The sequence below is a fragment of the Mchenga conophoros genome, linkage group LG3, assembly GCF_057382185.1.
Source record: "Mchenga conophoros isolate Kocher_MC1m ecotype Shallow Benthic linkage group LG3, M_conophoros_male_GT1.1, whole genome shotgun sequence".
NCBI classification, from domain to species: Eukaryota; Metazoa; Chordata; class Actinopteri; order Cichliformes; family Cichlidae; genus Mchenga; species Mchenga conophoros.
Window position 1 is genome coordinate 41,221,307 of NC_140528.1, and position 144,179 is coordinate 41,365,485.

Genomic DNA, 144,179 nt, shown 5'->3' on the forward strand with positions numbered 1-144,179 from the left:
AGATAAACAACAGCAGCACATTTAAGTTTGATAAGCTGTTGTTATAATTTGTTTAATATTACATTCTAGTATCAGCTGATGTTTGCTGGAGCCACAGCTGTAAAGCTGCTGGTCATGATATCCGTTTGGATATGTGGTGAGAGGGAAACATGAAGATGAAACCAGGAGATGTCCTTACTGAATCATCAGAGCTGAACAGGTGATGGAGAAACAGGTTTACCTTTTAGGTGACATGAATGAGTTGAAGGGAAGTTATGAACTGTTTCTGAGAGATAAATAACACCAGGATCCTTTTTTATGTAGCTGACAGCTGGTAACTGTGCGGGCAAAGTTTTGCCCAGGGCACAGGTTGGGCATTAACAGGGAGAGGGGGGCACAAAGAAATATTTTTCTTTTTTATGTCATTTAAAAACTTTGAATAAATAATTATCTGAATCTTACAACAAAAGTGGTCATCTGATTAAATGTATAAAAATACATTATTGTATATAGTAAGTAATAAGTCATATATACACCCTGGTATAGTACTTTTTCCTTTGGGAAGATATCATCTGTGCAGTCTGCAATTCTGTTGAAGAAAGATGTTGAATCTATTTAAATATTGTAGAAATTATTGATTTCTGTGCGTTTGTTTTAAACTTGCATTAAATTAAAGTTGATTACATCGATTAAGGGCGGAGGGTGGTTCCCTAATATTTTTGCTTGGAGTTGGCAACCCTATTAGTTAGGTTGCTTAATATTTCCACTAAGTAGTCTTTAAAATACCATAGGAAGGATGGTGTAGGTTTAAGTTTATTAGATTGATCAGTGTTGCTGAACTATAAAATGTTTTGGGTGGAGTATATTTTTTGGATACAGGTATAACAGAATGGCTTCAGTCTCTTGTTTTTTAAAACTTGAGTATGAACTTATACAAAATGCAGCAAGATATTTATAAAAAACAGTTTTATTGATTAAAAAATACGCTGTATCGGATTCATATCGGTACCGGCAGATATCCAAATTTATGATATCGGAATCGGTATCGGACATTAAAAAGTAGTATCGGGCCATCTCTAATTTGTACACAAGTACAACATAAGTAAATAGTAAATACTATAAATAGCCCCCCACCTCTGTGTTTGAACCAATAGAAAGCTGGTGCTCAGAGGAAGAGGGCGGGCTTTACTTGGTGTCAGTGACAGAAATGAAAAAAAGCTCAAATGAGTGAGAAGGACGATGAAGGAAACATCTGTGCTGTGTCTGCTCTGTAAGTAGAATCTCTGTGTTTGTTTGAATTCTTCTACTTTGACTGTCTGCTCTCCTGATAACTGATGATGGAGGAGAAGACAGGAAAAACAAATCAGGCTGAATTCAAGTTCAAAACACCACGAGGACCAACTGCAGGTCTGAACTGACTCTTTATCTTTGCTCAGGAGTCGAGGAAACACAGCAGGCAGTGAAAAGATCAAATCATTCACTCATTATATCAACAGAACTTTGAAGTGACTTTAGTGGGTTATTTAAAGTATACAGTAGAGTCAGCACACTTTTTTCAGATTAAAAAACAGAAAATAAAAAAATAAAAAATAAAAACTTTAAATTCAGTAGCAGTCAGAGAAAAAGTGTAAGATGTCCAGTGTTGGGAAGGTTACTTTTAAAATGTATTCCACTACAGATTACAGAATACATGCCCCAAAATGTATTTTGTAACATAGTCAATTACGTCACTCAATGAGAGTAACACATTCTGAATACTTTGGATTACTTAATATATTACCATGCTATTTACAACCACATGAATGTACTATTGCTGTGTGATTTATTACTGTTCCTAAAGGTTATTCACCATACCAATATCTTAATATAAATGGACATTAGGTAAGGCTGCACTTTTAGCAGCGATCTCGTATAGAAAACTATTCCACGCATATATAAAACAGGTCTGCGGCTCTGAACTGTAGTAAAGGCATCTCTGGCTGATACGTCGGGTTCCATGTTGAGCTCAAAAATAGCTTTACTTTCATGTCTGGGTCAGCTTTGCTAGCTAGAGACAGAGAGAAGCGTTGAAAGGCTGCCCCAACGGAACTTATTGTTTCGGAGGAAAACACGAACACGGTGTACAGTCGAGTCTTAATAGCTTACTTACAACTGCGCTCGTCAGGCACTCTTCTTGGCTGCAGTGGTTATTATTATATTTACATGCTTCCAGCTCCTGTTTCTGCTCGATGACAACTCGTACTTTTCCACTCTCCTTTTTCTCCCTCCTTCGCTCACAGACACATAACGGGTACAGCAGTCCATTCTCCCTGCAGCATGGACTACACTGCCCATGATGCTACATTCTTTAGGGCGATGCCTGTAACACTCTGCCTATTGGCTTTATATTAAACATTTTTATATAATTTAAAATAATTTAAAAAAACATTTCTTCACGTCATTATGCAGGCCGCAAGTAGAGGTGACATGGCCCGTGAGATTGAGATACAGGCATTAGTGCCTCTTAATGCGAGTTTTGTTCAGGTTCTACCGGCGTGGAATTACCAGAAATAGAGAGGGCATAGCCTAACATAAGAAACAGGAAAAGGCCGCTGTGTAATCCATTTATTTCAACAAAGTAACTGTATTCTGAATATCACCTTTTTAAACAGTAACTGTAACGGAACAAATACGTAACTGTGGTACATGTATAGTGTTACTCCCCAACACTGAAGATGTTTATCAAAATAATGATCTGTAAATCATATTTAACAGTACAGGTTTCACAGAGGTGCAGTGACTAGTGCCTGTGTAGGTTTACCTCAAAGTCCAAAGACATGTTTGGTTAACTCGGATAGTGAATGTTAGTCTGTGATGGACTAATGATCTGTACTCACCTTATAACAGCTGGAATAAATTGCAGCTTTTCCTCAACTGTGATTTGAATAAATGGTTAAAAAAATGGATGGATTGATGACATATTCTACCAGATGGCTTTTAGATTTGATCACTTTATGTTTAGTCTTTTTTGAGAAAGATATGAGTTTGTGTGTCATTTCTCTTTAGTTCTGATCTCACTGCTGAGCTGCACAACAAACCAAGGTCAGTAACCTTCTTCTGTCACAGTTTAAACCTGAGAAATGCTCACTGATATGACCTGATTGGGTTCATGTTTCAGAATTTAAAGTCTAACAGATCATAATTCTTTCATTTTAACCCTCACAGCTCGTCTGACTGTGAGTCCCAGCAGCTCTCAGTTCTTTAGAGGAGACTTTTTGTCTCTGAGCTGTGAGGAGGACGACAGCTCTGCTGGATGGACTCTGAGGAGAAACACAAGCAAAAGACAGAGGACTCAGTGTGGAGATGACTGGGGAGAAGGTGCTGGTTCTTCCTGTAACATCAGCTATATGTACCCCTGGTACAGTGGAGTTTACTGGTGTGAGTCCAGAGAGGGTCCCATCAGTAACATGGTTAACCTGACAGTCACTGGTAAGCTGAGTGTGTGGAGTTAGTGTTGATGAAGCTGTGTGTAAATGAATGAAATGCTGTAGTTTGTCTCTGTGTTGAGGTGGATCAGTGATCCTGCAGAGTCCTGTCCTCCCTGTGATGGAGGGAGATGATGTCACTCTGCTCTGTAAAACAAAGACCACTCCCTCCAACCTCCCAGCTGCTTTCTATAAAGATGGCTCCCTCATCAGGAAGCAGCCTACAGGTCACATGACCATCCAGCATGTTTCCAGGTCTGATGAAGGCCTCTACAAGTGTGACATCAGCGGTCATGGAGAGTCTCCATCCAGCTGGATCACTGTCACAGGTGACACACTCACCTGTCTGTGTTTCTGCAGCTTTCAACATTCACAATGTGACGACAACTTAATGACTGTGTTTGCTTTATTTTAGACAAACACACCACCACACCTCCACCTACATCCACACCTCCACCTACATCCACCTCTCCTCAGGCTTTCACCTCCATCACTCTTCCTCCACCACTCTCTCTTCCTCTTCTCTCTCTGTTGTCATGTGTTGGATCAGTGTGTGTTGTGGTTCTACTGGTGTTACTGGTTCTGCTGGTGAGACGATGTGTTCACAGGAAACCTGAAGGTGAGACTCAGACTTCCTGATCTTTCATGTCTGAGTTTGTTTAGTAGAATAAAGTTCACATTCGAGTTTGAGAGTATTTGTGTTTAGAAGAAGATCATTCCATCTCTGTTTAGATATTGCATTTACATTGTCATTCATTTTGCATCACTTGATCAGATCAAGAAGAAGATGACATCATCACTCACGTCACGTACAACACTGTCAAGATATCAAATAATTCGCAACAGTCAATCAGGCGAAGCAAAGGTAGTGTTGTGTTGTTGTTTTTTCATGGCAGGTTTTATGGTGAGGCTCATTCCAGTTTCAGCTCCAAGTTATCATAGCAAACATGTTTTTTCAGTGTTCTTGATTTTTCTTGGATTACTGTGTTCATGAAGTGAACTAAACTCACATTTGGAGACTCACATGAACATAAGAGGAACTCCAGCTGTTGGTACTTCATTTTTTTGTATTTTAAAGTTTGTGCTTGGCATAATGCTCAGACTTTAGAGGACCTTGTGGTGACTGTTAAATTGGTGCTGTAGGAAATTGATTGAACTGAAGCTGTTTAACAGAATTTCACACATGAAGGAGATGCATTACTAAGATGGATGCTGAGTTTCTTTGTGAATGTGTGAATTGTTAATTTCTTTGTGAATTAATTTGGGATCAATCTGGGAGTGAGATCATAACAAAATAGTCTGTGAAGGTTCTCAGTCATCCAGGTCATCGTAGTCAAAGGAGCTTGCAAAGAAAAGCGTCTGGAGTTCTTTAAGTTGCTTGAAGGCGTTTCACCTCTCATCCAAGAAGCTTCTTCAGTTCTAAGGTCAAATGGTGGAGAGTCCCAGGTTTAAACCCAGTGGGAGTTTCCCCCCAAAGAGGGACAAGATTATGTGACAGTGACATTATGAGCAGAGTTGGGAGTACAAAAGCGTTTTCTCTGACCTTTTCCCTTTGATTTTATTTATACAGTGTCAAATCGCAGCAAAAGTTGCCTCAAGCTGCTGTGTAGTATAAAGATAGAATCAGATTTAGGTTTCTGAAGACTATTGCTGATTTTGATGTATTTTAGACATGATCAGAAGGGTAAAGCTGTAGGTTGTAGAAAAGTAAGATAAAACATCTTGCTGAATTGATAAGATTTGCCTTCAGCAACCTGAATAAGCAGAAGAGACTGGAGCTCAGTCAGATGTATGCATCTGTGTTTTTAACTGTACTTACTGAGTGTTGTTCAGTGTGAGCTGGACTGTGTGTTTGTGGTCTGTGGTTAACTGAAGCTAACAGCTCTGCAGTCGTCCAGCATCCTGTTTCTGATAGAAAGAAAACACTTCAGCTGTCTCAAACTCAGCCTAAGAGCTTTGAAAAGATGAAGGTCAGCGAAAATGTCCTCATAATCCAAACCATGTCTTTAATGCACATTGGGACACCAATTTCTCAAATACAAATCAAATATTGCCACTTTCCATAAATGTCACCCTGTTTTAAAGCTGTTGCTTTCTATTAGAGGAAAATGCATGTAGAAATAATTTCTATGTGAAAATTATGTCTGCAAACAGAGCTAAATCTATTTGTTCTCATAGTGTTTACTGTAGCATGAGATGGAACCTGTAACCCATTCAGGTCTTACTGCCCGTCCAGCTCTTGCAGGGTGCCATTATCGATACACTGTCGTCACATTCAGATTCTCTGTTTGTTCCAGCACAGTGTTAAGAGTCTGAAGGTGATAGTATGAAACCTGTTGTCACTTCTATTTGCACAAAAACAGCATAAATAGATTCAGTGGTTTCAGTTACCTCCCTGGATGGTATCAGCTGGATTTAAAGAACAAATTTACAGTTAACATGAGACGTTTAAAGAGAAAGACTGAACAGACCAAAGGTTCTGAACTGTGTTTTCAGCCTCTTAACCTGTTCTTCAGAACAATTTATTATTTTTAAAGTTCTTCATGTAAAACCACTGCACCTACTTCCTGCTGTTTAATGTTAGTCTGATGAAACTTCTCACTGCAGTGTGCGCTAGGTAGGTCTATAAAAGTATTCATGAGGTGAGAGTGTTCGTTGGCACTGAAACAAAATGGCAGCTTTGCGGTCGTCGACTTTTTTTTTCTCAGAAATAGCCCGCAGTTCTATGCAGTCAACAGTAGGCGTTTAGAGGAGGAAACTGAAAAGCTGCTTCGGTTTATCAAGATTATCTCTTAATGCCTTCGTAACAATGCAGATATGAAGATTAAAATAAAATGTCTTGCTATAAATGTAGTGCAATAATAATCTTGCAGTTGTTGTACATGCAGTAATTTAAATGTATTTGATTATGCAGAGACAGATTTGGCTGACTCAGCAGTGAGACCTGAAGACATCAGTTATGGACAAACAATCATCAGAACAAGAAGGCCCAGGTACAGCTGATCTTTATCTTTGACTTCGGACAGAAACAAGCTAACTGCTCTCTTTGTTTCCAGCCATTATGCTAAACTAAGCTAACAAAACCACACCAATACTCAAGCTCAGGGCTCAGACTTATCAAACCTCTCATCTCTCTGTCAGAAGTAAACCACTTTCTCTAAGATTGACCTGTTGCTAAGCAAGATATGCAGCAGAATGTAAACCTGATTAAAGATTAAAGATTCTCTTGACATCACGTAACAACACCAATATTAACTTTTAGTCTTGTACATGCAGAGCTGAATCTGGGGTGTGTTTGTGTGTAGTCTGTGAACACAGGAAACAGTAGGATATGTTAGTTAAGCACTGTTGATTCTTCCAGATGTCTTGATACAGAAATGTATGTTTACTTTACATAATACTTATTAAATAAACAGAACTGAGAAATGTGAAACAATTAAGAACACATTCAAACAGATTCACCAGGGAACACAAGGCCATTGATAAGACTGCTTAGACTAGCATATGGATGCTACTTACAACATGGAGTGCAAAGATACAGTTAGCGTCCATAGAAACTTCCCTCAACAAAAATTAAGACGTCTTGCAATAAACTGAAACCACAAATGTCCTGACAGGTAATAAACCTAATACTACTGAAGGTTATTTCGTAAATGCACAGAAGGAAATGTCCAGTGCATGGTAAGCTAAACTGGCTCTTGTGCTGCTTTAGCTTGAAGGGCAACCAATCATGTGACTGTAATTAAATTCTTCACCAAAAGGTGTCACTGTTATGCCAACAAGTAATTTTAGGTCCTATCAAATTTAATTTCAGGGGTAATTCACCTAATAATATGTTTATGATGCCGTTTTCTCTTATTAAAATGTTTTTTGTTTCTTTATGATGTTAGAAAGAGAGGAGATCCTTTAATAATCTAAGGCATAGAAGTCTCTCCCAAATGCTGTTCAAACCTGCTGTTAGTGAGGGGCAGCCAGTCAGAAGAAATAAGTGCTAAAGCACAGGAACTAAAACCATTTGTTTCAGACAGAGGATGAACCATGGTGCTATACCAAGGCCCAGCATGAAAAACAGAATGATTGTTTTAATCTGTGTGTTTGTGTTCAGACTTTAAACCAGATCCTGACATCATCTGCTCTTCAGTCCACCAGTCCAACCAGTGACATCCAGTTGCTGTTCTCCACTTGATGCCCCCAACACTTCAGACCAGAGTACAACATGACCAGATTTTAATATTTCTTTCTTACTAAATAAGAAAAAATATTTTCCTTCTTTATCTTAAAATTTAAAAGTGCATTTCCTTGTAAAATCAAATGTGGAATAAATATGTATGTTTTTAATGTCTGCAGTGACATTGAAATTGTTTTAATGTTTGACCCTGCTGTTGTTACTGTAGCAGGGATTTAATTTCTAAATAAGCTTTTGTCATCATGTGTGTTTGTCACGTGGTTCTGTGGTTTTCCCCAAGCTGTTGGGGAGAAAATTTCAGTAGTTATGTATTTGTTGTGTTCATTGATAAACTCCTCACATCAGTACTAAAAGCAAATAAAAATCATCAAAATGAGGGAATATTAATCAGTGTAAACAGGACAGAAAAACATAGAAGATGCCCGTATTTGAGACTAAAAAGTTTTTTTTGAATTTGTTTGTTATTTTTAAACTAATGTTATTTTAAAGTAATCATGGTGGTGAATAAACCTGATGCTGACAATAGAAAATCAATAGAAAATTTGTTCCTTAAGCTGGGAAACAAATTAAATCACACTCAGAGTTAAAAAACAAAGAGCTAAAGTGTTTTAGTATCTGATAAACTACAAACTCATGAACATGTAACCTCCTGGACCTCAGAGCTGCTCTAGTTAAACTTCTCCATGAATCTTGAAATGAGCAGGAGTGTAATTTGAAGGTTGCTGTCATCTTCTGGTGAAACCTGGTGTTACAGCAGAGCGGCCGCTTTATTAATGTCAGTTTAAGCATGAAAACCATTTTTTAAAATCTGTTAAACAAGTGAAGAAAATTCATGGAAATTTAATGGAAATAAAAATAAATAAATAAAATAAAATACGAGAGCGCTGTAAACACAATAATGACGAAGACTGATATTGAGAGTGACCTTAGACTTTATACTGAATACAAACAGAAATGCTCTTTGGTTTAATTTAACAGGCAAATCTCACGTAAAGAAGCCAAAACAAGAAAACTGACAAATATCAGAGTCCAGCAGTAACTGCTCCAGGATGTATTTTAGATTTAGTTGTGTGAATGTGACACAACTCCACACAAGTCCACAAAAAAGAGCAAAAACTCTGCTGTGGAGTAAATAAGAATATTATTTACTTAAGTTAAATTTGGCTCACTTTGACCCTTCACTTTTTGTCATTTGAAATTTGAAATAGTCGTATTGACCTACTGAGCAGCATCAAAGCACAACACATCCATCTTTAACCCCCCAGAACCAGCTCAGTCATCAGTGCAGTATATTTTAAAACATTTGTCCTTTTTATTTGAGCAGATTAGTCAGATGGTCTTAGATTTTACTCATGAGCTTGTTTTAAAGTACAAAAGCATTTCTGCAACGGACAATTGGGCATGAGGGTCATGAACTTCAAATCATATGCATCTGTGTTAAGTTTAGTTAGTTACTCTTGTTCATGAAGATACACAGTCATGTTGATTATCAGCTTTTGCTGGTCAAACTTGTCTTCTACAGGTACGACCTCGTACATCTGATATCTGATGTAAAGCAGGTTTTGTGACTATTTTTCTATCATATATCAAGAAATGTTTGCCCAACATTTTTATAATGTCTAAAGATCAGGCGAGGACAACACTGGATGACTGTTTTAAGCCATCATTCTGTGTAATTTGTGGTTTGTTGTGTTTGTTCTGGAACTGGATCAGCAGCATTTTATTGAGAGCACCAAAAAAACGATTATATAAAATTGATGACAACACCCTTTTATGCTTCCCGTGTTTCTTATTTATTTATTTAAGTTCTGTTCACTTAATCTGTTGTTTTACTGTTATTATGTATATATTATGTTATGTTACTTAGTTTCTACAGCTAAAATGCTGTAGAAACTAAGTAACATAACATAAGTAACATAAATTTAAATCCCATTTTGATTTAAATGCTAAACACAATAAAACTGTTGAAATCACACAAACCGTTGCTGTTACTTTACTATTTAAGAAATGACAGAACATGTCAGTTCACATCCGGAGTTCATGAGAAACAAAGTCACCCCAAAGCTGCTGAACTGCATTCCATTAACACACAGACACATTTACTGTCAGTACATTTGTGGCACATTGAATTCCTCCTCAGCCAACTCTGAGATTATGAAACACAAAAGCAAACATGAGACAAAAGTTGGAAATGAATCAATAAATGACGGCCCTGTTTGTGAGGGCAGCATCAAAGTGACGTCTGACCTAATGTTCATTGTCACTGATTTTGATCTTGAATGTGAAAAGGTGCATGGGAAACATTCGTGAAGACGACCTGCGATTCAAGACTAAAATAAACAAACAAAACCTTAATTTTCTCAAAACAAAATGATGAAAAAAAGTGTTTTTAAATCATTTCTATTTTTAAACATATGATCTTATAAAAAAAGCCAAACAAATAGAAAAATCCAGAGATAGATGATATCATCGAATACACAATTTGTCATATAATGAACTGAATTACCTTTATTCAAATGCTATGTTGTAAACTATAGTAGAAAATTAGTGCGTAAAGAAATCAGCTATAAAATCAGCCTCCCAGAGAGGCTGATTTTCTGAAGTAAAAAAGTACGTTAGTAAAACTGGCTAAAGTAAAGCTGGACACTGTTTGCATACAGTAACAATGATGATGTAAGATGCTGCATTTCTATATAAAGTAACAAGTTCAGGTGGAGGTGAAGTAGAGAAAAAGGTAACAATGTTGTACCAAAAAGTCCAACTAGACTTAACGGCAGTGTCGGAGGTCCACGGAGAAAACCAGAGGAGGCACAGCTTCCCAAAGTGTTTCCACCGGAGTGATAATGGTTACAGAAAATACATAAATACATTAAATAACTATCTAAAAAGTAATGCTGAAATGACAGGGGTGCTGAATATCATTTCCCTGCTGAATGTATATCCCACAATGGCACGTTGTTGCTCTTGGGCAAGAAACCAATTTTTTGGTGATTACACTGTCCTTTAATTGTGTGGATGCTTTAAGCATCCACACTATTGAGTTCCTGTTTCTCTTTATTGTGTGGATGCTTTAAGCATCCACACTATTGAGTTCCTGTTTCTCTTTATTCTTTATACTTTATTATTATTCCAGTTGCTTCCGTACACTTTTTGGCACTTAACTACTTCCACAATTTTCAGCCGATTTTCACCGTTCAAATTTTAAACTATTCTGCTATTTTTGCTCTTTCTTGCTATGATTTTTGCTATTTTTAACTATTATACTTTTTAAAATATTAAGCTTTTTTCCTTTAATTTGTCCCATTGAAATGAATGGGAAACTTCTGCAATTCTGCTAAAATTTGCTTGTTTTTGAAACTTAACTACTTCCTCATATTTTCACCTAGAACAACCATTCAAACTTTAAAATGTTCATAAATTATTGGGCTATTCAGGTATGATTCAGCTTTTTTAAATCTTTTACTGTTTTACTTTTATGCCTCTTAAAGTTTTGAGTTGCAAAATTGTGATTTTTCACAAAATACATGCGTTGTTATGGTTGCTATGCTCTTGGCTTCCAGTGTGTCACTGAAGGTTTTGCAGTCTTCTCTTCATGTCCGAACAACTGTTTGCTACTTGCTCAATTTTCACTCAACTTCCACAAATTATACATCAAAACGTAGGTATTTTTGCTGGCTTTCAGGAAATGTCACTATCATTGTTGTGGGATTTATAGAATTTTCGCAAATCTCCTCAGACCAACACAATGTCAGAAAACTCTCCATATAAAGTCAATGGAGAGCTTGTTCAAAATCACCGCTGGATTTCTGTAATGAGAGGCATATTCGAATCGTCATATCTCCTTAACGAAGCAAAGTTAAGACATGAGGCTTGTCCCCGAATATCTTGAGACACCCCTGACGCTCACAATTCAAGAATTTCTTTCTCACCTATTACCGTTCTGAAATGAGTTGGACTTGTTTGAGGGTAGGAAATTTGTCCTTCGCTCAGATTTCTTCAGATTTCAAACTGTGGAAATGAACCACTTTTTTCTCTCGTCATAACTTTTTGTTGGATTTCCACAGAGACCTGAAAATTTCTATGACTGTTCACCAAAGCCTGCTGTCTCTTACGGTGAAAGAATGATATCGATACTCCAAATAGATTTAGAGTTAGAAAGCGTTGTTTGAGGGCAAGTCAAGGCAGTTTTTGCTTCGCTCTGCTCAGTTATGGTGCATTAGAAGTCTAATATCTTTAATAATTCATATTTTAATGATAAATTGTTAACACTGGAAGATTCCCCCATCTCTTCTGAACAAAACGGTGTAAGAATGACCGCTCTAGCCCCTACGGTTAGGAAATTATGGTCATTTGTTTGAGGGGAGTCCTCACTATGAGAAATAGGCTGCAATAATCCTGTGCCTCTCTGTCCTGCGTGTGTAAAAAGATGCACCTGTTTTGGCGGGAAAACGTAAACAGCCACTCTGATTGGTGGATTTAAATTCGGCAGCTCTCTCCCTCTGTGTGTGTGTGTGTGTGTGTGTGTGTGTGTGTGTGTGTGTGTGTGTGTGTGTGTGTGTGTTTAGTGGGAGAGAGAGGACCCTGCCCTTATTTGGCAGCATGTCATTGTAGGATTTAAATTGAATATAGTTAGACTGGTTGACTGGATTAGAGCCTGTGTTTGTGTGTCCCTCTGTGCATTTGTGTTCCAATATGCCTCCATATTTGTAATTTTGTAAGTTATTACTATTCTGCTAAATCATACTATTTCTGCTTTTCATAGGATTTGTGCCTAATATAGTATTTCTGCTTTTTATAGGATTTGTGCCTAACATAGTATTTCTGCTTTTTATAGGATTTGTGCCTAATATAGTATTTCTGCTTTTTATAGGATTTGTGCCTAATATAGTATTTCTGCTTTTTATAGGATTTGTGCTTAATATAGTATTTCTACTAAATTATAGTATTTCTGCTTTTTATAGTATTTGTGCTAAAACATAGTATTTCTACTAAATGTAGTATTTCTGCTTTTTATACTATTTGTGCTAAATTATAATATTTCTGCTTTTTATACTATTTGTGCTAAATTATAATATTTCTGCTTTTTATACTATTTGTGCTAAAACATAGTATTTCTACTAAATGTAGTATTTATGCTTAATCATACTATTTCTGCTTTTTATAGGATTTGTGCCTAATATAGTATTTCTGCTTATTATAGGATTTGTGCTTAATATAGTATTTCTGCTAAATTATAGTATTTCTGCTTTTTATAGTATTTGTGCTAAAACATAGTATTTCTACTAAATGTAGTATTTATGCTTAATCATAGTATTTCTATATATTTCTGCCAGGTCCCCAGGCAGCCAATCCTCTGTGAGGACTTAGACATTCAAATTTTCAAATCAGGGCCTGCATGGTTTCCCAGCCAATCATATATGTGTCCTGAGGCATTCAAATTTGCATATTGGGGCCTTCATGGCTTCTAAGCCAGCCAATTATATCTGAGGGCTGAGGAATTCAAATCCACAAATCAGGGCCTGCACGGCTTCCCAGGCAGCCAATCATATATGTGGCCTCAGGCATTCAAATTTGCATATTGGGGGAATTCGTGGCTTCTAAGTCAACAAGTCATCCATGTCGTATATCTCTAAAAATTCACATTTTAATGATAAATTGTTAACACTGGAAGATTCCCCCATCTCTTCTGAACAAAATGGTGTAAGAATGACCGCTCTAGCCCCTACGGTTTGGAAATTATGGTCATTTGTTTGAGGGGAGTCCTCACTATGAGAAATAGGCTGCAATAATCCTGTGCCTCTCTCTGCTGCGTGTGTAAAAAGATGCACCTGTTTTGGCGGGAAAAAGTACACAGGCTCTCTGATTGGTGGATTCAAATTTAGCAGCTCCCAGGCTGACCTAGAAACTTACTTTTCTCTCCCTGTGCATTTTTTTTGCTGATTTTTTCATTTAACAAGTATATTTGAGGGACCCTCAGCATGTTCAGCATTTTTTCAGCTGTCCATTTTGCTTTTCCAATTTTTTTGTTTAACTTATTACTATTGTGCTAAATCATACTGTTTCTGCTATTTCATAAGATTTGTGCTTAATATAGTATTTCTGCTTTTAATAGGATTTGTGCTTAATATAGTATTTCTGCTTTTTATAGAATTTGTGCTTAATATAGTATTTCTGCTTTTTATAGAATTTGTGCTTAATATAGTATTTCTGCTAAATTATAGGATTTGTGCCTAATATAGTATTTCTGCTTTTTATAGTATTTGTGCTAAAACATAGTATTTCTACTAAATGTAGTATTTATGCTTAATCATAGTATTTCTATATATTTCTGCCAGGTCCCCAGGCAGCCAATCCTCTGTGAGGACTTAGACATTCAAATTTTCAAATCAGGGCCTGCACGGTTTCCCAGCCAATCATATATGTGTCCTGAGGCATTCAAATTTGCATATTGGGGCCTTCGTGGCTTCTAAGCCAGCCAATCATATCTGAGGGCTGAGGAATTCAAATCCACAAATCAGGGCCTGCACAGCTTCCCAGCCAGCCAATCATGTATGTGGGCTCCAGGCATTCAAATTTGCATATTGGGGAATTCGTGGCTTCTAAGTCAACAAGTCATCCATGTCATATATCTCTAAAAAATCATATTTTAATGATAAATTGTCAACACTTGAAGATTCCCCCATCTCTTCTGAACAAAACGGTGTAAGAATGACCCTTCTAGCCCCTACGGTTAGGAAATTATGGTCATTTGTTTGAGGGGAGTCGTCACTATGAGAAATAGACTGCAAAAATCCTGTGTGTCTCTGTGCTGCGTGTGTAAACAGAAGCACCTGTTTTGGCGGGAAAAAGTGCACAGGCTCTCTGATTGGTGGATTCAAATTCAGCAGCTCCCAGGCTGACCTAGAAACTTACTTCTCTCTCCCTGTGTGTGTGTGTGTGTGTGTGTGTGTGTGTGTGTGTGTGTGTGTGTGTGTGTGTGTGACAGAGAGAGAGAGAGAGAGAAAGGCTTTCAATGGGATGACCTCATTTCTATATATTTCTGCCAGGCAGCCAATCCTCTGTGCGGACTCAGACACAAATCACATATCAGGGCCTGCACGGCTTCCCAGTCAGCCAATCATATCTGAGGTCTTCCGTTTCCTCTCTCGTCATATCTCAGTGACGGTTGTACAAAGAGCAATGAAAATCGCAGTCAAAGTACACCAAAGTCCACTGATTCAGCCAGTAGAAGAATTATGCTTCTAGTCCACCTAGTGTTTGAGTTACACAACGTTTTGTAACTGCAAAAAATGGGGTTTTCCGCCTCTCACCGCGATCTAAATCTGACTCCTCATCACCCTGTTTTTCAAAGTGGCTCCTCTCTTTCCAAGTGGCGCAGTTGGTAATGACACGGGTCTGCAAACCAAAGGTCGTGGGTTCGATTCCACCTTGGTCAACATTTTTTTTTTCCCTACAAATTAATACACTGTCACAGACCAGTAATTCATATTCATCATTTATTACAATTCTGCAAACTTTTATGATTTTACCAGCTTCTGTTATCTTATACTATTTCTCCTAAATTCTTGTATTTTTGAGAAGTTATCATGTTTCTGGTAAGTTACAATATTTCTGCTAAGTTCTGCTATTGTATTTCTGCCAAGTATTATGTTTCCTCTAAGATATTGCAGTTCTGCGAAGTTATTACATTTTAGCAAAGTTCCTTTGCTTCTGCAAAGTTTTTACAATTTCTGCAACTTTTCAGCTTTTTCAGCTAGTTTTAGCAGACAGCTTCAGCTTTAAAGCAATTCAGAATTCATGATTACAACCAATATGTAGTAGAATAAAAGAAACAAATGTGCAATGAACATATCAGGAGTCCCTGTTAAAAAGTCTCATAGCAGTGGGGTTAAGGGACCTCCTGAACCTCTTGAGTCCTGCAGTGGAGTGAGATGAACCTCTGCAGCTCCTACTGTGAGGATGCTTAGGCGATCACCAACACCAGCTCCTTGGTGTTGGTGTTCAGCAGAAGACTGTTCTTATTACTGCAGTCAGTTAAATAAATCTATCATAATAAAGTACATTTTAACATAATGACCTTGTGTTTATTTATGTCTTTTAACCATTATTTCAAATTCAAAGAATCCTGTTTTAAACATTTATTAAACTTATAGAATTAAATTTCTGCTAGTTGCTTTTTGTTGCAAAAAAATCTAGTATAATAATATTTAAATTTACATATATTTTTCACGTTTTCCATGCCAATTTTGTGTAATTGCGGAGTTTCCCACTACCCGTGAATGCCTCTTTTTTTAACGTCTCTGCCTGACTCCTGAATCTCCGTCCACTCTCAGCTCGATCCCCACCGGTAAGCGCTGCTTCTCTGTCTCTCTTTTCTGAAATGAAATGTCTATAAGCTGTATGAGGGATTTACCCAGTTGTTGTTAGTGACTTATGAAGCCAGTCGAAGTATAAGTCATGTTAAAGTAACACAATGGCTGCTTTTTTAGTGAAACGTTGTAATTTTACTATTTAAAAGGAGTGTTTGGTATGCTAGCCCTAAGTGCTAACGCCTAGCCTAGCTGCTATAGGCCCAGTGTGAAATTAATATGGTTCATTTGATTGTTTATTACAGTTATTGTGTTGTATTTGGTTCATTCGGTGTGTTAGTGTTTCTGAGTCTGTTAGGGAAGCTGAAGTTAGTTCTCTTCACAAATCAGTCAGTTAAAACGGCCTCATTCTTTCGGTTGTAAGGTAATGAGCCGTCATTTTAGAACCACTGATTAGCTGCTGAAGCAGCAGGGTCGGCAACTTCAAAGGAGCCATTTTACCGCCATTAGCTGTGTCCCAAAACGTCGGCTGCATCTTTCGGAGGACCCGGCCTTCGCGGTCTACGTGGACCGAGAAGGCTGTGAAACTGGACGGTCTAGCCTTCAGATTTGCGTCACCGCTGTCTCGCTGGAGTTTAATAAACTCGGCCGTCTGCTCCTTGCTATTTAAAATATAACAGGACACTGGCGTAAATTCTCGACCGTTTAACGTTTATTGAGCTATGTGAAAATCCCGGAGGAACCCACCAGATGGATTAATAAAGCTTTATTTAATCTAATAATCTAATAACTTTGATCTCAGCCAAACCGATTTACTCCAGAACAAATAAAACACAGAAAAAGGCAAACAATTACATTTTTAAGTTATCAGAGTGACTTGTATATCATGTTTAACCTGAGTAGCGAAAGAGCGGGGGTCTGAACCCCCCTCCCGGCTTGCCATCGAGCCGGTGGGTGACAGACGTCTCTGAAAACGTCGGCACACTTTTGCAAATATGCGATGTCTTGATAAACCAAGCAGATATTTGCAATTTACACCGCTACTTTCTCGCCTAAAAATATGTTAAAAGTTTATGAAATGAAGGACTCATTTGTCGGCCGCATTTGAGACAGCCTTCGTCGACTGGCTGTGACATAATCGGCCTTCAAATGCGGCCTCCGGAGGATGCAGCCGACATTTTGGGACACAGCTTCTGACTGAAAGCCGGGAGAAGAAGAGTCACGTGCCTGTACCGGTGTGTTTTTGTGCTGTGGGTTAATTAACAGAAGGGAGAGAGAGAGTGAGGATGAAACACATAATATAAGAATAATAACATCTCTTAACAAGAAGTTTTTTTTAATTAGGTAATTTTAGTTTTTTAGTTAAATTTTAAGAACTGTTTAACAAACACTTGTTTGTGCAGGTTGTTTTTTTTTTTTAAATAAAACCTTCACCTGCAGTTCTGTTTAACTTCTCACTTTGTGAAAAACTAACGAAATATAAAAAACGTCCACCTTCAAATAAATAAAATGCAGCAGTGCACCATTAATATTATAAATATGATATGTAGATATTTAAAACAACAGCATATTAAATGATACTGTGTGCAGGTGATAATATTTTTAGGAAGCAGAATTTGAATGCAGACGAACTCAGATGTTGAAGCCTACAAAAATATCATCCAAGCTTTCATTTATGATTGTTCATGCTTTGAAATTGTGATGTCAGAATTTGATAAAGTGTGCAGAGCTAGGTGTAGTAAATCATTGCTTATTAAATCTACTGTGTTATCTAATAGCACCAAACTAATAGAGCTATCACATAACTGAGAAACGTGTGTGGCTTATTACAAATGGATGAAAGCACATTTTACCTTAATGAAGATGTAATCTTTAATAAGGTGTAGAAAAAAGAGGTGAGTTGTTTGTTGCTGTGGTAAACAAAGAAGTGTACTGAATCTTTTGTACTACACAGAGTGATGCAGTATTGACTGTGATGCTGATTTGAGTTGTCTTATTCTGTGTTTTTGTGCTTTGTCTTTTGTTACACAGAGTGAAAGAGATCTTTGGTTTTGCCTTTGCTGGTAAGTAAACAGTGATTGTAACTGAAGCAGTATGAACCTGGCATTGCGTAGCACATTTGGCAACTTACATACAGTAGTCTGACTTTTTGTGATATGTTTCCATTTACTGATTGGCAAAAACACAAAGTCATAATGAAAAACTAAGAGAACCAGAGGTGTGAGTGGACATTGTTAGGTACATTACAGCCAGTGTGTCTAATTAGTTTATCACTTATTTGGTGAATATAATGTGTTTTAAAATTAAATAGAAAAGTTGCCAAAAAGGTACACTGCAAAATACATAAATATTCCTAGCAACGGGTACAATGAGAGGACTTTTTAGTGTAAAAATTTAAGACATTTAATTTTAATTACAAAACATGGTGCACCTCTGCTATTGTAACATGTCAATATTTATTTTAAGATTTACATATTCATATCAGACATGATGAGGTTTTCTGTTGCTTCTGATTTATATAATTACTTTGTATCTAACATTTTTAAAAGTTTTGGTTTTCACACTTTACTAGTACTGACCTGTTGTAGAAAATGTTGGAGCCACAAAGCTTCTGTGTAGGAAATATTTGGTATATCCTGCACTTGTGCCAACAAATATTGGTGGCTATTCTTTGTATTTCTGTAGTAAAGAATGCTTTTATTACACTTGCTATAGCCATGTGAGACGCTGCAGTTCATTTATCTCCTCTTTAGACTACAGTAAGCTCATAAAGCCTTAAATAAATTTACTAGTTAATTTATGTCACAGTAAATTGGATTGTGTGTGAAGAGGCTCAACAGTCTGAATCATCAAACAGTGATCTGATGAATTGTTTCCTTTCTCTAGACTGCTGATCTGATCGTCTCAGTCTGGTAAGTAAAGGTTTGTCTGAGGTGCAGTTCTGGGAAATGTTTCTCATTATAGGAGATTCAGTTTAGTGCAGTGAGTCAGCACAGCTCTTGGGAATAATCAGATCATAGAAAAGTCTATGTAAACATTTCCAGACTTACAGATCTCTCTTATCATCATAGTACATTTTTAATTAGGCCCTAATATCGGCCATGCTAAGTTTATTGTAGATTTAGTGGAGTGTGTATTAAACATGCCCCAAATTTGACTGAAAAATGTAGAAACTGCTGTTTAGGAGTCATCTGTCTCCAAATTTTTCATTTTGCCAAAAGTCATACTGAGTAAATTATTTTTTACTTTTATGTTAACTGCTCCCCAGACATTATGATATACTGTTGTACCAGGTAAGTACACACAGAAACGGGAATTTGAGACCTTTGGGCATTTAGGATCATGTGAGTTGAGTGCATGTGAAGTGTTTAAAGCAGGTGGTCTGAAACTGTCTGCTCTGACTTCATTGTGTGGGTTTAGCTTGACCATATAATGTTTATAGTAAGTTACTATAGCACCATATCTTGGTTTACAGACTCTGTTTGTTTTTATTGTGTTAATAGAATGCGAAAATGTCCTTAGAAATGTTCCACCACCATATGATAAACATTTTTATTCAGTTGAATCTAATAATGTACTGTACAACTCTTCAGTGTGTAATGATATATATGTTCTGTATTTTTCGGACTGTAAGGCGCACTAAATTCTAAGGCACATTAAGCCAAACAAAACAGATAAGTCAAACTTTATTCAACTCATTTACAATAACTCTCAAAATTGTTCAGTTGTAAGACATAAAATACAGAACAATACGCTTACTTTTCAGGATTTATGGACTGATGAATGTGGATTGATCAGTTTGAAATCTGCTACATAAGCATGGCTCTCAACAGGTGCCAGGCCCTTATACACACACACCATATTATGTTGAAGCACAGTACGAATTACTCTACGAGGGTGCTGACTATGGTAGCCATGCTCCGACGATACATCAAGTGGTGCTGCTTTGTAGCTTACCAAAGTCATACTAAAACATTTGACAGAGTGCCGTGTACCACATAGAATTGGTTTGAAATCAGTAAGCACAACCATACATAAGGTGCACTGTCTATTTTTGAGAAAATTAAAGGCTTTTAAATGTGCCTTATAGTCTGAAAAATAGGGTAAAGCCAGGTTTATTGGAAGTGTGTCTAATTCCACTTTCTTTCTGTCTTACAGGTGACCTGCTGCAGAAAACCCTCTCCCTCTATCATTAACAAGCCATTAACAAGCAAATTCAGTCTGTCCTATCACTCTCCCTCTCCCTGCTCCATCTTTTTTGACAAGCCATTCTATCTTCTATCATTTCTCCGCCATGTACTCTATCTAATTTTGACAAGCATAAGCCCTAGTTTGACAAGAAACCAAGTTTGACAACAAACCAAGGTTGACAACAAACCAAGTTTTTGGAAATTGAAGTTACCGCAACTTCGACGATCTGTTTTCAGAAATCTGAGAGATCTCTGCTCTCACTGCTCCTTCTTTCCTGTCGTTAAACTCTCTCATATCCACTCATTTTACTGGAAATTACAAGTAAGAAGTTGAATATACAGTACAGTAGAAGTCACTGTAGAAACTATTTACACAGCCCTAAATTTGTCATTTTAATTTTGCATTACACTTTGGAATAAACATTGATTGGCTGTTTGGCTTACAGGTGCAATTACTTTGAGAAATTATATAAAATATACACCTCTTAAAGGTTTATTTGTAATAAGACAATCTGGTTATTTTGTAATATATACATTCAGACTGCTCTATTTAGATAAATATTAAATTAGATTCAAATACATTTTTCAAGTCTGTTTCACTGGCTATAACATTTGACTACAAGTTTAAACTATTATTATTTAAGGACAAACCCTTTTTTTGTCACTCAGTGTAAGTATTCAGTTACAATTGTCATCTAGAGGCTGCCCTGAGAACCCAGACTTCCTGTTTCCTGACTGCTGCAGAACATCCAGCTGAAGAATCCTCATCGCCTGTCATCTGATCACTACACCACCACAGCTCCTTATATTTGCTTTAGATTTTAGATATCTGAAAGATTTACACAAAGTCTACTTTAAAACTAAGAGTTCTATTATAGCCTGTTGATTGATTGTTGAGATTTATTCTGCATATTACTTCACAGAAGTATAGACCTATTCATTAACCAGTCTGGTTAAAAAAAAAAAAAGTATAATATACAGTTTTTGAAAAAGCTACAATAAAACTTTTTAAAGATCTTTCCATAACTTTTATATTGAGTTTGTATTTAAGTCAGCCTTTTACATCAATTAAACAGTTATAAGAACACTTTACCATTTGTATAGTTTTACATTTATCCATTTAATAGAAACTTGAGGAGTTTTTCAGTGTTTACAGGTTGATTTTTGTATACATTTGTGTATAAATACATATAAGGTCCAGTTTGTACTTGCACAAAATGCCAAGGAAAGGTCAAAGGTCACAGTCCCAGAAGCTTAGATGGCAAAAGCAGAAGGAACAGGTAAATCTTTCTCAGACCGGTGAGCAGGTAAAGGTGTCTGTTACAAGTATTCCCAGTCCAGAAGTGCAGCTCAGCGTTCAGACAGCCGCAGTGTCTTATGCAGATGTGGTAAAGAGAGGTGTTTGCTCATCATTGGTGCCAAATGCTAAAGTACAGCAGGTAATCCAAACTGAACCCCAGCTAACTGTGCAAACGCAGCATGATGGAGAAGCTCCAGGACCGTCTCATGTACAGGTTACAAACAGTGAAAGTCGTCCACAAGTGAGTAGCATCTGTGCATCCCGAAGCCAGGCCAATGCTAAGTATGGAAAGTACCGGAATCAGCAATGCATGGCGAACAGTTTGGTTTTCCTGTCATTCTTACACGAGGATGAATTCATTACCAGAGCAGATCTTAACCGTGTGTTGGACAAAGGCCATGCCGTGTATTCAGATGCCAGAAAGAGGTTTGTGAACAGCGTGTTTCTAGCCTGTGATGAACTTCCCACTGTGATCATCAGCCGCAGACACGAGTATCAAGTCGACATGTCTCAGTTTGCTCTTTATGGCACATTTGACGGTACAGATCATCTTCCGAGCCTTGAACAGGGACTACAGTGTTTGGCTTCAGACATTTGCTATGCTTTGCTAGTCATGGGAGGAACCGCCATTGCAGTTTCCAGGCTGACTTCAGGTGAATACGCATATTTTGATCCTCACCCACGTAAGTCTACAGGAATGCCATTGTCGCTAAGTGTAAGTGGTGGAACTGCAGTTATGTTAAAATTCACACGTCTTAACGACATGATTGACAGGATCAAACGTTTGTACCGAATGTGTAGCATCGCACCAACCTGTACCTATGAGCTACAGCCTGTTGAGTTCCACAGTGAAAACGTTGCTGACCAAAGAAATGCTGATGAAAACAGACAAACAGCTACAACTGTTCCAGCACCAGCTTTAAATGAACCTAAATTTGAAACCCCCAAATCCACTGAGAAAACACAGAAAACTGTGGCCGACACTTTAGCTACTGAAGTGATGTCATCCAGAGTGGATTATTCAAATGAGCCAGCTGCTGAGCTGAACAATTCTGATTATTTAGAAATAGAAACCTCTGCATCTTCTGTAAGAGACACTCAGGTAACAAAAGATTCTGTTCCTCTGAATGATTTAAACACTGCCTCCTGTTTAACTATGACAACAGATGAACTCTCACATAAACTGTTGAAGCATAATAAACAGCAAAGGAGAAAGATTAGGAGACGACTGTTGGTCCAAGAAAAACTACCACAGAGAAGGGAAAATCAGAAAAAGAAAGAAAGACAGATGTACGCTTTTGATGAAAGCTTTAAGGCAAAGAAAAAAGATTCTAGCAGAAAGTCTCATGATCCTGATCACAGACAGAAGAAGAGTGTGTACAAAAATAATCTGTGTAAACTCAATGCTACATATAGAGAGAAACAGAGAGAACATTTTAGAAAAATCTATAGAGATAGTGCTAAAATTAGAGAGAGAAAAAGAGAACGTGTCATAAGGATGTATAAAGAAGATTCTTCATTCAGAGAAAAGCAGAAGGAACGTATAACAAGAACATATAGAGAATCTCCCATTTTTCGAGAAAAGCAGAAGGAACGTATAACAAGAACATATAGAGAATCTCCCATTTTTCGAGAAAAGCAGAAGGAACGTATGAGAAAAACATATAAAGAATCTTATAGACAATCTCCTATATTCAAAGAACAGCAGAAGGAACGTATAAGAAGAAATTACAGAACTTGTGCTGGATTCAGAGAGAAACATAAAGCTTACATGAGGTCATATGTTTCTAACCTATATAAAGAAAGTGTAGAATTTAGACAGAAAAAAAAATGTTACATCACTAAACGTTATGGAGAAGAGAGACAATTTCAGCAGCAACACAAGGACAATATGAGAGAACGAATGAGAGTAAAATATTGGAACAGTATTTCTTTTAGACAGATGCATAATATCAGATGTGCAATGAAAATAAAAAGAAAATATCGTCAGATGCATCGACCAGCTGACAGTTTACAGTGTCATCCAGAGAACACTTTAATGAATGAGGCCATATCTCGTTTCAGATCCAACATTAAGTCAGCACCATCTTATGTTTGTACTGTTTGTCTAAAAGCTTCTTTTCCTAATCAGGTGAAAATCTGCAAAAGAGAAAATTACTCAAAACACCAAATTGTAGCTCAGCAGTGTCTAACTGGTAAATTTGTTCATGTGTGTGACGAAGCATGTCATGATCACTGCAGCTTTCCTGTTGAGAGAAAAAAGGAGTATATCTGTCACACGTGTCACAGTTCCCTCAAAAGTGGACGCATGCCAAGACTTGCTGCTGTCAACGGTTTAGAACTGCAGGATATTCCAGCTGAACTGTGCGATCTCAACATTCTGGAGAGACATCTGATTGCCAAATGCATACCATTTGCTAAGATTATTCCACTTCCAAAGGGCAGACAGAGACTCATACGTGGTAATGTGGTGTGTGTACCATCTGAAGTCCAACAAACAGTTGACAGTTTACCGAGGATCAGAAGCCAATCACAGATCATGAGGATAAAGCTGAAAAGACGACTGTGCTACAAAGGCCATCAGCTGTTCCAGACTGTCACCTGGTCTAAACTCATTCAAGCCCTGCGTAAACTCAAACAAATTCATCCACAGTACACAGATATTATTATCAGAGATGATGCATTGCTTTGTGATCCAACGTTACCTGATGATGACAGCAGTGATGAAGCCAGCATGGGAAGTGATGATTATGATGAAGCAGATTTAATGGAAATTGACAACTATGAAAAAGATGCCCTTTTGTGCGAAAGTGAGTCTGAAAGTGACCAAGCTATTAATATGCAATCCTGTGATGAACAACCAGAGGAACAAAATCCAGATGAACCAGAAAGTGATTTGAACAATGGAGGTTTTGCTCTAGAAAGTTGTCTGCAGCCTGTAGACATTTCAGAAGAGATTCTCTGTTTCACTGATAACACATATTGTGTGGCTCCTGCAGAAAGAAACAATCCTGTTAGCTTCTTCAGAACTCCTCATTTGGAAGCCATGGCATTTCCTGTGCAGTTTCCTACCGGTCAGAATACACTGGATGAAAAGAGACTTCTTAAACTCACACCAAGTGCTTACTTCAAGTCAAGGCTTTTCAACATTGATGCAAGATTTGCTAAAGACACAAATTACCTGTTTTTCTCACAGTTTGTCACTGAAATACATTTGGCTAATTCCAGCATGACAATACAGCTAAGGAAAGGTAAAACTATGACCAAAGATGGACGCAAAATCACATCGGGAATGTTACAAAGTAAGACAGAAGTAGAGAAGCTGGTAAGAAATAAAGATGCAATCAGATTTATGCAGCCACTCAGAGGAACTCCAGCTTACTGGCAGAAAACTACCAAAGATTTATTCAGTATGATTCGTCAAATAGGAACACCTCAGTTCTTTGTCACTTTCTCTGCTGCTGAGATGAGATGGCCTGAAGTGATTCAAGCAATAAAGAGACAGCAAGGTGAAGAGGTTGATTTTGAAGCCCTGGACTGGTCAGAAAAGTGTGAAATTCTAAGATCAAATCCAGTAACCACCATGCGGATGTTTGATAAGCGTGTTGAGGCTTTGTTCAGAGATTTGCTTTTTTCTCCTGCACAGCCCCTTGGTGAGATCATTGATTACTTTTACAGAGTTGAGTTCCAGCACAGAGGTAGTCCGCATATACACATGTTGCTGTGGATTCGAGAAAAGGTAGAAGCAGATGTGGATGATGACCAAACTGTCTGTGACTTTGTGGACAGATACATCTCAGCTCAACTCCCTGATCCAGAAAAACAACCTGAACTGCACAAAAAAGTCTCTGAACTACAAAAGCACAGCAAGAACCACACAAAGACATGCTTTAAGAGTGTGAACTCTGGTTGTAGATTTGGGTTTCCAAAACCACCATCCACAAGAACAATGATTGTGAGACAGGATGAGGATTCAGACACTGAAGCTGCAAAAGCCAAACTCAGACCTTTGTTGAACCTGCTGAAGGAACCTGAAGCTGCTTCCCTCACCATAGAGCAGATTCTGTCACGATGCAACTTGACAATGAATGAGTATGAACAATGCCTCCAGAACATAAACAAGAAAACAGCTCTGATTCTGAAACGTGACCCAAAGGACTGTTGGATCAACAATTACAACCCAGATCTGCTTGAAGCCTGGAACTCTAATTTAGATGTCTCATTCATTTTGAATGCCTATTCATGTGTAGAATACCTCTGTAAATATATAACAAAGAAAGAATCTGGCCTCTCTGAATACCTGAAGACAGTTATCGATAACTCTGATAAGAACACCGTCAATGAATGTGATGAAATGAGAGCTGTGATGCAGGCTTACTCAAAAAAGAGAGAGATCAGCGCACAGGAGTGTGTGACTCGAGTCTGTGGCCTAAAAATGAAAAAATGTTCCCGCAGTGTTGTATTTGTACCAACAGATGATAACCCAGTAAAAATGAGTCGGCCCATGAGCTTCCTGGAAAGCACAACACATGACAGCTGTAATATTTGGATGACAAGTTTGAGTGATAAATACAAATGCAGACCTGAGACCCCAGAATATGAGGAAATGTCGCTGGCTGATTTTGCTGCCCTGTGCCGGTTGGTGAGTGGTCCAAATGAAGGAAAAGATGTGCTTCCTCTTCTAAACCAGCTTGGATTTGTACAAAGGCGAAAGAATGATAAACCAGCTATAATCAGGTATTACCACTGTTCACAGGAAAAAGATCCTGAGCAATATTATGGTCGACTGTTGAGACTTTACCTTCCACACAGATCAGAGCAGGAACTGAAACCACAATGTTTCCAAACCTATCAGTCCTTCTACAACTCGGGTTTTGTGCGACTTCCATGTTCAGACCACAGTGAGTCTGTGAAACGGATTGTGAAAAGAAATAAAGACAAGTATGAGAAGAACTCTGAGGATATTGAGAGTGCACTGGAAGAGTTTGAACAAAATAGGGATGTTGTGATCGATGAATGGTGTAATCTTGCTCCTGAATCTGAAGTTGTGAGGCTGCAATGTGATGAGAATCTTCCTGAGAGACATTCTGATGATGAGAACGAACAGGAGAATGTTCCCGACTACAGTCGTCAGTCTGATGCTGTAACAGAGATCAGAGCCATCAGAGAACAACCTGCAGTAGATCCAGCCGTGGTACGTGTAATGTATCAGAATCTGAACCAGAAGCAGGCCTGCGTGTTCTATACTATAAGAGACTGGTGTATTCAGCGAGTTTGTGGTTTGAACCCAGATCCATTTTTCTTCTATATCAACGGTGGTGCAGGAACTGGAAAGTCACATCTGATTAAATGTATTCACTCTGAAGCATCAAAGATCCTGAGCAGACTGCCTGCTAATGCAGAAGAAGCTGACATATCAAATCCAACTGTTTTACTGACTTCATTTACCGGTACAGCAGCTTTTTCTATCAATGGCTCTACATTACATTCTCTACTGAAACTACCCAGGAGTCTGAAACCACCCATTCAAGGACTTGGTAACCAACTGGATGAAGTCAGATCTGAGCTGATGAATGCAGAAATTATTGTTATTGATGAGATTTCAATGGTTTCAAAACCCCTTTTTGCCTATGTGGATGCAAGACTGAAACAAATCAAAGGCACTCAGAGACCTTTTGGTGGAATGTCAGTTTTAGCTGTTGGAGATTTTTACCAGCTGCCACCAGTGCGACAGTCTAAACCTCTCTGCGTTTACGATCCAGAACAGATTGACCTATGGCAGGAACATTTTCAGATGATCACTCTAACCGAGATCATGCGTCAGAAAGATGATGTGGCCTTTGCAGAGATGCTGAACAGGATTAGAGTGAAAGAAAAGACGGATGAGCTTTCTCAGTGCGACAGAGATTTGTTGTCACAGGCTGTGACTGCACCAGAAGAATGTCCAACTGAGGTCTTACACATTTATGCCACCAACAAGAATGTGGAATCCCATAACACAGATACCCTGAAGAAGCTTCATTCAAACATCATAATCATCACTGCAGACGATTTCCAGAAGGATAAACGTACAGGCAGAATGGAACGAAGAGACAAACCATTTACAGGTGGGAGAAATGATTTACCTGACACTCTGAATGTTGCTGAAGGAGCTCGAGTCATGCTGACCAGAAACTTGGACACACTAAACGGTTTAGTCAACGGTGCTTTTGGTATACTGGTAAAGGTGGTGAGATCTGAAAATGATGGACACATAATCAAACTGGGGCTCAGAATGGACAACCGGCAGCCTATGAGACACAACCGCAGTGCTAATGCAGCATCTGATGATCTGGTTTACATTGAGAGAGCAGAGGAGAGTCTGAAGTTTAAAGGAGCGGTACGCAGACAGTTTCCTGTAAAGCTAGCATTTGCCTGCACAATTCACAAAACTCAGGGTCTTACAACACAGACAGCTGTAGTTTCAATGAAGAACATTTTTGAACCAGGTATGGCTTATGTTGCTCTCAGCAGGGTGACGTCTCTCAGTGGACTCTATTTGCAGGACTTGGATGAGAAAAAGATTTACTCCAATCCCGAGGTAACTGCAGCACTCCAAACCATGAGACAAGCCAGCGTTGAGGAAATGATGCCTCTTCTTCAGGTCAGAGAAACAGCCAGCAGACTTGACACTCTTACACTGATCCATCACAATACGGAGGGTTTGCCATCTCACATCAGTGACATCAAGAGTCATCATGAAATGTGTTTAGCAGATGTTTTGTGTCTCACAGAGTCTCACCTCCAAGGCTCCTTTGTTGCAGACAGTCTTCATTTGGATGGCTACACCATGTTCAAACGCAACAGACATGTGTCCTACACAAACTTTCCTCACATGGCCAGCAGAAGTGGTGGTGGAGTTGTTGTGTATTTGAGGAATCATTTTCAGGTTCAGGTAAAACAGTATCTGCATAATGTCACTGATCTTGAGTTTTTAGTGTTGAAGGTTCAGGCTCCATTCCCTGCACTCATTGCTGTTGTGTACAGACCCCCTGACTACAGTTTGACACCATTCATGCAAAACCTGGTAAGTCTTTTAGATTCCCTTGAAATAATGGACTGTCACCCAATCATTGTGTGTGGAGATTTTAATGAGAACCGCTTGCAGAGTGGAAGAAAACAGATTCTGGAGCAGTTTCAGTCGAGAGGGTATTCACAGCTGATCACTTCTGCCACTACAGACAAGAACACCCTGCTTGACCTCATTTTTATTTCTCAGCCAGATCAATGTCTCCATTCCGGTGTTCTGAGATCATACTACAGTTACCACAACCCTGTGTTTTGTGTCCTGTCCTCGAGCCAATCATGAAGTCGTCTGGTGAGTTTTGAAACAATTACAGATCATGTTTGTTACAGAGTTTACTGATTGTAGAGTATGAAAAAGATTTTTCATTGGAAAAAATTGTCTTCCCTACTCTGTCTGTAAGAAGACCCTTTCTTATTGCAATGTTATTAATCATGTCACCAAATCATGGCTGTACTTCATGCAGAGCCGGGAGATCTGCTTTCTGTTATCATGCACCTCAGATCTGAAATATACTGCATTAAACGGACATAATTTATTTTTTATTCTCATGTTTTAAATGACTAAATCTACTTATACATTTTTTCAGGGATGTTAATTGTCATCTCCTTTTTTGATACTTTTTTTACTCTGACGTATGTATCTCAACAAACGAGATCTTCCCCTCCAAGATGCTTTCAAATATGAAATAGTAAATAAATAAATCACAGATAAATGCAGGTATTTATTATGGGTCACATGAATAAATACAGACAATTATATTTTCTTGATTATAGTAAATTTTGTAGAATCAAATGTTTTTTGGATGAATGAGGTTTTGCTTATCATGTTTTACAGGTAAAAAATGTTAAAAGTTTTAAACTATCTTTAGGCTACCAGAGATGTCTATAATTATACATTATGTAGAGAAAAACATTTTCACAGCTTACAGAATTTGTATAAAAACTGATTTAGAAGTACATGGAAAGTTTCTGCATCAATTTTCTGACTTGAACTTTATCCGGGTGGGTTTGGGTTTGGGTGGATAAAGGCCAAGTCAGAATTCTCTGAGCAGCTGGAAAAAGCTGCTAATAAACAAAGACATCAGAAAGCGGGGGCTTTAGGTGTAGCCCCCGCTTTCTGACGCACTAATTAGATTTAGTAACTGACACCCCATACCAGCATTATATAGACACTTGGGGGCTGAGATGGGTGGGTGGGGAGGGGGGGTGGGTGGTGTTAAAAGCACTTTATGTTTTGTAGATGTATTTTTTTCAGACAGGGCACACACAGTCCTGTTTCCTTTGTGGGAAAACCTTCAAACTTCACCATCCTCAGCTGAAACAACAACATCTTAACACCATCTTCATGAACTGCTGAGCCAAACCTGATCCATCAGTGCTGGACTGCACAGATAACTACATGCCACACAGAGACTGCTGTTTTATGAACTGCCATACCAGTATGTCTTCAATGGAGAAGATGACACACCCATCACCTGACCTCCTGCCTGATCTGGAGACCATCATGATGCTGCCACACTACACACCTCTGAGACCATGAATGATGACTCCTACTGAGGAAACTGTATTTCCTGTCAGAGATGCTCAGTGATCCTCAGAGCAGAGAGAGGTATGATTCTTTATCTTTGATAAAAAATGTCAGTGTTTTTAATTCAATTAATTAATTAAAATCCTGTTTAGTGCATAAATAATTCCACACTCAAATGATTATACTTGTTGACACTTTTTGAGTTTTAATTCACATTATGGATTACAAATCTATGCTTTTTCTACTCTGTCTCTCTGTGCAGGTATTGCTGTCTTCTGAGTTCTTCAGTGTCCCAACTGAGACATTCAAACCTCATTGCAGAGCTCATGTCTTTCCTCACCATCATGTGAGTGTGAGATTGCTCTGGATTCTGGTTATGTGGCCTGCAGCACCTATAAGGTATTTCAACATTGTTCATTGCATAACTTATTTGTAGTTTTTAGGCCTTAACACAAATAAAATGTTCCTTTTTCTGTATTTTTTAGAACAAGCTCATCCAGTGTGCCTGCATTCCAGCTTCTTAGACTCTACTCAAGTGGACAGAGTATCAGTGTTTGGCCACTCTTACAGACACCGACTTCTGTCAACTCACTGCTACTGATCAGGCACCTGACTCCAGGAAGACAGAGGGCTGCAAGCCTGTCATCGTTTCCAGTGTGGCTTTGTATTCTTGGGGTAGCATCAGATTTTTCCCACAAATATTCAAAGGTAACACTTATTTTAAGCGTAGTTATTAAGTCAAAAGTCTTCCCTTGTGTTAATTTTATTTTTTTTATTTGTTTTTGTTTTCTTTTAGATTTATGTGCAGTGATCGGATGTGGTGGAGCTTTGTTAACTGTGTGGAAAACATCTGTTTGTGATGATATTTACAATGAGGCTTTAAGGTGACAGTTTCCATGTAATTTCAATCCTTTTACTAAGCAAAAACATGTTTGCAATTAACATATTTTTTTTCAGTTTTGTCTTTTGGATTTATGGTTAACATTCCTCTGTGACAGCAAATACTAAACTGGTCCAAGTAACCAGCATATCATTGGTCAAAGGCAAAAAGGACCACATGTCACGCTAGCAATGAATTATTGACTGTGTTTGTGTCACCAGATTTAACAAACAATATCAGACATGAAACTGAACTCTGGATTAATGTGCAGATTTTTTTTGTGTTTTTTTTATTGTTGAATAATTATTTTGTAGAACAAACCCAATCTATTTACCCAAACAATGTAACTTGTTTGGGTAAATAGTGGATTAATATATCTAAGTCTATAAGTATAGCAAGCTGAATTCATACAGACACACAGCTCTAAATCCTGGATTGTAGGATGTACAAAAATGATCATGTGATTATTATGGACATTTAAATAACTATATCTATTGAACCATTACATGTATTCTTTTTAGAAATTACACAATCTCAAAATGTGAAAAAAGAAAGTGTTTAAGAGAATAAATAATGTGTGTTTGTATGAATCCTGCCTTAGTATGGGGTGTCAGTAACTACATTAGTATAGAGTAGGTCTAACAGTGGTTTTCCACATCTGCTCTAATACAGCGGTCCCCAAACTTTTTTGCGCCATGGACCGGTTTATGCCCGACAATATTTTTCATGGACCGGCCTTTAAGGTGTCGCGGATAAATATAACAAAATAAAACTAGTACCGGTACCGAAAAAAAGAAAATTTATTCATAACACACGTCAAAAGACCCAGGAAAACCGAGTTAACGATAAAAACGATAACAAAATAACGCTGAAAACCGATAAAAACCCTGAAAACGATACATTTCACACCTGAGCCTCATCTCTCGCGGCCCGGTACCAAACGACTCACGGACCGGTACCGGTCCGAGGCCCGGGGGTTGGGGACCGCTGCTGTAATATATATAGATAATGGGTCAGACATATAAAGTCATTTTGAAAAGTTCATAAAGGTCATTTATATGTGTTCCTCTTTATCATTTTATATCAGGTCAAACAGCTGACTTGAGTTTTGATCAGAGTAGAACCATAACATTCATGCTAATGGTTCTACTGTTTACAGTTACTTTATGATGGATTTCACCCTGGTCACAGCACTATGTGAAAAGCTGTTAGAGGTAAAGTTAAGCCAATTAATACCTCATCATAAGTCACTCTCTAACGCAAAGCAGTGATTATTTTTCACTGTAATTTATTCCACAACGATGTTCTTTATTTGATCCTTGTTTCTTTAAATATGCAAATCGATTGTTCAGCTGTGTGACTCTCCACACCTCAAATATATCACAATGTGGACTTCATTTTGACAGTATTTTGTAGATTGGTACCATATTTATCATCAAATCAGGAAACTGTAAACTAATTGAAAAAATTAAGCTTATGAAAATTTTAATGTGGCATAGGAACATGTTGTTTATCCTTGCCAAATGGTATTTACACAAAACTCCAGCAAATCAGAGGATATATTTTTGTCTCTCACTTGCTATATATGTGTATATTTTTGCAGTTAATAGCCTATCATGTGTCTGCGCATCTTAGGGCCATAAACATAAACATGGCAAACAAGGATATGTTCACAATTCCAACAGATGCTTCAATTGTTTGTATAGATTTTAGATCAATTTGATTTGCATTTTCTATTAATATTTTTCTGTTTGTCCCAAATGGTATTTTTATTTCTTTATGCCATTATTGTAATCATTGGAAACAACTGAGTAAATATTTTGTATCATATGTTTCTAAAAATATTTGAATGTTCTACTTTTCTACTACTGGTTTTCTACTTTCTAAACTTTCTGCCACTTTTTGGCATTTCAATAACATTATTTTTGGGTGTTTTAATCTCTGACCGCAGCATCTTGTGCATTTATTACCTAAATGTTGTTTGTGTGGGTCTTGCCTTTGTTATGTTTTTTTGCCATTTTTAGATTTCACCAGCTGTGCAAACTCGCAATTTTACCTTGGTTTTGTTCCACATTAGTTTATCTGCCGGCACGTTTTCTTCCTTTTCTAATGTTTTTGGTAATTTTTCACAGTTAAACAAGTAACTTTGAGGTTACTTCAGCATTTTCAGCTGTTATCTGTTGACAGTTTTGCCTAATTATTACATTTCTGCAAATTTCTAGCAGTTCTGATAAGTTGTAATATTTCTGCCAAGTTTTTAATTTTCTACTAAATTATATTATTCCTGCTAGGTTACACTACTTTTGTTTGTTATGTTATGTTAAGTTATGTTATTCTAAATTATTGCATTTCTGCTAAGTTATTATATTTTTCTTAACTTGATATTGTTCTGCAAAGTTATTAAAATTTCAGCAACTTTTTAAACACTGACTTTGATTTCTTCAGCTTCTTCAGCTATTTTCAACTATTTTCAGCAGACAGCTTCAGCTTTACAGTTTCCTCTAAGTGATTGCAGTTCTGCTAAGTTATTACATTTTAGCAAACTTCTTTTGCTTCTGCAAAGTTTTTACAATTTCTGCAACTTTTCAGCTTTTTCAGCTACTTTTTGCAGACAGCTTCAGCTTTAAGCATCCACACTGCATTTTCGCAGGAAATGCAAATTTTTCTAGTTCTTTATACTTTATTCTAGTTGCTTCCGTACACTTTTTGGCACTTAACTACTTCCACAATTTTCAGCCGATTTTCACCGTTCAAATTTTAAACTATTCTGCTTCTTCTGCTAATGTGCGCTATGACTTTTGCTATTTTTAACTATTATACTTTTTAAAATATTAAGCTTTTTTCCTTTAATTTGTCCCATTGAAATGAATGGGAAACTTCAGCAATTCTGCTAAAATTTGCTTGTTTTTGAAACTTAACTACTTCCTCATATTTTCACCTAGAACAACCATTCAAATTTTAAAATGTTCACAAATTATTGGGCTATTCAGGTATGATTCAGCTTTTTCAAATCTTTTACTGTTTTACTTTTATGCCTCTTAAAGTTTTGAGTTGCAAAATTGTGATTTTTCACAAAATACATGTGTTGTTATGGTTGCTATGCTCTTGGCTTCCAGTGTGCCACTGAAGGTTTTGCAATTTTCACTTCATGTCCGAACAACTTCCTGCTACTTGCTCAATTTTCACTCAACTTCCACAAATTATACATCAAAACGTAGGTATTTTTGCTGGCTTTCAGAAAATGTCACCATCATTGTTGTGGGATTTATAGAATTTTTGCAAATCTCCTCAGACTAACACAAGGTCAGAAAACTCTCCATATAAAGTGAATGGAGAGCTTGTTCAAAATCACCGCTGGATTTCTGTAATGAGAGGCATATTCGAATCGTCATATCTCCTTAACGAAGCAAAGTTAAGACATGAGGCTTGTCCCCGAATATCTTCAGACACCCCTGACGCTCACAATTCAAGAATTTCTTTCTCACCTATTACCGTTCTGAAATGAGTTGGACTTGTTTGAGGGTAGGAAATTCGTCCTTCGCTCAGATTTCTTCAGATTTCAAACTGTGGAAATGAACCACTTTTTTCTCTCGTCATAACTTTTTGTTGGATTTCCACAGAGACCTGAAAATTTCCATGATTGTTCACCAAAGCCTGCTGTCTCTTACGGTGAAAGAATGATATCGATACTCCAAATAGATTTCGAGTTAGAAAGCGTTGTTTGAGGGCAAGTCAAGGCAGTTTTTGCTTCGCTCTACTCAGTTATGGTGCATTACAAGTCAAATATCTTTAATAATTCATATTTTAATGATAAATTGTAAACACTGGAAGATTCCCCCATCTCTTCTGAACAAAACGGTGTAAGAATGACCGCTCTAGCCCCTACGGTTTGGAAATTATGGTCATTTGTTTGAGGGGAGTCCTCACTATGAGAAATAGGCTGCAATAATCCTGTGCCTCTCTGTGCTGCGTGTGTAAAAAGAGGCACATGTTTTGGCGGGAAAAAGTACACAGGCTCTCTGATTGGTGGATTCAAATTCAGCAGCTCCCAGGCTGACCTAGAAACTTACTTCTCTCTCCCTGTGCATTTTTTTGCTGATTTTTTCATTTAACAAGTATATTTGAGGGACCCTCAGCATGTTCAGCATTTTTTCAGCTGTCCATTTTGCTTTTCCAATTTTTCTGTTTAACTTATTACTATTGTGCTAAATAATACTATTTCTGCTATTTTATAAGATTTGTGCCTAATATAGTATAGTATTTCTGCTAAATTACAATATTTCTGCTTTTTATACTATTTGTGCTAAAACATAGTATTTCTACTAAATGTAGTATTTATGCTTAATCATACTATTTCTGCTTTTTATGGGATTTGTGCCTAATATAGTATTTCTGCTTTTTATAGTACTTTTGCTCAAACATAGTATTTCTACTAAATGTAGTGTTTATGCTTAATCATCCTATTTCTGCTTTTTATAGGATTTGTGCTTAATATAGTATTTCTGCTAAATTATAGTATTTCTGCTTTTTATAGTATTTGTGCTAAAACATAGTATTTCTACTAAATGTAGTATTTATGCTTAATCATAGTATTTCTATATATTTCTGCCAGGTCCCCAGGCAGCCAATCCTCTGTGAGGACTGAGAAATTCAAATTTTCAAATCAAGGCCTGCACGGCTTCCCAGCCAATCATATATGTGTCCTGAGGCATTCAAATTTGCATATTGGGGCCTTCATGGCTTCTAAGCCAGCCAATCATATCTGAGGGCTGAGGAATTCAAATCCACAAATCAGGGCCTGCACGGCTTCCCAGCCAGCCAATCATATATGTGGTCTCAGGCATTCATATTTGCATATTGGGGAATTCGTGGCTTCTAAGTCAACAAGTCATCCATGTCATATATCTCTAAAAATTCACATTTTAATGATAAACTGTTAACACTGGAAGATTCCCCCATCTCTTCTGAACAAAACAGTGTAAGAATGACCGCTCTAGCCCCTACGGTTATGAAATTATGGTCATTTGTTTGAGGGGAGTACTCACTATGAGAAATAGGCTGCAATAATCCTGTGCCTCTCTGTGCTGCTGCGTGTGTAAAAAGATGCACCTGTTTTGGCGGGAAAACGTAAACAGCCACTCTGATTGGTGGATTTAAATTTGGCAGCTCTCTCCCTCTGTGTGTGTGTGTGTGTGTGTGTGTGTGTGTGTGTGTGTGTGTGTGTGTGTGTGTGTTTAGTGGGAGAGAGAGGACCCTGCCCTTATTTTGCAGCATGTCATTGTAGGATTTAAATTGAATATAGTTAGACTGGTTGACTGGATTAGAGCCTGTGTTTGTGTGTCCCTCTGTGCATTTGTGTTTCAATAAGTTATTACTATTCTGCTAAATCATAGTATTTCTGGTACTTTTCGGTACTTGTGCTAAATACAGTATTTCTGCTAAATTATAGTATTTCTGCTTTTTATAGGATTTGTGCTTAATATACTAGTTCTGCTTTTTATAGGATTTGTGCTTAATGTACTATTTCTGCTTTTTATAGGATTTGTGCTTAATATACTAGTTCTGCTTTTTATAGGATTTCTGCTTAATATACTAGTTCTGCTTTTTATAGGATTTCTGCTTAATATACTAGTTCTGCTTTTTATAGGATTTGTGCTTAATATACTATTTCTGCTTTTTATAGAATTTATGCTTAATCATACTATTTCTATATATTTCTGCCAGGTCCCCAGGCAGCCAATCCTCTGTGAGGACTCAGACATTCAAGTATACAGATCACAGCCTGCACGGCCTCCCAGCCAGCCAATCATATCTGAGGTCTCCCGTTTCCTCTCTCGTCATATCTCAGCGACAGATGTACAGAGAGCAATGAAAATCGCAGTCAAAGTACACCAAAGTCCGCTGATTCAGCCAGTAGAAGAATTATGCTTCTAGTCCACCTAGTTTTTTAGTTACACAACGTTTTGTAACTCCAAAAAACGGTGTTTTTCGCCTCTCACCGCGATCTAATTCTGACTCCTCATCAGCCTGTTTTTCCAAAGCGGCCGCTCTCTTTCCCAGTGGCGCAGTTGGTAATGACACGGCTCTGCAAGCCAAAGATCGTGGGTTCGATTCCACCTTGGTCAACATGTTTTTTTTTCCCTACAAATTAATACACTGTCACAGACCAGTAATTCATATTCATCATTTATTACAATTCTGCAAACTTTTATGATTTTACCAGCTTTTGATAATATGGACCTCACATTCTTGTTAACACTCCATGGCACAAATACTCTTCCCTTTAGGCTCTGTGTATGTGTGTGTGTGTATCAATATTTCTCCCATTTTAAAGTATTACTCCTCCATAATTGTATTTCTGTTCAATCAAAGTACTTTTACTACATCTTAGTACTTCTGCTCAATAATAGTATTTCTGCTAAATCATAGTATTTTTGCCAAATCATGATTTTTGTGCCAAATCATAACATTTGTGTTATGTTAAAGTATTACTACTAATTGGAGGAATTTCTGTCATGTTACAGTATATGTGCTAAATATAGTATTTCTGCCAAATCATACAATTTCTACTATGTTATATTTTTCTTTCTAAATACAGCATTTCTGCTATATAATTGTATTTCTGCTTTTTATACTATTTGTGCCTAACATAGTATTTCTGCTAAATTATAGTATTTCTGCTTTTTATACTGTTTGTGCCTAATATAGTATTTCTGCTTTTTATAGGATTTGTGTTTAACCTTCAGAGGTCCTTAGGGACATTTATTGTCTTTTGCATTTTTAATTTTAATATAGTATTTCTGCTAAATTATAGTATTTCTGCTTTTTATAGGATTTGTGCTAAAACATAGTATTTCTACTAAATGTAGTATTTATGCTTAATCATACTATTTCTATATATTACTATTCTGCTAAATCATACTATTTCTGCTTTTCATAGAATTTGTGCCTAATATAGTATTTCTGCTAAATTACAGTATTTCTGCTTTTTATACTATTTGTGCTAAAACATAGTATTTCTACTAAATGTAGTATTTATGCTTAATCATACTATTTGCATATTGGGGAATTCGTGGCTTCTAAGTCAACAAGTCATCCATGTCATATATCTCTAAAAATTCACATTTTAATGATAAATTGTCAACACTTGAAGATTCCCCCATCTCTTCTGAACAAAACGGTGCAGTGACCGTTCTAGCCCTTACGGTTAGGAAATTATGGTCATTTGTTTTGAGGGGAATCCTTAATGGATAATGTTTATATATATATATATTTGTCTTTAAAACATCTTTGCAGACTGACTGTCCTGGACTGGTTGTTGTTGTTTTTTTTTCAGGTCTGGTGAACTCAGCTCTTTGGTGTTGGTGTTCAGGAGTAGAGCCTTCTAATAATATTTATTCAAGTTATAGATTTAAAGTTCTGCGAGTTTTTTCTGTAGCAAATAAATATTGTATAGAATATTTAAAATCACCTACATTTTTGATGTTTACAATGCCCATTGTGTGTAATACTGGAATTTCCTACTACCCGTGAACGCCTCATCTTTTACCTGACTGCCGGACATCCGCCTTTCCGCACACTTCGCTGAGTCCGCTCTGGGTGAGTGCTGCTGCTCTGCTTCTCCTCTTCTCTCCTAAATGTTTATAGTCTGTTTGTGCGATTTAACGAGTTCTTTTAGTGATTTATAAAGCCAACCGAGGTATAACTCATATTAGAGTAACACAGTGGTTGCTTTTTCTTAGTGAAACTTTGTCATTTTTGTATGTAAAAGGAGTGTTTGATGAGCTAACAACCCGATGCTAATGCCTAGCGCTCCTTTGAGCCCAGTGTGAAATGAAAATTTGACTGTGAACCACGGTTATCGTGTTGTTTTATTAATTACATTTGGTGTGTTTGTCAGTCTGTTACATAAGGTGCAGTTAGTTCTCTTCACAAATCAGTTGGTTAAAACGGCCTCATTCTTTATGCTGTAAAGATTTTAACGAACCGCCATCTTAGATTCAGTGTCAGCTGTCGGCAAGATCAAAGGAGCCATTTTATCGCCTCTGACCGAACACGGGAGAAAAAGAGTCACGTTTGTCCAGGTCTTGTGGATTAATTAAGAGAAAGGAGGGGGGGAGAAACTGAGGATTAAACATAGGCTATGTCCCCACATACACGGGTATTTTTGAAAACTGAGACTTTACGTTTTCGTTTTAAAAAACAATCCCGTCCACACATAAACGCAGAAATGAAGGAAAACTCTGCTAGGAACATACCAAAGCAACAGGTGGCGATATATTCCTAAAGTGTAGAAATGTTGGCCAATCAGAAGTCTAGAAGCCTCGGTGGGAAATAGCAAACAAAGATGGGGCATAAAAGCAGAACAGAGTCATATGTGTGGGGGGACAGTAACTGTGTGCGTATATGTAAGCATTTAAACACTGCAGAGAGAACAATTAACAGTAACCGTATTGTAGAAATGCATTTCATTGAAACAATAACGTGGCGCACAGTGTGACGTCAAAAAAGGTGCTGCGTTTTCTCCGTTTCCCTGTCCACACATAAATGCAAAAACGGAGTTTTCAAAAATATCCTGGCAAGCGTTTTTAGTTTTTCAGTGACCGAAAACGCCGTTTAAGTGTGGACGAAAGGTGCAAACGGATAGAAAAATCTCCATTTTCAAAAGTACCTGTGTACATGTGGACATAGCCCAAGAATATTAAGAACTCCTAATTTGTAGACTTTAATTTTTAAGAACTGTTTAACAAGGCTTGTTTGTGCCAACCTAAATCTGCAGCACAGTTTAAATTCTCACTTTGTGGAAAATTAATGAAATAAACAACAGCCCACCTTCACATAAATAAAATATGGCAGTATATTATTAGTAGTATGGTACATAGATATTTATTTTAAAACTACAGCATATTTAATGATACTATGTGCAGTTGGTAATATTTTAGGAAGTAGAATTTGAATGCAGACCACCTCAAATATTAAAGCCTTAAAAATATACACCGTGCAGTTTTTCATGTATGAGTGTTTTGCAATCTTAAATGAGATGTAGACCAAAGAAAACAGAGGAGAGTTGTTGTTTGTATTCCAGCTGTAGTAAACAAAGAAGTTTAGTGAATCTTTTTGACAACAGAGAGTGATGCAGTATTGATGCTAATTTGAGTTTTCTGATCCTGTACTTTTGTTCTTTGTCTTTTGTTACACAGAGTGAACTAGAAGCTTGGTTTTGCCTTTGCTGGTAAGTAAACAGTGATTGTAACTGAAGCAATATGAAATTGGGATTGTGTAACATGTTTAGCAATTTATATACAATAGTTTGGCTTTCTGTGATATCTTGCCATTTGCTCATGGGCAAAAACACATTTAGGATTTATAAGCAGTAAAGCCCCCCCCCCCCCCCCCCCCCCTACTAGATCTCTGAGTGTCCCTAAAAATGTCCCTGAAGTTTAATAGGCCATTTATGTCTAATTTTAATTTTAAAGGCTTATCAAAGCATTTCTCTAGTAATTATTGTTTTTATTACACATGTTAAGGCCATTTGAGACTCTGCAATTAAATTTTGCCCTCTTTAGACTAAAGTGAGTTCATTTTGTCTGAGGTACAGTGCTGGGAAAATTCTTTTTTTTCCTTGCAGATTTATTTTGTTCATGCTTTTTTGTCACATGTTTCAAATCATCTAACAGGGATGATATGAATAAATACAAAAAAGCATTTTAAAGTGATGATTTCACGTATGAAGCAGAGAAAACCAAACCAGAGCTATCTGTTCTAATGTGAGAACATGCTGGTCTCTAATACCCAGCTGTGGAAGCCCTGATACGAAGAACTACCATCAAGCATTTATAGTATCAAGTATTATTTGTGATTGTTGCATGCTTTGAAACTGTGATGTTATCATTTGATCAAGTGTGCAGTGCGAGCAAATCCTTGCTTGTGGTATCTGATGTGTTATGTAATAGCACCAAAGTATTAGAGCTTTACGTTAATGAGGAATTTCTGTGGCTTATTGCAGATCGATAAAACGACACATCACCTTAATAAAGACAGAAATCTTTAATAAGGTGCAGAAAGAGAAGATCGGGTGTTTATAGTAAAGCTGTTGTAAACAAAGAATTTAACAGATTTTTTTTTCACTACAGATTGTGATGCAGTATTGACTCTGATGCTGATTTCAGTTGTCTGATTCTGTATTTTTGTTCTTTTGTTACAGAGTGAAACAGAACTTTGGTTTTGCGTTTGCTGGTAAGTAAGCAGCAATTGTAACTGCAGTAATATGACATTGTCACTGTGTAACATGTTTAGCAACTTACCTAACGTAGTTTGGTTTTTGTGAGATTACCATTTATTGATGGGCAAAATCAAATGGTCAGAATTTATAACTTGTAGCAGCAAAGGCCCCACACATGACCTCTGACTGTCCCTGAAGTTTAACAGGCCATTTGTGTCTGATTTTTATGTTTGAACACAAACAACTGTTTTTATACAGTTGTTTGTGTTCTCCGTTTGTTTGTGGATTTACGTAGCAGAGCACCACAGTTGTTGATTTATATCTTCACTCATATTCTGCTTATGTATTGATAATTTCCCCCAGGGATCAATAAAGTATTCTGATTCTGATTCTGATGTATTAAAGTCAGACCACTATAGAAGTATTTTTGCCTGAGTGAACAGAAGTGGTAGGTTAAACATTTAAGCAATAATAAAAAAACTCAGAGAACCAGAGTTGTGAGTAGGCAATGTTGTGTATGTTAAAGCCTGTGTGTAATTTATATACAATAAGTTTAAATCAGTTTCTTAATAATTTGCTTGATACATTGTGTTTAAAATTTTATATAAAAGGGAAATATTGCAAAATACAAAAAGATTCCTGCCAACAGGTACAATGGAAGGACTTTTTATTATAATTTTTGTAATTGCAAAATGGTGTGCCACTGTTGTTACTATAACATGTCAGAATTTACATGTATTTTAGGATTTACATATTCAGATCAGAACTAAAACCTGGTGAGGTTTTCCGTTGATTCTAACAGTTGTGGTTTTTCCACACTTTATTAAGCACTGACTTGTGATAGAAAATGATGGAGCTAAAAAGCCATAATCTGTACCAACAAATATTGGTGCCTCTTCTTTGCACTTCTGTAGTATGCATGCCTTTATTACACATGTTATCACCATGTGAGACTCTGTAACTGAAGTTTGTCCTCTTCAGACTACAGTGAGTTCATAAAGGCTTGGAGAAATTGAGGATTTTACTAGTTATTTCATGTCACAGTAAATTGGATTGTGTGCGAAGAGGTTCAACAGTCTAAGTCATTAAACAGTGATCTGATGTGTTGTTTCCTTTCTCTAGGATACTGATCTGATCGTCTCAAGTCTGGTAAGTAAAGGTTTTGTCTGCGGTACAGTGCTGAGAAAGGTCTTTCTTCCTTGCAGATTTATTTTGTTTATGCTTTTTTCACGTTTCAAATCATCTAACAAGGATGACCTGGATAAATACAAAAAGCAGTTTTAAAGTGATGATTTCATTTTTGAACCAGAACAACCTGGTCTAATGTAAAAACATGTTGGTCTCTAATACCCAGCTGTGGATGCCCTGATAGCAACAATTACCATCAAGCATTTACAGTAACTGGTAATGACTGGTTTACATCACTGGTTGATTTTGGTCCACTATAATTTCAGAATTGTCATAATTAGATCCAAACAGGACAGGCAAAAAAAGAAAAGAAAAAAGTCTTAATTAAGGCCCAATATAGGGTTTTCAAGTCATACCAAGAATCTTAATTTCATTAAAGTCCAGACTGATTCGTTTACACCATGTGTTTTGTTTCATTCATTCAATTGGACTTGCTTGTGTGCTTCAGATCCTAAGTGTGATTAAACTTAAGCCCAGGACCTGATGAGTTGATGTAGGTCCTGAAGTAGTAAAGGAACTCTGGGACATCACAGTAACAGCACCATGTTTGACTTTAATGCTGGTGTTTTTCTCTCACTATAGATGATTCAGTTTAGTGCAGTTAGTCAGCACAGCTGTTGGTTATCATCGAGATATTATTAGGCAACTTGTTTTTGCCTGTTCAGCTACAACGTCTGGGAGGGTTTCTGTTTTCTGGGGTCTCCAGATCCTTAGAAATCTCTTTGTAAACCTTTACAGAACTATATGTGTTTGTTTCACATTAGAGCAGCTCACGACTAGCAGTTTAGGGACAATTAAATATTCACATAGGACAGGGGTCTCAAACTCCACTCTTCAAGGGCCGGTGTCCTGAAGCTTTTCCATGCGTCCCTGTTACAAAACACCTGAATAACATTTGTAGGTCATTAGTGAGAGGATAGAATTTCACTGTGTGCTGAAGTGACATCCCCTAAGACTACTCAAATTTAAGTAATTTAAGTGTTTGGAAAAATGTCCTTCTAAAAGTACTTTCATTGCGTCATGTTCATTCACTCATGAGCTGCTATAACATGAATCAAATGGCTGAATTACCACCTCAGCATGCAGTCACGTTCTGTAGAGTTTTGCTAATGACCTACTAATGTTATTCAGGTGTGTTGCAACAGGGACACATAGAAAAGTTTCTGGACACCAGGCCTTAAGGACCAGAGTTTGAGACCACTGGTGGTAGGACATTGTGGATTTCAAAAGCTTCTTCCCTTAAATCACTGCCTAAAAACTGCTTTTTGTAATTTGTCATAATGACTTGCAAAATATAGGTGGGATGAAAACATAAACATAAGACATTTTATAGTGGCCTGATATTTTTATCAAGGCTGTTTTTTGAAAATAATCCTGCCCTAATTTACAAAAGATGAACTGTGTCTGAAAGTCATGTTTGTTTGTTTGTTTAAGAAATGTGGGAATCTCCAGCAAAGATCTTACATGCAACAGCTCAGATACAGCACTCACTTCTGTTCTTTTTTTTATCATGAAATGATCTACAAAGAAATTATCATCATACTAAATTTTGCTAATTAGGCCTTTATATCAGCTATGATACGTTTATTATAGATTTAGTGTAGTGCTTATTGCTGTGTATCAAACATGCCCCAAATGTGACTGAAATATGTAGAAACTGCTGTGTAGAAACTAGCTGTCTCCAAATTTCTCATTTTGCCAAAATTCATACAGAGTGGCCTGAAACTGTCTGCTGTAACCTCAGTGTGTTGGTTTTGTTGGACCATATAATATTTACAGTAAGTTACTGTAGCAGCACGTCTTGGTTTGAGTTTATAGACTTAGTTTATTGTTTTAATAGAACGTAAAAATGTCCTTATAACAGTTCCACCATCATTTGTTAAACATTGTCATTCTGTTCACTCCAATAATTTACTGTAGAAGTCTTTAGTATTTAAAGCCCTACATGTACTGTATTTTTGAGATTATAAGGCATAATGTCAATAAACAAGCCTGTTTTTAAGGCAGATTAAGCCAAACAAACAGTCAGATAAGTCAAACTTTATTCAAGTCATTCATAAACAACTCTCAACACTGTTCAGTTGTAACACATAAAATACAGAACAATACACTCACTTTTTCAGTTCATTCCTCATCCACAAATTCATCAAACTCTTCATGGGTTGATCAGTTTGAAATCTGCTTCTTAAGCATGTCTCTTAGCACGTGCCAGGTCCTTGTACACACACCATAATGTTATGTTGAAGCACCGTACGAATTACTCTACGAGGGTCCTGACTATGGTAGCCATAATGCTCTGACAATACATCAAGCAGCGCAGCTTTGTAGCTTACCGAAGTATTACTAAAATATTTGACAGAATTTTGAGCGCTGTGTACCACAGAAATCCCGTTTGAGGTCAGTAAGCATAACCAGAATCGATACGCTAGGCACATTGTATGTTTTTGAGATAATGACAGGATTTTAGGTGTGCCATATAGTCTGAAGAATATGGTAAATCCAAGCATGTTGGAAATATGACTAATTCCAGGCCTTTTGTGTCTTACAGGTGACCTGCTGCAGAAGATCCTCTCTCTCTCTATCATTATAAGCAATTCTGTCTATCCTATCACTCTCCCAACTCTATCTAATTTGAAAGCCATTCTATCTTGTATCCCTCTCTCTACTGCTCTATCTAATTTGAAAGCCATTCTATCTTGTATCCCTCTCTCTACCGCTCTATCTAATTTGAAAGCCATTCCATCTTGTATCCCTCTATCTCTACTGCTCTATCTAATTTGAGAATCCAAGTTTTCAGAAATCCTTTTCAGAATCCAATCTATCTGTTACAGAATTCTGAGAGATCTCTGCTCTCACTGCTCTTTCTTTCCTGTCTTTAAACTCTCTCACATTCAGTCATTTTGCTGGAAATTACAAGTTGAATATACAGTAGTAGAATTACAGTACAGTAGAACTTTTAGTAGAAACTACTTACACAGCCCTACATTTGTCATTTTAATTTTGCATTAGACTTTAGTTTGGACTGCTAGTTTGGCTTACTTTGATCAATTGTATAAAATATCACCTTTTTATAAGTTTATTTGTAATAAGATAATCTGGTTATTTTGTAATACATACATTCAGATAAATAATAAATTAGATCCAGTCTGTTAGTCTGTTTCACTGGCTATAACATTTGACTGCAAGTTTATAGTACTATTATTTAAGGACAAACCCATTTTGTCACTCAGTGTAAGTATTCAGTTAGTATTGTCATCGAGAAGCGCCTGAGGACTTCCTGTTTCCTGACTGCTGCAGAAAATCCAGCTGGAGAATCCTCATCACCAGTCATCTTATCACCACACCACCAAAGCTCCATATATTTGATTTCAATTTTAGATATCTGAAAGATTTACATAAACTCCCCTAAGAGCTAAGACTTTTAATATAGCCTGTTGATTGTTGAGATTTATTCTGCATATCATTTTACAGAAGTTGTAATTATTTACCAGTCTGGTTAAAAAAATATAAGTAAAATTATACAGTTTCAAAAAGAGCTACAATAAAACAGATCAAATTGTTTCCAGAGAACTTTGAATTTCCTTTATTTTGAGTTTGGAGTAGAAAATCAGCTTTTTATATATAATAGTACATTTCTCAGATTTAACAGTAATTTGAGGAGTTATACGTTTTTCTGTGTTTCAAGGTTCAGTTTTGTTTACATTTGTGTATAACCACATATAAGCTCCAGGTTGTACTTCAGCAAAATGCCAAGAAAAGGTCAAAGGTCGCAGTCCCAGAAGCTTAGATGGCAAAAGCAGAAAGAACAGCTGAATGTTTCTCAGAGCAGTGAGCAGGTAAAGGTGTGTGTTTCAACTTTTCCCAGCACTGAAGTGCAGAGCAGTGTTCAGACAGCCACAGTGTCTTATGCAGATGTGGTAAAGAGAAGTGTTCCCTCAGTGTCTGTCCCAGAGCCTGAAGTTATGCAGCTAATCCAGACTGAACCCCAGCTAACTGTACAAACACAGCATGATGAAGAGACAGCCACAGTGTCTTATGCAGATGTGGTAAAGAGAGGTGTTCCCTCAGTGTCTGTCCCAGAGCCTGAAGTTATGCAGCTAATCCAGACTGAACCACAGCTAACTGTACAAACACAGCATGATGGACACGCTCCAGTACAGTCTCATGTACAGGTTACAAACAGTGAAAGTCGTCCACGAGTGAGTAGCGTCTGTGCTTCCCGAAGCCAGGCCGCTCCTAGGTATGGAAAGTACCGGAATCAGCAATGCATGGCTAACAGTTTGGTTTTCCTGTCATTCTTACACGAGGATGAATTTATTACCAGAGCAGATCTAAACCGTGTGTTGGACAAAGGCCATGCCGTCTATTCAGATGCCAGACTGAGGTTTGTGAACAGTGTGTTTCTAGCCTGCGATGAACTTCCTTCAGTTGTTACCAGCCGCAGACACGAGTATCAAGTCGACATGTCTCAGTTTGCTCATTACGGCACATTTGATGGTACAGATCACTTTCCGAGCCTTGAACAGGGATTACAGTGTTTGGCTTCAGACGTTCGCTATGCTTTGCTAGTCATGGGAGGAACAGTCATCGCTGTTAGCAGGCTGACTTCAGGTGAATATGCATATTTTGACCCTCACCCACGTAAGTCTACTGGTATGCCATTATCGCCAAGTGTAAGTGGTGGAACTGCAGTTATGTTGAAGTTCACACGTCTTAATGACATGATTGACAGGATCAAACGTTTGTACAGAATGTTCAGCATCGCACCAAGCTGCACTTATGAGCTACAGCCCATCGAGTTTCACAGTGAAAACGCTGCTGACCAAAGAGATGCTGATGAAAACAGACAAACAGCTACAACTGTTCCAGCACCAGCTTTAAATGAAGTTGTTCATGAAATAAACTCCCAAACATCTACTGACCAGACACAGAAGACTGTGAGAGACACTTTAACGACTGAAGTGACATCATCCAGAGTGGATTATTCAAATGAGACAGCTGCTACTGAAAACAACCATCTTCCTTCTGAGTATTTAGAAAAAGAAACATCTGCATCCTCTGTGAGAGAAACGCAGGTAACATCAGATTCTGTTCCTCAGAATGATTCAAACACTGCCTACTGTTTAACTAATATAACAGAGGAACCCTCAGATAAACTGCTGAAATATAATAAACAGCAAAGGAGAAAAATAAGGAGAAGATTATTAGCCCAAGAAAAAGTACCACAGAGAAAGGAAAATCAGAAGAAGAAAGAAAGGCAGATGTACACTTTTGATGAAAGTTTTAAGGCAAAGAAAAAAGGTTGTAGTAGAAAGTCTAATGATCCTGATCACAGACAGAAGAAGAGTGTGTACAAAAAATATCTGTATAAACTAAATGCTACATATAGAGAGAAACAGAGAGAACATTTCAGAAGAACCTATAGAGAAAGTGCTAAAATAAGAGAGAAAAAAAGAGAATGTGTCATAAGGATGTATAAAGACGATTCTTTATTCCGAGAAAAGCAGAAGGAACGTATGAGAAAAACATATAAAGAATCTTATAGACAATTTCCTATGTTTAGAGAACAGCAGAAGGAACGTATAAGAAGAAATTACAGAACTTGTGCTGAATTCAGAGAAAAACATAAAGCTTACATGAGGTCATATGTATATAACCTATATAAAAAAAGTGAAGATTTTAAACAGAAAAAACGATCTTATCTGACTAAGCGTTATGGAGAAGAAAAACAATTTCAGCAACAACACAAGGACAATATGAGAGAACGAATGAGAGTAAAATATTGGAACGGTTTTTCTTTCAGACAGATGCATAATATCAGATGTGCAATGAATATAAAACGGAAATATCGCCAGATGCATCGACCGGCTGAGACTTTACAGTGTCATCCAGAGAACACTTTAATGAATGAGGCCATATCTCGTTTCAGATCAAACATTAAGTCAGCACCATCTTATGTTTGTACTGTTTGTCTAAAAGCTTCTTTTCCTAATCAGGTAAAAATCTGCAAAAGAGAAAATTACTCAAAACACCAGACTGTAGCTCATCAGTGCCTAACTGGTAAATTTGTTCATGTGTGTGATGAAGCATGTCATGATCACTGCAGCTTTCCTGTTGAGAGAAAAAAAGAGTATATCTGTCACACATGTCACAGTTCCCTCAAAAGTGGATGCATGCCCAGGCTTGCTGCTGTTAATGGTTTAGAACTGCAGGATATTCCAGCTGAACTTTGTGATCTCAACATTCTGGAGAGACATCTGATTGCCAAATGCATACCATTTGCTAAGATTATTCCTCTTCCAAAGGGGAGACAGAGACTCATACGTGGTAATGTGGTGTGTGTACCATCTGAGGTCCAACAAACAGTTGACAGTTTACCGAGGATCAGAAGCCAATCACAGATCATGAGGATAAAGCTGAAAAGACGACTGTGCTACAAAGGCCATCAGCTGTTCCAGACTGTCACCTGGTCTAAACTCATTCAAGCTCTGCGTAAACTGAAACAAATTCATCCACAGTACACAGATATTGTTATTAGAGATGATGCATTGCTTTGTGATCCAACGTTACCTGATGATGACAGCAGTGATGAAGCCAGCATGGCAAGTGATGATTATAATGAAGCAGATTTAATGGAAATTGACAACTATGAAAAAGATGCCCTTTTGTGCGAAAGTGAGTCTCAAAGTGACCAAGATATTAATATGCAATCCTGTGATGAACAACCAGAGGAACAAAATCCAGATGAACCAGAAAGTGATTTGAACAATGGAGGTTTTGCTCTAGAAAGTTGTCTGCAGCCTGTAGACATTTCAGAAGAGATTCTCTGTTTCACTGATAACACATATTGTGTGGCTCCTGCAGAAAGAAACAATCCTGTTAGCTTCTTCAGAACTCCTCATTTGGAAGCCATGGCATTTCCTGTGCAGTTTCCTACTGGTCAGAATACACTGGATGAAAAGAGACGTCTTAAACTCACACCAAGTGCTTACTTCAAGTCAAGGCTTTTCAACATTGATGCAAGATTTGCTAAAGACACAAATTACCTGTTTTTCTCACAGTTTGTCACTGAAATACACTTGGCTAATTCCAGCATGACAATACAGCTAAGGAAAGGTAAAACTATGACCAAAGATGGACGCAAAATCACATCAGGAATGTTACAAAGTAAGACAGAAGTAGAGAAGCTGGTAAGAAATAAAGATGCAATCAGATTTATGCAGCCACTCAGAGGAACTCCAGCTTACTGGCAGAAAACTACCAGAGATCTATTCAGCATGGTTCGCCAAATAGGAACACCTCAGTTCTTTGTCACTTTCTCTGCTGCTGAGATGAGATGGCCTGAAGTGATTCAAGCAATAAAGAGACAGCAAGGTGAAGAGGTTGATTTTGAAGCCCTGGACTGGTCAGAAAAGTGTGAAATTCTAAGATCAAATCCAGTAACCACCATGCGAATGTTTGATAAACGTGTTGAGGCTTTGTTCAGAGATTTGCTTTTTTCTCCTGCACAGCCCCTTGGTGAGATCATTGATTACTTTTACAGAGTTGAGTTCCAGCACAGAGGTAGTCCACATATACACATGTTGCTGTGGATTCGAGAAAAGGTAGAAGCAGATGTGGATGACGACCAAACTGTCTGTGACTTTGTTGACAGATACATCTCAGCTCAACTCCCTGATCCAGAAAAACAACCTGAACTGCACAAAAAAGTCACTGAGCTACAAAAGCACAGCAAAAACCACACAAAGACATGCTTTAAGAGTGTGAACTCTGGTTGTAGATTTGGGTTTCCCAAACCACCAGCCACAAGAACAATGATTGTGAGACAGGATGAGGATTCAGACACTGAAGCTGCAAAAGCCAAACTCAGACCTTTGTTGAACCTGCTGAAGGAACCTGAAGCTGCTTCCCTCACCATAGAGCAGATTCTGTCACGATGCAACTTAACAATGAATGAGTATGAACAATGCCTCCAAGACATAAACAAGAAAACAGCTCTGATTCTGAAACGTGACCCAAATGAGTGTTGGATCAACAATTACAACCCAGACCTGCTTGAAGCCTGGAACTCTAATTTAGATGTCCCATTCATTTTGAATGCCTATTCATGTATAGAATACCTCTGTAAATATATAACAAAGAAAGAATCTGGCCTCTCTGAATACCTGAAGACAGTTATTGACAACTCTGATAAGAACACCGTCAATGAGTGTGATGAAATGAGAGCTGTGATGCAGGCTTACTCAAAAAAGAGAGAAATCAGCGCACAGGAGTGTGTGACTCGAGTCTGTGGCCTAAAAATGAAAAAATGTTCCCGCAGTGTTGTATTTGTACCAACAGATGATAACCCGGTAAAAATGAGTCGGCCCATGAGCTTCCTGGAAAGCACAACACACGACAGTTGTAATATTTGGATGACAAGTTTGAGTGATAAATACAAATGCAGACCTGAGACCCCAGAATATGAGGAAATGTCACTGGCTGATTTTGCTGCCTTGTGCAGGTTGGTGAGTGGTCCAAATGAAGGAAAAGATGTGCTTCCTCTTCTAAACCAGCTTGGATTTGTACAAAGGCGAAAGAATGATAAACCAGCTATAATCAGATATTACCACTGTTCACAGGAAAAAGATCCTGAGCAATATTATGGTCGACTGTTGAGACTTTACCTTCCACACAGATCAGAGCAGGAACTGAAACCACAAGGGTTCCAAACCTATCAGTCCTTCTACAACTCAGGTTTTGTACGACTTCCATGTTCAGACCACAGTGAGTCTGTGAAAAGGGTTGTGAAAAGAAATAAAGACAAGTATGAGAAGAACTCTGAGGATATTGAGAGTGCACTGGAAGAGTTTGAACAAAATAGGGATGTTGTGATTGATGAATGGTGTAATCTTGCTCCTGAATCTGAAGTTGTGAGGCTGCAATGTGATGAGAATCTTCCTGAGAGACATTCTGATGATGAGAACGAACAGGAGAATGTCCCCGACTACAGTCGTCAGTCTGATGCTGTAACAGAGATCAGAGCCATCAGAGAACAACCTGCAGTCGATCCAGCCGTGGTACGTGTAATGTATCAGAATCTGAACCAGAAGCAGGCCTGCGTGTTCTATGCCATAAGAGACTGGTGTATTCAGCGAGTTTGTGGTTTGAACCCAGATCCATTTTTCTTCTATATCAATGGTGGTGCAGGAACTGGAAAGTCACATCTGATTAAGTGTATTCACTCTGAAGCATCAAAGATCCTGAGCAGACTGCCTGCTAATGCAGAAGAAGCTGACATATCAAATCCAACTGTTTTACTGACTTCATTTACCGGTACAGCAGCTTTTTCTATCAATGGCTCTACATTACATTCTCTACTGAAACTACCCAGGAGTCTGAAACCACCCATTCAAGGACTTGGTAACCAACTGGATGAAGTCAGATCTGAGCTGATGAATGCTGAAATTATTGTTATTGATGAGATTTCAATGGTTTCAAAACCCCTTTTTGCTTATGTGGATGCAAGACTGAAACAAATCAAAGGCACTCAGAGACCTTTTGGTGGAATGTCAGTTTTAGCTGTTGGAGATTTTTACCAGCTGCCACCAGTGCGACAGTCTAAACCTCTCTGTGTTTACGATCCAGAACAGATTGACCTATGGCAGGAGCATTTTCAGATGATCACTCTAACCGAGATCATGCGTCAGAAAGATGATGTGGCCTTTGCAGAGATGCTGAACAGGATTAGAGTCAAAGAAAAGACAGATGAGCTTTCTCAGTGCGACAGAGATTTGTTGTCACAGGCTGTGACTGCACCAGAAGAATGTCCAACTGAGGTCTTACACATTTATGCCACCAACAAGAATGTGGAATCCCACAACACAGATACCCTGAAGAAGCTTCATTCAAACATCATAATCATCAATGCAGGCGATTTCCAGAAGGATAAATGTACAGGCAGAATGGAACGAAGAGACAAACCATTTACAGGTGGGAGAAATGATTTACCTGACACTCTGAATGTTGCTGAAGGAGCTCGAGTCATGCTGACCAGAAACTTGGACACACTAAACGGTTTGGTCAACGGTGCTTTTGGTATACTGGTAAAGGTGGTGAGATCTGAAAATGATGGACACATAATTAAACTGGGGCTCAGGATGGACAACCGGCAGCCTATGAGACACAACCGCAGTGCTAATGCAGCTTCTGATGATCTGGTTTACATTGAGAGAGCAGAGGAGAGTCTGAAGTTTAAAGGAGCGGTACGCAGACAGTTTCCTGTAAAGCTAGCATTCGCTTGCACAATTCACAAAACTCAGGGTCTTACAACACAGACAGCTGTAGTTTCAATGAAGAACATTTTTGAACCAGGTATGGCTTACGTTGCTCTCAGCAGGGTGACGTCTCTCAGTGGACTCTATTTGCAGGACTTGGATGAGAAAAAGATTTACGCCAATCCCGAGGTAACTGCAGCGCTCCAAACCATGAGACAAGCCAGTGTTGAGGAAATGATGCCTCTTCTTCAGGTCAGAGAAACAGCCAGCAGACTTGACATTCTTACACTGATCCATCACAATACAGAGGGTTTGCCATCTCACATCAGTGACATCAAGAGTCATCATGAAATGTGTTTAGCAGATGTTTTGTGTCTCACTGAGTCTCACCTTCAAGGCTCCTTTGTTGCAGACAGTCTTCATTTGGACGGCTACACCATGTTCAAACGCAACAGACATGTGTCCTACACAAACTTTCCTCACATGGCCAGCAGAAGTGGTGGGGGAGTTGTTGTGTATTTAAGGAATCATTTTCAGGTTCAGGTAAAACAGTATCTGCATAATGTCACTGATCTTGAGTTTTTAGTGTTGAAGGTTCAGGCTCCATTCCCTGCACTCATTGCTGTTGTGTACAGACCCCCTGACTACAGTTTGACACCATTCATGCAAAACCTGGTAAGTCTTTTAGATTCACTTGAAATAATGGACTGTCACCCAATAATTGTGTGTGGAGATTTTAATGAGAACCAGTTGCAGAGTGGAAGAAAACAGATTCTGGAGCAGTTTCAGTCGAGAGGGTATTCACAGCTGATCACTTCTGGCACTACAGACAAGAACACCCTGCTTGACCTCATTTTTATTTCTCAGCCACAGAAATGTCTATATTCAGGTGTTCTGAGATCATATTACAGTTACCACAACCCTGTGTTTTGTGTCCTGTCCTCGAGCCAATCATGAAGTCATCTGGTGAGTTTTGAAACAATTACAGATCATGTTTGTTACAGAGTTTACTGATTGTAGAGCATGAAAAATATTTTTCATTGAAAAAATTGTCTTCCCTACTCTGTCTGTAAGAAGACCCTTTCTTATTGCAATGTTATTAATCATTTCACCAAATCATTGCTGAACTTCATGCAGAGCAGAGAACATCTGCTATCATGCACCTCTGATCTGAAATGTGCTGCAACATTTATTAAACCAACATCATTTCTTTTATTCTCATGTTTTAAATGACTAAATCTTTTTACTGTGACGTATGTAGCTCAACAAACGAGATCTTCCCCTCCAAGGGCTTGAAAATATGAAATAGTAAATAAATAAATCCCACATAAATGCAGGTATTTATTATGGGTCACATGAATAAATACAGACAATTATATTTTCTTGATTATAGTAGCTTTTGTAGAATCAAAAGTTTTTGTGATGAATGAGTTTTTGCTTATCATGTTTTACAGGTAAAAAATGTCAAAAGTTATAAACTATCTTTAGGCTACCAGAGATGTCTATAATGATACATTATGTAGAGAAAAACATTAGTACAGCTTACAGAATATGTATAAAAACTGATTTAGAAGTAAATGGATAGTTTTCTGAAAGTTCCCGACTACAGTTTAACACCACCCACCCAGATCAGCCCCCAAGTGTCTATGTAATGCTGGTATGGTGTGTGAGTTTGACTTGGCCTTTATCCGGGTGGGTTTGGGTTTGGGTGGATAAAGGCCAAGTCAGAATTCTCTGAGCAGCTGGAAAAAGCTGCTAATAAACAAAGACATCAAAAAGTGTGGGCTTTAGGTGTAGCCCCCGCTTTCTGATGCACTAATTAGACTTAGTAACCGACACCCCATACCAGCATTACATAGACACTTGGGGGCTGAGCTGGGTGGGTGGTGTTATAAGCACGTGTTTTGTTAGATATATTTTTTCAGACACCATCTTCATGAACTGCTGAGCCAAACCTGATCCATCAGTGCTGGACTGCACAGATAACTACATGCCACAAGGAGACTGCTGTGTTATGAATTGCCATACCAGTGTGTCTTCAATGGAGAAGATGACACACCCATCACCTGACCTCCTGCCTGATCTGGAGACCATCATCATGCTGCCACACTACACACCTCTGAGACCATCAATGATGACTCATACTGAGGAAACTGTATTTCCTGTCAGAGATGCTCAGTGATCCTCAGAGCAGAGAGCGGTATGATTCTTTATCTTTGATTTAAAAAAACAAATGTCAGTGTTTTTTAATTCAATTAATTAATTTAAATCCTGTTTATTGCATAAATAATTCCACACTCAAATGATTATACTTGTTGACACTTTTTGAGTTTTAATTCACATTATGGATTACAAATCTATGCTTTTTCTACTCTGTCTCTCGGTGCAGGTATTGCTGTCTTCTGAGTTCTTCAGTGTTCCAACTGAGACATTCAAACCTCACTGCAGAGCTCATGTCTTTCCTCACCATCATGTGAGTGTGAGATTGCTCTGGATTCTGGTTATATGGCCTGCAGCACCTATAAGGTATTTCAATATTGTTCATTGTATAACTTATTTGTAGTTTTTAGGCCTTAACACAAATAAAATGTTCCTTTTTCTGTATTTTTTAGAATAAGCTCGTCCAGTGTGCCTGCATTCCAGCTTCACAGAAAAGAACATCAGACACCAGCGAGGGAAGATAAGAAAGACAGACACAACAACATTGTCATCCCCTATGTAGCCGGTGTATCAGAAAAACTCAGGAGAGTTTTCTCCAAATACGACATCCCAGTGTACTTCAGACCCAGTAACACACTCAGACAGAAACTGGTTCACCCGAAAGACAAAACTCCTAAACACAAACTTAACAATGTGGTGTACGCTGTACAGTGCAGCGAGGAATGCCCAGACTTCTACATCGGAGAGACCAAACAGCCACTTCACAAGCACATGGCACAACATAGAAGTGCCACCTCCACGGGACAAGACTCAGCAGTTCATCTGCATCTAAAGGACAAAGGTCAGTCTTTGAGGATGCCAATGTTCACATTTTGGACAGATGGAGGAGTGAAAGAAGCCATTTACGTCCACTGTGAGCGACCATCTTTAAACAGAGGCGGTGGTTTATGACACCAACTGTCTGCCATCTATAATCCAGTTTTGAGTTCCCTCCCCAGACACCGTAACGTCCACTCACATCCTGGGAGTGGGCGTGGGTGATTTCCTGACCTCGGGAAATCACATGATAGGGTGGGGCCAGGTTTCACAATGAGCTCACCCGAAACCCTGGCTGATTGGGACCCACACCCACTTTCACACCTTGGCTCATGTGATTAGGTAGAGGATCATCAGGGGGTTCTTTGTCCCTCTTTGGGGGGAAACTCCCACTGGGTTTAAATCTGGGACTCTCCACCATTGACCCTTAGAACTGAAGAAGCTTCTCGGATGAGAGGTGAAACATCTTCAAGGAACTCAAAGAAGTCCAGACGCTTTTCTTTCCAAGCTCCTTAGACTTCACTTGTGTTAATTACATTTTATTTGTTGTTGTTTTCTTTTAGATTTATATGCAGTGATTGGATGTGGTGGAGCTTTGTTAACCGTGTGGAAAACACCTGTTTGTGATGATATTTACAATGAGGCTTTAAGGTGACAGTTTCCATGTAATTTCAATCCTCTTACTAAGCAAAAACATGTTTGCAATTAACATATTTTTTTCAGTTTTGTCTTTTGGATTTATGGTTAACATTCCTCTGTGACAGCAAATACTAAACTGGTCCAAGTAACCAGCATATCATTGGTCAAAGGCAAAAAGGACCACATGTCACACTAGCAATGAATTTTTGACTGTGTTTGTGTTAGTATAGAGTAGGTCTAACAGTGGTTTTCCACATCTGCTCTAATATATATAGATAATGGGTCAGACATATAAAGTCATTTTGAAAAGTTCATAAAGGTCATTTATATGTGTTCCTCTTTATCATTTTATATCAGGTCAAACAGCAGACTTGAGTTTTGATCAGGGTAGAACCATAACATTCATGCTAATGGTTCTACTGTTTACAGTTACTTTATGATGGATTTCACCCTGGTCACAGCACTATCTGAAAAGCTGTTAGAGGTAAAGTTAAGCCAATTAATACCTCATCATAAGTCACTCTCTAACGCAGGGCAGTGATTATTATTCACTGTAATTTATTCCACAACAATGTTCTTTATTTGATTCTTTAAATATGCACATCGATTGTTTAGCTGTGTGACTCTCCACACCTGAAATATATCACAATGTGGACTTCATTTCGACAGTATTTTGTAGATTGGTACCATATTTATCATCGAATCATCTTGTGCATTTATTAACTAAATGTTGTTTGGTTTTTTTTTGTTTGTTTGTTTGGGGTTTTTATGTTGCCATTTTTACATTTCACCAACTGTGTAAATTCTGCAATTTTACCTTGGTTTTGTTTCACATCAGTTTATCTGCTGGCTGGTATTCCTGTCTTCCTTCTCTCACCCCAACCGGTCGCAGCAGATGGCCGCCCCTCCCTGAGCCTGGTTCTGCTGGAGGTTTCTTCCTGTTAAAAGGGAGTTTTTCCTTCCCACTGTCGCCAAAGTGCTTGCTCATAGGGGTCATATGTCATATGATTGTTGGGTTTTTCTCTGTATCTATGAAGCGCCTTAAGGTGACTTTTGTTGTGATTTCTTGCTATATAAATTGAATTGAATTGGTTTTCTTTCTTTTCTAATGTTTCTGGTCATTTTTCACAGTTAAACAAGTAACTTTGAGGTTACTTCATCGTTTTCAGCTGTTATCTGTATAAATTTTTTTCCTAATAATTACATTTCTGCAAAATTATAGCAGTTCTGGTAAGTTGTAATATTTCTGCCAAGTTATTATTATTTTTTAATCAATTATTACATTTCTGCTAAGTTGTAGCTTCTGGTAAACTACAACATTTCTGCTGAATTGTTATGTTTCTTCTAAGTTATTGCATTTCTGCTAAGTTATTACATTTTTGCTAACTTGATGTTCTTCTGCAAAGTTATTAAAATTTCAACAACTTTTTAAACACTGACTTTGATTTCTTCAGCTTCTTCAGCTATTTTCAACTATTTTCAGCAGACAGCTTCAGCTTTACAGTTTCCTCTAAGTGATTGCAGTTCTGCTAAGTTATTCCATTTTAGCAAAGTTCCTTTGCTTCTGCAAAGTTTTTACAATTTCTGCAACTTTTCAGCTTTTTCAGCTACTTTTTGCATACAGCTTCAGCTTTAAGCATCCACACTGCATTTTCGCAGGAAATGCAAATTTTTCTAGTTATTATTGTTTTCATTTATTGACTTGTTATGTGACACCAACATCTCAGCGCTTAGCAAAATGAGGAGTAGATGAAGGTTCGACCTTTGACCTGTGGGTGGAGCAAACCCTAAATCGGCACATGACACAGTGAAAGCTACTGCTGAGACTAATATCATTTGTATGCATGTTCAAATTGAAATAAGTACATTTTTTAAAAAATGAGCTTGTTTAAAAATATCTGAAGACATATTTTTAGTTGTTTAAAGTCGTTTTAGTTCGTAATCTGAGCACTCTGGGTGAGTGACTCTATGCTGGTGGCATTTATGCAAATATAAATCTCTTCAAAAAGCCAATCTGTGTCTCACACAGCAGTGTGAGTGAATGTAGTCATTCAACTTCCTGTGGAGAGGGGAGGGACTGCTCTCATAAGGTGAGGCGGAAACAAAGGATTAAAAACAAACAGGAGGACAAAAACACGGTGAGTGTTACTGTGCATTTATGTGTTTTTTAGAATAATCAGAAAATTAGTTCCTGACTGGAAAACATGACATGAATGTTTCGCAAGTTAGAACAAAAACGGTGAATGTTGTTTTGGTTAGTTTTGGTGCTCAAGTTTGTGACTTAATCCAGAAAGAAGCATGATGGATAACATCAAATCTTTGCTTCATGGTCAGGTCATCTTCCTGTCAGCAGTCTTTGTGGTTTTTAAGAGAGAACAAGGATCTGTTCATTCATTAGGTGGCGGGTCGAATAGGTTTATTATGTGTGCGTGTGTGTTTGTATTTAGGTGTCATATGTGTGTTGTATTTCCTGTTCTGCAAGTCACAGGTTTCTATAAATATGTTTGTCAGGATTTTCAACCTGCACTCACAGTCGTTGTTGTTCTGCCAGACTGCCTAAAGATGAAAAGCTTAGCTGAGGACAGAGCAGAGTTTCCAGACATCAGCAGTATGTCCATGAACAGCGACAATTCTCGAGATTATCCTCCAGTCTTCAGTCATGATCCTGGATCCTCAGGCACAAAGTAAGAGACTGTTTCTGTTTTACTTATACAACACCACTTTTTGTCTTTTGCACAACCCACTCTCAATGTTGCACTTTTCTGTTTCACTGTCTTGAGTCTGTATCATTCACCTCTGTCTGGTGTTGCCCTGTGTTTTGCAGTCCTGTGTTGATTTTCTGTTATGTGTAGCACCATGGGTCTTGTAGGAACACTGTCTTGTTTCACTGTGTACTGTAACACATGGTTGAAATTACAATTAAGCAACTTGACTAGATTTTATTATTATTATTATTATTATTATTATTATTATTATTATTATTATTATTATTATTATTATTATTATTTTAGGCTTTATTGACATTTTAGCTCTTCTCCAGTCATTTTGATAAAGGCACTCGAAAAACTCACACAGTCATATTTTTAGCTGTGTTGCTGTCTCTCTGTAATATGTGCTTAATCTCTTTACATTTTTCCCCATGAAGTTTAATAGTTTTATTTTCATTTGTAATATAGCTGATCTTCTACTTTATGTATGATTTTGATTTGGTTAGATGCTACACCTTACAAAGGAACATGCTCATAGCTAGACCTTTAATTAAGAGACTCAATTAACTAGCTTTGTGTGACTCATTATCCTTTTTACCAGTGTTTGAATTAGTGAATGCAGAGGAATGAAAAATAACTTGGATATGTAACATAAAAACCTAAACAAAACTGAAAATGTTAACTATAGATTCAAGAGTCGTGTTAAAAGGATGACCATGGTTCCAGTGGCTTTGAGAACATCCAGGGCTTCAGCTTCATGAGTCTGACAGAGGGATAAGCTGCTTAATGGCCACCAAGTAGAAGAACAATCTGGGCTTCATTCTGTATTTGTGTTTCCAGACATCAGCAGCTCAAACACAGAGCAGAGTTTTCAGGATCCATGTCCATGAACAGTGACAATTCTCGAGATTATCCTCCAGTCTTCAGTCATGAACCTGGACCCTCATTCACAAAGTAAGTGACTGATTCTGTTGTAAATTGAGCAAATATGATTTTGTTTTTTGCAGTCTTTAATACTATTTAAGAAGAATTTCAGTCTCCAGATGTGCAAAGCTGGTAGAGACATACCCTAAAAGACTGGCAGCTGCAATTGCAGCAAAAGGTGGTTCTACAAAGTATTGACTCAGGGGGCTGAATAATTACACACACCCCACTTTGTAAATTTTGTAAAAAAACATTTGTAAAAAATGTTTGGAATCATGTATGATTTTCGTTCCACTTCTCACGTGTACACCACTTTGTGTTGGTCTTTCACGTGGAATTCCAATAACATTGATTCATGTTTGTGGCTGTAATGTGACAAAATGTGGGAAAGTACAAGGGGCCAAATACTTTTTCAAGCCACTGTATTTAGCCGGAGCAAAGCAATAGAATCAACAAACAATAGTCACAAAAACAAATCACTTGAATCTGCCTATGGTCTCATCTTTGAAAGGAGAGACATTGGAGGAGAGAAATGGGCATGCTTTGGCCATGAAACACCTGTCTCTGTGTAAATATAACTCAATAGGAAAAGACCCGAGTTCTTGAAAGCTGTATTCCAATCAGAAACAATGAAATCCCAATCATCTAAATTACGCTTAGTCATCCTAATCAAGCAGCTAAAGGTTTTTCTCGCTAAGACAAGTTCTGGGCTGTGTGCCCTGCTGGTACAAAGAATCCAGCAGAGCAGCGCACACACGCACCAACCCCATCTGTCTTGACTTAATTACTTTTGTCGAACAACCTCTCACAAAGCAGCTGGTTTGCTGTCTCTCTGTATGTGTTTGACCTTTTAATTTTCTCTTTCATTTTTAAAATAACTGCTCTTTTAACAGTATACTTATCCATGATGATTAGTTAGATGATGCCAACTAAACACCTTTCACGTCAACATGTGCGTAGCTAACCCTGTGTTAAAATAGCGAGTTAATTAACTACCTTTGTGTGACTTATTATCCCGATTCCCGTTGCCAGGATTAGTTAATCCAGATGAAAGGAAAATGACTTTGATATGTAACAGAAAGAAATAAACAAAAAACAAACTCAAAAATATTAACTAAGGATTCAAAAGTGGCTTAAAAAGGATGACCATGGTGCCAGCTTCCCCTACAGAAAGTACAGTGGTTTTGAGAACATCCAGGGCTTCAGCCTCATGAGTCTGACACTGACAGAGCACCAGCTTAATGGCCAACAACAGGAACATAGAAGTAGAAGAACAATGTGTGTTTCATTCTGTGTTTGTGCTTCCAGACATCAGCGGCACAAACACAGAGCAGAGTTTCCAGACATCAGCCGTATGTCCATGAACAGCGACAATTCTCGAGATTATCCTCCAGTCTTCAGTCATGATCCTGGATCCTCAGGCACAAAGTAAGAGACTGTTTCTGTTTTACTTATACAACACCACTTTTTGTCTTTTGCACAACCCACTCTCAATGTTGCACTTTTCTGTTTCACTGTCTTGAGTCTGTATCATTCACCTCTGTCTGGTGTTGCCCTGTGTTTTGCAGTCCTGTGTTGATTTTCTGTTATGTGTAGCACCATGGGTCTTGTAGGAACACTGTCTTGTTTCACTGTGTACTGTAACACATGGTTGAAATTACAATTAAGCAACTTGACTAGATTTTATTATTATTATTATTATTATTATTATTATTATTATTATTATTATTATTATTATTATTATTTTAGGCTTTATTGACATTTTAGCTCTTCTCCAGTCATTTTGATCAAAGCACTCGAAAAACTCACACAGTTATATTTTTAGCTGTGTTGCTGTCTCTCTGTAATATGTGCTTAATCTCTTTACATTTTTCCCCATGAAGTTTTGTAGTTTTATTTTCATTTGTAATATAGCTGCTCTTCTACTTTATGTATGATTTTGATTTGGTTAGATGCTACACCTTACAAAGGAACATGCTCATAGCTAGACCTTTAATTAAGAGACTCAATTAACTAGCTTTGTGTGACTCATTATCCTTTTTACCAGTGTTTGAATTAGTGAATGTAGGTGAATGAAAAATAACTTGGATATGTAACATAAAAACCTAAACAAAACTGAAAATGTTAACTATAGATTCAAGAGTCGTGTTAAAAGGATGACCATGGTTCCAGTGGCTTTGAGAACATCCAGGGCTTCAGCTTCATGAGTCTGACAGAGGGATAAGCTGCTTAATGGCCACCAAGTAGAAGAACAATCTGGGCTTCATTCTATATTTGTGTTTCCAGACATCAGCAGCTCAAACACAGAGCAGAGTTTACAGGATCCATGTCCATGAACAGTGACAATTCTCGAGATTATCCTCCAGTCTTCAGTCATGAACCTGGACCCTCATTCACAAAGTAAGTGACTGATTCTGTTGTAAATTGAGCAAATATGATTTTGTTTTTTGCAGTCTTTAATATTATTTAAGAAGAATTTCAGTCTCCAGATGTGCAAAGCTGGTAGAGACATACCCTAAAAGACTGGCAGCTGCAATTGCAGCAAAAGGTGGTTCTACAAAGTATTGACTCAGGGGGCTGAATAATTACTGTTGAATTTTCCCAATTCTTTGAATCTTTGGGCTGAAGGAGGGACAATACTCGGTGTATCAATGCTCAATCAACAATCATTTATTTCCATACAATTCAACAGTCAGAGCATTACAACGTCCGGACGGGAGAGATGCTACCAGAGGGTCAGGCACATGTCTCAAAATGGTGACGGGTTGCTCAGCTTTTTATAGTCTCTAGTGGCCCCCAGCTAGTCGTAAAAGCCAAAACATCACATTTTTTCTCTGTTACAGCGCCTAAGTTATGACCTCGGCAGTTGTTTCTCTGCTTTCTGTAAGGTGGGGGTGTGGAATGTGGTCTATCTATCTCCCCTGTCTTAGACACAGAGTCTCCTGCTGACACTCTTCTCTTCATGATTCAACAATTAAGCATGTCAAGAAAACAGTGTCACACATTCCCAGCAGATCAAGGATACAGAGTGATGCACATTTATCTAATGAACTAATATGTGAATATGTTCTGTTAACTCAAAAGTATAACGAGAACTAAACTACATACAGCTCACACACTCTATATTAAAGGGTATAATGTGATCTACAGCAGTATTCTAATTCAACTACTTTGATTACATATATAAGATAACATAAAATAACAGAATAATCTAATAATTCCCCCTTTTGATCTCTGAAAGAGATCACTTACAACATGCACTCCAGGGTTGCAAGGTCCAAGTTTTCTTGATCCTGAGGCCCTCTGTCCCCCTTTAACGGGTGGACCATATGTGGGATGACCTCTGTGTTCACGCAGTTCAGATGCAAGCAAAGTTAGATTTACAACCATAACAGCAGTTACAGATGACACTCCCATCACTCCCCAATTCTCCCACAGCTTTATTTTGGTGCTCCAGTTTTCCACTCCCATTTTAATGCCCCCTTATACCTTTCAAATGTACTTAGACTAGAACCTCTGTCTAAGGAACTTTTAACCTTTATTTTTATTGCTGCAGCTACCAGTGTCTTCCAGTTGGGTGATTCTCAGCTTCTTTCTTCGACCTCCGGGGTTAGACCACCCTTTAGTCATTGCACAGTTCTGGGGATTATTCTGTCCCGATTTCAAACAAGGATCTGTGTGTTTTGGGGTCACCGGCGTGTCCCCCTTTTTGCCAAGAGCCTCTTGAACCTCGTTGGTCTGGTGTTCCTGGTTTTCGCCAACCCCTTCATGGTTATTGCTGTGTTTGTGGGATCCATCTTCTCCAGGAGCCCAAACGTCATGACACTTGACCCCAGTTGCTGTCTCGGCAGTCCCTACATCTGTCCCTGCTGTGAAGGGTCCTCACATCTCCGGGTCCCCGTCTGGTGTCTGTTCCTTTCTCTGCAAGAGACAGAAAACCAAAACACCTCTCTCCCTAGCCTTGATAATCTAATATTGTTATCCATTGTTCTTCTAATGATTCAAATTTGGTTTAAAATATTATGTTCAGAACTTATTCTAATCATAATCTATGTGTGTGTAAAAGAAATCAAAAATTAATGAACCATTTCTAAGTCTACCACATTATAAGCTTAAGTTTTACCATAGCTAAATTATTAAACACACAAATAAAGTCATAAAATGTTCATAACACCATTGTTTGATGTTCGGACTCAACTCCCCCTTTTTGACACACTCCCATGTGTCAATTCATTGGAGCTAGACACTTAAAAGAGAAGGTTAGTGACATCATATCTGGTAACTGGTCCATCCAGAGCTGTAACATTTTGAAATGTACATACAACAAGCCAAACCACACCTTGGTCACACCAACCCTCTCCCGCCCCGAAGATGTCCAATGCCATCCTAGTATGGACTGTCAAAAGTGGCTTTAACGCTGACTATCCTGACAATCCATTTTATAACGTTTCCTGGTCAGATTTGCCAATCTCTGCACCAGGGTTTTAAACTTTTCGCCATTTCCATTAGTTGTTATTTTTATTTAGTTTCGACTCCAGATTTTCAATTTTTACCAGTTGTAATTAGTTTTTACCAATTCTTTGCTAGTTTAGTGTAGTTTTTATTTTCTGAAAATCCTTAGTTTCAATTTAGTTTTATTTGTGTTTTGCAAAAATTAAGTGTAACAAAATCCCAGTTCCATCATATCAGTCAAGCTCTTCTGGTTATCCTTGGGTGTTGAGACTAATAACTATTAACTCTTGCCGCACCGTGTGGTCCTAATTTTGGTTGGAGTGAATTGATAACCTTTTGAAGGCGATTGTTTCACACCTTTATTTAGATGTCCCAGTCCTGTTGTCTCGGGATACATCACGCTGCCTTATCTGGGGTTAGCTGTTTTCTGGGGATGCGGGTTGAGTGGGTGAGCTCTTCAAGGAGGGGGAGTGTGCTCCCCCTGATGAGGTCTTCTAGGTAAGCTAGGTTAACCTTCTTGTGTGGGCTTTTCAAGTGCACTTTAAGGTTAGTGGGACTTTTAGTTTTATAAATGTCCCTCATGACCCCCTGATTACCCAGTATTTCATTTTTGCACACTGTAGTACACATTTTAGTTTTTGCTTGTAGCTCGCATACTCTACTTGCCACTCCTCTAATTCCTGATGTTTCTTAGAGAGGGCAACAGTACCTTTAAAATTATATCACACGTGTGGGGGTGTGGCCTTGCCAATTGTTTTGCCCACCTTTTCAAAATGGCTGGCGTGCCCACAAGCACATTTCATGGAAAAAGAAAGGTAAGCTTGATATTTACATTTAAAATGTTTTGTTAAACTCAGATTTTTATTTTATTCTTTTTGCAAGTACCCCTCCTCGGTGGCGAGAAACTGTTGGTGTGGTCAAGTGGGTGCTCTAGAAACAAACGCTCAGGACAGAACAGTTATCAGTCATGTCCTTCCTACAAATTTTGCATATGTTTTATTTCATATTGATCCTCTGAGTGTAATGGTACATTTTAATTTGAATTTATCCAAACTAAACACAACATTTTCTTTATTTACTTTGCTCTTGTTCTTTTGCAGTACCACATCCTATCAAATGTCCCTGTCGATTATATTCTACATTTAATAACTTACTATTTCAAGTGAGAACCTAAATCACGTGGACCAATGTTTATTATTGCATATCTCTATTCTGAATGTGGCAAGTCATTCATAGGTATTGTTAAAGTTTTGGCGATTTTCCTCTATAAAATTTAATTGACTTTTTTACAGTGGCCTGCTGTGGTTAATAGTAACATATTCCAGTCATGAGTGGTATCAAAAGTCTTCTCCACTGTAGCATTTGGCATTCCCAATAATATAACATGATACCTTACTCAAAACACAGCTAATATAGCACAGTTTTCTTAATGCAAACATCAGTAACTCAAAATCAGCAACCACAGTGTTAAGTCTGCAGTTCATACTTATGTGAAGCTAGAGTCTCCTCCTCCAGTCTCTCTTATCCCCCTGCTCCTGCAAAAACAAAACAAAACAAAACAAAGCGAAGCATCCACCCTTCTCTTGTCGGCTGGGTGAATTGTTTATGAATTGTTTATTGGCATTTACTAATCCTAAAGTTGGTGCAGTCATTGTCTCAGTATCAAGTCAGTCAAAACTTTTAGTCGTCAGTCCATCACAGTCCATTCACATGCATACCTCCATACACATTCATACCAGATGTTGCTGATAATGGAGTCTCCCGCGCAACCTATTCGAGCCTCCATCACCAGCAAGATGACGTCATCATTTTAAAGGAAAACAATTCCTTGTTGTTTTTTGGGCCGGATTGACTCGGTGCAATCCTTTTAGATCAGTGTTCCCTATAAGTGAATTTCTCCCAAGCCAATTACAATCATGGAGAAGCACACTTTGCAACTGTTTACAGTAATAATATTTTATAGCGCTTTAAATTTCAATCTTTTTTTTTTTTTTTTTTAAATGACATCAGAAACAGCAGTATGCGACATTACGTGATGGCAGAGCTTCAGTTCATCCTTTGTCATTTTTTTTTTTTTTTTTTTTTTTTTTTTTTAATAAATAGGACAGGGGGAATGAATGAGAGAAAGAGGGGGAGAGAAAGAAAGAAAACCAAACGGGAGAAGAGACGGTGAGAAGGGGGGGGGAAGAGAGAGAGAAAAAAAAAAAAAAAGAACTCCTGGGTCACCTGTATGGAGAAAAAAAAAAAACAAACAAAAAAAACAAACAGAGGAGACAGCAAACAACAAAGAGCAACATAATAATAGAGAAAACAAAGCACCATCACAATAAACTAGCTAGTCATAGATATCAATATTTACTAAATAATAAACGATATTGTGCAGCACGCAAGATAGACAGCGCACAGTGTGCTTTGAGGTAGCAGCCAAGAAAGCTTTAGTCCGCATCTGTGAATACCCATGTGTGCATACCTGTGTGGATCAGCATGCTTGCATTCCAAAGGTTTCTCCATGTAATGATCTGCTAGGGAGTGTGGGGGGGCCACAGCCCCGTCCTCCAGGGTGTGAAGCGGGTATGGAGGAGATCAAAACTCCAGACATCCAGAGGCCCCCAGAACACAAGAGACCATGGAAGACCAACAGAGGGGCAGCCGCGCCACTGTTCCAGTAAGAGCTGAGGAGAGTCCCAGATGAGGGCTCGCCCAGCAGCCGCGGAGCAGAAGTCAGGGGGAGTTGCAGTGACGCGCCCGTGAGCTCCGCCGGCCCCCAGCTGCGCCTGAGTGACCGAGCCCCAGGCCGAGAGGCCGGGGGCACCCCACCTCCAAAGGGGCCCGAGCGAGCCCCAGGCCCCAGGCCCCGACAAGCGGCCGCCAAGGAGTGAGCCGGTGTGTACCCGGACGCCCACCCCCAGACACAAAGAACCACCAACACACCGACACCTGAGGGAGTCCGCCACCAGCAGGGGAAGTGGTGGTGGGTGGAGATAGGCCTCCAAACCTCCAAAATTTCAATCTTCCAGGCCTTGTTTAAAGAGCTGATTGTTAAATCATGAACTCACAAAATATCAACATATCACCACCGGTGGATCACACCTCTCAGATGTTTTTTCTCCAGTGCACTGTAACAAAAACGAAAACAGACGTAACCAACAAAACACTACTAAAATAACACAAACTAGGGCCCGTTGCAGACATGTCCAAGCATAAAACTATCCCTCTCTCGCTTACGAGAAAGAACACAAAATCAAGCTAGCGCTAAACAAAACCAAACAATCAACCAGAAATTCACAGGAACATTTTGCTTCCTGCCGGGACAATATTGTGTGGGAATGAGAAGCTCAGGTGCCGTAACACCTTTTGTTCCTCCTTGAATTAAATCTCAATCACAAAAAATGCCGTACTCCAACCTAAACTTACACTATTAATTCATCATTTTCACTCTGTGCCACTGTTCCTCATCAGGGCTGTGTGAAGCACAGCAAAGAATTCAGTCAAGGCCTTGAGCCATAAACAGACATCACGCACAGACATTGTTTTCATAACCAAACTTTTTTTAGACCTTATTCCTAAAATCTACATAAATGCCCTCTGGGTGACATATAACACATTCTAAGTATTTAATGGTAATCAATGGCTCCTCATAAAAATTATGCACTGGGATGTTTGTGTGCAGCATTTTGCATATCAGCATAAGCAAAGCATTCTTCATTGCATCAGTGTGTATGTGTGTGTGCGTGTGGATCACTCTTCATTGCACAAGCGTGTGCATGTGTATGTGTGTGCATCACTTCTCAGTGAATCAGCATTCCCGTGTGTGTGTGTGTGTGTGTGTGTGTGTGTGTGTGTGTGTGTGTCATTTCTCACTCACTCAACGAGTGCACGTGTTCATGTGTGTATTTCACTTCATTCTGAATCTGTGTGTTTGGAGACGTGTGTGTGTGTGTGTGTGTGTGTGTGTGTTCATCACTTTCCTGTTCTGGTGTTCTGGGTAAACCACGGCCTGAAGCGTGCCCTGGGGTCCTGCCCCCCTCCTTTTCAGTTCGTTTGCGACCATTGCTGCTGCTGCTGCCCAAAGTTCTGTCCGTCCTGGTTCTGACCCCAATTGGGGCAGTCCTTTCTCCAGTGTCGATGTTCACCGCAGGTGAAACCTGCATCTTCTTCTGTGTTTTTGTCCATTCTGAGGTGCCTTCTGTCCTCAGTTACTCCTCTTGTCTCGGTCACGCCCTTTTTCGCCACCCGATCATCCGTGTTGGTCCATCACTGTCCTGCACAGTGTGAATGCAAAGTTATCAAGGTCAGCATTCTTTCGCTCGGCCTTACTTTTCATTCGGGCTTGGCGGGCGTCTCGTCACAGCTCTGTCAGCTGACGCAGTCTGGGAATTTTCCCCTGTGTAGTGAAACGGGCCTTAGGTTTAGTGCTCTCCGTCTCGGCTGCATGAGATCACATTCCTGCAGGTCTGTTGACATTCTCAGGTCGTTGTTGTGGGTCCAGCTGTTGCAGCATTTGGTCAGTGTCACGTATGGGGGAGAGCAGGAGTCCAGTCAGCCTCGGCTTTCAGGGCCGGCAAAGCAGCCTGTAATTAAATATGTATAGAAAAAACAAAAACAAAACAAAACAAAAACAAACAAAAAACAAAAACAAACGAACAGGAAAATGATGTTGTGTTGGCTGTGTTATTCAGAGGGGAGACAATGGGGCCAGGCCCTGTGTCAGCCTTCTCTCCCCCTTTTTTTTGTTTTTTTGTCTCCCGATATAATCAACTCCTAACCCACCAAGTTGACAGGACAACACCGGTATATGTTAAAATTCTTAAGATCATGTTTAAAAACCCAAAAAAGGAACTTTCTTTCATTCAGTAATCACTTTTATTAATCAATCAACAGAAAATATGTCACAATTTGAATCTTTTAACCACTAAATTTGTTGTGTCTTGCCTGGTTGGTTAGACCAGTGTTCCTTATTTTTTTTTTTTTTTTAGTTAAATTGTTGTCCTGCAACCCAGACGGTTTCTTTGTCAGTAATGTATAGACTTCATCATTTAAGTATGTTAATTTTTCTTTAACCTTGCTGGAAAATCTTCACGTGTTCATGAGTGTAAGCTGTTTCTTCATTGCGTGTATGTGCATTTGTATAAAAGCAGGTTAATTTTATCTTTTCTCAAACTAGGCGTTACCTTAAAAGGAGCCTTTCTCTCAGATTTCTCTGCTTGTGTGTGTTTTTGTTTCACCTTTTTGTTGTGATGCTCCGGACGCCTTCCCAACCTCCACAAGTCCGTTGGCCCCAATTTTATGTGTTAAAACTTCTCTTAATTTCTCCTCTAATTCTCTCCTCACTGCTGTCTTTTTCACAGCTGCTGATTCGTGCTGGGTGTGGTTCCCATTACTATAATTTTGCTTCGGCCGCTGTGCTTGTGGGGGCAGTTGGTCCAGGTCCGCAGCTTCCTGTATTAACACACTAAGAGATTTATTTAATTTCATTTTCATCACATGTTAAACAGATAAGCAGGCAACACGCCTACCTTGACAGCATAAACTGTACGCCAGTCTCCCAACACATTCCTCTCTGTACTCCTCCATAATTCTCCACTGCACACCTCTTACTATCTCTCCTTTTTATTTTTATTACACCACAGAGTAATACACCCAATTATGCCCGTCTATCTCCATGTGGCTCCAAATTCCCTCTTTATTTTAATTTCACACTCGACAGGGGACAGGCACACAACAATTTCAACCACTGAAACGAGGAATTCAACCTTTTTATATTTCTTTACTAATCTAGACTCAACCTTTGTTCGCAAAATGTGTCTTGTTCTAGTCCGGAATAAATGTGAACCCGTGATTACACGGCCGTTCCAGTGTTATTTCCGTAGCTATGCGGGGGCCCTCACCTCCCCAAGTCACCACCTCGGCATCTGGACGCCGCCGGTCCTGGCCGCGCGTCCACGAACAGGAGGGTCGCCACTCCATAGGCAAAATGTTCCACAGGTACACTAGGCATCAACCTTTGATCCTAAAATGTGTCTTTGCTCTAATGTCCTCCTAATCAAACACATCAACCGTCACTGTCACTGTGTTCACACTTCACACACAGAAACACACTCAGCGCGCGCCTCACACACGGCCAGAGCGCGCCTTACACACACAGCGCGTTACACCATCAGTGAGACACACAGAGAGCGTTCCTCATCAGTGGAAGATTACACAGAAACTTCTGAGCTCAACTGTTAGATCTTCTTAAAGCACACTGCACCATAGACCAAAATACCCCTTTCTCTGCGCTTATGACCGCCACAACGGGGCAAAGTCGCATCATAAAAGTGATGCTTGCATCCCCGAAGTTATATACTGACATCATAAACCAGGTTTTGCTCTATGTACTTAAAATTTTACTTTGTATTATGACCGCAGCCCTTAAAACTCGACTGACGCCACAAACCACCGTCCAACCTCTATCCAATGTACTAAAACTAGCACCAACCACTACTGCACTTCACGGCCGCACCACCGGAACACGCCGTATCATAAACCAAACCTACGGAAGTGTTTCGCTCTCGCGTTGCCAGCGTTCAACTGCACCGTGAAGCCAGCATCTGCTTTTCCTTAAATCAACTTCTATTTCATAGCCGGCAAAAGCCAGGACGTCACTGACACCATAAACAAAATAAACAAACCTCGACTTCAATGTACTGGACTAATGGCCGCGTCTTCAGAAGAAATTCTAACGTATTATTGCTACAGAAGCCAGTATTAGACAAAATTAAATGTGGAAGGTAAAGTGGCTGCAACTAGCTCAACGTAGTATGTTATTAGTATCTCGGTAGAAGCAGTTTACTGCAACTAGCTCAACGTAGTGTCTTATTAGTTTCTCGGTAGAAGCAGTTTATTTAACACACTGGAATTCAGCCTCAACTTATGTTGTTAGTATCTTGCGCCAAAAACCAGACACCGACAAATTTACTGTGAAAATACATGTGACTCAGTGAACAGATTAATTTGGAAAGCCCAATATGCACATTTGGTATTTATAATACAACAGGCTGTGCTTACCTTTTTATTTTTGGACCGGTCCTCTGTTCACCTCGCCTCACGATCTCACCAAAGGTCAAATCTGCACCTCCTCAGCACACCAAAGATCCGGGTCACACGGCACCAAGTTGTTGAATTTTCCCAATTCTTTGAATCTTTGGGCTGAAGGAGGGACAATACTCGGTGTATCAATGCTCAATCAACAATCATTTATTTCCATACAATTCAACAGTCAGAGCATTACAACGTCCGGACGGGAGAGATGCTACCAGAGGGTCAGGCACATGTCTCAAAATGGTGACGGGTTGCTCAGCTTTTTATAGTCTCTAGTGGCCCCCAGCTAGTCGTAAAAGCCAAAACATCACATTTTTTCTCTGTTACAGCGCCTAAGTTATGACCTCGGCAGTTGTTTCTCTGCTTTCTGTAAGGTGGGGGTGTGGAATGTGGTCTATCTATCTCCCCTGTCTTAGACACAGAGTCTCCTGCTGACACTCTTCTCTTCATGATTCAACAATTAAGCATGTCAAGAAAACAGTGTAACACATTCCCAGCAGATCAAGGATACAGAGTGATGCACATTTATCTAATGAACTAATATGTGAATATGTTCTGTTAACTCAAAAGTATAATGAGAACTAAACTACATACAGCTCACACACTCTATATTAAAGGGTATAATGTGATCTACAGCAGTATTCTAATTCAACTACTTTGATTACATATATAAGGTAACATATAATAACAGAATAATCTAATATTACACACACCCCACTTTGTAAATTTTGTAAAAAAACATTTGTAAAAAATGTTTGGAATCATGTATGATTTTCGTTCCACTTCTCACATGTACACCACTTTGTGTTGGTCTTTCACGTGGAATTCCAATAACATTGATTCATGTTTGTGGCTGTAATGTGACAAAATGTGGGAAAGTTCAAGGGGGCCAAATACTTTTTCAAGCCACTGTATTCAGCCGGAGCAAAGCAATAGAATCAACAAACAATAGTCACAAAAACAAATCACTTGAATCTGCCTATGGTCTCATCTTTGAAAGGAGAGACATTGGAGGAGAGAAATGGGCATGCTTTGGCCATGAAACACCTGTCTCTGTGTAAATATAACTCAATAGGAAAAGACCCGAGTTCTTGAAAGCTGTATTCCAATCAGAAACAATGAAATCCCAATCATCTAAATTACGCTTAGTCATCCTAATCAAGCAGCTAAAGGTTTTTCTCGCTAAGACAAGTTCTGGGCTGTGTGCCCTGCTGGTACAAAGAATCCAGCAGAGCAGCGCACACACGCACCAACCCCATCTGTCTTGACTTAATTACTTTTGTCGAACAACCTCTCACAAAGCAGCTGGTTTGCTGTCTCTCTGTATGTGTTTGACCTTTTAATTTTCTCTTTCATTTTTAAAATAACTGCTCTTTTAACAGTATACTTATCCATGATGATTAGTTAGATGATGCCAACTAAACACCTTTCACGTCAACATGCGCGTAACTAACCCTGTGTTAAAATAGCGAGTTAATTAACTACCTTTGTGTGACTTATTATCCCGATTCCCGTTGCCAGGATTAGTTAATCCAGATGAAAGGAAAATGACTTTGATATGTAACAGAAAGAAATAAACAAAAAACAAACTCAAAAATATTAACTAAGGATTCAAAAGTGGCTTAAAAAGGATGACCATGGTGCCAGCTTCCCCTACAGAAAGTACAGTGGTTTTGAGAACATCCAGGGCTTCAGCCTCATGAGTCTGACACTGACAGAGCACCAGCTTAATGGCCAACAACAGGAACATAGAAGTAGAAGAACAATGTGTGTTTCATTCTGTGTTTGTGCTTCCAGACATCAGCGGCACAAACACAGAGCAGAGTTTCCAGACATCAGCCGTATGTCCATGAACAGCGACAATTCTCGAGATTATCCTCCAGTCTTCAGTCATGATCCTGGATCCTCAGGCACAAAGTAAGAGACTGTTTCTGTTTTACTTATACAACACCACTTTTTGTCTTTTGCACAACCCACTCTCAATGTTGCACTTTTCTGTTTCACTGTCTTGAGTCTGTATCATTCACCTCTGTCTGGTGTTGCCCTGTGTTTTGCAGTCCTGTGTTGATTTTCTGTTATGTGTAGCACCATGGGTCTTGTAGGAACACTGTCTTGTTTCACTGTGTACTGTAACACATGGTTGAAATTACAATTAAGCAACTTGACTAGATTTTATTATTATTATTATTATTATTATTATTATTATTATTATTATTATTATTATTATTATTATTTTAGGCTTTATTGACATTTTAGCTCTTCTCCAGTCATTTTGATCAAAGCACTCGAAAAACTCACACAGTTATATTTTTAGCTGTGTTGCTGTCTCTCTGTAATATGTGCTTAATCTCTTTACATTTTTCCCCATGAAGTTTTGTAGTTTTATTTTCATTTGTAATATAGCTGCTCTTCTACTTTATGTATGATTTTGATTTGGTTAGATGCTACACCTTACAAAGGAACATGCTCATAGCTAGACCTTTAATTAAGAGACTCAATTAACTAGCTTTGTGTGACTCATTATCCTTTTTACCAGTGTTTGAATTAGTGAATGTAGGTGAATGAAAAATAACTTGGATATGTAACATAAAAACCTAAACAAAACTGAAAATGTTAACTATAGATTCAAGAGTCGTGTTAAAAGGATGACCATGGTTCCAGTGGCTTTGAGAACATCCAGGGCTTCAGCTTCATGAGTCTGACAGAGGGATAAGCTGCTTAATGGCCACCAAGTAGAAGAACAATCTGGGCTTCATTCTATATTTGTGTTTCCAGACATCAGCAGCTCAAACACAGAGCAGAGTTTACAGGATCCATGTCCATGAACAGTGACAATTCTCGAGATTATCCTCCAGTCTTCAGTCATGAACCTGGACCCTCATTCACAAAGTAAGTGACTGATTCTGTTGTAAATTGAGCAAATATGATTTTGTTTTTTGCAGTCTTTAATATTATTTAAGAAGAATTTCAGTCTCCAGATGTGCAAAGCTGGTAGAGACATACCCTAAAAGACTGGCAGCTGCAATTGCAGCAAAAGGTGGTTCTACAAAGTATTGACTCAGGGGGCTGAATAATTACTGTTGAATTTTCCCAATTCTTTGAATCTTTGGGCTGAAGGAGGGACAATACTCGGTGTATCAATGCTCAATCAACAATCATTTATTTCCATACAATTCAACAGTCAGAGCATTACAACGTCCGGACGGGAGAGATGCTACCAGAGGGTCAGGCACATGTCTCAAAATGGTGACGGGTTGCTCAGCTTTTTATAGTCTCTAGTGGCCCCCAGCTAGTCGTAAAAGCCAAAACATCACATTTTTTCTCTGTTACAGCGCCTAAGTTATGACCTCGGCAGTTGTTTCTCTGCTTTCTGTAAGGTGGGGGTGTGGAATGTGGTCTATCTATCTCCCCTGTCTTAGACACAGAGTCTCCTGCTGACACTCTTCTCTTCATGATTCAACAATTAAGCATGTCAAGAAAACAGTGTCACACATTCCCAGCAGATCAAGGATACAGAGTGATGCACATTTATCTAATGAACTAATATGTGAATATGTTCTGTTAACTCAAAAGTATAACGAGAACTAAACTACATACAGCTCACACACTCTATATTAAAGGGTATAATGTGATCTACAGCAGTATTCTAATTCAACTACTTTGATTACATATATAAGATAACATAAAATAACAGAATAATCTAATAATTCCCCCTTTTGATCTCTGAAAGAGATCACTTACAACATGCACTCCAGGGTTGCAAGGTCCAAGTTTTCTTGATCCTGAGGCCCTCTGTCCCCCTTTAACGGGTGGACCATATGTGGGATGACCTCTGTGTTCACGCAGTTCAGATGCAAGCAAAGTTAGATTTACAACCATAACAGCAGTTACAGATGACACTCCCATCACTCCCCAATTCTCCCACAGCTTTATTTTGGTGCTCCAGTTTTCCACTCCCATTTTAATGCCCCCTTATACCTTTCAAATGTACTTAGACTAGAACCTCTGTCTAAGGAACTTTTAACCTTTATTTTTATTGCTGCAGCTACCAGTGTCTTCCAGTTGGGTGATTCTCAGCTTCTTTCTTCGACCTCCGGGGTTAGACCACCCTTTAGTCATTGCACAGTTCTGGGGATTATTCTGTCCCGATTTCAAACAAGGATCTGTGTGTTTTGGGGTCACCGGCGTGTCCCCCTTTTTGCCAAGAGCCTCTTGAACCTCGTTGGTCTGGTGTTCCTGGTTTTCGCCAACCCCTTCATGGTTATTGCTGTGTTTGTGGGATCCATCTTCTCCAGGAGCCCAAACGTCATGACACTTGACCCCAGTTGCTGTCTCGGCAGTCCCTACATCTGTCCCTGCTGTGAAGGGTCCTCACATCTCCGGGTCCCCGTCTGGTGTCTGTTCCTTTCTCTGCAAGAGACAGAAAACCAAAACACCTCTCTCCCTAGCCTTGATAATCTAATATTGTTATCCATTGTTCTTCTAATGATTCAAATTTGGTTTAAAATATTATGTTCAGAACTTATTCTAATCATAATCTATGTGTGTGTAAAAGAAATCAAAAATTAATGAACCATTTCTAAGTCTACCACATTATAAGCTTAAGTTTTACCATAGCTAAATTATTAAACACACAAATAAAGTCATAAAATGTTCATAACACCATTGTTTGATGTTCGGACTCAACTCCCCCTTTTTGACACACTCCCATGTGTCAATTCATTGGAGCTAGACACTTAAAAGAGAAGGTTAGTGACATCATATCTGGTAACTGGTCCATCCAGAGCTGTAACATTTTGAAATGTACATACAACAAGCCAAACCACACCTTGGTCACACCAACCCTCTCCCGCCCCGAAGATGTCCAATGCCATCCTAGTATGGACTGTCAAAAGTGGCTTTAACGCTGACTATCCTGACAATCCATTTTATAACGTTTCCTGGTCAGATTTGCCAATCTCTGCACCAGGGTTTTAAACTTTTCGCCATTTCCATTAGTTGTTATTTTTATTTAGTTTCGACTCCAGATTTTCAATTTTTACCAGTTGTAATTAGTTTTTACCAATTCTTTGCTAGTTTAGTGTAGTTTTTATTTTCTGAAAATCCTTAGTTTCAATTTAGTTTTATTTGTGTTTTGCAAAAATTAAGTGTAACAAAATCCCAGTTCCATCATATCAGTCAAGCTCTTCTGGTTATCCTTGGGTGTTGAGACTAATAACTATTAACTCTTGCCGCACCGTGTGGTCCTAATTTTGGTTGGAGTGAATTGATAACCTTTTGAAGGCGATTGTTTCACACCTTTATTTAGATGTCCCAGTCCTGTTGTCTCGGGATACATCACGCTGCCTTATCTGGGGTTAGCTGTTTTCTGGGGATGCGGGTTGAGTGGGTGAGCTCTTCAAGGAGGGGGAGTGTGCTCCCCCTGATGAGGTCTTCTAGGTAAGCTAGGTTAACCTTCTTGTGTGGGCTTTTCAAGTGCACTTTAAGGTTAGTGGGACTTTTAGTTTTATAAATGTCCCTCATGACCCCCTGATTACCCAGTATTTCATTTTTGCACACTGTAGTACACATTTTAGTTTTTGCTTGTAGCTCGCATACTCTACTTGCCACTCCTCTAATTCCTGATGTTTCTTAGAGAGGGCAACAGTACCTTTAAAATTATATCACACGTGTGGGGGTGTGGCCTTGCCAATTGTTTTGCCCACCTTTTCAAAATGGCTGGCGTGCCCACAAGCACATTTCATGGAAAAAGAAAGGTAAGCTTGATATTTACATTTAAAATGTTTTGTTAAACTCAGATTTTTATTTTATTCTTTTTGCAAGTACCCCTCCTCGGTGGCGAGAAACTGTTGGTGTGGTCAAGTGGGTGCTCTAGAAACAAACGCTCAGGACAGAACAGTTATCAGTCATGTCCTTCCTACAAATTTTGCATATGTTTTATTTCATATTGATCCTCTGAGTGTAATGGTACATTTTAATTTGAATTTATCCAAACTAAACACAACATTTTCTTTATTTACTTTGCTCTTGTTCTTTTGCAGTACCACATCCTATCAAATGTCCCTGTCGATTATATTCTACATTTAATAACTTACTATTTCAAGTGAGAACCTAAATCACGTGGACCAATGTTTATTATTGCATATCTCTATTCTGAATGTGGCAAGTCATTCATAGGTATTGTTAAAGTTTTGGCGATTTTCCTCTATAAAATTTAATTGACTTTTTTACAGTGGCCTGCTGTGGTTAATAGTAACATATTCCAGTCATGAGTGGTATCAAAAGTCTTCTCCACTGTAGCATTTGGCATTCCCAATAATATAACATGATACCTTACTCAAAACACAGCTAATATAGCACAGTTTTCTTAATGCAAACATCAGTAACTCAAAATCAGCAACCACAGTGTTAAGTCTGCAGTTCATACTTATGTGAAGCTAGAGTCTCCTCCTCCAGTCTCTCTTATCCCCCTGCTCCTGCAAAAACAAAACAAAACAAAACAAAGCGAAGCATCCACCCTTCTCTTGTCGGCTGGGTGAATTGTTTATGAATTGTTTATTGGCATTTACTAATCCTAAAGTTGGTGCAGTCATTGTCTCAGTATCAAGTCAGTCAAAACTTTTAGTCGTCAGTCCATCACAGTCCATTCACATGCATACCTCCATACACATTCATACCAGATGTTGCTGATAATGGAGTCTCCCGCGCAACCTATTCGAGCCTCCATCACCAGCAAGATGACGTCATCATTTTAAAGGAAAACAATTCCTTGTTGTTTTTTGGGCCGGATTGACTCGGTGCAATCCTTTTAGATCAGTGTTCCCTATAAGTGAATTTCTCCCAAGCCAATTACAATCATGGAGAAGCACACTTTGCAACTGTTTACAGTAATAATATTTTATAGCGCTTTAAATTTCAATCTTTTTTTTTTTTTTTTTTAAATGACATCAGAAACAGCAGTATGCGACATTACGTGATGGCAGAGCTTCAGTTCATCCTTTGTCATTTTTTTTTTTTTTTTTTTTTTTTTTTTTTAATAAATAGGACAGGGGGAATGAATGAGAGAAAGAGGGGGAGAGAAAGAAAGAAAACCAAACGGGAGAAGAGACGGTGAGAAGGGGGGGGGAAGAGAGAGAGAAAAAAAAAAAAAAAGAACTCCTGGGTCACCTGTATGGAGAAAAAAAAAAAACAAACAAAAAAAACAAACAGAGGAGACAGCAAACAACAAAGAGCAACATAATAATAGAGAAAACAAAGCACCATCACAATAAACTAGCTAGTCATAGATATCAATATTTACTAAATAATAAACGATATTGTGCAGCACGCAAGATAGACAGCGCACAGTGTGCTTTGAGGTAGCAGCCAAGAAAGCTTTAGTCCGCATCTGTGAATACCCATGTGTGCATACCTGTGTGGATCAGCATGCTTGCATTCCAAAGGTTTCTCCATGTAATGATCTGCTAGGGAGTGTGGGGGGGCCACAGCCCCGTCCTCCAGGGTGTGAAGCGGGTATGGAGGAGATCAAAACTCCAGACATCCAGAGGCCCCCAGAACACAAGAGACCATGGAAGACCAACAGAGGGGCAGCCGCGCCACTGTTCCAGTAAGAGCTGAGGAGAGTCCCAGATGAGGGCTCGCCCAGCAGCCGCGGAGCAGAAGTCAGGGGGAGTTGCAGTGACGCGCCCGTGAGCTCCGCCGGCCCCCAGCTGCGCCTGAGTGACCGAGCCCCAGGCCGAGAGGCCGGGGGCACCCCACCTCCAAAGGGGCCCGAGCGAGCCCCAGGCCCCAGGCCCCGACAAGCGGCCGCCAAGGAGTGAGCCGGTGTGTACCCGGACGCCCACCCCCAGACACAAAGAACCACCAACACACCGACACCTGAGGGAGTCCGCCACCAGCAGGGGAAGTGGTGGTGGGTGGAGATAGGCCTCCAAACCTCCAAAATTTCAATCTTCCAGGCCTTGTTTAAAGAGCTGATTGTTAAATCATGAACTCACAAAATATCAACATATCACCACCGGTGGATCACACCTCTCAGATGTTTTTTCTCCAGTGCACTGTAACAAAAACGAAAACAGACGTAACCAACAAAACACTACTAAAATAACACAAACTAGGGCCCGTTGCAGACATGTCCAAGCATAAAACTATCCCTCTCTCGCTTACGAGAAAGAACACAAAATCAAGCTAGCGCTAAACAAAACCAAACAATCAACCAGAAATTCACAGGAACATTTTGCTTCCTGCCGGGACAATATTGTGTGGGAATGAGAAGCTCAGGTGCCGTAACACCTTTTGTTCCTCCTTGAATTAAATCTCAATCACAAAAAATGCCGTACTCCAACCTAAACTTACACTATTAATTCATCATTTTCACTCTGTGCCACTGTTCCTCATCAGGGCTGTGTGAAGCACAGCAAAGAATTCAGTCAAGGCCTTGAGCCATAAACAGACATCACGCACAGACATTGTTTTCATAACCAAACTTTTTTTAGACCTTATTCCTAAAATCTACATAAATGCCCTCTGGGTGACATATAACACATTCTAAGTATTTAATGGTAATCAATGGCTCCTCATAAAAATTATGCACTGGGATGTTTGTGTGCAGCATTTTGCATATCAGCATAAGCAAAGCATTCTTCATTGCATCAGTGTGTATGTGTGTGTGCGTGTGGATCACTCTTCATTGCACAAGCGTGTGCATGTGTATGTGTGTGCATCACTTCTCAGTGAATCAGCATTCCCGTGTGTGTGTGTGTGTGTGTGTGTGTGTGTGTGTGTGTGTGTGTCATTTCTCACTCACTCAACGAGTGCACGTGTTCATGTGTGTATTTCACTTCATTCTGAATCTGTGTGTTTGGAGACGTGTGTGTGTGTGTGTGTGTGTGTGTGTGTTCATCACTTTCCTGTTCTGGTGTTCTGGGTAAACCACGGCCTGAAGCGTGCCCTGGGGTCCTGCCCCCCTCCTTTTCAGTTCGTTTGCGACCATTGCTGCTGCTGCTGCCCAAAGTTCTGTCCGTCCTGGTTCTGACCCCAATTGGGGCAGTCCTTTCTCCAGTGTCGATGTTCACCGCAGGTGAAACCTGCATCTTCTTCTGTGTTTTTGTCCATTCTGAGGTGCCTTCTGTCCTCAGTTACTCCTCTTGTCTCGGTCACGCCCTTTTTCGCCACCCGATCATCCGTGTTGGTCCATCACTGTCCTGCACAGTGTGAATGCAAAGTTATCAAGGTCAGCATTCTTTCGCTCGGCCTTACTTTTCATTCGGGCTTGGCGGGCGTCTCGTCACAGCTCTGTCAGCTGACGCAGTCTGGGAATTTTCCCCTGTGTAGTGAAACGGGCCTTAGGTTTAGTGCTCTCCGTCTCGGCTGCATGAGATCACATTCCTGCAGGTCTGTTGACATTCTCAGGTCGTTGTTGTGGGTCCAGCTGTTGCAGCATTTGGTCAGTGTCACGTATGGGGGAGAGCAGGAGTCCAGTCAGCCTCGGCTTTCAGGGCCGGCAAAGCAGCCTGTAATTAAATATGTATAGAAAAAACAAAAACAAAACAAAACAAAAACAAACAAAAAACAAAAACAAACGAACAGGAAAATGATGTTGTGTTGGCTGTGTTATTCAGAGGGGAGACAATGGGGCCAGGCCCTGTGTCAGCCTTCTCTCCCCCTTTTTTTTGTTTTTTTGTCTCCCGATATAATCAACTCCTAACCCACCAAGTTGACAGGACAACACCGGTATATGTTAAAATTCTTAAGATCATGTTTAAAAACCCAAAAAAGGAACTTTCTTTCATTCAGTAATCACTTTTATTAATCAATCAACAGAAAATATGTCACAATTTGAATCTTTTAACCACTAAATTTGTTGTGTCTTGCCTGGTTGGTTAGACCAGTGTTCCTTATTTTTTTTTTTTTTTTAGTTAAATTGTTGTCCTGCAACCCAGACGGTTTCTTTGTCAGTAATGTATAGACTTCATCATTTAAGTATGTTAATTTTTCTTTAACCTTGCTGGAAAATCTTCACGTGTTCATGAGTGTAAGCTGTTTCTTCATTGCGTGTATGTGCATTTGTATAAAAGCAGGTTAATTTTATCTTTTCTCAAACTAGGCGTTACCTTAAAAGGAGCCTTTCTCTCAGATTTCTCTGCTTGTGTGTGTTTTTGTTTCACCTTTTTGTTGTGATGCTCCGGACGCCTTCCCAACCTCCACAAGTCCGTTGGCCCCAATTTTATGTGTTAAAACTTCTCTTAATTTCTCCTCTAATTCTCTCCTCACTGCTGTCTTTTTCACAGCTGCTGATTCGTGCTGGGTGTGGTTCCCATTACTATAATTTTGCTTCGGCCGCTGTGCTTGTGGGGGCAGTTGGTCCAGGTCCGCAGCTTCCTGTATTAACACACTAAGAGATTTATTTAATTTCATTTTCATCACATGTTAAACAGATAAGCAGGCAACACGCCTACCTTGACAGCATAAACTGTACGCCAGTCTCCCAACACATTCCTCTCTGTACTCCTCCATAATTCTCCACTGCACACCTCTTACTATCTCTCCTTTTTATTTTTATTACACCACAGAGTAATACACCCAATTATGCCCGTCTATCTCCATGTGGCTCCAAATTCCCTCTTTATTTTAATTTCACACTCGACAGGGGACAGGCACACAACAATTTCAACCACTGAAACGAGGAATTCAACCTTTTTATATTTCTTTACTAATCTAGACTCAACCTTTGTTCGCAAAATGTGTCTTGTTCTAGTCCGGAATAAATGTGAACCCGTGATTACACGGCCGTTCCAGTGTTATTTCCGTAGCTATGCGGGGGCCCTCACCTCCCCAAGTCACCACCTCGGCATCTGGACGCCGCCGGTCCTGGCCGCGCGTCCACGAACAGGAGGGTCGCCACTCCATAGGCAAAATGTTCCACAGGTACACTAGGCATCAACCTTTGATCCTAAAATGTGTCTTTGCTCTAATGTCCTCCTAATCAAACACATCAACCGTCACTGTCACTGTGTTCACACTTCACACACAGAAACACACTCAGCGCGCGCCTCACACACGGCCAGAGCGCGCCTTACACACACAGCGCGTTACACCATCAGTGAGACACACAGAGAGCGTTCCTCATCAGTGGAAGATTACACAGAAACTTCTGAGCTCAACTGTTAGATCTTCTTAAAGCACACTGCACCATAGACCAAAATACCCCTTTCTCTGCGCTTATGACCGCCACAACGGGGCAAAGTCGCATCATAAAAGTGATGCTTGCATCCCCGAAGTTATATACTGACATCATAAACCAGGTTTTGCTCTATGTACTTAAAATTTTACTTTGTATTATGACCGCAGCCCTTAAAACTCGACTGACGCCACAAACCACCGTCCAACCTCTATCCAATGTACTAAAACTAGCACCAACCACTACTGCACTTCACGGCCGCACCACCGGAACACGCCGTATCATAAACCAAACCTACGGAAGTGTTTCGCTCTCGCGTTGCCAGCGTTCAACTGCACCGTGAAGCCAGCATCTGCTTTTCCTTAAATCAACTTCTATTTCATAGCCGGCAAAAGCCAGGACGTCACTGACACCATAAACAAAATAAACAAACCTCGACTTCAATGTACTGGACTAATGGCCGCGTCTTCAGAAGAAATTCTAACGTATTATTGCTACAGAAGCCAGTATTAGACAAAATTAAATGTGGAAGGTAAAGTGGCTGCAACTAGCTCAACGTAGTATGTTATTAGTATCTCGGTAGAAGCAGTTTACTGCAACTAGCTCAACGTAGTGTCTTATTAGTTTCTCGGTAGAAGCAGTTTATTTAACACACTGGAATTCAGCCTCAACTTATGTTGTTAGTATCTTGCGCCAAAAACCAGACACCGACAAATTTACTGTGAAAATACATGTGACTCAGTGAACAGATTAATTTGGAAAGCCCAATATGCACATTTGGTATTTATAATACAACAGGCTGTGCTTACCTTTTTATTTTTGGACCGGTCCTCTGTTCACCTCGCCTCACGATCTCACCAAAGGTCAAATCTGCACCTCCTCAGCACACCAAAGATCCGGGTCACACGGCACCAAGTTGTTGAATTTTCCCAATTCTTTGAATCTTTGGGCTGAAGGAGGGACAATACTCGGTGTATCAATGCTCAATCAACAATCATTTATTTCCATACAATTCAACAGTCAGAGCATTACAACGTCCGGACGGGAGAGATGCTACCAGAGGGTCAGGCACATGTCTCAAAATGGTGACGGGTTGCTCAGCTTTTTATAGTCTCTAGTGGCCCCCAGCTAGTCGTAAAAGCCAAAACATCACATTTTTTCTCTGTTACAGCGCCTAAGTTATGACCTCGGCAGTTGTTTCTCTGCTTTCTGTAAGGTGGGGGTGTGGAATGTGGTCTATCTATCTCCCCTGTCTTAGACACAGAGTCTCCTGCTGACACTCTTCTCTTCATGATTCAACAATTAAGCATGTCAAGAAAACAGTGTAACACATTCCCAGCAGATCAAGGATACAGAGTGATGCACATTTATCTAATGAACTAATATGTGAATATGTTCTGTTAACTCAAAAGTATAATGAGAACTAAACTACATACAGCTCACACACTCTATATTAAAGGGTATAATGTGATCTACAGCAGTATTCTAATTCAACTACTTTGATTACATATATAAGGTAACATATAATAACAGAATAATCTAATATTACACACACCCCACTTTGTAAATTTTGTAAAAAAACATTTGTAAAAAATGTTTGGAATCATGTATGATTTTCGTTCCACTTCTCACATGTACACCACTTTGTGTTGGTCTTTCACGTGGAATTCCAATAACATTGATTCATGTTTGTGGCTGTAATGTGACAAAATGTGGGAAAGTTCAAGGGGGCCAAATACTTTTTCAAGCCACTGTATTCAGCCGGAGCAAAGCAATAGAATCAACAAACAATAGTCACAAAAACAAATCACTTGAATCTGCCTATGGTCTCATCTTTGAAAGGAGAGACATTGGAGGAGAGAAATGGGCATGCTTTGGCCATGAAACACCTGTCTCTGTGTAAATATAACTCAATAGGAAAAGACCCGAGTTCTTGAAAGCTGTATTCCAATCAGAAACAATGAAATCCCAATCATCTAAATTACGCTTAGTCATCCTAATCAAGCAGCTAAAGGTTTTTCTCGCTAAGACAAGTTCTGGGCTGTGTGCCCTGCTGGTACAAAGAATCCAGCAGAGCAGCGCACACACGCACCAACCCCATCTGTCTTGACTTAATTACTTTTGTCGAACAACCTCTCACAAAGCAGCTGGTTTGCTGTCTCTCTGTATGTGTTTGACCTTTTAATTTTCTCTTTCATTTTTAAAATAACTGCTCTTTTAACAGTATACTTATCCATGATGATTAGTTAGATGATGCCAACTAAACACCTTTCACGTCAACATGCGCGTAACTAACCCTGTGTTAAAATAGCGAGTTAATTAACTACCTTTGTGTGACTTATTATCCCGATTCCCGTTGCCAGGATTAGTTAATCCAGATGAAAGGAAAATGACTTTGATATGTAACAGAAAGAAATAAACAAAAAACAAACTCAAAAATATTAACTAAGGATTCAAAAGTGGCTTAAAAAGGATGACCATGGTGCCAGCTTCCCCTACAGAAAGTACAGTGGTTTTGAGAACATCCAGGGCTTCAGCCTCATGAGTCTGACACTGACAGAGCACCAGCTTAATGGCCAACAACAGGAACATAGAAGTAGAAGAACAATGTGTGTTTCATTCTGTGTTTGTGCTTCCAGACATCAGCGGCACAAACACAGAGCAGAGTTTCCAGACATCAGCCGTATGTCCATGAACAGCGACAATTCTCGAGATTATCCTCCAGTCTTCAGTCATGATCCTGGATCCTCAGGCACAAAGTAAGAGGTTCCTTCTGTTGTAAACTGAACTGAAGATGATTTTGCTTTTTGCAGTCTTGGGTATTAATTCAAATGGGTTCGTGGGGTGGGGTCACTGGAATTTTCTCAACCACTTTAGCGACAGGTTTTATTTAAAATTAAATATCAAGGTGTGAAATGACTGCTTTTGGAGGAATTCATTGGAAATTCATCTGGAAAAGTCTGGAAAGTCTCATATATGAGCAACAATTGTGTGTTTCTTTCAGTTTGTATGATTTTTTTTAACATATTTATATTGTTTATCCATTAAGTTTTGTAGTTTTATCTTTAACCTCCTAGGACCTGGCATCCACATATGTGGACATCACATTTTGAGTTATTTAGATTCTTTGTTTTTACATTCAGCGGGTCCCAATCAGCACAAATATCACAGAGAAATTTAAAATGCATGCTGTGGAAGAGCTTGGGTCTTAGGATGTTACCTACTGCTCTCCTATCAGTGCATTTAACCATGATCTTAATTGGTTAGATGCTCCCAACCACACACCTGTAATGTGTAGTGATGTGCGATACCACTGATTTCCTTTCCGATCCGATACCAAGTACTTTTCAGGGTGGTATCGACGATACTGATCCGATACCGATACTTTATACAAAAAAACGTATTTTATTTATTGTATCTCAAATTATAGCGTCATAATGATTACAGGACATCAGATTACTTGTTCATCATATAGAAATAAAAAAAACTGAAGTTGTGCGCTATTTGAACACGTTGCCTGCCTGCAGCACTAAAGAACTCCGTGAGAGACGCGATTCGTCTCAACATACGCGCCTCATATTCTGTGATATGATTTACTCTGAGGTGTTTGACAAGGTTAGTGATGTTGCCACAACCAAACATGCCAACCCTCCCGATTTTTCCGGGAGAATCCCGGAGCCACCATTCTCCCGAATTTCCACCTGGACAACAAAATTGAAAAACCATATCGCAGAATTCATAGCACGGCCGATCCAATTCCAGTTTCCAACAATGGCGGCAGCTGCTTAGTTTTAATATTACTCTTATTTCTCTTTCTGGGTCGCAAAAAAACCCAACTTTTAACATGTTTTCAGGTGAGAATGTAGCTGTGTAAACTTCAAATATCTGAGCCGATCGACACATCGTCTTCAAACCCCCGCAGGCTTTCACTACTCGGGTTAAACATGATATATAAGTCACTTTGATAATTTAAAAATGTTAATTGTTTGGCCTTTTCAGTGTTTTGTTTGTTCGTGAGTAAATCGGTTTGGCTTTTAAATGTTTAAATTAAATTTAACTTTATTAATCCCTCGGGTGGGTTCCTCCGGGGTTTTCACACAGCTGAATAAACGTCAAACAGAAAACTAATTAAAGAAAGTGTGAGACGGTCGAGAGTTTACGCCAGCACCCGGTTATGTTTTAGAGAACAAGGAGCAGACGGCTGAGTTTCACTCCACCGAGGGAACTCATGACGTACTACCCGGCTTTCTTTAGACCGCGAAGGGCGGGTCCTCAGGTGGAAGCAGCCTCTGAATTTGGACACCCCCGCTGTTTCCAGGCCGGCCAATAATAACGGTGACATTTAACGTATTTTATCCGATAAATAAACACTGTAAAATGTGCCCTTTTGATTGTCTCCCTAATTCTGAGGTCTCAAGGTTGGGAAAGTATAGCCACAACACCTCACTCTTGGAGCACGTTTTTGCCACATGTATCTCAAACCACGTCTCAGCTGTTTGTGGAGGTAAAATACGTCCGCACAATTACGCTCAGCCATTGTTGTGAGTGCGCGCGCCAAGGGGCTGCGAGACATTTATACAGCCGTATTTCGCACATGACTATGAAAGGTGGAAGAGGAAGTAGTTCCTTTGAATGTAGACAATCCGAATGTTATAGTTTCTTTCCACTGTGTTCCTGTTAATGATAAACTACAAATTAACCCTCAATTATTAAAAATATTGATATTTTAATGTGAGAATCGATCCTAGAACATAAATGACTGGTATCGGAGGAATCGATATTTCAGGATCGATCCGCACATCACTAGTAATGTGAACACATTCGTAGCAAGACTGCCAATTCCTTGGTTACAATTATTTAAGGATAAAAATTATTTCCAGGATCCAGCGCTATATCCATGAACAGTCACAAGTCCAGAGATTATCGTCCAGTCTTCAGTCATGAACCTGGACCCTCAGTCACACAGTAGGAGACTGATTCTGTTGTAAAGTGAGCTGATGATGATTTTCTTTCTTGCAGGCTTTGATATTGTTTCAAAGGGGTTTTGTCAGAGTGGAGTCACTAAATGATATTTAACCAACTCCAGAGTAGGTTATTTTTTAGATTAGAAATCAAAATGAATTAAATGACTGCTATTGGAAGTGTAAAGTCTGTGGAGAGCATAAGGCACCATTCTTCAAAGCTCTGGGTAAATTCTGTCTTCCAAAAACAGGGAATTATTTGGGTGAACTTTTTTTTAACATGCCAGCTTTTTTCTAGTCTTTTTGAGAAAGGCTTTGATAATCTTTTTTGTTTTGTCTTTTTGTTTTTCCCCAAGCAGGCTCTTTTTAAAATCGATTTAAAATGACGAACCTAGGCCATAAACATGAAGTAATATGGGGTGGCTATAGCTGAGGTGGCAGAGCAGGTCAGCCACTAATCAGAAGGTCGGTGGTTTGATCCCAGGCTGTCTCCTGCATGCCAAATATCTTTGGGCAAGATACTAACCCCATGTTTGCCTACTGGTGGTGGTCAGAGGGCCCGGTGGCGCCAGTGTCCGGCAGCCTCGCCTCTGTCAGTGCGCCCCAGGGCAGCTGTGGCTACAATAGCTTGCCATTGTGTGGGTGAATAACTGAATGTAGTGTAAAGTGCTTTGGGGTCCTTAGGGACTGAGTAAAGCATTATACAAATTCAGGCCATTTACCATTTTAATAGACTGTTTGTCCAAAACTGAGCTGATAGTCAGTTGTCAGCAGAAAGAACTTTTTTTATGAAGTCTAACTATCTTTGCCTATGTGTTAATGCATTCCAAGCAAATGTTTCTGGGTCATTCACAATTTATTAGCTATAGACATGAGCACTGACATGTCCTATTTCATTACGTGTTTCTGTCTTTGAAACAAAGTTTCCAGAAGGTATGTAAACTTGGGTATATTCTGAATTTATTTTGGTATTCACAGAGATGTGGCACTGGTTGGGGAGCCACTGTCCTGCTGTCCTTTGTGTCAGAATGTCTTGAAGGATTCATCAAGAAAGTCCTCCTGTCCCCAATGTGGAGAAAGATCCAGAACCAGACCTGGTCTGCAGACAACCAGTAAGAGCAGCTGTTGAAAAAGAAAGACTTAACACCTTTCTGCTGATGGACTGATTTTTTTTTTTTTTTTTTTGGAAAAACTGCACTTCTTATTATGCTATTGACACATTAACCAGTTTTCTTGCTCTCTAGTTTTATGGGTTTTTGGTTTTAATTTCTGTCAACAGATGCTCATCTGCAGAAAATTTCAGATGCACTAAAGCTCAGTCTGAGAACAAGATATGAACATGTGACTGAGGAAACTAATAAAACAGGATGTGGAGCCCTCCTCAGAATGATTTACACTGAGCTCTACATCACTGAGGGACAGAATAAAGAATTTTGCTTCCAACATGAGGTGAGGCAGGTGGAGAGCGCTTCCAAGAAGAATATCCTCCTTGAAACACCAATCAGCTGCCAGGACATCTTTAAAGCCTTGCCTGACCAACAAAGACCCATCAGAGTGGTTCTGACATATGGCGTTGCTGGCATTGGAAAAACCTTCTTGGTGCAGAAGTTCACTCTGGACTGGGCAGAGGGCTTAGAAAACCAACACATCAGTGCGGTGGTTGTGCTTTCATTCAGAGAGCTGAACTTGGTCAGAGATGAGCAGTACAGTCTCCTGGAGCTGATCCATGATTTCTATCCAACATTACAGAGCGTCACAGCAGAGAAGCTCACTGTGTGTAATCTTTTGTTCATCTTTGATGGCCTGGATGAAAGCAGACTTTTGTTGGATTTCACAAAAAGGAAGCTTTTGTCTGATGTCACACAGAAGTCAACCATCAGTGAGCTGCTGACAAATCTCATCGAGGGGAATCTGCTTCCCTCTGCTCTCATCTGGATAACTTCCCGACCCGCAGCAGCCAGTCAGATTCCTCCTAAATGTGTTGACAGGGTAACAGAAGTGCGAGGCTTCACTGACTCTCAGAAGGAGGAGTACTTCAGGAGAAGATTCAGAGATGAAGCATTCTCCAGCAGAATTATCTCCCACTTGAAAACATCCAGGAGCCTTTACATTATGTGTGGGATCCCAGTCTTCTGCTGGATCACTGCTACAATTCTGGAGCACATGTTGACTACAGAGGAGAGAGCAGAGCTGCCCAAGACCCTGACTGACATGTACTCACACTTCCTGCTGGTTCAGATAAAGAAGAAAAAGCACAAATACTCTGAAGGGCATGGGACAGGTGTACAGAAGCTTACCAATGCTGACAGGGAAGCTCTTCTGAAGTTGGGGGAGCTAGCATTTGAACATCTGGAGAAAGAAAATATCGTTTTCTACCAAGAAGACTTGGAGCAGTGTGGTCTGGACGTCACAGAGGTCTTGGTGTACTCAGGAATTTGTACAGAGATCTTCAAAGAAGAATCTGTGATCTTCCAGAAACCAGTTTACTGCTTTGTTCATCTGAGCATTCAGGAGTTTCTGGCTGCAGTCTACATGTTCCACTGTTACACCAACAGGAAGACAGAGGTGCTGCAGGACTTCCTTAGCAAAGACATCTCATCTCTGGAAGATCTTTTGAGCAATGCCATGGAGAAATCTTTCCTAAGTGACAGCGGCTACCTGGAACTGTTTGTTCGCTTCCTTCATGGCCTCACTCTGAAGTCCAACCAGAGACTCTTAGGTGGTCTGCTGGGTCAGACAAAGAGCAGTCCACAAATCGTCCAGAGAGTCATCAACAACCTGAAGGAGATTAAAACTTATGATAAGTGTCCTGACAGAAGCCTCAACATCTTCCACTGTCTAATGGAGATGAATGACCTTTCGGTACATCGGGAGATCCAAGACTTCCTGAAGTCAGAGAACAAATCTGTGAAGAAACTCTCTGGAATTCAGTGCTCAGCTCTGGCATATATGCTGCAGATGTCAGAGGAGGTTTTGGATGTACTGGATCTGATGAAATACAACACATCACAGGAGGGACGACAGAGACTTGTTGCAGCTGTGAGGAACTGCAGAAAGGCTCGGTGAGTCCAGATGTGATTAATAATATAAATTAGAGTAGATTTATAGTTTAGTTCTTTAAATGATTCTTACTATAACATTTTCATGATTCTTTTTACACTGTTCCTGTTATTTATTTTATTTATTTATTTATTAGAAACATTAAATGTCAGTTTAAGAGTGTCTTTTAAAGCTACTTAAATCCCATAAAAAACTATTTTTTACTCAATAATTTTCTGGTTAGTTAATTTTTTGCATGTCTATAGCTTCAGTTGAAGCAGCCATTGTGGCCACATGTGAAAAGGATGGGATAACACTGAATGTTGTCATAGTGATTTGATTTCAGCAGTACAAATACAAAAGTCAGTGACAACTATTGCTGCGGAAACACTAGCTGGTAGTCAGGCTGTACACGTGGTATTATATTTGTAACAAATAAACAAAAATATTCTTCCATTGCTCACAAACAGTTTACAATCATCCACAAACAGTATACATTGGACTATTTACATTTGACACATAAGAACTGGGTAGGTCCTAATCAACTGTAACTTCCAATAATGTCAGGATAAAAGAAGCGTCTTAAGAGCTGCGTCTGTCATAAAATAAAACAGGTAATAAGACCAGCTGCCTATTTAGACTACGAGTGAAATGGCAGCTTACAAATGGACAGCAGACAGACAAATAGGCACACACAGATACAAACATCCATTCCCACCCACATGCTCTCATATTGTCATATGTCTGAATGTTCTGCACACTGCCAAACATGGTAAGAAAACTGTTTGACTCCACAGCTAGTTAAAGCCCCGTTAGTCCACAGTGCCGATTGTGACTACTCCCCCTGTGCACAATTACGATGTATTAAAGGAACAGAACGTAAAAACGAAATAAGGAAAGAAAATACAACTTAACTGTAAATATTACACTAAACAAAATTGTAAAGTAAAAACTGAAATTCCCCATTATCTTACACTTTATCCTCATCCAAAATAATTCAAATCAAATTAGTAACAAATATACACTCTGTGAAATCTGAGTAAAGTCATAGATATATAGACCTTTTATCTTATGCAAAAACATTATCTATTTAATAAATCTTGACAACATCACTACGAGCGGCCATAAACCACTGATCATATGCAAAAGAGACTAACACGTAATAGTCGACGAATGCATCTGCACATCCAAATCACACGACAGATGGAAGACAATGTAGCAGCATGATGCAGCCTTGCCGAGTCTCCATTCAAATTGTGCCAAAAGTGCAAACTTCAAACTATTTACCAGGTTTTAGGTTGTGAAGTAAAACCAGACTTATGATAAATAATTTATGCCATGCTTATTCCTGAAAACTGTCCCTCTTTTCTCTCCTTGGCTTGCATATTAAATCTACAGAAAGATTAAAAATCGGTGGGTCTGACAGAGACTGGGAATAAATAATGTTTCATGTCAAACATTCAGATCAATTGAAACACTGATGTCAAGACAAAGTGTCCAGTTGTTTTTCATTAAGTGTATGAAGTAAATATAATGTGTCTTCTTCATAATAACATATTTTCTAACACATATGTCAACACAGACTTCACGATGTTTGGCTCTCAGAGAATCACTGTAAAACTGTGACCTCAGCTCTGATGTGCAACAACTCCAATCTGAGAGCGCTGCAGCTGAGTTCAATCAAGCTGCGGGATCCAGCAGAGGCACTGTTTGCTAGTCTGGGGCATCCAAACTGCAGACTGGAGACACTCAGGTCAGTTAACTGAATCTGTTGTTATTTCTGAAGGTCTTTTGAACTGTGAAGTTATGTCCTTATAACTCAGCTGCTGTGTTGTTAGACAGATGATGCAGAGGCACCGATCCAACTTTATTTTTTTTATTTATTTTGTGGTTCCAATAGTATACCTTAACTTTATTCATCCAGGACCTCTATTTTAGTGGGTGATTGTGGGAACTGTTTAAATGAACAAGATATATTTTAATTGATTCCTTCAAATCCAGCACGTATAATATTGGGAAATCATACACACAATTACAGGAATCTAAAAATCTTCAGCCCAGTATTGTACCAGTAACCATGACAGCTGGAAATATTAGGGGGATAATGTGGGTGCGACAAACACCAGAGTTTAGAGCAGCCGACTAATAGTCAGACCTTGTTCACATGCTGACATTTTAAAGATAAAAATAAACAATGAAATAAACAAATTCTAAAAGCATTATTTAGTTCTAATCCATGTGTACCAGTTGTATGATGGGTTCTGTAGGTTTAAGAAGAGCTGTCAATGTCTACATTTTTATTTTTTAATTAAGATACAAATAAAGACAGACTGTGTCCAAAACTTTAGGATAAAATCTTTTCTGTCAAAATAAATAAATGCTTTTACAGCTGAAGTAAAATCATCATGCAAGTAAAGTTTATATTTGCTAAAAATAAATGTTACAATCTCTAGCTTACACGTAAACACACACGTGCTAAACTTTTGTTTGAGGTTTTAGACGGAGCCCAAATAGGTTCTTAATGGTTGGTTTCGTAAGACACCACCTGTTTAATGATGGTCATCCACAGAGGACGTAAATGGCTGCTTTCACTCCTCTCTCAAACCATCTGTCTTCTCTGTCCATAATGTCACAACTGGTGTCCTTGAAAGTGAGTTTGAGTGAGAGTGACCTTTGTCCTTTAGATGCAGCTGTATTTGTCCTTTTGGTGTGGCTCTATGGAACGCCAGGACTGCCATAATGAATTAATTAAATACACCATTAAATAATTAATTAAATGTGTCAATAATTAATTAAAATTGGAATTAATTAATTAAATAAATAGTTATGACACATGTAATTAATTAATTATTGACACATTTAATTAATTATTTATGTATTTCACATTTTAATTAATTATTGACACATTTAATTAATTAATTATTGACACATTTAATTAATTATTGACACATTTAATTAATTATTTAATGATATATTTATTTATTTCATTTTGGCAGTCCTGGCGCCTGGCTCTCGTCATGAAATAATTTTATCTGTCAGCCTCACCCATCAAACTCAGGGGGCGGGGTTAACGCTGCCCATGCAGCTTCTCTAACATTTGATTGGTTGCCGTGCAAAGTAAGTCAAAACAGGTCGATCCTAGATAATCGATTGCTTGTGCAGACTTGGGGCAGCCAGTTATCCCAGAATGCAGATCAAATCACAGGCAGCAATGGTGGTGGTGTAGTTTTAAAATACCCCGTTTTTCTGTCACCAGCTACACTTTTAACAGTGTTTTAGCCGCGAATGTCGCAACGTATGTCTGGTCAGGTTGTCAACATAGAACATGCTTGCAAAAGTGCTCAGATGTTTTCAGAGATTTCACTAGCTCTGCTAACAGTTAGCATGCAGAGCGCACCGAGGGGGTACATTAACCGGTTTGTTTACATATTCCACTCTCCGTGTTCCACATGTTGCATTCGCAGATTCTCATTTTCACCGAACGATCGTCTCTTTCCGCCTGGTCTTGTGTCTCTGTGCTTCTGTAACATAAAGAACGAGCTGACATTTTTCTCACGAAACCAGCGATCAGCTCAACAGACCCTCAGTTTACCTGCATGCATCCTCCTCCTCATCTGTCAGCTGTTTAACACCTGCTGCTAATTCAAGAAACACGCCTAGTTACCTGGTGATAGTCACAGTTTAACTGGGCAGCCGGTGCTCAATATAACGCAATGTCAGCGCATTTTTCTGCACAAGATAAGTAAATATAGTGTTTTCCCCGAGCGCAGAGCTGCTGGAGCTTGTTTCCTTACAGAGCACTTTATAGGCGAACAGCTTTATCAGCGGCTGATGTCCAATCACCAGCACACAGCTTTCAAACCTCAGCTGAGTTTTAGCTCTCAGTGGTTAAACGCTGGACTTCATTCACTCAGGTTCTGTCTGTCGGGTCACGTTTACTTCGCTGTTTTATTTACAACTGAGCAAATCGGTTTGGCTGAGGTTAAAGTTACGTTTCATAACTGCATAGTTTCACAGACGTTTAATGGTTCACTGGCACATGTGTTAGACTGAACTATCATCTAAATATCATCTGTTTTTTAATAGTTATTCAACTGTATTCTAAGCACCAGCTGTCTGTTAGAATGTGATTTTTTTTCTCTCTCTGTTGGCAGAGGTATAAAAATGCGCAGGAAAATCTGACGTGCATGGCAAACTTCACCGACGATATTTAGGGAGGAATAAACACACATCAAACATAAATGAACCATTTGTCTGTCTCCATAATTGAGAGCATTTTCTCTTCTTATGTCAACACTCTCTCTCTCTCTCTCTCTCTTTTTTTTTTTTTTTTTTTTTTGCTTTTTCGGTCATGTTATGTTTACCTGTCAAAGGCTGGTTACAAACTATGAAACACATCGTGCAGACTTCTGGATGTTAGAAGAAAACGAATACTGCTCATGAATGAGACTAAAGGCAGGAAGGTGTCCTTTAAAACTAAACATGTTAATAGGACCTCCCTGTTTATATCATAGTTTATGATATAGCATGTGTATTTCAGTAATAGCCTGCTGAGGCCACTATACGTGCTGGCCTCATATCAAATGTGAAGGCAGACTGAGTCTATGTTTGACGTTTTTTATATCTAATCTTCCTTTTCAAACATTTAAACAGCAGCGAGTCTGCAGCTGAGGGAACACAAATTCAAATTGTCGGAACAGGTTTGCTCGTTTCTTGGATTCATTTGGTGATTTATTAAATGTATAACTGTTATTCTAATCTGCTGCTGAGTCTCTTACACTTTTCTTTATGCTGTATATTTTCACGTCACTGGAATAGTTGGCAGTTAGATAGTCAGCTGGGAAACTTTGTGTTAACTCATGGAGCTGAGGATATCGTGGATATGCTGACCTCGCTGCGTGGTGTACAGAGCGAGGTCAGCATGATTAATATTCACAATAAAAATATTAGCCGAACATCATGAAGTCTGTATGTGTTTCATAGTGTCGAACAACCTTTGTACAGTTAAAGCCAGCAGTTACTACATGACGGAAACACCAACGTTATCTCTTTTATGTGTTTATACACAGGTCACGCTGATTACTGAACAAAAACCCAAAGATCAGATGTTAAACAGATTTATTTGCTCTCTCTCCTCCTTAAACATGTTTTTAATGTTAGTTATAATTCAGAATTGGCGACTGAAACACGTAGGACACATAAGAACATCAGGAAATAAAACATCGATAAATATAACCTCAGTAAAAGAAGTCAGCGGGGGTTACTACAGCTGTGTACCGGGGCCTGCGCTTTGTCGGTGGGATTGCTTGCGAGGCGAGCGGGTCTATCCCACGCTTTGCCGTGAGACTGGGACGACATCTCCGAAATCATCGAAACACTTTTGCAAAGAGGCTGTATCTTGACAAACCGACCAGACACATGAAGATTAAACCACTACATTCTCGGCTAAAAAAATATTAAAACGGTATTTGGTAACACACAAACAGGGTTTTTCAAAGCTCAGTTCTGTTAGCTTCCACATGCCGGTTGTTGTGTGCTAGAAACAATGGCCACCAGGCCAAAGCAATGGTTTTGACTCGATCAGCGTTAACCCCGCCCCCTGAGTTTGATGGGTGAGGCTGACAGATAAAATTATTTCATGATGAGAGCCAGGCGTCAGGACTGCCAAAATGAAATAAATAAATATATCATTAAATAATTAATTAAATGTGTCAATAATTAATTAAATGTGTCAATAATTAATTAAAATGTGAAATACATAAATAATTAATTAAATATGTCAATAATTAATTAATTAAATGTGTCAATAATTAATTAAAACGTGAAATACATAAATAATTAATTAAATGTGTCAATAATTAATGAAATGTGTCAATAATGAATTAAAATGTGAAATACATAAATAATTAATTAAATGTGTCAATAATTAATTAAAATGTGAAATACATAAATAATTAATTAAATATGTCAATAATTAATTAATTAAATGTGTCAATAATTAATTAAAACATGAAATACATAAATAATTAATTAAATGTGCCAATAATTAATTAATTACATATATCATAACTATTTATTTAATTAATTAATTAATTCCAATTTTAATTAATTATTGCCACATTTAATTAATTATTTAATGGTGTATTTAATTAATTCATTATGGCAGTCCTGGCGTTCCATAGTTACTATCATGGTCTGTGGACAGACCATATGGAGTATGAGTGTAGGACCTAAATGCAGACACAGGGGAACAGAATTTGAACGTGAATAAAAAGCGAGCCTTTATTGAGCTGAAACATGAGAAACAAAAATACAACGCAAGATACCCGTGGGGCAAAACTAAATATCTGACTAAGCAGTGACCAGACTGTGAAACAACTAAAAACCCTGTCACGGTTCTGGGTGACCCAGTGTTTTTGTGTTTCATTTTATTTTGATCAGCCCCTGTGTGTATTTAGTCTGTGTCTTTCTGTCCAGTCAGTGTCAGGTCATCTGTTGTACCACCCCATGTCATGTTATTGTGTGTGACAATGGTGTTCGGGGCATGTTCAAGTCTTGTTTATATCTTCAGAGAGTGAATATTCATAAAGCTTGTTGCAGTGTTAACTAAGACAAATTACTATATTTGGTTACAAAGTGTGCTGTGCAAGCGTGGTTATATGATGTGAGTGCAGCCCGCCTAGGTTGTTGTGGTTATCTTGTCCACCCAGGTGGCTTCTTCACTGAGTGCAGTCTGTTCTTCTCAAGGCTGCTTGTTTCCTTTATGGAGGTCATGCACATATTCATATGCATGGTTTACATAGGGAGCAAACAAAAGCATTCTAGCTTTTTAAATGGAAACCTACAACACATTAACCCTAACAACAATACAGTGGAACCCCGACTTACGAATACCCCGTTTCACGAAAAATTCAAGTTATGAAGGCGTTGGACGGCAATATTTCTGCCCGTGTTACTGCAAAATGCCAGAGTAACGAAATCCGCTGGCTCTGATTGGCTGAGCCTACAATGCCTTCCGAATCATGTGACAACCCCTTGGCTTCTGTTCTTGTGCTTCGCTGTTCCACTTGAACGACGTATTGTTGTTCTAGTTAGCAATTAGCCTATAGCCTATCATTCAGCATCGCATCACTCAAAACACGCAATGGGTGCTTCGACTTACGAAAATTTTTGACTTACGAAAGACCCTCGGGAACTAATTAATTTTGGGGTTCCACTGAACTGGTTCCGCATTATGTCCACTGTACATAGACTAAATACACACAGGAGGTAATTAAGGGAAGTGGAAACACACGGGGACACAACTGACACAAATGAACGTCATGACACCACAGAGAAGGTGAAACTAAAACAATGCACACTGAACAAAAGACCTAAACAAAACAAAACAGGAAACACAGAGAGATGCAGACATGACACAGGCTTGACACACAAACAGCAAATACATAACATGACTCAGAAGACCAGAACAGACTTACACCAGGGGACATGACGAGACTCATAATTAAGGAGACATGAAAGGACTTAAACTAGACTACAACTTAAGGCAATAAATAACAATATTAAGACTTAGCTTTATCTCATAAACTCAACTAAACCCTTAAATTTAAGAAAAGCACACTACTTGAACAAAATATAAACATAAGAAACCAATACAAAAAACACAAAAGACTGGGTTTGCCGATTACCAACTTTGTGTGTGTGTGGGGTTTTGTTTTGGGGTTTTTGGGTTTTTTTTGCATGTTTGCACTTGACAATATTCTGTACAGTTTGCAATAGTCTGCATCTCAATTAGCTGTTTACTTGGTTTCTCAAAAGATAAAGGTAATTTAATAAAATAACACTCTGTAATTCACATGATTGTTATTCAGATTTGAGAACGTCACTTTGTCAGAGAACAACTGTGCTGCTCTGCTCAGTGCTCTGAAGTCCAACCCCCCCTATCTGAAACGTCTGGATCTAATAGGATGCAACCTGGAGGGCTCAGGAATGAAACAGCTGTATGATTACCTGGAGAGTCCACACTGCAAACTACAGTTTAAAAGGTCAGTTCACTTGACTTGGATTATGAAGGAAAAATATTTCTTTGGTTTTTGTTTATCAGTGTGTCTGCAGAAAAAAACAATCACACATACAAAGAGAATAAGGATGCGTGTAGAAGGCTGACTTTGTGATGATCCACAGTAACAAAAGTAAAAGTTACTCCTCTTTTTAGAGAAAAAAGCTTTAAATGTGCAGTTTATATGGTAACATTGAACTGCACATTTAAAGGTCTCGTGTCCTAAAAGTTTCTGAATTGTTAGTTTCACATGTCCACAGAATCTATATTTCTGGACTTCTGTCCAAAACAACACAAGATCTTTTTTTAACCATGTCTGCATACCTTAGAAACTCCTTTCAGTGTCTGTGGATTCAAGTCAAATTGGAATGGGAACTACACCCACCTCTTTCTGTGGAAAACAGTAAACAGGAGCAGAGCAGCTCTTTAAGTACAGTGTGTATAGCTTTTTGATAGAGATTTGACACTGCATGGCTTCTAACTGCAAATGCGGCAAATTTAAATAAATATTTTATAGCCATTATGTTCTCAGAAACGGAAAATTCCTTCTTGAAAACAGATGAACTGTGAATTTGTCTGTATCAAAACTAAATATGACAGGAAATGTTACTTCTGTCCCATTCACAATAGCAAGCTGCTCACTTCTTACTGGACCTACATCTTAACAGGTTACACCAAGAAGCACTGGCTGATCAGTAATAGTAACAACAATGAGTTGATTGCAAACATTTGGGGCGACCATGGCTCAGAAGGTCGCCGGTTCGATCCCCGGGCCCTCTGTCCTGGTCGTTGTGTTCTTGGGCAAGACACTTTACCCTACCGCCTACTGGTGTTGGCCAGAGGAGCCGATGGCGGGACATGGCAGCCTCGCTTCTGTCAGTCTGCCCCAGGGCAGCTGTGACTACAACTGTAGTTTGCCTCACATTCACACACTGGCAAGTGTGTGAATGTGAGAGTGAATGAATAGTGGCATTGTAAAGCGCTTTGGGTGCCTTGAAAAGTGCTATATAAATCCAATCCATTATTATTATTAAATCCTGGATGCACTTATACTCAGTTTTAATGTTGTTTGATTAGTATGACTTTTTGTCATATGATGTAACAATTAATGTTCTCCTGTTCTTGGTCCTGTCTCATTGTGTTCCTGCAGAGTGACCTCAATTTAAATGCTGTATTGTGGTGAGTATTATTTAGATACTGTAGTGGGATTAATTTATGTATTTCACTGTCAATTCCAAGAGTATTAAAGATAATTTTAAGATGAATCATTGTTATATATATATATATATATATATATATATATATATATATATATATATATATATATATATATATATATCCATCCATTCGCTTCCGCTTATCCTTTTCAGGGTCGCGGGGGGCGCTGGAGCCTATCCCAGCTGTCATAGGGCGAGAGGCGGGATACACCCTGGACAGATCGCCAGTCTGTCGCAGGGTCATGAATCACAAAAATGTTTGATGTCTGTTTATTTTCAGAGTTAAGAAGCAAATGTGTCATTCCTCTCTGTGGTGAAAATGAAATGACTGTTTTCCTAATAAATGATGTGAAGCATATGTATCAGTCTTTTAATCTTAATCCGATCAAGTCATGCAGTGATTCCTGCAGAGTGACCCTGAAAGAAATCAGTGGTCAAAGTGTGACTCTACTCAGACAGTGTGGCCTTAACTCCAATGTCAAGCTTCAGTTCATGGATAAGGTCTTTGGAAACTGCTGAACTTCTCTTCAGTGAATGGAGTACAGGACTGAGGTAAAACACCTCAGAGTGTGCTGAGGTAATTTCCACTTCACCACTGCTGTATGCCTTTACTTGATGGATGACTCGTATAACTCTAGTTAGTGTGTCGTTAATAGACTGTTGACTTTCCTACACTCTAAAACATTCAGCTCACCCAGCTAAACAAGATTTTGTCTTCAGTTTTGATTTATTTCCAAGAACAATCTTGTGATACAGGTTTCATTGCACTCGTTTCACACCCAAGGACCAACTGAGTTTCATACCTCCAGATACTCTTCTGAGTTGAAGGATACTTTTCAGGTACAATAGCTTCCATCTAGCTAGTCTTCAAATTAAAAAGCAGACTTTCATTGTGCAGGTCCTTGTTTATTATTCTACGATGAGACATTTTAATAATTTCACTGCTGTAATTTCACTGTTGAACATTGTCTTGCTTGGGGTGATTCATTACTGATACAGCAGTGTTTTTTGTGTTATGTGTGTTATGTTGCACTTCAGAGAAGGGTTTGTCACCACATACTGGATTAAATGGGATTCCTGTTTTGTAATTTTGCAGTATATGGAACATACATATATTTGTTAAAGGAGTACAGTCCATCTGGAAGGTATTCAGAACACTCAACTGGTTCTGCATTATGTCATGGTACTGTCTTATTCCAAGATGAATTAAATTCATTTTCATCTCTACACACAATGCACTATAGTGACAAAGTCAGAAAAATATTTGTAATTGTTTCAAATGTATCAATTTTTTAAATATGAATATATACTAAAATATATTAACAGCCAAAGAGTTCAGTCTTTTTTTCATCAAATCAGTGAATGTTGTTTCTAATGGTCCACAAGTCCTTCAGCTGTCTTTTGTCAAACTGTAAACAGGCTATCATGTGTCTTTTACTGAGGAGGGGGTCCCATCTGACCACTCTATGATACAGACCATGTTGGTGGAGAGCTTCAGAAATGGTTCCAATTCTGTCTATTAACTCTATATACAATTCCTTGGACTTCAAGGCTTGGTTTGTTTTCTGGCATGCACTATCAAGTATGGGACCTTATCAAATCACAATAAATCATAATACCTAATCACTCATAAATCATGTCCAGTCAAATGTATTTTCCACAGGTGGATTCTTATCAAGTTGTGTGAAGATCTGACAGATGATCAATAAAACAGGAAGCAGCTAGCTCAGTTTTGAGTGTCACAGAAAGGGCTGCACATACTCCCCTGTCACATACTGTATGTTTCGGTTGATGAAAAATGCATTTGTCACAAAGGTCAGTCTGTAGACCAACAGATATACATATAATTAGAGAATAGCAAGATAAATACATGCACAGAAAATCTATTAAATGTCTGTGTATCGTCTCCTTAACCTGCATTTTATGGTTATCTCTGTGTTGCAGCGTCACTGTGGAATGGTGAACTTCGGTTAAAGCCTACGTTAAATCTTAGAGGCAACAGACAATTAAATATTAAAAAGAACATATTTACAGTGGGGCAAAAAAGTATTTAGTCAGCCACCGATTGTGCAAGTTCCCCCACTTAAAATGATGACAGAGGTCAGTAACTTGCACCAGAGGTACACTTCAACTGTGAGAGACAGAATGTGAAAAAAAAATCCATGAATCCACATGGTAGGATTTGTAAAGAATTTTTCCGTAAATCAGTGTGGAAAATAAGTATTTGGTCAATAACAAAAATACAACTCAATACTTTGTAACATAACCTTTGTTGGCAATAACAGAGGTCAAACGTTTACTATAGGTCTTTACCAGGTTTGCACACACAGTAGCTGGTATTTTGGCCCATTCCTCCATGCAGATCTTCTCGAGAGCAGTGATGTTTTGGGGCTGTCGCCGAGCAACACGGACTTTCAACTCCCGCCACAGATTTTCTATGGGGTTGAGGTCTGGAGACTGGCTAGGCCACTCCAGGACTTTCAAATGCTTCTTACGGAGCCACTCCTTTGTTGCCCGGGCGGTGTGTTTTGGATCATTGTCATGTTGGAAGACCCAGCCTTGTTTCATCTTCAAAGTTCTCACTGATGGAAGGAGGTTTTGGCTCAAAATCTCACGATACATGGCCCCATTCATTCTGTCCTTAACACGGATCAGTCGTCCTGTCCCCTTGGCAGAAAAACAGCCCCATAGCATGATGTTTCCACCCCCATGCTTCACAGTAGGTATGGTGTTCTTGGGATGCAACTCAGTATTCTTCTTCCTCCAAACACAACGAGTTGAGTTTATACCAAAAAGTTCTACTTTGGTTTCATCTGACCACATGACATTCTCCCAATCCTCTGCTGTATCATCCATGTGCTCTCTGGCAAACTTCAGACGGGCCTGGACATGCACTGGCTTCAGCAGCGGAACACGTCTGGCACTGCGGGATTTGATTCCCTGCCGTTGTAGTGTGTTACTGATGGTGACCTTTGTTACTTTGGTCCCAGCTCTCTGCAGGTCATTCACCAGGTCCCCCCGTGTGGTTCTGGGATCTTTGCTCACCGTTCTCATGATCATTTTGACCCCACGGGATGAGATCTTGCGTGGAGCCCCAGATCGAGGGAGATTATCAGTGGTCTTGTATGTCTTCCATTTTCTGATGATTGCTCCCACAGTTGATTTTTTCACACCAAGCTGCTTGCCTATTGTAGATTCACTCTTCCCAGTCTGGTGCAGGTCTACAATACTTTTCCTGGTGTCCTTCGAAAGCTCTTTGGTCTTGGCCATGGCGGAGTTTGGAGTCTGACTGTTTGAGGCTGTGGACAGGTGTCTTTTATACAGATGATGAGTTCAAACAGGTGCCATTCATACAGGTAACGAGTGGGGGACAGAAAAGCGTCTTACAGAAGACGTTACAGGTCTGTGAGAGCCAGAGATTTTCCTTGTTTGAGGTGACCAAATACTTATTTTCCACCCTGATTTACGAAAAAATTCTTTACAAATCCTACCATGTGGATTCATGGATTTTTTTTTCACATTCTGTCTCTCACAGTTGAAGTGTACCTCTGGTGCAAATTACTGACCTCTGTCATCATTTTAAGTGGGGGAACTTGCACAATCGGTGGCTGACTAAATACTTTTTTGCCCCACTGTATGTGCTTAAACTCAAATTTGTAAATTCAAAACACAGATTCCTCTGTCCTCTCAAATTTCAGGCCTATTTCAAAGCTTCCCTTTCTATTTAAAATTTTGGAAACTATTGTATTTGTTCAGCTGCAATCTTTTGTAAATGGACACAATGTTCTTAAGAGGTTTCAGTCTGGTTTTAAAGCTCTTCACAGCCCTGAAACTGCACTTTTAAAAGTTCTTAACAATCTTTATTAGCCACTGACTCAGGAGACTCAGCGGTGCTTTTGCTTTTGGATCTGACAGCTGCCTTTGATATTGTTGATCACAGCATCTTGATCTCATGACTGGAGCATTGCGGCATCAAGCTCATTCCATTAGAGTGGTACAAGTCATACCTATCTGACAGGACTTCCTCTGTGAGCTTTGGAGATCTAGTTGTGGTGTCCCCCAGGGATACTGGGGCCAAATTTATTCTCTATTTATATGCTGTCTCTAGGTCAAATTTTTAGCAAATATAACATTTGTTGCCAGTGACACTCAGATCTATCTTTAACTGAAGAGAAGCTCCAGCACCTCTCATGTTAACCTGCAAAGTCCTGAGCCTTTTATTAAATTGCATGCCAAAAATTTGGGGGTTATATTTGACAGCAATTTCACCTTGGAAAAACAGATTGGCTCAGTTGTACAGTGTTTTTTTTTTAACTGAGGCTTTTATCAGGAGATGACCAGGGGAAGGACATTGCAGGTCACAATGTCCTTCCCCTGGTCATCACAGATCACCTCCCACACATTAGACACAAAACAGTCCTTAATAACCTCATCGCTCTCCTCTGACCATCTCTGCACTGTGCGGTTGATTTGTGGCTCTCAGCGCACTAAGGGTTTGTACACAGGGACAAGGTGCACCAGGCTGTGATCGGATCTTCCCAGAGGTGGATGTGATGAAATGTATGCCTCCTTTGTGCTGGCTTAATACAGTAAGTCCAATGTTTTATTGTCTCTGGTGGGGCATGACACATACAGGGTGAAGGTGGGCAGTGTGGAGTCCAGAGATGCATGATTTTAGTCCCCTGATATTAGAAAAAGGGTTCTCAGAGATTGCAATTGCAGTCTGCTGTTAGCTCGTCCATATTATTAGGGAGCAATCACACATTTCCCATGATTACAGAAGGGAGAGATGGTGTGTTTTGTCTCCCTTTTGGGTGACGACGCTCCTTCCCGGCACGACACCTCGTCTATTTCTCCTGATCTCGCTAGGGATGTCGGGTCTTTGAATTGAATGGGTGTCTTTGAATTAAATTTACCAAATAAAGTTATAATAAAGTTCCATTTAATTGTCTGGGTAACCGCAAATTATGACAAACCAGTACTTTTGATTTCTGTACCTTAGTAGCCACAATGGGCTTGCAATTGGCTTTAACACACACACATAAATATATGCAAGTATGGTTATAGGCATATATATATTTGTGTTACAGTTAACATTTTCTATCATAACAGACACATTGCAGTGTGATTATAGGTATATTTTACAATAGTTTTATTAAATGAATCTTAAAAAGAATACCAATGCACCACTATCTTTGTCCAAATTGCCTACAGGTGATCGTGGCTCAAGAGTTGGCAGTTTGTCTTGTAATCGGAAGGTTGCCGGTTCGAGCCACGGCTCCGACAGTCTCGGTCGTTGTGTCCTTGGGCAAGACACTTCACCCGTTGCCTACTGGTGGTGGTCAGAGGGCCCGGTGGCGCCAGTGTCCGGCAGCCTCGCCTCTGTCAGTGCGCCCCAGGGTGGCTGTGGCTACAATGTAGCTGCCATCACCTGTGTGTGAATGTGTGAGTGAATGGGTGGATGACTGGATGTGTAAAGTGCTTTGGGGTCCCTAGGGACTAATAAAGCACTGTACAAATACAGGCCATTTACCATTTAATGAAGAAATCTTCAGAAGAAGGGGACAGGCTTTACTTGCTGCCAAGACTGATCACATTCACATTAAAGAACTGTGACATTGAGACATCAAAGTAAGACTGTTTCAGCTGCAAGACCAGCCAACATCTGTCATTTACTGATTCCTTGGGACTGAAGTAAACAAAACAAAACATAATTACATATTGCATATGTCCTGTGTTTTACTCCAAGAGTTCACTTATTTGTTTCATCTCATTTCTCTTTTAATCCGTTAATCTGTTTTACCCTTATCATACAGCATTTTAGCATCACATTCTATTTTGCCTGGTCTAAAGGTTAAATGCACTGTAAGAGGCTTTAAATCAAACAGAAACAGTTGTTCTGTGACACACACACACACACACACACACACACACACGACCTTTATGTAAATACAAGTTTTAAATAACAGCAATCCCAAAATAAATATTGAAAACTTTCCAAATGACAAAGTGCTCAGTGAGAGCTTCACTCTTTCACTCTCCCTCTCATTTCATTTTTTTTCTTAAGTTGCTGATTTAAAAAAAAAAAAAAAACATTACTAACATATTAGAAACCCCCTGAATAGTCGTGTAACAGATCAAAGACACAACTATTAGTCATCTCTGACACACAACCAGAAAACATGTCTTGACTGGAATGCAGTTCAGCAGGTTTTGCTTTAGTCAGAAAAACGTCAGCTAAAGATTCTACAACACATTTTAACACAAATGTATACTTAGACTCTATCTGAAGCCACAAAGCCACACAGACATAATGTCAATATAGCGAGATATATAGCTATTTATTTTCAGTTGGATTTTATTTTATTTTATTTAATAAAACAATAGTAAAACACTATGGATGGAGGTCTGAGGACTGTGATTGAAAATAAATTGAGTTCAACTGACTGGTGTGTAGGTTGTGGAGCAGGGAAATTATTTTACTGCTATTGTTAAATAATCATCATCATTACTAGTGCATTAATAATATAATCTGCAGCATTGATATTGTATTCAGAGGTTTAAACAGTGTGTGTGTCTTTTAGAAAGACTAAGTTGCAGTTGACAGGAAGTTGCAGAGAGTTTGCAGGACTGAAACCGAAAGTTATTCTGAGCAGGTTAGACGAGGCTATTTGAATTACTAGGTTATTCAAATTGTCTGTTATACTTTTATATTCTTTTACTAAGCTCTTAGTAGAGGTTCTTGATTAAAACATTTATTCAACATAGTACATGTAGTTTCAGTTAGGTTATTACACATAAGGATGAGCCTCTGGTCTGGTAAAAGGTCAGAAGTGCAACGGGTGAGATGAGAGAACATTTAAGGTCGAAAAACACACACACACACACACACACACACACACACACACACACACACACACACACACACACACACACACACACACTCAGTTAGAGAGAATCATTTATAGGTGGAAGTTTAATCATGTTTTGCTTGGGGTTGCAAAAGAGCAGTTTGTCGCAGAACTGCTGCTGAGGTGCCAAGATGACAAGCGAGCATCCGGCAGTGACAGGAAGTACCGGCCATGAAGATAGAAGACAACGTTCCTTTAAACTGTGTTAAAAGTCATTGTGGTTTTGATTTGACGTATGTATGTATTCTGTCTGTGACGTATGAAGGGGCGTCGTTAATTCAAACCCTGATGCTATAAAAATCTGTGTATGCTTTGATTAAGTCGAAGATTAATTCCTGTCTGCATACAGAATGGTCTTCCCACGCGTGTATTCATTAAAATCAATTGTTTGACCAAGATCTTCTGGACCTGGTTGTTTGTACTCTCCTTCCTCAATTATGTGAACCTTAACAAGGTCTATGTCTATGTTTGGATTATATTCATGTTTGTGGCTTTTAAGCAAATACATAATACTTCAAAAGGCCAATCTGTGTCTCACACCAGGAATGTAGTCATACAACTTCCTTTGGAGAAGGGAGGGACTGCTCTCTTTGGGTAACAAGGAAACAAAGTATTTGAAACAAAGTCCGGACTCTGTTTTTACAAAGCAGGAGGACGAAAACAAGGTGAGTTTTTTGTGCATTAATGTGTTGTCAGAATGATTGGTTCCTGAATGGAAATAAGATATGAGTGTTTCTCAAGTTTGAACAAAAGCTCTAAAAGCTCTTTTGGTCCATTTTGGTACTTGAGTTTGTGACACTAAAAATAAATATGACACAAAAAATTAACTTTTGGTCAAATTGATGGACAGGACATCGTCATTCTTTTTCTGCCTCTCTGCTGTCTCTATGCAATGGAGGGTCTACTGGGTTTATTGTAGACTTGAATGTGTGTATCTCTGTTTGTTTATTTCTGTGTTGTATTTCCTGTTCTGCAAGTCATGGGTTTCTATATTTCTATGTTGAGGATTTTTGTCCCACACTCGCAGTCAGTGTTGCTGATTTTGCTCAAACTCTCTAAAGGTGTGAAGGAGTTTCCAGCATCCAGCAGTATGTCCATGAAGAATGATAATTCTCGAGATTATCCTCCTCTCTTCAGTCATGAACCTATCCACTCAGGCACAAAGTAAGATACTGTTTCTGTGAGTTCTACTTCAGTAGATCCAATGATAAATTTTTTTATATTACACATTTAGTATTTTACCAGTTTATTTCAAGGATTTGTGATTCCAGATGAATGAAAAAAACTGTTCCAAAAAAACAAACAAAAAACCCTAAAAGAAAACCAAACTAAAAAAATATTAACTAGGGATTCAAAATCAGTTTAAAAAAAATGACCCTGTTTCCAGCTCCTGATATAACTAGCACAGTAGTTTTGAGAACATCCAGTGCTTCAGCTTCATGAATCTGACAGAGAAAGAAGCTGCCTAATGGCCAACAACACAAAGATATAGAGCAACAACATGTGCTTGATTCTGTGTTTGTGTTTCCAGACATCAGCAATACAGAACAGAGTTTCCAGGATCCAGCTCCATGTCCATGAAGAGTGACAACTCTAGAAATTATCCTCCATTCTTCAGTCATGAACCTGGAACCTCAGGCACAACGTAAGAGTTTGCTTCTGCAGTAAACTGAACTGAAGATGATTTTGGATTTTACAGTCTTTCATATTATTTTAAAGGGGTTTGTGGGAGTGGAGTCACTGAATTATCATTAACCCCCTCAGGAGCAGGTTAAGTTTGAAATTATGAATCAGTATATATAAAATGACTGCTTTTGGAAGAAGTATTGCTCTTGAAATTAAAGACACCGTTCTCTAATGATCAAGGTCCTCCACTTCTGTCCTCCATGATTTTTTTCAGAATAGGTTAAATTTTATTAACATATCAGCTGGTTTCAAGTCACTCTGAATAAAACTCTTAACCATCTCACAGCTTCACTTAAGTTTTTATGTTTGTTTTCCCACACTTCTACTCACACAGCAGCTGTGTTGCTCTTAGTCTTTACTATGTGTTTTGCCTGTTTTTTTTTTCTTTTTTTGTCCTTGAAATTTTGTAATTTTTTCTTCCCTTGTAAAATAACTGTTTTCATAGAGTACACTTATATAGCAACCCAAAACCATTTACGTGAACATGCTGGTACAGTAGTTTTGAGAACATCCAGTGCTTCGCCCCTATGAAATTGACACTAAGAGAGAAGCTTCTTAATGGCCAACAGAAGGAACATGCACATCAACAGTGGTGTCGTCATTCCATGTTTTTATTTCCAGACGTCAGCAACGGAATGGAGAGTTTCCAGGATCCAGCTCCATGTCCATGAAGAGTGACAACTCTAGAAATGATCCTCCATTCTTCAGTCATGAACCTGGAACCTCAGGCAAAATGTAAGAGACTGCTTCTGCAGTAAACTAAACTGAAGAGGAGTTCAGATTTTATAGTCTTTAATATTTATTTTACATGGTGTCAGCTCTTCCTATTACAATGCATAGTGGTATTTTTCTGCAGGTAATTTGTGTAGCAATTTAAATAAAAAAGTATAGATAATGGCTCATTTCCTAAGACAATCTTCAAGTGTTTTTTTTCCAAAACACACTTTCTGTAGGAGTATTCACTGACTATGTCTTTTGGTGTTGAGTAATATAGCTTCGTTTTTAGCCGACTTCACAGTATGGTCTCTTCACCAGTCTCTCCTGTACTTTTCTGCCCAGTCTTTCAGATGTTTTGTTACTCCCCATTTATGAATAAAGATTCTTCCATTAAATGTAATAAATTTAAATGAAAACTAAATATACAATTTTTTAAAGATCTATGTAAAATGTTCTGTGATTTGGGGAAGAAAAGGCTAAAATTTATACTAGCTTGTTTCTAGTCTTTGTATTTGCAAGTTTCAACCAGCTCACATATTCATATAAAGTTGTTTTTTTCAGCTCAATTTCCACTGACACAGCAATTGTGTTGCTGTCATTCTGCATTATGTTTCAACCTCCTAATATTTTTCCTATGAACTTTTGTAGTTTTATCTTCCTTCATACTCCATTCCCTACACCACACCTTTCATGTGAATGAGTTTGTAACATCGACTGAAGAACCCTGATTTAGCATAGCAAGTTGGTTAACCAGCTTTGCATGAGTACTCATTGTGCTTACCAATGTAAGGATTAGCGAATGCAGGCGAAGGAAAGATATCTTCAATTTATAATAGAATAAAACTATACAGAAATCAAAACTAATGAAAATCAACTAAAGATTCAAAGTGATTTAAAAGAATCGTCCTAGGTACTTCAAACATCAAGTAAAATACTATTTGTCCAGAACTGAGTTGGTGGTCAGATCTCACCACAAAGAATTATTTTTTTGCCTTTTTTTTAACTAATTAATTTCACATTTGCCTCAAAGTTTATATTATTTCTGCAATTGGCAAAAAAAAAAAAAAAGTGATTTCCACAATAAACTACAACAAACCTTCTGGAGTTCAAAGATGAGAAGAAATTAAACATACTTAGGGAAACAGACTAGGTGTACAGTGAGAGAAATAAAGATTTTTCTGGAAGCCAGTGCCACTAATAAACTTAGATATTTCTTTACTTTACTGCTTTTATTCGGTCAGAATAAATGGTTCTTGGTGTCCACAGAGAGAGAAAGAGGGCAGAGTTGCTGCCCTACTGTGCTTCGTGTCATGAAGTCCTGAAGGATTCATCAAGAAACTCCTCATGTCCCCAGTGTGGAGAAAGATCCAGAATCAGAGGTAATCTGCAGACAGCCAGTCAGAGAAGCTGTGTACAAAGAAAGACCTGACATCTTTCTGCTAATGAACTCATTTTTGGAAAACTGGACTTCCTATTGTTTTGCTAAGACATTAAAGAGTTTTCTTGCTCTTTATTTTTCTTGTTTTTCTCACTGTCAACAGATCTGCATCTGCAGAAAGTTTCTGATGCACTAAAGGTCAATCTGAGGAGAAGATGTGAACGAGTAACTGAAGGACCTGAAAAATCAGGAAGTGGAACCCTCCTCCACAGGATCTACACTGAGCTCTATATCATAGAGGGACAGAATAAAGAATTTTGCTTCCAACATGAGGTGTGGCAGGTGGAAAGCACCTGTAAGAAGATCCCCTGTGAAACACCAATCAGCTGCCAGGACATATTTAAAACCTTGCCTGACCAACAGAGACCCATCAGAGTGGTTCTGACATATGGTGTTGCTGGCATTGGAAAAACCTTCTTGGTGCAGAAGTTCACTCTGGACTGGGCAGAGGGCTTAGAAAACCAACACATCAGTGCGGTGGTTCTGCTTTCATTCAGAGAGCTGAACTTGGTCAGAGATGAGCAGTACAGTCTCCTGGAGCTGATCCATGATTTCTATCCAACATTACAGAGCGTCACAGCAGAGACGCTCACTGTGTGTAATCTTTTGTTCATCTTTGATGGCCTGGATGAAAGCAGACTTTTGTTAAATTTCAACAACAGGAAGCTTGTGTCTGATGTCACACAGAAGTCAACCATCAGTGAGCTGCTGACAAATCTCATCGAGGGGAATCTGCTTCCCTCTGCTCTCATCTGGATAACTTCCCGACCCGCAGCAGCCAGTCAGATTCCTCCTAAATGTGTTGACAGGATGACAGAAGTTCGAGGCTTCACTGATACTCAGAAGGAGGAGTACTTCAGGAGAAGATTCAGAGATGAAGCATTCTCCAGCAGAATTATCTCCCACTTGAAAACATCCAGGAGCCTTTACATTATGTGTGGAATCCCAGTCTACTGCTGGATCACTGCTACAGTTCTGGAGCACATGTTGACTACAGAGGAGAGAGCAGAGCTGCCCAAGACCCTGACTGACATGTACTCACACTTCCTGCTGGTTCAGACAAAGAAAAAGCACAAGTACCATACGGGGAAAGAGATGAGACGAATAGAGCTCAGCAGTGCTGACAGGGAGGTTCTTCTGAAGCTGGGGAAGCTAGCATTTGAACATCTGCAGAAAAAGAACATCCTGTTCTACCAAGAAGACTTGGAGCAGTGTGGTCTGGGTGTGACAGAGGCCTCGGTGTACTCAGGAGTTTGTACAGAGATCTTCAAAAGAGAGTCTGTGATCTTCCAGAAACCAGTTTACTGCTTTGTTCATCTGAGCATTCAGGAGTTTCTGGCTGCAGTCTACATGTTCCACTGTTACACCAACAGGAAGACAGAGGTGCTGCAGGACTTCCTGAGTGAGGACATCTCATCTCTGGAAGATTTTCTGATAAGAGCCATGGAGAAATTCTTCCTAATAGAGAACGGCCACCTGGAACTGTTTATTCGCTTCCTTCATGGCCTCTCCTTGAAGTTCAACCAGAGACTCTTAAGAGGTTTGCTGGGTCAGACAAAGAGCAGTCCACAAACCATCCAGAGAGTCATCAACAACCTGAAGGAGATTAAAACTTATGACAAGTGTCCTAACAGAACTATCAACATTTTCCACTGTCTAATGGAGATGAATGATCTCTCAGTACATCAGGAAATCCAAGACTTCCTGAAGTCACAGAACAAATCAAAGAAGGAACTCTCTGGAATTCAGTGCTCGGGTCTGGCATATATGTTTCTCGTGTCAGATGTTTTGGATGAGTTGGACCTGGTGAACTACAATACATCACAGGAGGGACGGCAAAGACTAATTGCAGCTGTGAAGAACTGCAGAAAGGCTCGGTGAGTCCAGATGTGAATAACATTATAAATCACTGTACATTAGTAGGTTAGTTCTTAAATTATTCTGACTAAAACCTACTTGTTATTCTTATTACACTGTTCCAGTGATTCATCAGAGACATGAGATATCAGTTGTGGGGTGGTACAGAATAACTGTGACATATGACTGTTTTGTAAATACTTGTACAAAAAAAAAAAACACTTAAAGAATTGCCCGAATTTTAATATAAATAGTAATGTATACTTTCTTTCCTTTCTAAATTTGCACATGGGTTTTTGAACTTCATGATTTATTTTTCCATTTCAAGGTCTAGAAATAGTTCAATAAACACGTTTCTGGTTTTCACCATTAAAAAACTTACTTTTTAACCTCACAGATTTTTTGTTTTTTGTTTGGGATTTTAGGTCCAATATATTAACACTGTCATGGGCCGTGGTGCGCGGGCACGAAAGGATCCAGGCGCAGACTCCGAGCTAACAGAAAGACACTTTATTGAAACAACGAAAGGCGACCCGGGGAAATTAGAGAGCAAAACAGAAACTAAAAACCCGGGGAAACAATGACACGAGGAAGCCGGGATCGGGACGGCGGGGGGCTGCAATAGAAAGGGGAGATGATTACTAGGGAGCCAGGAAGCGGGGAAAACATATCAGGACTGAGTTAGAGTAGGGGCTTACGATAGAACGGGACCGTGGGAGGTCGGGAGGGAAGTGTGGCAGTCCGTGGGGGTAGGAAGTCCGTGGGAATGGCGAGTGGGCCAGGTGAGCACCGCGAGATCCAGTTGAGCCGGAGGACAGGCAGGTAGCAGACGCCGAGTAGAAACCTGGACAGAAGTAGGCAGGTTAAACAAAGTTCCAAGCAGAAGAGAATGCACACTTTTCGTGGAAGTCTGGTTACCACTGTGGGGATGACTAACGGACTGGCGTGGAGCATCCGTCAGCGCCGGATTAAGTGGATCTCCATGTAATCACCGTGATGGAGAGCAGGTGTGCTGGTGATGGCCCAGCCCGGGGGTGTGGCTACCCGAGCATCACGCATTCCACAGACACAGGACCACGGACCATGACAAACACTGTATTTCAAAGTGGAAAAATAAAAAAAAAAACTGTCTGTAAGGTCAGACATCTGAGGTTGTGTTGAAAAAAACTGTGTCCACTTAAAGTAAGCTAAATCATTTTTAAGGTAATAAAAAGGAAAAATCAAAAGTAGTCAGAAACATCCAGTTAAACCTTGACCACATAAGGTTAAGGAGTTGGTGCTAGATCACATTACACTGGATAACCACGTGGAAGCCTGACTGGAACCCTTTGTCTGCACATTAAATCAAAATAAAAAAATAAAAAAAAATTGTGGGTCTGACAGAGACTGAGGTAATTAACTTTTTGTGTCAAACAAACACTTCAGTGGGAACACTGATGTGAAGAGAAAGTGTCCAGTTGTTTTTTGACAAGTGCATGAAGTAAACATAATGTGACTTTTTCATAATGACATATTTTCTAACACATATGTCAACACAGACTTCATGATGTTTGGCTCTCAGAGAACCACTGTAAAACTCTGACCTCAGCTCTGATGTCCAACCCCTCCCATCTGAGAGAGCTGCACCTGAGTTCAATCAACCTGGAGGATTCAGCAGAGACACTGTTTGCTAGTCTTGGGCAACCAAACTGCAGACTGGAGACACTCAGGTCAGTTAACTGAATCTGTTGTTATTTCTCAAGGTCTTTCAATAGTTTTAACTACAAAGTTCAAACTATACCCATAACTATAAACTATAAAAGCACTTATAATAATGGAAAACCCTACACTAAGGTACAGCAATGTAATAATCTTCACCTCAACATTGCACCAGTAAGTAACCTGGGTCAGCTCTAGTCTGGTGTCCTAAGTGGGACAACTGGAAATGTGAAGGGGACAATGTGGGTAAGACAAAGATCAGAGTTTAGAGCAGCCGACTAATAGCCTGCAGGTTGCTGAGTTGAGTGCTGTTGCACAGCTAATGACATTGTAAACTTCCTAAACAGGACAGTGTGCTTTTAAGCACAGTAGGGCTATTCAGCATGGATGCCATGTAAAGAAAATCCCAGGGTAAATGAAGTGATAAAGTTTCGCAACCCTTGCACTTGTTGAAGAACTCAAATTTGGATGCTTCATTCAATCTATTCAATCCACTTTCAGAATCAGATTGATGAAGTGAACATTGATATCACAGATATATTTTAATGTTCTTAAAGCATGGATTCTCTATGACATTTTAGGCTGTGCAAACTGTATGTTTTGTTATTATTTTTTATTTGTGCTAAAAAAAAAAATCACAATGGGAAAAAACATAATTTAAAACCAGTATGGAGAACGTTTTTGTGTGTTCTTTTTCTTTTGATCTATTTACCATTTTTATGTTCTAGGAGTCTTGAAATGATTGTGAATCTTGTCAAAAAATGCTATGAGTGGCTGGCAATTCTCTCGCTATGGACAAAACACAAAAGCAATTCTAGCCAATTGGAGCTTGGTTATTTATAATCAGTCTAGAGAGGTGATTGTGCTGCTGAATGTTGCAAGTTGTTGCACTTAGCATTAATCTATTTGCTGAAGTCTGTAAATTAGATGCTTACTTGATTTTTGTAAGCTTGTGTAATAAGTCTCTAGAAGCATTTGGTCGGGCTTTTGCTGTGACTGCTCCGAAACTGTGGAAAAAACTGCCTTTACATATCACAACCTCGCCAACACGGATTCTTTTAAAAGACGTCTAAAGACCCATTTTTACTCCTTGGCTTTCAAGTCGGTTTGAGGCTGTCATTATTTTATTCTTATAATTTTGTTATCCTTGACTTTACTTTCCTTTTAAATTTTATCTGATTATTCAGTTGTACAGTACTTTGGTCAACAGTTGTTGTTTTTAAAGTAATATATAAATAAGATTGATTTGATTTGATTTATTCTGATATTAAAAAACACTATTTAATCCAACATGCGATTAATGTGTTGGGATGAATATGTGTTTGGATGGTATGCTGATAACTGGATGATATATGCAGGAGACTGACATGATGATAATCATGTATTATGTTCAAAAAAACTAATTCATTAGGACATAATAATGCTAAGCTTAAAACATCAGATTACATTACCAATAATTTTTTCTACATGTTCTAATCTTTATTCAGATTTGAGAATTGCAGTTTGTCAGAGATCAGCTGTGCTGCTCTGGTCCGGGCTCTGAAGTCCAACCCCCCCTATCTGAAACATGTGGCTCTAATAGGAGACAACCTGCAGGAATCAGGAATGAAACAACTGTGTGATTACCTGGAGAGTCCACACTGTAGACTGGAGACCTTAAGGTCAGTTAACTCCACAACTGAGGAACAAAATACATTTCTTTAAATTTTGTTTATCAGTGTGACTATCATTCATTCTGAGTCTGCAGAGCAAACAAAGCAAAAGACTAAGGAGCACATGGTGCACATTAAACAATATTCACAGCATTAAGAATCTAATAATGCTGAATTGCACATTAAAAAATATGGTTCATCAAAATACAAGCCCGTTCAGATCCCTGTTGGCATGCATTTCACAAGGGCTATGGTTATGTGCTGGAAATGTTATTTCTAACACATTCATAATAGCAAGCTGCTCACTTCTTACTGAATCCACACCTCCCACAAGTGGCAGATCAGAAACAGTTTAACACAAAAAGTGAGTTTATTTCAAAGGCAAATCCTGCTAGTGGCTTTGTATATAGTCCTTTTTAATATTATTTGTTTAGTATTACTTCTTTTTCTGCATCTTTTCTGGACAAGGCTGTCATATAACAAAGGTTTAACATTTCATTTTCTTGCAAGCTTTTCTTGATCCTATCACACTGTGTTCCTACAGGCTGACCTCTACTTTGCTTTAGATGCTGTACTGGGGTGAGTATTGCTCAGATCTTTTAGTGGGATTAATTTATGTATTTTCACATTCATAGTAATTTTAGGATAACTCTTTTTATTTATAAATTTCATTCCAAGGTCTAATATATAATTGATACCTTGCATTAGTGTGGATGTTTTTTTTCTGCACAAAGCTTTCGAAGACTGGTTTTCTTTGATGGATCTATGCAAGATTTCACTATTTGGTGAATATAACTCAAAAGACTCCATTCTCTTCATTAATTGGTAATTGCTTCTATTGGTATTAGTGAGTTTTCAGTCTGCATTGACTGTAGCTGTTTAAATCCTTCTTTTTGGTGTTCTCAAAAATGTTCTTTTCAATGATGATGTTTTAAATGCACCCCATCAGTGTGTGAATAAAAATACAGTAAAACTTTTGGTGTCCTTTAAGGAAGTGAAGAGTGCGCAACAATCATTTTAAGACAAATCTTTTACTTTTGAACAGATCGAGGCACGCAGTGACGTCTGCAGAGGGATTCTTTAAGTCAAAGACTGACTCTACCCAGACTTCCTGAATCTGTTCCAGAAGGAACAAAGACAGTGTGGCCTTAACTTCAGTGTCAAGCTTTGACTTATTGATACGCGTTTGAGAAACTACTGAAATTCTCTTCAGTGGATGGATTACAAGACAGAGGGGAAATACTTTGACCCCAGACTGTGCCAGTGTCATTTTCACTTCAGCTGCTGCTGTTTGCCTTTACTTTCTGGATGACTCTAATAACTCCAGTGGATGTGTCAATACTGGCATACTCGCATTCCTAGAAATAAGGACTGTGCCTTGAAGAGTCACTAAACTTTGGATTAAGTGCTGGAATATGTTATTTGCACTACTGATCACTTATTTTTTGCCTCTCTCCTGAGTTGAATGTTACTTTTGAAGTACTATGGCTGCTCTCTAGCTGGTCTTGGAGCTAAAAGCCAGGCATTGCTTGGCCAGTCCTACTTTATTATTTTGCTATGGAACTTTGTAGTAATTTTAATGTTGCATGTTTATGGTGTTCTTTAAAGCTCCAGCAGTGTGTTTTTCAGTGCTGTGTTATATTACAGTTCAATCAAGTTTGTGTCATGTCGAAGTGGCAATCCAGTTTTGTAATCGTGCAAAATAGAGAAAATACAGGTACTTGGTTAAAGAAGTATTGTGCAGTAAAAAATAAAGTATTCACACCACTTAAGTTGTTCTACATTTTGCCATGTTAGCCTGGGGCAGCAGGGTGGTTAGCATTATTATCTTACAGAAGGTCTATCATGTCATGTGACCCTTCTGTGTGGAGTTTGCGCGTTTCTCCCACAGTCAAAAGATTTGCAATTAGTGGGGTTCGGTTTATTGGTGTGAATGTAAGTGTGAATGGTTGTCTGTGTTAGCCATGCAACAGACTGGCGATGTAGCCAGGGTGTACCCTGCCTTTCGCCCCAATGCAGCTGGGATAGGCCCTGTGCAATGCTGATTATGATAAGTGGAAGAGAATGGATCAATGTAATCCTGTCTACAATTACAACTACTTCGTAGCTAGATTTGTGCTGTGACATACACTGTCAAACATGGGAACCTATCAAATCATAATAAATCACACCATTTCTAATAAACTGAATTTACCACAGGTGGACTCCAAGTTGTAGGAACAGCTGGCAGGTGATCACCAGAAACAGGGTGCAGCTGAGCTCAATTCTGAGTGTCATGGTAAAAACTGTAAATACTTCAATATTTGAATACATGTTTTATTTTAGGAACACAAACACACACACACACACACACACACACACACACACACACACACACACACACACACATATATACATGTGCAACAATTTCAAGAATGTTTTCGCTTGAATTTTTTCTCCCGTTGTCAATAGTGTGTAGAATTTTAAAGTGAAAAATGAATTCAGTGGAACAGAAGGAAATCCATCACTAAATCTTTTTTGCGGTAATGAGGCATTCAGGACTCTCTGCAGATTATTTTAACTGTGGACTTGAGCAAAATCAACAGAGGAAACTCACTTGATGTTAAATATCTCTGCTCTGAACTTAAACTTTTTGTGTTCACTCAACCAAGACTATAAGGAAGCTGGCTACACTACACAGCTGCTCTGAAAGGACTGCAGTCCCTGCTGCTCTTTATACTGGATTTCCTGCATCAGGAGCTGCTCTGAGAACAGCTCCACTGTCACACAGTGTAGAGTCCAGCATCATCCCCTTTGTGTCACTCAGAATCTGACAGAGGGTCATCGATGTATGTGGACTGCTCTGCTGCTCTGTCCTTCTCACACTCTTTGTAGACACACTCAGACTCCTCCACACCTTCTCTTTCACACCCATATCCTCCACCTCTATTTTTACTTCATCTTTTAATTCAATTAAATATTCCAAAGCCAGAATGATTCTGCAGATTATTGCTATTCATGACACAACAACATATACAATCATGTAAAGAACGCAAAAGTGCTTCACTGTCTGTGAACTATTGTAAAAGCGGCAGATACTACTGCATTGCTTTGTGTTGCAGCACCACCCTGTGGAATGATAACAAATTTCAGTTGTTTTTTACTGAAACTGCAATAGAAAGATAGACCAATTCCACAAGAATTAAATAAAACATATACATATGGTTAAAGTCAGAGTTTTCTTCTTGCCTAATTGTGATTGACTCAAAGGTTTCTTAAAGGTGCCAGTTACCTCTCTTCACATAACACATAACACATATATTAAAACAAAACAAAACTAAACACACAAATAAAAAAGCACATTTCACATATTTTCAGAAAGACTGAAACTAGTCAGCATGTGGCTAAAATGCAGCCTGTCCCTACCTCTAAGTGGTAATTTGTTAGAAATCAGCAGGTTTCACAGCTCCTTTGCTGTAACTTCTAGTTTCACCAGTAGGGGGCGTTTTTTTTTGTTTTTTAATTCCATTTCACACTATATGGTAGGGTGACAATATTTTGATTTCCAAAAAAAGAAGACACTTGGCCCAGTCATGAAGAACTTTGTGTCCTCGGGATTCCCATATACTTGTTTGGCGTTCACCTAGGGACCAATTTTGACCCGAGGACACCACAAGGGGTATACCTTAAAAACCTCTGGAATTAAATAAGGGCACAGAAATAAGGCCTCATCTGTATGAGAAAAATTACCAGTCCCAAGACTGTACGGGGGAAAATTCTTTTGCAGTTCGTCCGAAAAGCTGCAGTTGCGCTTTGGTATCTTTCAAACATCATCAGGCGCGCTGCACACGCTGTATGTCCCGTTTGTAACAACCACTCACAAAGCAGCTGCTCAGGGATGACGTCACACATATGGGTCCTCTGCAGACCAATAGGAAAACCCTGACATTTTCATTAAACATGTATGATTTAATTTCTTTTATTAAATCATACATGTTAAATTTAAACATTGTGTGAATATTTGCTTAGTCATTCTCACGAAGCACTAAAGTTCTCAGACAAGATCTGGGCTCTGTGCCACTGTTGAATTCCCCGCTTGTACAAACAATGACAGCACATAAGCAGACACACACACGCACACACACAAAATCATTAGATTTGTCAGAAGATCAGGTATTAGAACCATTTCATTACATTAACTGTATTTCTCAGTCATCGTCACTCAAACTTTGATTTAATTTTGATTAATAATACAAAATGATTTATTAGTAGCAAAAGCAGATATAGACTCTGTCATTTTAAACATAAAAGTCTGGATTTCAAACCCTTTTAGCCTGCAATGAGAATTACCCTGGTGAGAATTCAATCCTCCGCGTCTCTAAATAAGAGGTCGACCTTGTTGTCAACATTTATGCTCATACACAGTGCTTATATTGCTGAATGTGTCAAAGTAATTTGTAATTGCATTTCTAAGAAAGTAAACGTAAGTTATGGTGTGTGACAGAAATGTTTGCAGTTACAACACATCTACACTGTTGATACAAAACCATGAATCCACTGTTAGGTGAGCTAGAGTTTGTACCGCTCTACTATGTACTATGTGCTATTGGAGCGCACTAATGTTGCCTGCATGGTACAGCTGAGATGTAATTATTTTCTGACGTTATCTAACAACAGTTCCTACAGTCACAGGTTTGCATAGTTAAAACTGAGCTCATGATCATGTGAACAGATCATAAAGTGTTCTCAGTCTCATCTTCTTCGCAGTGAATCATGAAGTGGACCTAAAGTTACTTACAGTTAGTGGTGATCTGTTTGAAGCTGATGGTGACAAAAAAAAGGCAAAACAAAAGATTTGTAGTGTACTTTAAGCAATGCATTATACATATAAATAATAATGTGATATTATAGCAAAACTCACCTCCCCATTGGAACAGCACAAGAATATTTCAAAGCTTGAACTGTGCTGTACATTATTAAACATAAAGTGTGTGTGTGGTTTTTGTTTAATTCTATATTATTTTTTATCTATTCTGCAAACATCAAGAAGTTATAATCAAAGAGACCAAACCATCGCCTCTTTGCTTCCTACCCTCAAGTACATTTTCACGGCTGTTACCGCCCAGCTCAGGGACAAAAGGAGATAACGCGAGAGACTCGGTCAGTGTCTGAGGTTTGGACTTTATTAAATCAAATCAAATCACTTTTATTGTCACATCACATGTGCAGGTACACTGGTACAGCACATGCGAGTGAAATTCTTGTGTGCGAGCTTCACAAGCAACAGAGTTGTGCAAAATACAATAACATAAACAGGCAAAATATACGAATGGCTAAATCTGAACTAATAAATATATGTACAATAAATAATAGTATATGCAAAAAAAACAACAACAAAAATTTCTGGATGTGTATACTAAATGTTTTTCTGCGTGTGTGTGTGTGTGTGTGTGTGTGTATACACATATTTTACAAATTAAATAGAGTCAACAATAAATAAAATATATAAAAATATACAGAGTTGAGACATGTGCAAAACAGTGGCATTAACAGTGGCAAACACAAAACATAAAACAACAAAGCTGGAGCAATGTGTAGGCAAACAGCCAGTGCACTTGTCACTACTAACACTCAGGCTGTGTACAACAAACAGAGTCTCTAGAGGCGTCCGACAGGGAGGCAACTGGCAGGCTCAGGTGAAGGCGTTCCCCTTCACCTGGCACATTGTCCTCCTTTTAACAGCTGCACCGGCCCTTATCCATCACACCATTGGCTCTCTTCTTAGCCCTGAACTCCAAGGTAGCCAGTCCTCAGCGAGCCCAGGACCACAGGAGCTTCCTTACTAGAGCCCACCTCCTCGTTCTCCGTCTTGGCCGTAAGAACAGCAAAGACACACACTCTCTATCACACACAGAAACACAGCACAAGAAGATGCATTGCTGACCTTTTGTGATCCAGGTGGTGTATGTTCATTTTTCTTGCAGGTGTGACAGTTGGTGATATATTGTGCATTTATATTTTTACTCTATTCTTTTATTACATCTTCCCCTATGCCTCCCTATCCCCTCCTCTGTCTCTCCTGCCTTAGTCATTGTCATACTGTATACCACATACCAGATAACTGAAATAAAATAAATTGAAATGATGAAATGAACAGGTAAAAGAAATCTAGAGGAGCCTGTAGAAAGTTTATAGAGCTGATCTTTGAAAAGCAAAATGTGTTTGGCACAACAGCGTATTCAGATCACAAGTCTGATTGCAAAAGCTACCAGAATGGGCAGAATTTAAAAATGAAAATAAAAATCTCTGAACTCAGTGAACATGTCCTAGCATGACTGGAATGCAGTTCAACAGCTTTTGGTAACACTTTTGGTAACACTCAGTAAAAAACATGTGGATCATATGATCTGTTTCATAAGGTCTCTCTTCCATTATCCACTTTATAGCCAACACTCATATTAGAAAGAATATAATATATACATTCATACATATAAGAAAGAATGTACTGTATCTCTGCACACACAAAACCCCCATCAAGTTTGATCTTCAGTTTCATGTGTTTGTCCCTAGTCAGAGGAGAATTGGGAGACATGTTGAAACTGTCACAGCTATCAGAGAACAACACTGTCTGTTTTTTTTTATTAGCAAAGTCTTGATAAACTGTGTTATTTATCCTCACTTTTAATACCTCTCTGTCTATTTCTCTGACACTGAGCTCCTGTGACTGTATGTTTGTACTGTGTCAGCTCCTATTAATGGTTTCATTTCATTAAACGGTCAGAGTTAAAACCATCACATTGGTTTTTGTAATGTTTGGTGTTTCACCCTTGTATTTGGATTATTGAGCTTCATGTGCTCAATAAAAGAGCTTACTTTTTCTTGTATTCTCACATACCACACACTGTCACACCACATGGACACTGTATGTCATTTTTTGCACCCCTGTGCATGTAAGTGTTTGCTCGCTGTCATTTGAAAACATGAATCTGTCATTCATAAAGCTTTGAAACTATCCCTACTAGTGCAGTGTCTGTCAATTCCACTACTTCCTTCTGATGGTGCCTATTTGCACTTACACTTTAGTCATAAAACTCGCTGAACTTGGATGTGCACAGAATCAGCTTTTCCATGTTTGCATTATTTTGTTCATTGTGTGGCTAAATTTAGCGTTGCTGTGTGTCTACTGGTTACACAAAGGTACGTCACAGAATGCACAGACTGGGCAAGTACTCTTTACTGGCATGCTTTTGCTTTGCTTTCATTGACACGGTGGGGACTTGTTAAGCACATGGAATATTCTGGAATGTTCATGTGCCTTAATACTGCTGGAGTTTCCTTCCTACCTTCCTTTGCTCAAATAAGTTTGTCTTGATGTTATTTTTGAGGGTTTTTTTGTTATTTTTTTTCCTTTATTATTGTATTTGTCTTTACCTTTGTCACGGTCTGGCTGGCAGACCGTGGGGAGATGGGGAAATAGGACCCAAACGCCGGACTCTTCAGTGCAACAGTGTTTATTTACAAGGTGGTGAAAATAAACAACAATAAATCCCCAGTTTCCCAGACTCCCGTGTAGTGTCTTCTTCCCAAAAGTCCCCGTGTAGTGCTCTCTGCCCCAGTGTCCCTGCACTCCCCGTGCTCACTGCTCCTTCTCGTCCCACACTCCTCCTGAGGGGAAAACAATAGAGGCAGCCGTTAACACTTATCCCAGCAGGCATACACTCACACTTGACTAGTTTGAAGACTGACGTGTAGTCAAACGCAATAATCCCGCGTCGGTGGAAGCTCCATCGCTCATCTAAATAACTCCCCCGACGAGCCCAGATGAGGAGCAGGTGTGCGGCCAGGACTTCGGGTGTGGCCAGCCCTCAAGGTAGACCACGCCCCCAGAGCTGAAAGTGCCTGTAACTTGGCCACAGCAGAAAGGAAAAAACACACACACACACACACACACACCTGCCTACATACAGATGTGCACAGGGGCAGTGCAGACAACACACCAAATAATAATAATAACAACAATAACAATAACAGTCAGAGTCCCCACTGCCCACGGACCCCGAGTCCCCAGAGCCGGGTCCGTGACAACCTTACCATATAAGTTGCCTTGAGATGAATGTTGTTGTTATTAGATGCTAGAAGGGAATTGAATTAAATATTAATTGATAGTGTGTAGGAGGTCTAGTCTATATTTAAGATAAATTCACATTCATATTTGTTGTTTTCAAGCAAAGATATCTCTCTTGCACACTGGGAATGTAGTCATACAAGTTCCTGTGGAGAGGGGAGGAGCTGCTCTGCTGAGGTGAGGAGAAAACAAAGTACTGTAATTTCAGTTTCTACAGTCATAGAAGCAGACGAGTGAAAAAATAAAGGTGAGTGTTACTGAGCATTTATTGGGTGTCGGAAAAATAGCAAAACTATTTCTTACTGGAAGATATTACATTTATGTTTCTCAAGGTGGAACAAAAGCTGGAAATTGTTAGGATCTATTTCTGTACTTGAGTTTGTTGCACCATAGAACGAAAAAGAACGAAACATGATGAATGAAACTATATCTTTGGTTAATGGTGAGACTGACATTTTAACGTCTTGTGCTGAGCTGTCTCTCAGTGAGCTGTAGGAGAGTAAACTTATCTATTAATTGATGAGGTAAAGGGTCAGCTGGGTTTAATACAAGCTAACTCTGTGTGTGTGTGTGTGTGTGCGTGCGTGCGTGTGTGTGTGTGTGTGTGTGCTGTTGTGCTGTGTTTCCTGTTCTGCCAGTTATGGCGTTCTTTAAAAATATTTCTGATGTTTTTTTCTGCCGTGCTCACAGTCACAGTTCCTTGTTTCTCTCCCAGGAAGCCTAAAGATGAGTGTTTTGGAGGGGAACATAGCAGAGTTTCAAGGATCCAGCTCTATGTCCATGAACAGTGACATGTCCAGAGATTATCCTCCAGTCTTCAGTCATGAACTTGGACCATCAGGCAAAAAGTAAGAAACTGTGTCTATTATAAACAATTTGAAAATGATGAAAGGAGAGGACAGACTTTAGTAACATAGTAAAGTCTTTCTGAAAAATGCTCTTAAAGCACTAAGACATTCATATCAAGTGATTTTCCTCAAACAACCACTGACGCTGTATTATGTATTTCAGTCTGTATTATGTTTTTGACTTCCTGATATTTGTTTTCCATTGAGTTTTGTATTTTATTTTCTAAAGGAACATAATACAAGCTGTGACTCCTTATCCTGGTAACTGATGTTAAGATGATTGAATACTGATGAGGGAAAGATTATTTGCTTATATAACAGAAAAATCTAAATGGAAAGCTCTGAAATATTAAATGAAGATCTGAAAGTGAGTTAAAAACGATTACCCTGGTGACAGCCTGCCCTACAGAAAGTACAGTAGTAGAGAGAAAATTGAGTTTTTCAGTCTCCTAAATCTGACAGAGAGAGAGAAGCAGCTGAATGCCCAACAACAGGCACATGTAGAAGAATAATCTGTTCTGGATTCATTGTTTGTGTTTACAGACATCAACAACACAAACACAGACCACAGTTTCCAGGATCCAGCTCTGTGTCCATGAACAGTGACATGTCCAGAGATTATCCTCCAGTCTTCAGTCATGAACCTGGACCTTCAGGCACACAGTAGGAGACTGTTTCGGCTATAAACTGAGTGAAGATGCTTTTAGTTTTCGAGTCTTTCACATTATTTCAAAGGGGTCTGCAAGGGTCCTTGACTTGTGTATAACCCATTGAAATGTTTTCCTATGAAGTTTTGAAGTAATTAAGAGACTGTCTTTATTATAAACAATGTGAAAATGGTGAGTGGACACAATAAGCTTTAGTAACATAATATAGTCTTTATGAAAAGCCTCTTAACCATTAAAACATTCATATACAGTGCTTTTCCTCAAACAACCACTGACACAGCTGTGTTACTTTCAGCCTGTATTATGAGTTTGAATGCCTAATATTTGTTTTCCATTAAGTTTTGCAGTTTTATGTTCCTGTATAAAATAACTGTTGTGCTACCAGTGCACTTATTTGTGACTGATTGGTTTGATGCTGCCAACTGCCTTTATGTGGATGTGCTCACAGCTAGACTGATAAATCCCTGTAAACATGGCAAGTTGGTTAACCAGCTTCCTGTGACTCTTTGTGCTGGTAACTAATGTTAGCATTACTAAATACTAATGAGAGAAAGATTATTTGTGTATATAATAGAAAAATCTAAATGGAAATCCAAAGTCAAAAATATTAGTTAAGGATTCTAAAACGATTTAAAAAGATTAACCTGGCAATAGCTTGTCCTACATTAATTAGAGTAGTTGTAAGAGAGTTGTATAGCCTCATAAATCTGACAGAGAGAGAGAAACAGCTCAATGATAAACAACAGAAGAATAATCTGTGCTTTATTCTATGTTTGTGTTTACAGACGTAAACAACACAAACACCAAGCAGAGTTTCCAGGATCCAGCTCTGTGTCCATGAACAGTGACATGTCCAGAGATTATCCTCCAGTCTTCAGTCATGAACCTGGACCCCCAATCACACAGTAAGAGGCTGATTCTGGCTATAAACTGAGTGAAGATGATTTTAGTTTTCGAGTATTTCGTATTGTTTCAAAGGAGTTCGCAGGGGTGGAGTCACTGAATTGTGCTTATACTCCTCTGAAGCAGATCAGAGATTGGTAGGAATGAAATTACTGCAATTTAAAAAAAAACATGTGGCCACAAACATGTTTTTTTTTTTACAAACATTAAACACAGCTGTGTTAATGTCTATTGTGTGTTTGGCTTAAATACAGCCCAGATGCAACGCCTCACAGTAGACTGGTTCCCTTGGTTAGTTAGACAGAGGAAGCAAAACTGGACATAACACACATGAGGCAATCTGTGATGTTATGGTTTAGGGCCCGGATGGCTTGGGGATAGAAGCTCCTCTTGAGTCTCTCTGTCCTTGCCCGGATGATGCAGAACCTTCTACCAGATTGCAGAAGTTGGAACAGTTTGTTGCCAGGATGGGATGGGTCCTTCAGTATCTGCGCTGCTCTAGTCCGGCATCTCCTGGTGTAGGTGTCCTGAAGCAGGGGGAGAGCAATCCTGCAGCAGCGTTCTGCTTTTTGGTCCTTAACACAGCTGTTCCCAAACCACGATGAGATGTTCTGTTTGGGGATGCTCTCCATAGTGCCTGTATTGAAAATCCTGAGGATCATTGGAGAGACCCTCAACTTCCTTAGCTGTTGTAGGTGGTACAGGCGCTGCCTAGCCTTTTTCGTCTGGACCTGAATGTGGGCAGACCATGTCAGGTATGAGGAGATACGGACACCGAGATACTTGAAGGACTGCACCCTCTCCACTGGAACTCCAGTCTCTGTGCTGACTCCTTCTGAAGTCCACCACCAGCTCCTTGGTCTTGCCAACGTGCAGCTGGAGGTGGTTATCCTGGCACCATGATGCCAGATTCTTCACTTCCTCCATGTAGGCCGCCTCATCGTTGTTGGAGATGACGCCCAACACCACTGTGTCATCAGCAAACTTCACAATGATGTTTGAGCCGTGGGTGGGCCACACAGTCTGCTGTGTAAAGGGAGTAGAGCAGTGGCAAGAGGACACATCCCTGAGGTGCTCCTGTGTTGATGCTGATGCTGTTAGAGACGCATCTACCCACCCTCACTACCTGAGTTCTGCCATAATTAACAGCTGATGTCGAGAGGTCCTAATGTTTGCACTGGTATTTGTGTTCTAGTCGACTATCTGATTCTTTTTGAATTCAGATATGTGATCATGTATGGTAGACACCCTATTAATATAACTGTACTGCTTTAAGAAGAGGAAGCAAAACCAGAGCAGATTGGGGAGCTGAGCGCGTGAGCAATCGCAGACTGCTGACACAGTCTCCGCACACATCTGTGCTGCGCACAAAAAAATCCATTGTGAATTGAAATGAAAGTAAATACATGTATTTATTTTAATTTTACTGATTTTCTGTGTGTGGAGACCGTGTCAGCAGTGTGCGATTGCTCATGTGCTCAGCTTAGAGGCAACAGTGTTGGGGAGTGTGTGTGACCAAACACGTGGAAACCAGGCGGATTGCTAGCTCCTCTGAGCAGTGTGGGAACCATAGCTGAACTCAAAAGACAACAGAAAATGGAGAATTAACATGAACAAACTGAGAGGGAAATCCTGAGCACAGCAGACAAACAGGTTTAAAAGATTAACTAGCGAGCAGAGGAGGTGAAGATGAAGGCAAAGGTAGAGGTGTGTGATGTTGGATGAATGGCTGCAGGTTTTATAGAGACTATCCTTGAGTATTCAGTTATGAACCTGGATCATCAGGCACAAAGTACAGATTTTGGAATAACTAGTTTTCTGAAAGTCAAGACAACATTCTTGGAAGCTAGGCTAAACCCTAAGGCCAATCTCCTTATTTCAGTAGACCAAACAGCCACCCACACAAAAACTGTTTTGCTTCGATTAAGAATAAATGCACTGTTTTATACACGAAAAGGCAACAGAAAACACAATAAGTGAAAGATACTGAGGGGAAAAACCAGTAACTGAATGCCCACTACTATGAACCTACCACAGAAACAAGTGTTTGCATGATGTCTACAAATGTTTTTATTTCCTTTCTTTGGTCAGAATAATTTTTATTTGTGTCCACAGAGAGAAGAAGAGGAATTTCTTTGTGGAGAAGCCAGTGTCATGTTGTGTGTGGTGTCAGGATGTCCTGAAGGATTCATCTACAGACTTCTGTCCCCAATGTGGAGTCAAGTCTGGAACCAGAACTTTTCAGCAGACAGCCAGTAAGAGCAGCTGTGCAAAAATGAAAACTTAAGTTTTCTTGCTTATTGTTTAATTGTTTTCCATTCTTTCAACAGATACTGATCCAGAAAAAGTTTTTGATGTATTAAAGGTCACTCTGAGGACACGATATGAACATGTGATTGAAGGAACTGATAAAACAGGAATTGGAGCCCTCCTCAGATTAATCTACACTGCGCTCTATATCACAGAGGAGCAGAGTGAAGCTGTACACTTCCAACATGAGGTGAGGCAGGTGGAGAGCGCTTGTAAGAAGATCCCCTGTGAAACACCAATCAGCAGCAAGGACATCTTTAAAACCTTACCTGACCAACAAAGACCCATCAGAGTGGTTCTGACATATGGTGTTGCTGGCATTGGAAAAACCTTCTTGGTGCAGAAGTTCACTCTGGACTGGGCAGAGGGCTTAGAAAACCAACACATCAGTGCGGTGGTTGTGCTTTCATTCAGGGAGCTGAACTTGGTCAGAGATGAGCAGTACAGTCTCCTGGAGCTGATCCATGTTTTCTATCCAACATTACAGAGCGTCACAGCAGAGAAGCTCACTATGTGTAATCTTTTGTTCATCTTTGATGGCCTGGATGAAAGCAGACTTTTGTTGGATTTCAACAACAGGAAGCTTGTGTCTGATGTCACACAGAAGTCCACCATCAGTGAGCTGCTGACAAATCTCATTGAGGGAAATCTGCTTCCATCTGCTCTCATCTGGATAACTTCCCGACCCGCAGCAGTCAGTCAGATTCCTCCTAAATGTGTTGACAGGATGACAGAAGTTCGAGGCTTTACTGACTCCCAGAAGCAGGAGTACTTCAGGAGAAGATTCAGAAATAAAGAGCTGTCAAGCAGAATCGTCTCTCACTTGAAAACATCCAGGAGCCTTTACATTATGTGTGGGATCCCAGTTTACTGCTGGATCACTGCTACAGTTCTGGAGCACATGTTGACTACAGAGGAGAGAGCAGAGCTGCCCAAGACCCTGACTGACATGTACTCACACTTCCTGATGGTTCAGATAAAGAAAAATCACAAATACCATACGGGGAAAGAGATGAAACGAATAGAGCTCAGCAGTGCTGACAGGGAGGTTCTTCTGAAGCTGGGGAAGCTAGCATTTGAACATCTGCAGAAAAAGAACATCCTGTTTTACAGAGAAGACTTGGAGCAGTGTGGTCTGGATGTCACAGAGGCCTCGGTGTACTCAGGAGTTTGTACAGAGATCTTCAAAAGAGAGTCTGTGATCTTCCAGAAACCAGTTTACTGCTTTGTTCATCTGAGTGTTCAGGAGTTTCTGGCTGCTGTCTACATGTTCCACTGTTACACCAACAGGAAGACAGAGGTGCTGCAGGACTTCCTGAGTGAGGACATCTCATCTCTGGAAGATTTTCTGGGCAGAGTCATGGAGGAATCCTTGGTTCTTGAGAATAACCACCTGGAACTGTTTGTTCGTTTCCTCCATGGCCTCGCTCTGAAGTCCAATCAAAGAATTTTAGGAGGTCTGCTGGGTCAGACAGAGAACAGTCCAGAAACCATCCAGAGAGTCATCAACAACCTGAAGGAGCTTAGAACTGATGACAAGTGTCCTGAAAGATCCCTAAACATTTTCCACTGTCTGATGGAAATGAAGGACCTCTCACTACATCAAGAGATCCAAGAGTTCCTGAAGTCACAGAACAAATCAAAGAAGGAACTCTCTGGAATTGAGTGCACAGCTCTTGCATATATGCTGTTGATGTCAGAAAATCTTTATGAGTTGGATCTGAAAGAATACAATACATCACAGGAAGGACGATGGAGACTGCTTCCAGCTGTGATGAATTGCAGAAAGGCCCGGTGAGTCTAGATTTGATTAACATTATAAAACAGTGTAGATTAATAGTTTAGTTCTTAAAGTTATTCATACTAAAAGATTATCTCTTCTCATTACACAGTTCTAGTTATTTATTGGAAACATTTTGAACATGTTTTTTTTTTTTTTTAACCAAAAATTATTTGGGTGATTACATTTTTAAACATCTTCAGCTGAAACAGTGACTGTGGCCAAATGTTAAAGTAATTGGATAACACTTCATGTTGTTACAGTGGTTGATTTTCAGCAATAGAAATTAAATCAGTCAAGTGATTCAGTACAGTCAGTTTTAATAATATTATTATTATATTAATTACATCACAGTGAGTGGTCATAAATTAATCACATGAGACTGTGATAGGAAGGACCCAAGCACGTAGTGTTGCAAGATGAGTGTTTGTTTATTTATAAAGTGTTTTAACCAGTTTGCTTTTAGCAGCTTTCCAGGTGCACACTTCAGTTCAGTTCTGTACACAGTTCTGTCCTGTTGTTCAACTCTCACTCCTTTCTCAGGCCCCAGCAGCAACTGAAATAGGGTAAACATGATTAGCATGCCAGACTTCCCTTGGTCCCTTGCAGTTGAGCCACAAACAACACCCTGCCCCAGAGACAAAGACTGACACTGCAGTCTTTTTTTGATTGACTTTTACTGATCCCGAGTCCAACTTTTCATTTTAGCACTGTGGAGTTAACAGACACAGCAGCACTTCCAAATCACATGAAGGATTTAAGATGACATAGCAGCAAGACACACCCTCATTGCATCTCCATTGAAAGTGGGGAGTTCAAACTATTAACCAGTTTATAAATTGTGTTGATAGGACAGGAAAAACCAGACTTAATAAATAGTTTCAGAGTTTTCTTGAATGTTGTCACCATGTTTAGTACAGGAAGAAATGTTAAGAACTGGAAATTCTAAGGAAAGTGCTCCCAAGTAGAAAGAAACAACAAACAACAAAATGACAACCACAGAAATGATAAACTTTTGCACTTTCCTTCAGAGAAGGAAAAAATGTATCTAGTTGTTTTGCATCAAGTCCACAAAATAAATAAAATGTTTTTTCTTCACAATAACATGTTTTTATTATTATATTATATTTGCAATTATGTGTCAACACAGACTTCATGATGTTTATATTTATGGGCAACGGTGTGGAGCTGTGGCCTCAGCTCTGACGTCAGACCGCTCCCATCTGAGAGAGCTGCACCTGATTTCAGTCACTATGCTGGAGCCAGCAGATGAACTTTTTGCTTGTCTGGGGCATCCAAACTGTAGACTGGAGACACTCAGGTCAGTTAACTGAAACTGAATCTGTTGTTATTTATAAAGTTATTTCACTAATAAGTAATCCAACTCCAGTAATGTAGGATGGAGGACAGGGATGCACCAATCCAACACATTTATATACATATTTAATATGGTACTGTTAAGGTTCACAATGGAGGAGGGAGAGTACAAACCACTCTTGGTCCAGAGGATCTTGGTCCAACAATGATTTTAATGAACACACGTGTGGGAAGACACTCTGTACGCAGACAGCCAGTAGTCCTCGACTTAATCAAAGCATGAACAGATATTTTATAGCATCAGGGTTTGTTTACTGACGCCCCTTCATGCGTCACCGGTACATTTTATACATAGATCAGATCAACACCAGAATGACTTTTCACCTAGAAGATCATCTTCTATTTTTACGGCTGGTACTTTCCGTTCTTATCTTAAAGTGAATTGTTCCTCTTTTTTGTCTAGACATAACTAATCTCTCCTCTAAATAAGTCTGACTAATGTGTGTGTATGTGTTGACCTCACATGCTCTTTGTGTCACCTCTTAACTGTCTGTGTCTCGTCCTCAAATGCTCTTTCTCAATTCACCTGTTGCACTTCTGACCTTTTACCAGACCAGAAGCTCACTGAGACTATGTGTATGTCTTCTACTAAATAAATGTTTTAACCAAGAACCTCTACTTAAAAGCTTAATATAAAATGATCTGATATATAAGTGTTTTGTAAGCATGTATTGCAATTCCTTCTATGTTCTAGTTTTCCCTCAGCATGGATCATCTAGACACTCTCACTAGATGAAGCTTAAGACCTTTAAAGAACCTGAACATCAACTCAAATAAGCACAGATATGCAATATGTATAAAATAGTTATAACTGCACCTGGAATACAAAGTTAATTTAATACCTGTGTGCATAAAACCTTAAAGCCTTCTTAAAGCTATCTGTTACATTGTTAAAGCCTCGTCTTAGCCTGCTGCTCAAAATAACTTCCTGCTTTCACTTCTGCATACAACTTCCTGTCAGCCTGCAACTCAGTCTTTCTGAAAGAGACACTGTTTAACCCCTGAATGCAATATAAACTCCAGATTATATTATTAATGCAATGGTAATAATGATGAATATTTAACAATAGCAGTAAAATAATTTCCCTGCTCCACAGTACCTTGGCTTCACCACACCAAGACTTGGATTTGAGTAGGTGATTTTGGAGACTGTATAATGAATGTATGTGTATAAACAGTCAAGCCCATAATTATTCAGAGCACTCGCAAATTTTGACTTAAAAGTCACCTTTGTTCAACCAGGTATTTTTCTTTAGTTGGATCTGGTTTCTATCGAAAGACAATAGCTTTTATTTATTATTATTATTATTGTTATTATTATTATTATTATTATTATTATTATTATTATTATTATTATTATTATTATATGAGCAAAAAGTGCCAGGTCCAAAATTATTCATACCCATCACAAACTGTCACAGTCACTGGGAAAATCCAATGTTCTTTCTAAATAGTCAAAGCTGTTCTAAAGCATCCTACCCTGACTAATTGGAAACAGCTGTTTTAACCAACTCAACAGGGCTCTGCAGTTGGGTTGTGGACAGTCATGGCTAAGATAAAGGAGCTTGGTGAGGACCTGCAGCTGTTTATTGTGGCTGGTAAAAAAGCCATATCTAAATGTTTTCAAGTTCCAGTTGCTGCAGTGCAAAGTATTATTCAAAAATTCATGTTTTGCACTGTGGAAAATCTCAGAGAACATTGTTGATAACCAAAAGTGACACCTGTGCTGGCCAGGATGATAATGATAGAGGTGAAGAAGAATCATAGGATCACCACCAATCCTGGTCAATCTGTGCTCTGCTGGTATCAATGTCTCAAACAGTCCAACGGACACTGCACACTGCTGGGTTCCACGGAGGACACGGCTTCTCCAGAGAAGGCACACAAAAGCCCCTTTGCAAATGCTCATCTGGACAAAGAAAAAGATTACTGGTCTTCTGTGTTATGGTTAGATGAAACAAGAATAGAATTGTTTGACCACTATGATGCTTCCTTCATTTGGCATAAAAAAAAGGAGACGCCTTCAACCCAAAGAACACCATCCCCACTGTCAAACATGGTGGTGGGAACCTAATGCTTTGGGGGTGTTTTCCAGCCAGTGGACCGGGGAACCTAATCACAGTAAATGGCACCATGGTAGTTGGTTAATTGTTGGTTTTGTAAGCCACCACCTCCGTTCCATGATGGTTATTCACAGTGGACATGGATGACATTTTTTTTTACTTCTCTTTCAAACCATCTATCTTCTCTGTCCAAAATGTGAGCCTTGACAGTAGCATCGAGGAGGCTCTTCTATGTTGTGCCATGTGTTTTTGGAGTGGCTCTCTCCCTTATGTAGAGATCTGAGCAGACACAAAGTATGTCACAGTGCACAATATGTAGGTTGAACTGTTTAAGGGAGGTTTGACTTTGGGATGACGCAGCTTTTGGGTAAGGGTGTTACTAGGTTTGAAATGCGCAGTGATGTGATGTTAAATGAACACTTTGTAACTCACATGATTGTTATTCAGCTTTGAGAACGTCACTTTGTCAGAGAACAGCTGTGCTGCTCTGCTCAGTGCTCTGAAGTCCAACCCCCCCTATCTGAAACGTCTGGATGTAATAGCATGCAACCTGGAGGGCGCAGGGATGAAACAACTGTATGATTACCTGGAGAGTCCACACTGTAAACTACAGTTTAAAAGGTCAGTTTACTTGACTTAAGATTATGAAGGAAAAATATTTCTTTGGTGTCTGTTTATGGGTGTCTGCAGAAAAAACAATCACACATACAAAAAGAATACAGCTGTGCAGAAGGTTGACTTTGTGATGATCCACAGTAACAAAATAACAAAGTTACTGCACAATGCACATTTAAAGGTCTTGTGTCCTAACACTTTATGAACTTTTAGTTTCACATGTCCCCAGAATCTTCAGGCTTCTGTTCAAAATGGTAAATGGCCTGTATTTATATAGCGCTTTTCTAGTCCCTAAGGACCCCGAAGCACTTTACACAACCAGTCATCCACCCATTCACACACACATTCACACACTGGTGATGGCAAGCTACATTGTAGCCACAGCCACCCTGGGGTGCACTGACAGAGGCGAGGCTGCCGGACACTGGCGCCACCAGTAGGCAACGGGTGAAGTGTCTTGGCCAAGGACACAACGACCCAGACTGTCCAAGCCGGGGCTCGAGCTGGCAACCTTCCGATTACAAGGCGAACTCCCAACTCTTGAGCCACGATCACCTACCAACAACAACAAAACAACATACAGATCTTTTTTTAAACATGTCTGCATGCCTCTAGTTAGAAACTCCTTCCAGTATCTGTGGACTCAAGTCAAACTGGAATGGGCTCTACACCCACCTCTTTCTGTGGAAAACAGTCAACAGGAGCAGAGCAGCTCTTTAAGTACAGTGCGTATAGCTTTTTGATAGAGACCTGGATTTGACACTGCATGACTTCTAACTTCAAATGCATCACATGTAAATCAATATTTTATAGCCATTATGTTCTCAGAAAAAGAACATTGTTTACTGAAAACAGATGAACTGTAAATGTGGCTGTATCAAAATAAAAAAAATTAGGAAATGTTATTTTTCTCACATTCACAATAGTAGGCTGCTCACTTCTTGTTGGACCTCCATCTTCCACAGGTTACACCAAGATGTTTATTTTGACTTTAGTGTCTTTTCTCACTTTGTTAACACAAAGATGTAACAATTCATTTTTCTGCTACCTGTTTTTGATCCTGTCTCCTCATTTTCCTGCAGAGTGACTTCAGTTTAGATGCTGCACTGTGGTGAGTAATCTGTCTTTCTATATGGCATTTAAATTAATATTTACCCATATTTATCATGTTTGATGTGACATGTGTATTAGTTGTCTCACACAAAGCGCTTTACATATCCAGTCATTCACACACTGGTGATGGCAAGCTACATTGTAGCCACAGCCACCCTGGAGCGCACTGACAGAGGCGAGACTGCCGGACACTGGCGCCACCGGGCCGTCTGACCACCACCAGTAGGCAATGTGTGAAGTGTCTTGCCCAAGGACACAACGACCGAGACTGTCCAAGCTGGGGCTCGAACCAGCAACCTTCCGATTACAAGGCGAACTCCCAACTCTTGAGCCCCATGACTACTATGACACGTTGTAATAATTTTACTACTGTAATTTTACTGGTGAACATTGTCTCAATTGTAGTGTTGCATTAGTGATCCGGCAGTGTATTTTTTCCAGTGCCGTGTTATGTTACAGTTCAGAGAAGGGTGTGGCACATGTACTTTGTTTAATGGGAATGCAGTTTTGTAATTTTGCAGTATTTGGAAAATACAGATATTTGTTAACCCTTTAGAGCCGGTCGGAGCGGGTACGCTCTGTTTTGTGTAACTATTTTTAAATCCCGGTAGCTCTGCAACCACGTAAGCTAGCGCAATAATTTTTTTTTGCATATGAAACCGGAGGAGTTGTACTTACATCTTATGCCATCAGCTTGTCCTCGGTCACAGTTTCCTTCCACATAAAGCTTTGCAAGAACTGCATAAAAAGCACTTGCAGCAACAAAAACATAATATTCCAGAAACACGCTTTGCCGATCCGATCAGCTGTTTGTAACACTTCCTACGTTGGAATAGACGTCAGCACAAACTTTTGCATGTCCGCCATTACCTGCCCGAAACCGGAAGTGATGTCATTTTGCAGAAATGTAGTTTTTTTTTTTTTTTACCATCAGGGCCTCAGGGCCTGTACTGGTGTTTTTAAAAGCTATGTTTGACTTTATGACTTTCTGTGTCTTTTCTGGGATGCTTAGGACTCATATTGCACTGCTGGAAATATTTATATTAATATATTAATATATATTATTAATATATATATATTAATAATATATTAATATAATGTTTATTTGGATGCATATGCTGCTTTTTTGCAAATTTGCACTATAACATTTATTTTCGTTTTTCCTGCAGTATATAAAAATTGGTGTATTTCAAAAATAAAACTATGAAGACACTCAAAATAAATTTCCTGTGGTAGGAAACTATTCTGCGCAACTGTTTTGTATTTACAGTTTTGAGGGATAAGCCTGTTTAATTTCTCTAACTAGAAATATATGTTAAAAAAGCAAAAACGATTTTCAAATTTTTTGTAGTTTATTGCACTTTTTTGCAATTTATGTAATTACTATGCACTTAATGAATACATATTATTAAATTCTGGGCTATAGTTGTTGTATTGATGTATAGCAACTTGAAATGCTCCCAAAAATGCCACCACACCATGTAAAAATATAATATAAGCTCTGGCGGACTTGGTTCAATGGTAGGTCTTAAAGGGTTAAAGAAGTACAGTCCATCTGGAAAGGCATTCAGAAAACTAACATTTTCTTATGTTACAGTCTTATTCCATGATAGATTAAATTAATTTTCATCTCTACACCCAACACACGACAATGGCAAAGAAATGATTGAAAATGTTGCAATTTTATTAAAATAAAATAAAATATATAAATAGTATTATATATGTTTATAGCCTGTGCTCAATACTTTGTTAAAGCACCTTTGTTACACCTTTGTAACAAACTTACAACCTCTAGTATTTTTGAGTATGATCCTATAAACTTGGCACAGCTATTTTTTTGGGCTCTATCTCTACCATTCTATGCAGACCTCTTAAGCTCCATCAGGTTTGTTGGGGAACATCAGCACACCTTTTTAAGAGCTCTTTTCAATGTTCAGTGAGGTTAAAGTCTGGGCTCTATCTGGGCCACTTAAGGAAATTTTGTCTTGGAAATGAGATTTGAATCTCAGTAAGATTATTACCTGGATAAATAAAGGATTAATAATACCTTTAAAAAAGGACATTCACAGATTGGTCCCGAAGCCTCTCCTTTATTAGCATGATGCCGCCTCACTGTACAGATGGTGTTGGACAGATGATGAGTGGTGCCTGCTTCCCACCAGATGTGTTTCTTGGCATTGAGGCCAAACAGTTCTGTCTTTATTTTATTCAATCAGCAAATTTTGTTTCTTTTTTCTTTTTTTTTTTGCCTGTCCTGTTTGGCTCTTTTGCCATCAGAATTATTGTCTAAAGGCGAAGAAAGATGACCAATGGATTTACTTTACTAAATTGACCATCCCAGCCTTGCCGTAATGGTCTCTTTGATTCACCTTTTATTGTTTATTTTATTTTTTTATTTTCACTTGCTAAATATGGGACAGACTTGACTGGGGAAAAGAAAGGGGAGAAAGAAAGAGGGAAAGAAAAACAGCGGAGAAGAGGGATGAGGATAAAGGGTAAAAAACAAAAAATACATATATCAATCACCTTGATCACCTGTTGAGAAAGAAAAAAGAAAACAAGCAGAAGAAAAGGAGAGCAATAGAATATACAACATCATGATGATCTATGGAAATATAACAGTAAATAATAAATATTAAACATTATTGTGCAGCACATAAGATCGACAGCGCACAGTGTGCTTTGAGGTAGGAGCCAAAAAGGGTGTAGTTTGTGTGTGTGAGCACCCTTGTGTACACCTGTGAGCATGGACGCGCTTGTTTTTAAAAGGTTCCTTCATGTAATGATCTGCTAGAGGGTGTGGGGGGGCCACAGCTCCGTCGTCCAGGGCATGAAGCAGGTATGGAGGAGATCAAAACTCCAGACATCCAGAGGCCCGCAGAACACAAGAGACCAAGGAAGACCAACAGAGGGGCAGCCGCGCCACTGTCCCAGAAAGAGCTGAGGAGAGTCCCAGATGAGGGGTCACTCAGCAGCTGCGGAGCAGAAGCCAGGGGGAGTTGCAGTGACGCGCCCGTGAGCTCCGCCGGCAGCCAGCTGTGCCAGAGTGACCGAGCCCCAGGCCGAGAGGCCGGGGCACCCCACCTCCGAAGTGGCCCGAGCGAGCCCCGGGCTCCAGGCCCCGATAAGCAGCCACCAAGGAGTGAGCCGGTGTGTACCTGGACGCCCATCCCCTGTCGCATTCACACACTGGTGGAAGTGTGTGAATGTGACAGCTTCCCTGGGGCAGACTGACAGAGGCGAAGCTGCCATAGCGCTTCCCAACACCGTGAGCCACGGTTGCTCCATATGCAATTACTCCCCAAGCGTACTCTAAGCCCCGGGTCTAGGTACCCTTGCCCCTGGAGGGGGGATTTTGTTTCTAATCGTCCACAAGTCCGTGGGTTGCCTATTGGCAAACTGTATGCAAGCTATCATGTGTCTTTTACTGAGGAGTGGCTTCAGTCTGACCACTCTACCATACAGACGATGTTAGTGGAGAGCGTCAGAAATAGTTGTCTTTCTGGCAAGTTATTTTCTCTTCATAGATCAATGCTGGAGCTCAGTCAGAGTGACCATTGGATTCTTGGGCACCTTCTACCCTCAGCCCAGCTTCTACCATTGCTCACATTGGTTTGGCAGAGATTCCTTCCAGACTTCTTCCATTTAATCATGATGGCAACTGCTGTGCTCACTGGGACCTCCAGTGCTGCAGAAATTGTTCTGTACCCTTCCCCAGATTTTTGTTTACATGAAATTTTGTCTCAGAAGTCTACATAAACTATTCATTTGACCTCTTGGCTTGGTTATGGTCTGTCAAGTATACGATATTATCAAATCATAATAACTTATATAAAATCATCACCAATCAAAAAAATTTTCCACAGGTGGATTCTAATCAAGCTGGGAAAGATTTGACGAACAATCAAGAGATGCACCAAAACAGGATTCACGTGAGCTCAATTTTTAGTGCTGATGCAAAGGTTGTACATACTCGCCTGTGAACAAATAAATTCATCCATTTTGGAATAAGGCTGTAACATGATAAGTTGTGGAACAAGTGAAGTGCTTTCAAATGTCAGGATGCTCTGTGTGTTTTTGTTTATTGCCTTACTGCTTATAAAACGTTTAAAATGAATTTCTATATATGTTTGAACAAAATACATTTGTCAGCAAAAGTCAATCTGTAGAGGAACAAATATTTATATGATGTGAGAATAACAAGACAAATACATGTACAGCAAACATATTAAATATCCGTTTATTATCTCCTCAACCTGCATTTTATGGTTATCTCTGTGTTGCAGCTCCACTCTGTGAAATAATGATGAACTTCAGTTAAAGTCTACTTTAAATCTCAGAGGTTGATGCTGGATTGCAACAGACAGTTAAATAATCAATAAAATGTAATCATGTTTTTCTTTCCTTCCCTTTTCACTGTTCATGTTGAACAACACCACTTCACAAATTCAACATAACATCATCAAAGGTGCATAGTGTTCTACTGAAAAAAAATAAATTAATAAATTTAAAAATAATAATAATAATAATAATAATAATAATATATATATATATATATATATATATATATATATATATATATATATATATAAAATTATTACAGGCTACTCTGAGATCACACTTTTACAGGTACCTTAGTCATAAAGTCATGTATCAATCTGCATTTTTAAAAGCACACAAAGCATCCATGAAATCTCTCAGAAAAGTATCTTGCAATACATTCATTTAGTTATTTTTGAATAAACAGTTTTTCCATCTAACTTCACCACCATATTCCATTCTTTTTTCTCTCTATTATCTTCCTCATTCAAATCTAATCCAGTTTTATTTATAGAGCACTTTAAAACAACATGGGTAACCAAAGTGCTTTCCAGTAAAAAACAGTGATATAAGTTATAAACCATACATTAAACAGACAACGAAATTAAATGACAGTTCATCCTGACCTTGTACTTTCTCCTCACATTCCCCTCTTTCCTCTCTCCCTCTTTGGACTGGCAATTATACACAAATAGATTGTATTCAATTAGATGAAAAAATGACATTAATATAAAAAAAAAATACTATTAAGATCACTAACAAAAAAGTCCTGTCTCAGTGTACTTTCAACCAAAAGGCAGATAACCAAACTACATGTACACCTAATAAAATATATAGATATTGAAACACTGATCCAACATTATTCTTGATTAACGGATCATTTGATTTTACACTTTTACCTGAATGTGGCTCCTTTTTTTGAAAAAACTTCTTTATATCCATTATGAACCTGGCTGTCTCTCTGTACACACACACACACACACACACACACACAACAGGAGTTATAAGGTTAATGGGCATTCAGTCAGTTAGCTAGTTAGTATCCATTTCAAACAGGACAGTGGTAACAACAGCAGGCTGCGGACAATTTTAAGTTTTAGATTTTAAATAGTCTGTATAAATTTCAATGGGAGCAACAGGACGGTTAAATGTCGCTGATTTTACTACAGAGCACGACGGATTGTAGGGTAGCAAACATCGTCGGAAAACACGTTTTCAACACTGCAGGTTACCTATAATGTTTTTCAGCTAAAAAGAAACATGGTCTGACTCCTACCTAACTATATAAAGAGTAACTGAAGGTTAAATGCAGCCAACCTGTCCAGTTTTAAGCCAGGCACTCACACCGCAGCTCCGCTGCCTCTCAGCCACCATCACTCTGGCAGAAAGGGCGCTAGAGCCAGAGCAGGGGAGACGAGCTGGAACAAACCACTTTGGGAGGGGGGAGGTTATCTATACTTTTGTTGTTAAAGTGTTGCGTCTCAACCAAGTACTGTATGCTTTTATACTTTTAGTAGTGTGTCACATAAACAGCAAATATTGTCAACAAAGTAAGAAATCTTTGGGGGTCCTTTGATTCATTTTTGGGGGTGCTGAAGCACCCCCAAAAATGGGCTAAAATCGCCCCTGGTTTCCAATGCACGCTATTTTCTGCAAGTACCGCTGCTTCGCCTCTGAACGAAATCAGTCTCTATAAAGTCCATTCTCTTTTGAGCTGCTTTTAAGCATCTTGTAATCGTCGTTCCAACACGGTAGTGTTTGTTTTGATTCGTAGACCCCGAAAATGGCGTTGCGCTCCCACAATGCATTGCGGCGTGACGTCAACTCCAAAGCGCTAAGCGCTAATTTTGAAATTACACCCCGCGTGGTTACGTTGTGCAAGTGAGTCATGTGACCAAACCGAGTAACAAATCACGGCAGAGTCGGGAAAAAGGGGCGGAGAAATTGTGTGTGTGTGCGCAGGAGAGGTGTCGAGCAGAGAGAGTTACTTTTTCATGAAACTGGAGTAAAGTAGTAAACTTACAGGAATATATACCACTACCAACGTTGGGATCAATTTCTGCATCGATCTGAACACCCTTATTTCCTGGATCGTAGCTCAGATCAGCGTGAACCACGTGGGTCTCTGCTCCCTGTTCTGTTTGTTAAGACTTCCAGCTTCATCACGGAGTTTCTCTCGGTTTGTGGGCTCATCTAAAGGTAAGCTTTTAGCTCTGTTGAGAATAATAGATTGCTTGGTATACATTGGAGTTAGACAGACTGTAGAGTTTGTGATTGTTTGCAACATTACAATACGACGGGTTTTAGGGGGTAAGAATACATACAGAAAAACAGTCTTTGAATATAAACAAAAGGATTGGCTGCAGGTGTTCCAGATCTACTGGCGTTTAGATCAACTGGCGTTGGTCGAACAGATGTGTGTCAGTCTTGCGTTTCAGGAGCTGCTACCGACAAACCAGCAAAAAAACGCCAAATGTGTCATCTGTGACATTTGTGAGGTTGTCTCAAACACACTCCGTCAGTCTTGATGCTGTTGAACAACAAAATGCTTAAAAATGTGGCGAGTTTACCTGGTGATATCCTCATGCGCGACGCGATCGCGAAAACAGCAAACAAGTAACACCACGCCGTTGTTGTTCACAGGACACAAAGAGTAAACGATCGGGAGACTCTTGTCGTCGTCATCGTTCCCCTCGCACGGTTTATTTCTCCGAATTCAGCGTTTTTGCTTCACAACTACAGCGTGCTGTTTACTTTGTGCACTAACATGGAGTCGAGTCAACCAGCGCCACCTCTGGCCAAGTGCCACAGCCTACAGCCAGATCAACCTGTGACACACATCTGCACCACGTTTGAATTCGTGTCATGCACATTTGTACCTTTCAATTGTGTCTGTTTGTGCGTCATGCAAATAAACCTTTGAAAAGAATGAAATGATATCATATATTCCTTATTGGCCTACATTTGTACAAAATTCCAAATTATATACACAAAGTCATAGAAATCACCACTCCAATTGGTCATCATGATTTTGATATTCTCTTTTTCCATAACAATGAAATACGCCTTGGACAAATATGACACATCAATATTTCATTAGTGTTGTAACATCACATGTCGCTAGCATAGTCTGTCTGTGTCTTTTCCCTGAAAATGAATATTTCCAGCCAATATAGGCAATTCATCAACATGGCTGGAGTTATATACAGTCTGTATAAGTGTGGTTAATCTAATGAACATTTGTAAGGAGACGGCAGTTACTGTGAATTCACAGCAGTTACACAGTGATTAGTAATAAACAGCCAGTGAGAGTGAGTGGATATGACTGTTCCCACCACTAACACATGACCATAGCCCACTACTAGATTAACTTGTGACACATCTGCACCTGCTGCTATGATCACAGTGAGTAGAGGCTGAGTGGCTGCACTTACCCCTGGTACATCCAAATCTGCCCACAAACATGTTGAAAGATGCAATGCCAGCAATGTGGATTGTCAACACTAAAAACAATCAGTAAGCAAAGACAACAGGGATCACTTTTTTCTGTTTATTTAGCACCCACAACATTTGTAGTTGCCTTCTGCACAAGGGAAGTCCACACACACCGTGTGGTACCACTTTCCACAGAAGGTGCAATCTGCAAGATTGAATGAGATTGTCAGAGTCATTGTCTGACTGTTTATTACTAATCACCTGCTGTACATTCACAGTAACTGCCATCTCCTTACAAATGTTTATTAGATTGACCACACTTATGCAGACTGTATATCACAACCAACTCTAACATGTTTGTTTGCAGAGGGCAGACACAGACAGACTACGCTAACGACATGTGATGTTACAACACTGGTGAAATATTAGTGTGTTCACGACATTTTTCGTATGGGCAAAAGTATTGATATCAGGATGGTGATTCTTATGTGTATGTCATTTGGCATTTTGTACAAATGTAGGCTGATAATAAATATATGATATCATTTCATTCATTTCAAAGGTTTGTTTGCATGACGCACAAACAGACACAATTGAAAGGTACAAATGTGCATGACACGAATTCAAACGTGGTGCAGATGTGTGTCACAGGTTGATCTGGCTGTAGGCTGTGGCACTTGGCCAGAGGTGGCGCTGGTTGACTCGACTCCATGTTAGTGCACAAAGTAAACAGCACGCTGTAGTTGTGAAGCAAAAACGCTGAATTCGGAGAAATAAACCGTGCGAGGGGAACGATAACGACGACAAGAGTCTCCCGATCGTTTACTCTTTGTGTCCTGTGAACAACAACGGCGTGGTGTTACTTGTTTGCTGTTTTCGCGAT

At 39.2% G+C, this 144,179-nt stretch overlaps 6 protein-coding genes and 2 long non-coding RNA genes across 19 annotated transcripts; all 8 read left to right on the forward strand.

Annotated features, from left to right (window-relative positions):
* The first annotated feature begins 1,185 nt into the window (after positions 1 to 1,185).
* Positions 1,186 to 4,082, forward strand: LOC146578682 (Fc receptor-like protein 4). Its single transcript, XM_085268958.1, has 5 exons — positions 1,186 to 1,249; positions 3,025 to 3,060; positions 3,184 to 3,447; positions 3,527 to 3,772; positions 3,859 to 4,082. The coding sequence occupies exons 1-5, from the start codon at positions 1,219 to 1,221 to the stop codon at positions 4,080 to 4,082; spliced, it is 801 nt and encodes a 266-aa protein (XP_085125084.1). The 5' UTR covers positions 1,186 to 1,218.
* An 11,832-nt stretch (positions 4,083 to 15,914) lies between these two features.
* On the forward strand, positions 15,915 to 20,571 carry LOC146578683 (uncharacterized). The gene is made up of 4 exons (XR_014891538.1): positions 15,915 to 15,976; positions 17,970 to 18,001; positions 18,825 to 18,850; positions 20,097 to 20,571. It is a non-coding gene; the product is annotated as an uncharacterized LOC146578683 (long non-coding RNA).
* A 3,253-nt stretch (positions 20,572 to 23,824) lies between these two features.
* LOC146578684 (uncharacterized) lies at positions 23,825 to 31,094 on the forward strand. Of its 8 annotated transcripts, XM_085268807.1 has the most exons (6): positions 23,825 to 28,362; positions 28,455 to 28,494; positions 28,767 to 28,785; positions 29,809 to 30,102; positions 30,284 to 30,420; positions 30,507 to 31,094. In XM_085268807.1, exons 1-2 carry the CDS (start codon positions 23,968 to 23,970, stop codon positions 28,461 to 28,463), a joined length of 4,404 nt encoding a protein of 1,467 aa, XP_085124933.1. In that variant the 5' UTR covers positions 23,825 to 23,967; the 3' UTR covers positions 28,464 to 28,494; positions 28,767 to 28,785; positions 29,809 to 30,102; positions 30,284 to 30,420; positions 30,507 to 31,094. The 8 variants fall into 8 exon arrangements, with proteins under 8 accessions (XP_085124933.1, XP_085124932.1, XP_085124938.1 ...); XM_085268806.1 differs by having other exon boundaries at positions 23,825 to 28,494; XM_085268812.1 differs by lacking the exons at positions 29,809 to 30,102; positions 30,284 to 30,420; positions 30,507 to 31,094 and having other exon boundaries at positions 23,825 to 28,071; positions 28,232 to 28,362; positions 28,767 to 28,776.
* A 5,422-nt stretch (positions 31,095 to 36,516) lies between these two features.
* LOC146578685 (uncharacterized) lies at positions 36,517 to 45,451 on the forward strand. The gene is made up of 5 exons (XR_014891537.1): positions 36,517 to 38,500; positions 40,102 to 40,133; positions 41,106 to 41,137; positions 42,246 to 42,272; positions 44,860 to 45,451. It is a non-coding gene; the product is annotated as an uncharacterized LOC146578685 (long non-coding RNA).
* Positions 45,452 to 48,484: 3,033 nt separating this feature from the next.
* LOC146578686 (uncharacterized) lies at positions 48,485 to 53,285 on the forward strand. Its single transcript, XM_085267832.1, has 3 exons — positions 48,485 to 52,819; positions 52,980 to 53,066; positions 53,154 to 53,285. Exons 1-3 carry the CDS (start codon positions 48,485 to 48,487, stop codon positions 53,157 to 53,159), a joined length of 4,428 nt encoding a protein of 1,475 aa, XP_085123958.1. The 3' UTR covers positions 53,160 to 53,285.
* Positions 53,286 to 58,301: 5,016 nt separating this feature from the next.
* Positions 58,302 to 100,052, forward strand: LOC146578687 (NLR family CARD domain-containing protein 3-like). The gene is made up of 14 exons (XM_085269157.1): positions 58,302 to 58,320; positions 58,734 to 58,866; positions 59,731 to 59,844; positions 61,123 to 61,242; positions 62,101 to 62,214; positions 73,144 to 73,263; positions 74,122 to 74,235; positions 85,165 to 85,284; positions 88,465 to 88,598; positions 88,766 to 90,548; positions 92,108 to 92,278; positions 98,397 to 98,570; positions 99,735 to 99,763; positions 99,955 to 100,052. Exons 2-13 carry the CDS (start codon positions 58,745 to 58,747, stop codon positions 99,748 to 99,750), a joined length of 3,102 nt encoding a protein of 1,033 aa, XP_085125283.1. The 5' UTR covers positions 58,302 to 58,320; positions 58,734 to 58,744; the 3' UTR covers positions 99,751 to 99,763; positions 99,955 to 100,052.
* Positions 100,053 to 107,285: 7,233 nt separating this feature from the next.
* On the forward strand, positions 107,286 to 117,787 carry LOC146578688 (NLR family CARD domain-containing protein 3-like). 4 transcript variants are annotated; one of them, XR_014891501.1, is made up of 10 exons: positions 107,286 to 107,377; positions 107,774 to 107,876; positions 108,244 to 108,357; positions 109,020 to 109,133; positions 110,382 to 110,494; positions 110,657 to 112,430; positions 113,949 to 114,119; positions 115,596 to 115,769; positions 116,305 to 116,585; positions 116,806 to 117,787. XR_014891501.1 is itself a non-coding variant. In XM_085268819.1 (10 exons), exons 2-9 carry the CDS (start codon positions 107,803 to 107,805, stop codon positions 116,324 to 116,326), a joined length of 2,556 nt encoding a protein of 851 aa, XP_085124945.1. In that variant the 5' UTR covers positions 107,286 to 107,377; positions 107,774 to 107,802; the 3' UTR covers positions 116,327 to 116,339; positions 116,806 to 117,787. The 4 variants fall into 4 exon arrangements, 3 of the variants coding, with proteins under 3 accessions (XP_085124945.1, XP_085124947.1, XP_085124946.1); XM_085268819.1 differs by having other exon boundaries at positions 116,305 to 116,339; XM_085268820.1 differs by lacking the exon at positions 107,286 to 107,377 and having other exon boundaries at positions 107,744 to 107,876; positions 116,305 to 116,339.
* A 6,297-nt stretch (positions 117,788 to 124,084) lies between these two features.
* On the forward strand, positions 124,085 to 136,568 carry LOC146578689 (NLR family CARD domain-containing protein 3-like). Of its 2 annotated transcripts, XM_085268817.1 has the most exons (10): positions 124,085 to 124,111; positions 124,580 to 124,712; positions 125,256 to 125,375; positions 126,166 to 126,285; positions 128,399 to 128,538; positions 128,614 to 130,387; positions 131,524 to 131,694; positions 134,261 to 134,434; positions 135,511 to 135,539; positions 135,651 to 136,568. In XM_085268817.1, the coding sequence occupies exons 2-9, from the start codon at positions 124,591 to 124,593 to the stop codon at positions 135,524 to 135,526; spliced, it is 2,637 nt and encodes an 878-aa protein (XP_085124943.1). In that variant the 5' UTR covers positions 124,085 to 124,111; positions 124,580 to 124,590; the 3' UTR covers positions 135,527 to 135,539; positions 135,651 to 136,568. The 2 variants fall into 2 exon arrangements, with proteins under 2 accessions (XP_085124943.1, XP_085124944.1); XM_085268818.1 differs by lacking the exon at positions 124,085 to 124,111 and having other exon boundaries at positions 124,439 to 124,712.
* The last annotated feature ends 7,611 nt before the right edge of the window (positions 136,569 to 144,179 follow it).

Coding starts and splice junctions, on each gene's coding strand:
- LOC146578682 (XM_085268958.1), top strand. CDS start 1,219: ATGAAGGAAACATCTGTGCTGTGTCTGCTCT. Junction 3,061..3,183: donor GAGCTGCACAACAAACCAAG/GTCAGTAACCTT, acceptor TAACCCTCACAG/CTCGTCTGACTGTGAGTCCC. Junction 3,773..3,858: donor CAGCTGGATCACTGTCACAG/GTGACACACTCA, acceptor GCTTTATTTTAG/ACAAACACACCACCACACCT.
- LOC146578684 (XM_085268805.1), top strand. CDS start 23,968: ATGAGGATAAAGCTGAAAAGACGACTGTGCTACAAAGGCCATCAGCTG. Junction 28,495..28,575: donor CACCATTCATGCAAAACCTG/GTAAGTCTTTTA, acceptor AACCGCTTGCAG/AGTGGAAGAAAACAGATTCT.
- LOC146578686 (XM_085267832.1), top strand. CDS start 48,485: ATGCCCAGGCTTGCTGCTGTTAATGGTTTAGAACTGCAGGATATTCCA. Junction 52,820..52,979: donor AAATGATGCCTCTTCTTCAG/GTCAGAGAAACA, acceptor CCTTTGTTGCAG/ACAGTCTTCATTTGGACGGC.
- LOC146578687 (XM_085269157.1), top strand. CDS start 58,745: ATGAAAAGCTTAGCTGAGGACAGAGCAGAGTTTCCAGACATCAGCAGT. Junction 61,243..62,100: donor CCTGGATCCTCAGGCACAAA/GTAAGAGACTGT, acceptor TTGTGTTTCCAG/ACATCAGCAGCTCAAACACA. Junction 92,279..98,396: donor TGCAGACTGGAGACACTCAG/GTCAGTTAACTG, acceptor ATTGTTATTCAG/ATTTGAGAACGTCACTTTGT.
- LOC146578688 (XM_085268819.1), top strand. CDS start 107,803: ATGTCCATGAAGAATGATAATTCTCGAGATTATCCTCCTCTCTTCAGT. Junction 112,431..113,948: donor AAGAACTGCAGAAAGGCTCG/GTGAGTCCAGAT, acceptor ATGTCAACACAG/ACTTCATGATGTTTGGCTCT. Junction 114,120..115,595: donor TGCAGACTGGAGACACTCAG/GTCAGTTAACTG, acceptor ATCTTTATTCAG/ATTTGAGAATTGCAGTTTGT.
- LOC146578689 (XM_085268817.1), top strand. CDS start 124,591: ATGAGTGTTTTGGAGGGGAACATAGCAGAGTTTCAAGGATCCAGCTCT. Junction 128,539..128,613: donor AACTTTTCAGCAGACAGCCA/GTAAGAGCAGCT, acceptor TTCTTTCAACAG/ATACTGATCCAGAAAAAGTT. Junction 130,388..131,523: donor ATGAATTGCAGAAAGGCCCG/GTGAGTCTAGAT, acceptor GTGTCAACACAG/ACTTCATGATGTTTATATTT.